This window comes from Xenopus tropicalis, chromosome 3, assembly GCF_000004195.4.
Source record: "Xenopus tropicalis strain Nigerian chromosome 3, UCB_Xtro_10.0, whole genome shotgun sequence".
Taxonomy (NCBI): Eukaryota; Metazoa; Chordata; class Amphibia; order Anura; family Pipidae; genus Xenopus; species Xenopus tropicalis.
In genome coordinates, this window is record NC_030679.2 from 102604530 (window position 1) to 102748708 (window position 144179).

Below are 144179 nucleotides of genomic sequence, written 5' to 3' on the forward strand. Positions count from 1 at the left end.
TTGGACTAGGGATTAATTAACCCATGAGTTTCTATGCATTGTATCAGGAACAAATGAATTAATTAAATGTGTGAAATCATTACTGCTATAGTTCAAATACTGCATTGTTTTTTTACAGATGATATGTTTCAAATTAGCACAAGGGGTAAAGGACTTTGGACTATGGACTAATTAACCCCTGAGCTTTTATGTATTTTATTGGGAACAAATGAGTTAATTAAATGTGTGATGTCATTGCTGCTACACTTTAAATATTGCACTGCTGCACTGGTCGTTATGTCTGACGAAGGGGCGTGCCCCCGAAACGTTACATGGTTTGCTACTATTAAAATCAGCAGGGTTTATCCCGCTAAAACAAATCCTGTTGTGCCGGTATTTTGTGCAATTTTGGATCGTGGTGGAGAGTACCGACGTCTCTAAAAGTTCTGTGCACCAGGTGGAACAGAGTGGAAAGGCCAGGGTGTGCTGGTGAGTGTTTATTGACAACTGTAAACCTACCAAGACAAGGCCGTCCACCTAAACTCACAGGCCGAACAAGGAGAGCGCTGATCAGAAATGCAGCCAAGAGGCCCATGGTGACTCTGGGGGAGCTGCAGAGATCTACAGCCCAGGTGGGGGAATCTGTCCATAGGACAACTATTAGTCGTGCACTGCACAAAGTTGGCCTTTATGGAAGAGTGGCAAGAAGAAAGCCATTGTTAACAGAAAACCATAAGAAGTCCCGTTTGCAGTTTGCCACAAGCCATGTGGGGGACACAGCAAACATGTGGAAGAAGGTGCTCTGGTCAGATGAGACCAAAATGGAACTTTTTGGCCAAAATGCAAAACGCTATGTGTGGCGGAAAACTAACACTGCACATCACTCTGAACACACCATCCCCACTGTCAAATATGGTGGTGGCAGCATCATGCTCTGGGGGTGCTTCTCTTCAGCAGGGACAGGGAAGCTGGTCAGAGTTGATGGGAAGATGGATGGAGCCAAATACAGGGCAATCTTGAAAGAAAACCTCTTGGAGTCTGCAAAAGACTTGAGACTGGGGCGGAGGTTCACCTTCCAGCAGGACAACGACCCTAAACATAAAGCCAGGGCAACAATGGAATGGTTTAAAACAAAACATATCCATGTGTTAGAATGGCCCAGTCAAAGTCCAGATCTAAATCCAATCGAGAATCTGTGGCAAGATCTGAAAACTGCTGTTCACAAACGCTGTCCATCTAATCTGACTGAGCTGGAGCTGTTTTGCAAAGAAGAATGGGCAAGGATTTCAGTCTCTAGATGTGCAAAGCTGGTAGAGACATACCCTAAAAGCCTGGCAGCTGTAATTGCAGCAAAAGGTGGTTCTACAAAGTATTGACTCAGGGGGCTGAATAATTATGCACACCCCACTTTGCAGTTATTTATTTGTAAAAAATGTTTGGAATCATGTATGATTTTCGTTCCACTTCTCACGTGTACACCACTTTGTATTGGTCTTTCACGTGGAATTCCAACAAAATTGATTCATGTTTGTGGCTGTAATGTGACAAAATGTGGAAAAGTTCAAGGGGGCTGAATACTTTTGCAAGCCACTGTATATATATAACTTTGTATATACATACATACATATATATATATATATATATATATATATATATATACACACACAAAGGATGGCACACCGCTACATAACATACCTCGGGTGCTCGGTAAAGAGTTCCAATTGTATAAAAAAAGACCAGCAACTCCGGGATTTCTTGTGAAAAATCAAAACATATATTCAAAGTAGCATAAACAGCCAGGCTGTATATATATATAGCAGAGTGAAGATATTTGTCCCTTATCCCAGTGGAACAGCTGTTTGGGTTGATTTGTGAAATGTTTGTTGAAATGTTTCATACTAAAAAGCCTGTAAGCAATGTTCCATGTGCTGACATTTTGGCAATTATTGGAATTCAAGGAAGAAATGCTGGATAAAACACACAAAGGCACAAAAGCCCAAGGGTTTGGATACCATCCCGATAAATTTGGCACTGCCAAATAATTAGGAAAGGGGTTTGAATGAAAAGATTGCACTGTAGTTGGTACATGTTTATATAGTCTTATTTTATATTGACTGCCCAGTATCCTGCACTGCAAATCTAAGCATTTAGAACTCAAATAAAGATCTAATATTTTGGACAACTAGAAGGAAATATAATAGCTAGAATCTTCTATCAAGTTGATCAGGACTCTCCTTCCAAGAAATCTCTCCTCATCATTTCCAGGTTTCTCCCAAATCCCTTAAATTTGAAATTTTCACCCAATTAGCCATGTAAGAATCATAAACATGAGGGTAACAGTCTTTTATAATGAAAGTGCTCAAGGATGTATGTGTATGTATGTGTGCAAGTACATATCCCTAGTCAGTCAATTTCTCATTCTTCTATTGGCCAATGATATTGATTGCAAGCTCACAGGGCACTACTGCCCCTTATGACTACAAATCTATAAAAGCATCAGGTAACTCTGGGTTATTTCATAGAAAGGTTCTGTAATTTTGTGGCTGCTACTATATAAGTTAGAGTCTTGCTGGCATTTATACATTAAACATTCTATTGCTCTCATTGGCTGCCAGTTTGTAATCAGGTATTCTATGTGTCTATCATTGTGTGTAATTGGGTTTTATTGTTGTGTTTTGTTAAATTACACATAAATTATATTTGAAATTTCTTCTTAACATAAAGAAAATGACTTTGTATGAAATGAGTTCCTGCAGCTTGCAAATCTGAAGGAAGCTTTCATGTAGGAGTCTGATGTTTTTCATTTCTGAGAAAAGCAATAGAAATAATCAGCAGGCAGACGAACATTGAGGCTCCTGCCATTTGCTGGCTCAAGAGCCTGCTGCAAATTCATACATAGGGAAGCTGTTTATATCACGTTATGTTATTCACTCAGGCACAGAGTGTTCTCTCGCTGGCTGCATCACATGTGCCCCACAGACGAGACCAACTGCATAATGACTAAAAGCCCATTCAGACACGTTGACTTCATTGATGAGAGGACAGATGGAATAGCCTCTTGATAACAAGATATATCTAATTATAAATTGCCTGTTGATATAATAAATAGTTCAATTAAAAAAAAAATCTAATTATAAAATGATAAAAGCTTTCTTGGTTAGAAAGGCCAAACTGACATTATGACTCAGCTAAGATACATTTACAAAACAAGTGGCAGTTACCTTAAATTCACCATTATTTATTTAACTGTGATTGCGTTAGAAAGTCTGCAGCATTTCCAAAAACAGTTTAGCACTGTAATAGAAGAAACTTGGGGCTCATTTATAAACACTGGGCAAATTTGCCCCCGGCCAGTAACCTATGGCAACCAATCAAATGTTTGTTTTCACTGCTCAACTTGCAGCTGGCTGAAAAAAAAAACAGTTGCTGATTGGTTGCTATAAATTAAGGTGGTCACACAAGGGCAGATTTCAGCTGCTGATTCTGGTCCTTCAGACTGATTCAGCAGCTTATCTGCCCATGTATAGGCACCCCCGATGGGCCTACCCAACTGATATCTGGCCTAAAATTGGCCAGATTAGATCGGGCAGGTTTGAATTTCCCTTAGATTGTGGGCTGCATAAGTTGATTGATGCGATCCTTGGTCCGATGGTGCCTGTGACCATCATTGGAGCCAAACAATCGAATTAACCTGATATCACCCACCTTTACATGGGCATATCGGGAGAAGATTCAATCATTTGCCAATTTCTTCCGGTGTTTGGCCACCTTTACTGCCTATTCATTTATTCAGCATGGAACTGCTATATACTATATTAATTCATAAATTGTCAGTACAGGTGTGAGTTCTATTATCCAGAATGCTGGTAACATTAGCTATATACAGACTGCATAGGAAAGGGTGGGGGGCTGTAAAAATGCCTTTCCCTTTAACCTAAGCCACTATAGCAGAGTGACATGACATGATATGTTTATTTCAAAATGTAAAATGCTACAGGGTCACGTACTATATGTTTCATCATCAAGCACTCATGCTGCAGCCCACATTTGAGACAATACTGACATGACAAGTCGTTGGCAGTGCCACTTTAAAAGATTTTCTTTTTCCTGAGTCACTGAGAGATTGCAATCAGTGATGAGTGAAACTCCCTTGTTTCGCTCCACTGAAAATGTCACGAAACTCCAGAAATTTTGCTAAAATAGCTAAATTCTACTGAATGCCAAATGCATTGTAAATTGGTATTTTTTTCTCTTTTTTTTCTTACGGCAAATGCATTGGAGTCAATGGCCATATTTTCTCCACATTTTTATTCCGAACATCTTGAAATGGCTGGCAGTATAAAGCTTGCAAACATAAAATGACAAAACTGCATTTTAACTCAATTGTGTGGCAGTACATCTTGCATCATTTCCAGTGTTTGGCGTGGGAGTCATGTCTTACATCTAAAATACAATTTATATGTGATATAATGTACGTTATTATACATTAGACAAGAGAGAGTTCATATATCAGTCAGAGCCATTACTGTCAGGCGAAATATTGTCCAGATTGGGCTGCTCATTTTTATGAGTAAAACTATGACTTTGCTAGAGATTCTAGGAAACTCTTACAGGGCCCCTCCTTTGCTCTCCCAGACACACGCCTTAAGCATCATTTCTACATCATTAACTTGGATCTGAAAGTAAAATGATGGTCAAACAGCCCACGGCAACCCAAGGCATTTAAAGCAGAATTCAGACAAACTTATGAAAAGTTCTTTGTATGAAGACACTGTAGCACTTAACTGAAGTCTGAAGAATAGAACTCAGTGCTAACTGTATAATTGTGGTGCAGAACTTGGAATGGGAACTCAAAAGGTTGTAAGCTTAATAGCTTGTTCTGATAGGGGGAGAATTGGTGTAGCGCTAAAAACATTGATAGGTGTGCTGGCATTGCTTACTGTACTCAATGCATGTGGAACCATCTTTGTTCTTCTACAATGGAGAGATCTTAACTCTAGAATTAAGGAGCTGGAAGCATATCAGACACCGTCTCAAGAGGATCTGGTGACTTCACACCTGATTAAACTCATCTCAGAGCTTAAAGAGGACACAACAGAAGAAAGTGGTCCACAGATTTACAGGAACAAGAGAAGCCAACATCACAAACTACCAGAAACCTATGTCAGAGCAGAAAATGAAGACATGCTTATGATGATGACCTATTCCATGGTTCCGGTAAGAACATGTTACCTGTAGAAATCTACTCTACTGCTAACTTGCCTAGTTATTTGCACAAATTGGTCTTAAAATAAGACTGCAGTATTACGTTTTATTAGAAAATGTCAGAAGAATACATAAACTAACAAAGGATAAAAAAATTACATATTTACAGTAGGATTTGGTAAAACATTCAATTCTTCTTTATGTCCAAATAAATCAAACAATACTAAAAAATATGGAGGGCAAGAAAGAATATGGTAAAGCCTAGAAAGTCTTTGTATTTCTAAATAATGAAAGTGATCATCAAATCTATCATTAATGCAAACAGTGTTTCAGAAAAAATGCCTCACGATCTTAATAAACCTTTTCCAACCTGCTTACAGATCGTTCAGCAAAATATCTTCTAGGAGTGTATGTATGTATCTATATATATATGTATGTATGCTAGATATGAAGGCATGCTATACTTTCTACAGTGTGTAAAGAAATATGTTATTACCATGTGTTTTTTTAGCACATCAATTGTAATCAAAGTAGAACAGACCAATAAAAAAAGTCACCCTAAAGCTGAATAAACATAAAAGTTACAGTTTGTGTATTTATCGTTTCGGCATTCTGGAATGTTCATTGGTTTGGGGCAGATCTATTAGAATCTGAACTGGGAAATCCTAAAAACTTTCCTGACTGTCAGGAAAATGTTTAAATATAATTTGTGGGATTCCTGGGAGCTATATTTCATTAATACAGGTATGGGATCCCTTATCCGGAAACTTATTATCCAAAAAGTTCCAAATTACAGAAAGGCCATCTTCCATAGAGTCCATTTTAAGCAAATAACTTTAATATTTAAAAGTGATTTACTTTATCTCAGTACAACTTTCTGGATAATGGATTTCTGGATAAAGGATCCTGTACCTGTAATAATAAAACAGTACCTTGTACAGGTATGGGATCCCTTATCCGGAATCCCATTATCCAGAAAGTTCCGAGTTACGGAAAGGCCATCTCCCATAGACTCCATTATAAGCAAATAATTCTAATTTTTAAAAATGATTCCCTTTTTCTCTGTAATAATAAAACAGTACCTGTACTTGATCCCCAATAAGATATAATTACCCCTTATTGGGGGCAGAACAGCCCTATTGGGTTTATTTAATGGTTAAATGATTCCCTTTTTCTCTGTAATAATAAAACAGTACCTGTACTTGATCCCAACTAAGATATAATTACCCCTTATTGGGGCAGAACAGCCCTATTGGGTTTATTCAATATTTAAATGATTTTTAGCAGACTTAAGTTATGGAGATCCAAATTACGGAAAGATCCTGAGCATTCTGGATAACAGGTTCCATACCTGTACTTGATGGTAACTAAGCTGTATGAATCCATATTGATGGCAACACAATCCTGTTGGTTTCATTTGAAGTTTAAACATTTTCAGTACACTTAGGGGATGATTTATTAATATTCAAATTTGATTTTTTTTCCATGATTCAATAGTTTTGTGCTAAAACTCCCAATATTTAAATTATGGCCAAAAAACGCAAATGTTCGAAATTTCTTAAGCACAAAAAATCTGAAAACCTGAATGTCAAGCTTGCGAGTTTATGTGGAAGTCAATGGGAGTTGTCCTAGATAAAATTCAAGCCATTTTTCAAGTTCATTTTCAAGTTTTTTTCATAAATAAGCAAACATTCAATTTTTAAAAAAATACTCTAAAATTCACAAACTCAAACCAATAAATAAGCCCATTAAGGTATGGTGATCTAAATTATGTAAAGATCCTTTATCCAAAAAACACAGGTCCCAAGCATTATGCATAATAGATCCTCATGATCTGAAACAAAGAATGGAAAATTGTAAAACTCAAAACTCATGAAAAGTAATGTAATATTACTGACAGTATGTTGCTTTGTGTATTCCACTCATTTACACTGCATTTCCCTTTCATTCAATCTATAGGTTCGGCTTATGCTAGATTTATGCAACAGCACAAAAGGGATCTGTTTAACAGGTATGTAGAGTTTGCCGTTGATATAATGGTGCTTAGGTACCTTTTAAGCAAATACAAAGTATTATAGTATTATAGGATCTTGTGTCTGAAACCCTTACCCTGAATGTTATGAAAATGGAAGTACCTTTTCCAACTCTGCATTGGGTATAGGGATGATATCATCCAAACATAGGTATACCGCAACACTATGGACAATTTATAGTTAAGTGTCAAAAGAATTAATTCCATAAAAAAATGTAAGTGTTAAAGTTTTATAACCAAATATATTAAATTCTATTTTCTTTGAGTAATGGGATTTAGGTTGTGAGATAAGAGAAGATAAAGTGCTGCTATAATCTTATGCTTTTGTTTGTCTTCATATTTGATCTGATGAAATTCACAACACTAAGGGGAAAGTAAAATAAAAAAAAATCTTACTGATCACTCACCAACAACCTGCTCTTGGATCTCAGAAAAAATGGCAATATCAAAAAAAATGAATAAATCAGACCCTAACTTTTTAAGTGTGTTACAGTTACAGCAGTGAAGGAAAGCAGCGATGCCTATGTATTCTGGGGAATATGCAAGCAAAAAAGTATAAGTTATTAATTCAACTAAATCAATTTTTCCAAGTTTTTATTAGATGTACCCTCTGAAAAATGATTTTAATGTTTCTTGACTAGCTGTTTCTGTAATGACAAAAAAATGCCTTGAACATTGATGGTTACTAACCCAGCACAAATCAAAGACAATGGCAAAAAACATTGATAGAATGTTGGTTCATGAGTTGAGTCTTTTGCACCTGTGTGTCTGGCTGTAGGGCATGTAGAGCGACTGGTGAGCAAGGAGAGATGAAGGTCAGGAAGCAGGAGCTTGTAGGGAGTACTAATTAACTTGGGGAAGGACCTCTTCCTTGTTCCTAGGGCACAGAAAACAACAGATGCCCACCTACCTTGCTAAGCTGACATGGGGTGGCAAGTTGCCATATTGTTTGGGTTACTTTGTCATATTTGTAATTGTGCCAATGGTGGTGCATGGTCTCCTTGGGCATGGGGTCCCCGCACAAGCTATTTTGGTTGTCTACTCTTGCTTGTTAATCCTACCCTGTTGTAGATGGTGGCAGCAAAGCAGGCAGCTCATTGTGGTTTTTGGCAAGCATTCCAAAAGACGGTATGTATTATTTATATCTGTTCACTTGGTTATTATTATTAAGCCATTTTATAAAAGATGGCAGACAGGCAATGGCATATAAGCTGGTAGGCTACTAGACTGAAGCTGCCCAGTCAAGTAACTGAAACCCACCTTACTGTCATGGACTTTAGTATAACTATGTCATTTATGAGACCATGTTACAATATTCTCCAAAGATATTGTGTATAAGTACAACCAAACACAAAAGAAACCTTTGAAGCACAAAAATAGGTTGTGCCGACATATTTTACATTTTGCATATTTTGTAAAGTACTGTGGTTGGGAATATAAATGACGGCATTTGAAATTCCTCAAGTGTTTTGGCTGTCTATTGTGTTTAATAGGACTCTTCTAGCATAATAATCAGGGGTCAGTCAGAGAGGGAGTCTGGCCGACAGCTGTTCTTGGCTTGAGGGATGTGGTGAAAAAAATTCCCCCGTGCCAATTGCATTAAAGGTTAGGTGAGGCAGGAAAAACAAAATCAATGTTTTAAATAATAAACTCTAATGTAACAGAAATAACACATCTTGTTTTAAAAAAGTATGCCTTTGAAAAGTATTTGTCCTTCTAAGGATGTAACAATATATTTATATAGGTTTATAATTGATTTCTAATTATTTACCAATTTACATTCCTTAACCCTTTTAGCGCCAGATGCCGTAGAATCTATAGAGCCAGTATAAAAGCAAATAGCAGTAAATATTCCCACAAAACTATAACATGGGGAGTAATCTCCCCTAGAGGCCTGGCTAGGTATCAACCCTGAAACAATCCGGCAAACATTAAGGATCCGCACACACTACAGAAAACAAGCGTGCTTAAGCCATTTATTTTTCAGCAACAGAATGTAACACAATAGCCAGATTCAATTTAGGAAGAAAAACTTATCTCCTAATTGAATTCCATGTTTCTCTATGGACTTCTGTTGAGTTTTCATGAGACAAACAATGAGATAAATTGTTCTCATGAAATTGAATCTGGCCCATTGTGTATAATGCTTTGGGGGGCTTAGTTCTGCCTGAATATTTACAAAGGTACTTGTGCTTATATAGGCTCCTACCACTTGCAATAGGACCACTTTTGTCACCCAGTCTGCTCTCATGAATTACATGAAAGTACAAGCATTGATACATAGGCAACTGGAACATCCACCAGCTGAGACATGGTTATAACTCTGGGATTCTTTTAGTGAGCTGTATCAATTTCTGCCATTTCAGTAAATGAGGCTTTGTATGTCTTGTGCCCAACTGCTAGCACTGCCTAACATACATGTGCCAGGTCTACATTCATCTTTCATAATCACATACAAACTTTCGGCACATCTCATCTCCTCAGGCAGCAGAACATTACTACAATTCACTAGTTCCCTGTCTAAACTTGGATACTTTCCCAGGTCACCTCTTGCCTTGACCATAGCAACTTCAAAATGTTCCTTCTGTATAAGCTATTCTCATTTGCCTATGCTGTCACACTGCCAAAAATGTATTCCTAGCTGCATTTTTATATTGAGATATGGAATTCAAATCCAAATTCATACTTCATATTCTGGCTTTCAATGCCTATTTGCTGTGCAGCTCGTCAACAGCAGGCTCTTTATCTAAACTCAACATGTCGTGCCTTTGGGTTCAGCTTCCAACCTACATCACTACTTATCAAATACTTAACTTGTTTGTCTTTTCTTGTTTCTCTTGTCTTAGCAGACTGTATTCCTTCCAACAAAAATCTAAATATAATTAATAAATTCTGCATGGGACACTGTCTACTGTGCTGCAAGCTAGAGTAATACCAGTTACCTATTAATTATGAAACCATATAAAGGCACAAGGCTGCTATCACTTTAGTACTGGTCTGGGATTACTTCAGATATTGTTATATTTCTTTACAAAGGGTATATTATTTCTCACAATATATGACCAATACTGGCACATGGGTAAGATTACGTTTCCTACCACTGTCTCCCGTAGAGCAAATGACACTTGGTTTGAAGCAATCAAACAATATCAATATCAGGTTTACTGATTAGAAACAGGAATTTTGATAAACTGGGAAAATATTGGACTGCTGGGAAACATTGAAACAATACTGTTTTTATATGAACTTGTTAGAAGTGTAAAAGCCTGTGACTTCATATAGATCCCAAGTGGCTTCTGAGATCCATACACATTTGGTGAGTGATGTCACAACTGTATAATACGATAATAATAAAAATATATTTTTCTGATAAAGTGGACTGGGGACTATTGCTATTTAATGTCTGGTTCAATGTTAAGAGGCTACAAATGAGTTTATTTACAGTATATTATAAATGAAACAAAAAAGTATTTTTTTTTTTTATCTTTGCAGGGCCTCCTGGGCCTCAAGGTAAGAATGTTCAGACTCTAAATTGTGTCCTAGTTGTTATTAGAAGTCACATAGTACGCAGTAAGCATGATTTAATGATAATTCAGATAATGTTGTAACCATCTAAACCAGTGATCTCCAACCAGTGGCTCACAAGCAACATGTTGTGCACCAACCCCTTGGATTAATGACACAAAGCAAAAGTGGAGATAGATTTGTTGGATTTTTTGCCTCATTCACAAACCTCTATCTTCACTTTTGTGAATTTGTCTTTAGCTCTTATTAAATCTGTTGCTGTGCCATCATACCCAGTTCCACATCTACATGAACCTTGGTATAAGGATTTTGCCAGCAGGATTTTGTATTTCATTTGCTGTCATTTCACTTTAGGGGCATTTTCTGAAGGGTCATTTTTAGTTTACCTAGGAAAACTATAGATTAAAGTTTTTTTTATAAATTTGCGTGTAATTTCACAAATTTCTTTCACCAAAAACTGAAAAGTTAAGTCAGAGTTTAGGGTGATTTCTGTGAATATGGAGAATGTATTTTATACCAGTTTTACTACCACTTTTACTCCAAAAAACGGCTATCTCCCCCCTATGGTTTCACACTACAATCAGTAGTTCATATAAGTTTTTCCATTAATTAGTGCGCTAATAAGTCAGTTAGTTGTGGGTCAGTGGAATTTACCTCGTTTTTTGATTAATTGGGGGTCAGTGAATTTGCCCTAATCTTATGTACTTTTCTACATATTTTAGTAGTTTGTAACTGCCCCCCCCTCCACTTGAGACAAAAGTTGGCTGGGTCCCAAACAACAGTCCCTTCTGTATCCCCTTGATGGTGGCCCTGGCTAGAGTGATAAAAAAAATCATTTTCATGAAAGTAATTCCTACAAATGAATGTGTTTATCTGCAGGACCGCCTGGGCTTGATGGATTCCCAGGCTACAATGGCTCTGATGGATTTCCAGGTTTACCAGGAAAAAAAGGGGAACCAGGAGAAAATGGAAGAAGAGGAAAAATGGGTAACAGTAATGTAAAAAAAAAAAAAAAAAATCTGAAAATGCTATTAAAGAGAAACCATAACTATTACAAGAAAATGGCGAAACTAATGGATATTTAATGAACCTGTTTTTACCATATTTTTGTAAGCATGGAAACTACCGTAGGAAAATACATTTTAGATTGAGGAAGCATGCTAATATCTCAAAAACAATACTACATTTTTGAAAAAGAATAATTCAGCATCCACTACACGTTGGGTATCTGTTTGGGTCTGACAGTTCCCCTTTGGCACAGACAGCATATTCTTTAGGCTAGTCTTTGTTTGATTGACTTAAATCCACTATAAATTATATGGTATTAATTGTATAAACTGTGGTTGTAAAGCCCATGTCCCCCTATAATGTTAAATATATGCCAGCATTCTTGGTTAGAGTGACTATACTAGTTACCCATAATTATCTATATTATGATGTATAACACAGTAAGAGCATCATTCTTTTGCACAGTTTTGGGCACACAATTTTTTGAATTTTTATTATAGATGAAAAAAAGAGAATCCAATACAAGTAATGAAACACAAATATAACAATTTTCTTATTGCACAAGGTGAACCTGGTCCAAAGGGAGACACAGGTGAAATTGGACCTCCCGGGAATGATGGCATGGAAGGGAAAATGGGAGAAAAAGGGGACAAAGGAGATGCATCTAATGACATATTTCTTGAAGGTATGTTACACTGTTACATCACTTTATGAGGCAGATTTACTAAAACTCTAATTTTTCTCATTTTTTAAATTCAAATAAACTCATTTCCACAAATGTCTGACATTTCTAAAAGAAAAAAAATATGCACTTTAAAAGAATCGTGAACGATAACTGTGACTTTTTTTGAATTGTCACACAAAACCTCAAAACATTCCAGTGAAGAGAAGGAGCATCTGCCATTGACTTATACATGATCTCGGCAAGTTTTAGATGGAGTATTCAGATTTGGAATTGTCGCAGTTTTGGAAGAACGGCAGGGGGCAACCCTATTATGACATAAAGCTTATATGACTGAAATACACTATTGACCCTTTCCACAGTTGCCAGGCTACCCATAGCCATGTAGCACAGTATAAATAAATTGTAAATGTAATGTTTATGGCATATGGCAGTCTGGTCCTTGAGAGCTGGTGTTGTAGAATTTACATTCTATAGCAAGTAGGGGACTTATTGTGCGGATTTGTGTAAAAAATGACAATATTAAGGTATAAAAGTGATACTGTTGAATACATTTTTAGAAATTCTTAATTTAATATCTGTGTGTGTGTTAATACTATGTTTATTACATATGGTTTACCTCTGTGATGTATTTTACAGTATGGGTAGATGGAGTATTTTCAGATTTGGATTTTACAGTATGGGTATGTTTTCTGTGGAATGTATAGCATTGTGCCTGGAGAAGGGATGTACAACTCTACTCAACCATAATGCAAATGGTTTTTATGTTTTTTATTCAGATCTCAGCAGACATTTCATGTGCTCTTACAGAATGTGATTAGGTACAGGTATTTCTAGGGTAAGCAATCTTTAACACCCTGCCCCCACAACATTAAGTGGAAAAAGATTATAGGAAAGGCAGATAAATGTATTAGACGGGGTAACAGTACCAATTTGGTCAAGGAAGAGATGCTGAAAGCTAAGAGAAGGGACAGGCATTCGCTGATAAAACAATTCAACTATAAGGTAAACAACAGGATTACAACATATAATGCTCAATCAAAACATTTAAAAACTATCATCTATAAACACTGGGGAGTCTTTCACAAGGACAACTAATAGGAATATCTCTTTACCAACAGGCCAATGTTTTTCTTTAGGAAATTGAAAAATTTGGGTGATCTATTAGCAGGAATTGATTTGTTAGATCCCCAAGTTAGACAATCAACATTTTATGGTACCCCTAAGTGGGTACATACTCCTGTCTGTCTTGGAATTGTTGCTTATCAAAGGTGAAATATTCAACCATCTCTCTAAGGGTTTTCTCATAACACAAAGGAATTACGCCACATGTAGTTCAGCAGGGGAGCTTTATATGTTAAAGTGTCCCTGTGGGAAGGCTTATGTAGGAAAGACCAAAAGACCAGTAAGGACACGTATAGGTGAACATAGGAGAGCCACTGATAATTGTGACCTGGAAAAACTTACAGTACCTTACCAGTAAACACTTTAAACTCCAAGGCTATTCCAGTTATCAGTTGAGATGGATGGTACTGTAAGTTGTCAGATTTCCCAATTGGGCAATTTGGACTATTGCTGCAAAAAGAAGGTTATGTTGATTGATAGGCGTGATACCTACTTGGGTTCTATGGGTCTTAATCAGATCAAATATTCCTGTTACTTAACTTACTCATGCCTCATATTCGTTAAATGCTGAGGTCTGAATAAAAACATGAAAACCACTACATGTTGCTGTTTATGAAAGTGGAGTTATACATTCTTTCTATAAGCAGCAAATAGAGCACCGCATACATGTAATTTGGCTATATGCATAGACTTGTGATTTTGATTTGTGCCTGGAGAACCTGTTCAAAAGCAGTCATTTTAGGATGCCTTCTGCCAAACAACTAGGTAACCCAGTATGCCCACAGAGGAGCCAATGTAGTGGATTATCTGCAGTTACAGGATAAAGCTCATTATTCAGGGGAAGGGAGATTCAGGTAAAGATTATTGTAGAACTGCTAAGTTGCCTCCACACGTCATAGGAACCAAAACATAATAAAGCTGCATAGAATAATGGCACAGAGATGCTAAAGTGAGAATTTATATTATTTAAATATGTGTAAATAATTCTAAACTTTTATGTGGTAAAAAGAAAATATTCAACCACATTCTGTTTTATAGATAGCCATATAGAAATCTATGATATTTAGTATTATCATAAAATAAACACAACAAGCCCTTTTGAAACAATTCATTATTTCTATAATCATAAATGCCAGAGAGAGAGAGTTATATTAGTGGGAATGATGTTGGAGAGCGGATTCGTGTCTTGTTATTTGGTTCTTTATGTAGTGAACCCAAAATAAAAACAAGAAAAAGGTGCAGGATTAAGTTAAAAAAAAAGTACCAAAAGTGTAAGAGGCTGAATGGCAAATTTTCTAAACTGAAGCTGGGCAATTCTTAAAGGTTTCAGCATTTGGAACTTAAGCACACAGGATAGAAAAGTGTCAAGAACAGGTTTTCGAAGTGGTAAATGTGTTAGTTGGGCAGGATGTGTTAAACTATTCCATAATATACATAAATGTGTTGTTTAGGTCTATCCTATGTATTTTAGGCGTGAAGGGAGATACAGGACCTCCTGGCCCTCCGGGACCTCCTGGACCACCAGGCCCTGAGGGTCCTCCGGGCAGAAGAAAGGGAAAGGGAAAGGAAAAATCAAAGCAAATTGGACAAGAATTCAACAGCAAATGCATTGGTAAATCTCTAACATTTAGAGATGTATTGAGACCCTCATAAGGAGAATACATAAGATTATATGTTTACATTGTGGCATTGCTTTAAATCACTCTCTTGGGCTTCATCTTTTTATTTTCAAGTATAAACTGTGGAACTCTTTAAAGAGAATTAAAACAAGGGTCATTTGTAGAAGATGCTAAAGTCAAAAATGATTGCATCTCATAATGCAATCAAATCTCAACATCTTCTCAGTAGCCCAGGTCTTGGCAGGGTTCTTATGCATTCATGCAGCTGGATCTGGCAATAGGGCAGCAAATGAGTGCAGGGGTTAATGGGGGAGGCCCTTAAGTTGCAACTACGCAGGAATCATTATTGTTAACCTGTCATTATTGCGATAGGATAGCAGGATGGTCAGTTGAAACTGCCGCTATCAAGGTACCATACATGCCAAGGTGGTCAGGCAATATGGTTGAAATTGGCCAAACTTTTCAATCAGATCTAGGCATTCATGTTCACACCATTTACAGTGTTTTGATATATTTTTAAAAATGTGTATCTGCAATAACTTTGGGAAAAAGTTTCCTGAAAAAATCATAGATCCGCATTTCAATAATCAAAAATTTTCATTAAAAAAAGTTATGTTTTTTCTCTAGTGATTGCATTTTTCCCCCCTGCGTTTTCAAGAAATATAAACCTTGGCACATTTTAGGTAGTGGATTTTTAAAAAAACATGCTTGGGGATAAAAAAAACCCTTGTGAAAAAAACTGAAAATTAAAGATGGGGTGTGTTTTTATGCTACAATTTCATGGCTATTTTTTTGCAGATTGCACATTGCTCAGCTGTGTGCAAAGAGCAGGGCTCTGTGCTTTTTTTCAGGCTGGGGGAGGAGCACCCGTAATTTTGGTGTCAGGTACAGAGCGTCACACTGGGGCCCTGTCCTTACTGTCTGCCCTAAGGTGCAGAAGTTCTGGTGGGTGCTCTAGAATTGAGCTTTTTTTAAGGGGATTTTGCATCCCAGAGATAAGAAAATGTTCAGCCTAGGAAATTATATGATCTAGAAAACTCATCTTTGGGCCCCTATTAGGGGAAACAAAAGTTAAACCTTAAAAATATTTACAAACTGTTAAAATCCCTTTTTCAGATATTTTATAATATTAACACAAATCTAAAATATTGAAATAGAATTGTATACTAAAAGTGTTACTTATGCTGACCTGCAGGTATAATCCCATAAAAAAGTCAAATTTTTCAATTTAATATATAAAACCTATTCTGTGTTGACCTGGTTTCGGAGACAAAGCCTGAACTTTACACATTTGTGTATATTTTTCTTACAAAACCCAAATAAGCACAGATGACTTAAGTGGAGCTGCTGGAGCAGTCCTTGACTCTTGCACCAAAACTGATAGACGAGAGAACTGTTTTTGTTTAGGGTTTGAGTACTTTACAAGGCTCAGAGGATGATTTATTTTGCTGACATCATTTTCACCTGAGTCACTAATACAAACTGCACTACTGGATGATGGTTTTCAATCCTGTGCAGAATTGCCTCACAGCTTCAGTCATTCAGAGGCAGTAATATGGATGCACTGCACTGTGATAGGCTGGCACAACTCACACAGACATCCAGCCTATGGATACTTTGCACTGACTACTTTGCCATGTGTGATGGTTAAGTGCACACTGTGCCCTGTGGACAGGTAATTTACCAAATGTACCCCTAACGTAACAAAAAATCAAAAAGAAAAAATTCAAAAAGAAGAATCACATTTTTATTTGAAAATCCATATTAAAAGCATACGAACCCCAAAACACGCTGCCTTACGCGTTTCGTACCCCAACGGTACTTAGTCATAGGCAGTTCTAACCCCATGGGTTCCAGAGCACATGTTTAAGCACAAAATATTATTACTTAAAGATACATCGCTCTCTTCATCCCAAAAAATTTGCAAATACATTGAGAGCGATGTCTCTTCTTCTTTTTTTCTTTTTTGATAAGTTTGGGATACATTTAGTAAATTATTTGACTTGCCCTTTAATCTGGGGGCTGTGTTCCAATTACTTTGGCCCTGTTTGACTGGCCATTTGGGATCCTCTTTTTGATAAAAACCCTGTGGACAGGTGGCAGGATTGGTGGTTGGCACATAAGATTATTGTTCCAGAAGTTATTATTCTCTAACATTTTATTCAAAGGAGAGTCATGTGCTGTACCTAATGATGATACCATGGTGGGGAAATCAAACGAGACAAATAATGGACAAACCACAAAGCAAGGAGGTAAAGTCTTCAAATTTTATTTAATATTCAATCTCTACAGCTTGAAAATAAATACGTCCAGAAATCTTGCATTCTGCATACTGAATGTGCCAGCACAGTAATATTGTCATGTCTTTAAAGTTTGCTACAGGAGTTCCCCATCTTGGATTTTATTAGGCCTGCTTTTGATTATCAGTCATACTGCACATGCTCAGTACATTCTGGGCAGCTGTTGGGAAGTTAAGCTTAGGGGGTTGTTGCAAGTCATTAAGCAGAAAATAAGATTTGCCGATTGCTGATTTTACAGGGCTGATTGTTTGGATGCTAATTGCACTTGTTTCTGAGCTGCATGTAATGTGAATCTGAATTTATTACTAATCAGTCTTATATTGTGACAATTATGTTCTATATATACAGTATATTGTGAGTGGGTCCCTAAGCTCAGTAAGTGACAGCAGCACAGAGCATGTGCAGTGAATCAGCAGAAAAGAAGATGGGGAGATACTGGGGCATCTTTGGGGACACAGACCTTCCCTGCTAAAGGGCTGTGGTTGCCTTGGGCTGGTACAGAAGCACAAAAAAAAGTATGAAGCATTTCTAGCCTACTTTGTTGTTAAGCTTCAGTACTCCTGTATTATGTTTTGATGGACAATAGCATTTTTATATTTAAAATAGATTGCATTATAAAATCAATTGAAAGTCCTACTCATATTGGCAAAGTCAAAGATACTTTTGGAGCATGGATGATGGAATCTTCAAACCGAAGTGATGACCGAATTTGGATTGCTGGGCATTTCTCAGGTATATTTTAAATGTGTAGTTCACCTTTACATTAAATTTTAGTATGTTAGTATGTTTATTTTTTCATTTGTTTTCACTTTTAAATGATTTGCCGCCTTTTTCTACCGTTTCAAGCTTTCAAATGAGGTTCACCCAGCTACCAAAAAGTATTGTTCACTGAAGCTACAATATTGTAACTGTTCCCTTTTATTACTTATCTTTTTATTCAGGCCTCTCCTTTTCATATGCTTGCCTCTTATTCAAAACACTGCCTGGTTGCTAGGGTAATTTGGTCCCTAGCAACCAGATAGTTGCTGACATTCTATACTAGAAAGCTGCTGAACCAAAAGCTAAACAATTCAAAAACCAAAAATAAAGACCACTTGCAAATGATCTCAGACTATTAATCTCTTCATCATACTAAAAGTTAATGTTGTGCTCATCATTCCAAATGGTTTTAGAAGTATAGAAGCTTCTCTAGGTTCTCTTTAGAATACTGTAAGCAGGCAGCAGTGTTGGTGTAGCAATGGCTTTTTCTGGCAACTATACCGTGTAGCCCATTTCAGTTGAAGTTTCTATTGTGCATGCTGGAATAGCCACACCACTGTTTTCAAGAGAATCCAGTATTTAAGTATAAGTTGCTTGTGGGTTTTTCTTTGCATCCCAACACATTTTCCTGGGAGATATGTCTGCAATCTTTCTTTGTCTACCTGGCAGAACCCTTAATTCTCCAATTCTTGATCAGCATTTGAACTAAATCCATGGATATCTTTTTAAACCCTTTCTCCAATTTACTTTTGCTCACAGATCGTTTGATGGTTCTTTTGCTTTCCTCATGCCTTAGTAACCAGAAATGTCAGTGCAGTTTCTCTAAAAGTTCAAGAGCGAAGTAAAATCAAATAAGGCAGAGGTTTTAATACTCACCCTTTACTGCCATCTCATCTCAACCTTTGTGCGTCAACTTGGGTGCATATTGTCAGCCTAAACATTCGGGGATAGGTACACTTTTGATCAGGGCAATCTTTCATTTCATATATCATTACGATTACTAAGGACACACAATTCTGGGGTAATAATGTCGCCTGACCAATATTTTGAAATAAAAGAATAGCATTTTGCAAGATCACTCATACAGTATATTCTAAAACAAATTATGTCAGGTGTAAGTAAACTTCTGAGCCCAACTGTAAAAAGCCTTTGCAAAACTCCAAGACCAGATTTAGCTGCACCTGCTGCTGTAAGAAGACAAGAACATTTCCAAGATACCTAAATAAAATTATTGTTGCTTGGTGTTTAATAAATGTCTTTGTGCAGGTCTGATAGTAAAGCAATATGAAAATCTAACAGAGCTTCTGAATGATAACTTCAAGCCCATCAAGCTACGTTGGTTTTACCATGGATGTGGACATTTGGTGTACAACAAATCACTTTATTACCATAAAGGAGGATCAGACAAAATTGTAAGGTAAATGGAGCATGTCTGCTTTTGAACATCACGAAGGCTCAGAGTGGAGCTACTAGTAGCATCTACTTGTCATACGTGTGTTTTAGCAGAGGCATTTCTCAGTATTTTTTGGTGTTTAGTAGCCATGACAAGTAGCTTCTAAGTAGCAGCTGAGCATTGTAGCATCACTATGGGATTCAGGGCAAATCTAAACCATGTGCCGGCCCAAACCAAAGCCAAACCCTTAAAACAACATGATTTTAGGTCACACAATTAATTAAATTGCAAGTTTTTCACCATGCACTTCGTGCACAGGTTCTTTTACTGCCTTCCTTACCCTACATACAGATCCTCAACTACTTGGCCCCTTAGTGTGACAAGGTTCTTGAGCCTCAGAATTGATTACGAAGACATAATAAGACCAAATTCTTTAACACAATTTTTTTTAATTAACAGATACGAACTTGAAACTGAATCATTTCAAACGCTGAGCATCCAAAATGCAGACTATCACAATCGCAGTTACCTGTTCTCAAATTCCAAGTCCTACTTTCACATCGCAGCTGACGAAAAAGACCTGTGGATCATCTACTCTTCTGATATAGATAAAACCATCATGGTGGCACATCTGGATGAAAAAACCTTCTCCATCACACAGCACATCAACACTACGTACCCAAAGACCAAGGCAGGCAATGCATTTATTGCTTGTGGAATTCTTTACGTTACGGATACCAAGGATCTGAGGGTGACATTTGCCTTTAATCTCTTAAAGGGAAAGCAGGTTGAAACTAGTTTTGACTTGAGGTCATCAACATCAGTTTTGTCAATGCTTTCATATAATCCTAAAGATCAACATTTGTACACATGGGAAGATGGATATTTATTGCTTTACCCTGTACATTTTGCATCCAGAGCATAACTGTCTGTTTCACATGACAATTTCTGAAATGCAAAACTGTTATTTATTTGATGAGAAAGATAAACCATATTATATGCTATGCCTGGTAGATTTGTATGCAATGTAAGGGACTTGATTTTAATAAAGAACTACTGACAAAAATAGTTAAAGCAGCTTTAATGTATCTCCATGTTATTCCCGTGAACACTGCAGTTAAAGGCACTTATATTATACAGTTATGGGATCTGCTCCAGAATTATGTAAAGGCCATAATCCTTATTGGAGACAAAACAAACCTATTGGCCTTAAATAAGGTTTGACTGATTTTTTTAGTAGATCTAAGGTATGGTATATCCAAATTACAGATCCATTATCTAGAAAACTGCAGGTCTTAAACATTCTGGATAACAGGTCCTATACCTATAGTGCTCAGATTTAAGATCTGCTAATACAGTTTACAGAATATGCATATTTTGCAAACATTTTTTGGCATAAGGGGTGTATCTAGCCTAAAGTATTATAAGGGAAAGGCTTCTGGCAACTCAGTTCAGTTCAAGAACATTACCTCCTACTACACTATAAACAGTTGCTTAGCAATTATTGTGTAGACCTCTTACATTAGTAATTGAAATAAAATTCAATATATCTGAATATATATAATGCCAACATATTTCACAGCAGTTACAGAGATTATACATTATTCACATCAGTCCCTGCCCCAGAGGAGCTTACAATTTAAGGTTCCTAGCTAATTAACATACACACTATGGTCAATTTTATTAGCAGCCAATTAACCTGCCTGTATGTTTTTAGTGTGTGAGGAAATTATATATCTTAAAAAAAACTATGCAGTTTGGGGAGATCATAAGAAACTCCTTGCAGATACTGCTCTGGCTGGAATTGATTACTTCTGTTTTAGAACTACAACTTCAAGCACTTTGGTGGTACAGGTATAGGACCCGTTATCCAGAATGCTCGGGACCAAGGGTATTCCGTATAAGGGGTCTTTCCATAATTTGGATCTCCATACCTTAAGTCTACTAAAAAAATAATAAAACATTAATTAAACCCAATAGGATTGTTTTGCATCCAATAAGGATTAATTATATCTTAGTTGGGATCAATTACAAGGTTCTGTTTTATTTCTACATAAAAAAAGGAAATCAGTTTTAAAATTCTGAATTATTTGCTTATAATGGAGTCTATGGGAGATGGGCTTTCCGTAATTCGGAGCTTTCTGGATAACGGGTTTCCGGATAAGGGGTCCGATACCTGTATTTGTAGCTTTACATTTTGGCCCGAGATGTCACTGACAGAACTTGAATTCCTACAAAAACTCGGGGCAGATTTATTGTAGATCAAAATGGGGAATCCAGAGACCAGAAGAATATCCAGTAGTGACATCTGGGCCAGCCCGAACATAACTACAGCAACTGTGTGGGTTGTGGGCGGGTGGGGGCTGAGGTCTTCGACTTACCTGTTCCCCCTCTTACACCTTCACCAGCGCCTATTTATAGATGTGAACCTGCCCCGCCCCACCCCCTTAGTGACATCAGAGGCACCTGCACATCACTAATATCCAGCAGACTGTTCTTTTTTACAGTTTAACAAAACATTTCTGTTAGGAATATTCTTCAGAAAGTCAGGAAGGTATTTTTTTTTTTAAACTAGGGGTCAGTGCAATTTCAATGCACAAAGCCATACACACATTTTCCCCTACATTAAAGCAGAAAGAAAGTAATTTTGGCATTTTACTGCCAATAGATTAGCCACATTAATGCCACCTAGAACACTATATTTATTCTGCTGAAAGCATTACCACACCTTAGTAAAGAGCCCTAGAAGCTCCCTCCGTTTAAGATAGCAGCTGCCATTTTAGCTTGGTCTCCATAGCTTCCTGCTGCAGCTCTAGCCGTTGCTAGCTCAGATCACACATTCTGATGGGAGGGGGGAGTGAGTTTTATGACTTCTTATGGGAGGGGGAGCAGGAGAAGGGAGAGAGGAGAGAGCTGCACAGACTCTGGCCCAGGAATGAAGGATTTTCCTGAGAGAGGAAGTCTGATACTGTACAACAAGTAGGTAAAACTTATTGAGTCAATCAAATTTACCTGTCATAAAAAAAGATTTTAGAGATGACTAAATATAACTGTAGTTTGAATTGTATTTGAAAATCATGTTAAAATGGAGAAGTTAATGCTTCTCTGCACAAACTGTACAGTCTGATTAGAACCCATCTCTCCATTGTGTATACAAGAAGGTGGGGGTGCTGAAGCCGATTGAAAGTCCAGAGGAATCTTATTTATTGCCATCCAACAAGACAGGTATACATGTTCTTACAGGTGCTTCACAAGTACAGAGAGCAGATATTGACCCCCCCCCCCCCCCCTGTAATATTCACTTTGCTAACACGCTTTTTAATGCTTTTATGGTTGATCTTTTTGCAGTTTTACTCTGCATTCTTTAGCAATCAGCATTTCATTTTCTATTTATATACTAAATTTTACATTTGCAGATTTAGTTGCAAAGTGCTTTGCTTTGTAGCAGTTAGGTATGATTGGGGATAACTCATGCTGTTCCTTGATTGAAGAGCGTTGGGTGAATGTGAATAATGAGTGATAAACTGCCTGCAATCATTTCTTTCTACTTCTCAGGTGTTAGACTTATTAAAGTATTATCTAAGGAGGGATGGTGTCCCAGCAAAGTATTTTGGAAGCCTGTTTAGATAGATATAAATATTGTATGCACCCCTATTATCTGTGCCAAACAGGCGACTAAGCTTATGGATGCCTATTGATCTAATGTAGCTTGCTGCAGCAATAAACAAGTGGAAGTGAAATTTGGGGTGTAGGAGGCATGCTGGTAACCAAGCTCAGTGTCCTGAGAAACACTGTCCTTGCTGCATGTAATACAACAGGCTCGTATCAGAGCAATCTGTCACTTGTCCAATCACTCTCTAGCACTGACCCTAGGCCAGAAGTAAAGACCGTTGATATGTCAGGAATTATTGCGTATGGTAAATAAAAAGGCTCTTAAAATGTCAACAAGGTAGAGATTTCAAAAAGAATCTATGGAGAATTCCAAATAAGCAAAACAGGAAACTTGCTTTTTTACTGAATACATTGGCACAGCAAATTTCCTTTCAAATTGGTACTTGCTCTTTAAAGAAACACAGGGCCAATTCAGCACCTTCTTCCAGCAGAGGCGGTATAGCATATTTAGTGCAGAGAGCACAATATTGTGTAAAGCATGCTCTAACACTCTGCACTACAAGATCTGAAATTCCAATTTAAAAATCTAAAAGGTTGAAAAAGAATTTTGGCTCTTAATATTACAAGGAATGGATTGCCTCATAGCAGTAATGCCCTTGAAGGGACACAATCACAAAGATTTTTTTTAAGGCCTTCTTTAGTACTTTCCCAGTGTCGCTTAGCACGTAAGGTCTTGTGACCTTGCATAATTGGCTGCCACTATTACATTGTTTATAGTATCCCTTTGGGAAGCAGAATTTAATATTCACTAAAGCAGTGGTTCTCAACCTTCCTAATGCCGCGACCCTTTAATACATTTCCTCATGTTGTGGTGACCCCCAACATACCTCCCAACACTTGAAAAATGAAAAGAGGGACTAAAAGACCTGGTGCGCGCAGTGCGGGAAATTTTTTGACCACGCCCACTTTGTGGCCACGCCCCAATCACCACACTCCATTTTTAAAATAGTTAAAATAGTACCCATGATGGCCCAATAGACAGCACCCCCATACAGTGCCCCCCATACACAGTGCCTCATTTGCCCCCATAAACAGTACCCCCCATAGACAGTGCCCCCAATTGAACCCATAGACCATGCCCTCAATTGCCCCACAGACAGTAGCCCCCATAGAAAGTACCCTCCATACACAATGCCCCCATACACAGTGCCCCCCATACACAGTAGCCCTCCTTACAGTGTCCCCCCATACAGAGTACCCCCCCATATACAGAGCCCCCCAATTGCCCCCATAGAGAGTACCGCCAATAGAAAATTCCCCCATAGACTTCTTGCGGCTTGAGAACCGCTGCACTAAAGGGTGAACAAAACAATTTGTATGCCATACGTGCATATGCTAGAGATTCTTTAGAAGCAGACATTTACACATTTCTTTGAAATAAGAGGGGTTTATTCAACTTACAATGGTAAACTTGACAAATAACTTTCTTTCCTTTACATACTTGGTACATTTGAAGGAGAAGATACAAGAGGGGGAGCATGGAATGCCAGTTTCATTTACAGTACAACATACATTGTAGTTTTGCGGTGGAAAGTAAAGACAGGTTGCAGACATCAGTTCCTATAGCATACTAAGGATGTGCTTGTTTACAACAGAGAAGAAACATCAAAAATCCGGACACCACTGTCTAGTATATTAAAAGCAAACAATATTAAACGCTGCATAGTTTATACATATGGTGAAATAATTTAGTAGTTATCGGTTTACGCTATTTACTATCTGGCCACAGAAAGCCTGACATTCATTTTAAAATCTGTTGTTTTAAAGTCTATATCGTTATATTCACATAATCCTGCCTATCTATTTCACTAATAGATGGGCACCCAATAGGGAAAGGTAAAATAATTTAAGTGCACAATGCAAAAATACATTTATGTAAAATAATAATAACTTAAACAAGAACAAAAACAAATCTAATCATGACGGCATAAACGTTCCTTCACGTTCACGACAATTAACACTTATAAGATTTTGGGAAAACAAGACATACAACAACCAAATGATCAAGAGAAGATGTGCAAAGTACAGGGTGATGTAAACACCGACAAAATGTGCAAAATTACAGTTTGTCTAAAAAAAAAAAAAAGAAAAACCACCATAAAAGCCGGTTTAAAAAAAAGTCATAAAAGAAAACCTTCAATAACAAAAATGTTTATCCTAAAATAAGCAGCTTAATGGTGTCCTTTAGGTAAACTTCCATAGCGCAAACGTCCTAGTGCGGTATCTGGAAGTGACAATACATACATACACTAGCTTCATTTTTGCACAAAAAACATAATCATGCTTTCTGAAAATATATCTGGAACTGTTCAAAGCCAGCTGTCCTTGATTTCAATGGAAAAATTAGAAAGGAAAAAAAAAAGGACAAAGAAATTGTAAACTGGAAGAAACATTTCCCATCTCACCAATAACCACACTGGTATCAGCAGTTCCTAATGCCTTCACTTTGTGGAATATATGGCGCTCTACTCTTTCATGGTTACTTGGCTCCAGCAGCGCTCCTGGGCTGAACATGTGGTACCAGCTTGCTTGCACATCGTATGCGCACAACATGTAAATAATCCCCACATGCAAGAGACTGTAAACAGCTGAGGCATGGATTTATTCCATGTGTTTATTCTTGATGACATCTTATACGTATGCATTTCATTGCATGGTGAAGGCTTTACGTTGCGCCATAGTGAAAAAAGTTCATCTAATTCTGCATAAAGACTACATGAGACGTTACTCTACTTCACTGACTGCTTTCGTTTTCAGAACATAATGTACATGCAGATCCATCCCATGTAACACATACAATGCTTAAGTAACAGTATTTTTTTCAGTGATTAACCCTTATGGCTCCAGTTAAAAAAAAAAATAGCTATCTTGTTTTTAAGAAGAAACTAAATTCTTCAAAAGACTCAGACCAAAACCTGGAAGCTGAAAACTGGAACACAATCTGTTTAGAGGATGTCAAAAATACCAGACTGTGTCTTCAAGGCAGCGGGCATCATCCTCATTTTCAAAGTGCCATCTGCTCCACAGGAGAAGATGCGCTTGTTTTCTCCTACTTCGATCTGCATAACGCCAGCACCAATGTTACGGAATATTGACTGCTTTGCATGCTCGTTTTTGAATGAATGAATTAAACCATGGCCTGTTAACTTCCACACCTATATTAAAAACCAAAACGTAATAATACAATTAATTATGTCCCAATACATGCAAATATATACAATACTGATTGACAGAGTGACCATAGCTTGCATGAACAATTTGCTTTCAAAGGTCCTGGAAAAGAACACTATATAATTATAAATATAATGCCATAAAAAGTTAAAGACTAAAACACAAGCTTAGAAATAACAATAACAGCTGCAAATATATATGATTTAGAATCCTAGTGGTGATGAACAAAGGCCAAAGGGACACAGAAATAGTGACGGCACTCACAGGAATTTTCACACTAGAGACATCAGATGAATTGTAGAAGTGAGGTTTTATTCAGTCCGACTTTCAGTTCCAATTGGAAATTTTTATCAGGGACCTGAGGAAGAGCACTGGTTGTGCTCGAAATGTTGGAGCTTTTTCAATAAAAACATTTTTTCTTTTGCATCAAACCCCTGTGTGTGCGCGCCACTCTTTGTATTATATTTATGTATGCTGGACAGAAAGGTTATTATTAATAAACAAAATATTTTCAAAACATTTCTGTGTTATTACCCTTTTTAAATTTCTGTTTATTTTGTAAGAAAACATTGGGAAGTAGTAAGAGCTCTGTGCGTATTGCCATACAAATAGTAATGATAAAAAAAGCTATAAATGCCTCTTGTCCAACATCTTTAGCAGGATTATAACAGAAATACTATTATTATATTATTATAGAAATAATAAAGACTGGCTTATGAAAGTGTGGGCCATTAGAAGAACAGCAGAAAATACAATACCAAGTGTGTCACATTTAAAAGAAAGAATTACATCTTACCTTCATGTTACCTTCTGCGGAACCAGTAACAAAATACTCCTCAGATAAATCCAGAGCAAGGGCTTTAATTGCAGAATCATGAGCCTGGAAGGAATGAAGTATTTGCCTCTGCCTAATGTCAAAGATGCAGATTCCACCTTTCCTTCCACCAGTAATCAAGAGCTGCTGTTTGGTTGCGTACTGAAGAACTGTTGCACCATTCTCATGGCAATTAAATGCTAACGCAAAAAAAAAAAAATGTAATTAAAACACAACTTGTATTTATGTATACGTAACACTTATTAAGAAGATAAAGTTTGCTTACTTCCCCAAAGGAATTCACCATTGGGCTGTATAAAATACATTTTATAAATACACCCCATGGCATGTATTTTTTCAATGTGGCCAACTTCTGAGTTAAGTCAATCTTAGTCATAAGCATTTCTGGTTAAGAATGGGCATCTCTTAATGGAAATTATTTCAAATCCATTACTATCATGTTAATTGACATATAAACTTTACTAACTCTATATACATTATATAAATCTAGTTTCTTTCAGTTTTGGAGTTTACAATAACACCAAGAAGGCAGGTGCCATTTTGTGGACACTTATTACAGTAAGATTTGTATCACCCTAAAATCTTGTGTATGCATCTGAATGGGGGTCCTGATGCACAGGCTACACAATTATAAACATTGAGGAGGGAGGGGGAACGTGAAGGGTGCAGTGACATCTAGAAAGCGCAGAATGGAAAGTGAAAATTATTAACTGTCCCACCTCTATTGCTGCGGAATAGAGGAGAAGCAGGCAATATAGATTGACAGCTCAGATTTTTAAATACATTTATAAAAAGGTATGAATGTTTTAATTAAAAAAAGAATTTAGATTTCATGTTTAATTTGCAAAGGACTTTTATTACACAGCTTTTTATGTGGGGGTGACAGTCCCCCTTAAAATCATGTTAAAATGAAAAATGTATTTGATTAAATGGAGTTAAGGAGAAACTATACCCCACTTTTTGACATGAGCTTATTCAGTTTGACTTATGTAGAAAAGGTGCATAAGCTAAAGTTTCAGATTAAATATTAATGTATTTTTATTTTAGACAAACATAACCAATTCCACAGACTGAAAGACACCATGGTAGCAGCAATAAGCCATTTCCCAAGATCCCTCATGCTGAGAGTGTAGTGCAACCTCCTCTAACTCTTCCATTGTAAAGTGATGAATTCTGGGAACTAAAGTATTTTTGATTTCCATAGGGGGTAGTGCACAGACTCTCTAGAAAGCAGATACCTTCAAGTCACAGAATCCATCACATCACAATGAAACAAGATGAAGGTAGGGTTGCATTAGAGTAAGACTCTTGGAGAATGGGGGACTGGCAAACACAGAGACAAGCTTTTATGGTTTCCTTAAAGGAACAGTACCACCAAAAAATAAAAGAGCTTTAAAGTAATAGAAATATAATGCACTGTTGCCCTGCACTGGTAAAACTGGTGTGTTTGCTACAGTAACACTACTATAATTTATATAATAAGCTGCTGTGTAGCCACGGGGGCAGCCATTCAAGCTGGAAAAAAGGAGAAAAGGCACAGGTTACATAGCAGATAACAGATAAGTTCTGTAGAATACAATAGTGTTTTATCTGTTATCTGCTATGTGCCTGTGCCTTTTCTCCATTGAATGGCTGCCCCCATGGCTACACAGTAGCTTATTTATATAAATTATAGCAGACTTTCTGAAGTAAACACACAACTTTTACCAGTGCAGGGCAGCAGCACATTATATTTTAATTAGTTTTATACACTTTCATTTTTTGGTGTTACTGTTCCTTTAAACCATAAATATATAAATGCGTAACAGATGGCACACATAGTAAGCAAATGTTCTTGTGAATCTTACATTTTATTGAGATGTCCACAATTATCTAAGATCACTCCTAGATTTCTAATCAGGGGATAGAAGAAGATGCTACACATTAAAGGAGAACTAAACCCCCCGATGTACAAAAGCCTCTCTCACCTCTCCCTTGCCGCACAGTCTATTACAAAGGAAAGTGTCACTATTTGAAAAACTGTGCTAAAATGCAGAGAAGTTCAGCGGAACTGCCAGGTGCCATCTTCTGACCATTTGGGTCTCTTCTGTGACACAGACCCTGCAGGAGCATGCACAATTAAAGCCGATTCCTGACTAGCCCCAACTGAGCATGCTTCTGCAGGGTGCGTGTCGCAGATAAGACCTGGTATTGGAATGGACAGAGGATGGAACTGGGAACTCCAGTGTGCTGCACTTTTATATCAGGTTTTCCAATAGGGGCACCTCTTTACATAATGGATTGTGTGGGGAGGGAGAGGGGAGGGGGGACTGATGGAGGGCAGTTAAGGGGGGCTATTGTATGCAGGGGGATTAGTTCTCCTTTAAAGTATAATTGTATGTTACTGAGAAATTCAAGAAAACCCCTAAATTTTTAATATGATGAGAAATCAAGAAAACAAGTGCTTACCATGAACAAGACTGTTATTAGGTGATATTAATGTATCCCATAGGCAAACATTCCTAAAAAAAATAAAGAAAAAATTAAAATTAACCAATCAAATGACCAAACAACAACTGGTGGATTGTCATCTAATAGAACAAAGGATTGTCCATAAGTAATTTCCGTAGGAGCAATAGGCTCAATCACAGGTTTTCATTCCTTGCAAGTGTGCATTTATTGTGCTATTTCACACAACTTCTTTCAGGAACAACCCTCTTTATCAACACCTTTCTGAAGAAATCAGTAGTGCCAGACTAAAGGTTCATGACAATGCTAAAGCTATTTGTGTTATTTAAAGGAGAAGGAAAGGTAAAAACTGAGTTATCAGAAAGGTCTATGTAAATACAGCCATAAGCAATCACAGAAACACAGCACTGAGTCCTCTATCAAAAGAAACACAGGATTTCGTGTCTCCTTTTTTGTAAACATGTTGTGCTTAATTCCTGTGCCACAGTCTCTCATGGCATATTCCCCTTTAAGTTCTGAATGATGTATTTTGACATACCTGTTGTCACTGGATTGTCCAGCTGTAGCAACTAAGCTTGATGATGTTATGAATGAAAAGTCACTTGTTGTTTTAGTATGACACTGCCAGTTCTGCAATAACAAAATGTGGGAAACACAAATATATCACAACGAAACAATGCAAATGCTGTGCTTGTTAGATTTCTATTGCTTTATAAGCGCTCTTCCCTTATGCCTGAAACAAAACCTAATAATACTTTCAACTTCATTAGAAATAATGCTTCACCAATTGTCCCTTACTGAATCTAAACACCAGCACTGACAATTTTCACATTCTGTTATCAAAAGCCATGCCTATGTGTATTTTTAGAATCATGTAAAAAAAGATGGGAAATGTCAGCCCAAAAAGCAGAAAGTGCATTGTAAGCAGATATCACAACATGCAGGGTGCAATTTACTCTGTTTCTGTATTGGTAATTCTGAAGGATTTACACAATCATCAAAGCAAAGCAAAAGGGTTTGAATATTTTAAGTAAGAATGCACAAAATAATTGGCCGAATCCCGAAGCAAATTTGAACCCTATTTACATTTGTTGAAACAATCAAAATAACTGTGAACAAAAAAATATTGCATTTGCCAGAGCTTGTATACAGCATTAGAGCTCAGCAGCAGCACTGAGCTGAACTCTATTGTTACAGATAAACACAGGACTGTAAGTGGGAATACAGACAATCAATAAAATAATGGTGGACCAACAATGACTTTATACGGTTTCTCTATTAATACAGGGCTCTTCCACGTTTGCCTTTTTCTAATGTGGTCTATATCATTAGGGCCATGTTAATAAGCAACTCTTTGCCATTTGAATCCAATCCAAACTCTATTCTTAGCTCTATTTTAAATTCTCATATAACCAAGTGCCAATAAGTAGGAAAATGCAGCTTTTGGTAAAACAAACAAATACCAAAGATATTACTATTAGCTATCCTTGTTAAAGCTGAATGTGAATAAGTATGCTTTAAATAAATATACATGAAAATTCCCCCAAAAAAACCTTAATAGAAATCAACTAACATTCTGCAATCAAAATGATTTAAAAAAAATATATAAATCTGAGCAATCACAAGGGTTTAAACAGTGAATCAGTGGCTTAGCAATAGAATCTAAATTATGTGATTGCCTAGAGTTCTCCTCAGATTTTTTCTTCTTAGCAACCAATTCAAGTAGGTTTAAAATGGAAGCAATTTAAAGGTCTGGAGCTTATAACTTAATCAACGTGGATATGTGTTTAAAGTAATGATAACTTAATAGTCTGAACTTATCAGTCTGCTTGCAGCTGGTAACATACAAAATAACCTTCAAGGCACAAGTCTACTCTTTTCTCAATTACACCTAAGCATTATTAGATATTCTCACACTAGAATATCACTAAAGTCATTACTGCAAGAGAAATAAAATGATAGATATGTACTAGCTTGTTGTTACAGTTCAGACTGCACTATTATTAATTAATATGGCAATTATTAATATACAGTTTGTGCTGCCCAAGACCATTACAGAAGATTTTGCTGCTAACTGAAAATTCGCCACGGAGTTACACCCCCCCCCCCCCCACTTCCAGCTTCTGAATCTCCCCTTTAGCACCTATCGATTTACCACAATTTGGGTGCCAATATGGGACAACAGGGTGGGTTTAGGGCATGATTGAAATATCCTACCTTTTATGGGACGCATGTACATATACTGTATACAAATGAAGAGCCAGGTGTATCCAAGTACAGCGGCCCTTGATCCAAGCTATACTACTGGTTAAAGCTAACTCAACTTTCTGCTTATTTATAGTGATCACATACTTACTGTGCCAGTAACCTTTACACAAGCTGCCAGGGTTCCTAATTTATTTTTAGATTGTACATTACAAAGGATAGCATCCTTATGATTTGTGTATATCTGGATGCTCTGATTTACACTGATCATTATAAAAACAACACCAAATAATTAGAAGTTAAAGCACAACTCAAGTACAGAATCAATATTAATCTAAGAGTCATCAGGCACAGTTCCTTAAGGCTTAGAAATGGTGAAAAGTAATAGATTCCAAGTACAGCATACACCCTTGTTTAAAACAAGTTACATGAATAGTTTTTCTAATATCTACAGTTAGTATTAATGTTTGTATGTATACTAATATATACAGTTAGTATTGATGTTGGTATATATGGTTTATGTATGTGAGTGTATAGATAGGTCAGTATAGGTTTGTGTGTGCTGGGTTTACATGGAAGGGTTGAACTTGATGGAATATGTGCTGAACAAACTTGGTAAAATTTTTATTGCGGAGGTGCAACGTTTCGGGGCAAAAAGACCCCTTTATCAAGAATATGCTTGATAAAGGGGTCTTTTTGTCCCGAAAGGTTGCACCTCCGCAATAAAATGTTTTAAGGGCTTGTTCCCTTGTTTGCAGCTCTGAGTGCCATTTGCCTTTTTTGCTGGACTGAATTTGGGAGGGTGCCGATCCCTCCGGCAGTGTGCACTGGGCGCTTAACTATTTTGGAGAGCTAGGGTGTTTTAATTAAGCTATTGTTTTAATTAAGGAGTATCTGTGTTAATTCTTGAACTAAACAGGGCAAAGACTGAAACTGAAGGTTCTTTCAGTATCTGGCCTTCCTGGTTTTGCCAATAATTTGTGAAAGGAGGAGAAGGTAGTAAAACAGCAGGCCACAGACAAGTCCTTTGTATAATGAACTCTAAATAAAGATACCGTTAATGGAGTGTTTATAACTCACTCATGCTCCATGTTGTTCTCAAAGCCTGCAATCTTGCTTCCTCCCTGCTCAATAAATTTACCTTGACTGATATCACTGCATTTCTTTTCCCTAATCCCACTAACCAGTCTTCTAAAAACATTGATACCATATATAAGTATAATTACCAAATATATGCACTATGTAGAGACCCAGTTTTAAAGGGAATATAAAAAACTAAACCCATTTAGATTCAATAGGAATTGGGACTTACCAGATAAGGTTTTGGACTTGTTACATTCTGGTTTACTTGCCAGATACTTAAAAATCCTTCACCATCAGCAACACCACACTGCAAACACAAAATAACATGTTTATAGTAATACTAATGTGTGACACAGATTAAGTTATGTTACAAGTGATGGAAGTTTTGTTAAGCCTTTAAGTTTGTACAGTTCAAAGGAGTTGTATATCACTAATGAAGAACAAAAAGATAAAGACAATTTTTATGCATCTATTGTGCTAAATAATTGCAAAGTTTATGTGAGAAAAGATTAATGTACTTCAAAGGCATTTACAAGTTAATAGCCCATCCAACATCGATGGATGTTGGACAGATGGTTTTTGAAAATGATTACTATACAGCTTATTGAAGTGCTAAAAGTCAGCTATCCTTTTGTAGATTAGGTTTTTATTCTGAGGTGATGCCACATCTGGTGAAGTACAAAAACATGTTTGATGCCATCCATGTGCAGAGCATTAGATAATGTTATATAAAGGAAATAGTGCTGCAAAACAATAATTCCATAAGGCACAGTGTTTTGCCTTAAAGGTTACCAGATATTGGAAGTGATGCAAGAGGTTCAACAAACTAAAATCACCCTGCTAATCCTGCCCACAGGCAGAGCAAATTTTCAAATAATTTTGTTCTATTTTTTTAAAAGTATGATTATCATTCTGAACATGATCAAACTTCATTCGGACTTTCCTTGGGCCAGGTTGGAGCTGCAGAGTGCCATCAAGTACTATGGGAGGCTTCCAAAATCATGCACTGAAGGGTCAAAGTCAGAAAGTTTTTCCTGCTGTTAACGATTGTTCGGATATGATAATTTCGTGACTTTCCTACCACCAATCTTAAACGATCGTTTCAATATGAAAATTTCGGATCGTGAGTACAAAATCTTTGTATTCAAACGAAGGGAATTTTCGTGACTTTTGCAATCATCAGAAATTATTGGATTTCATGATTCGGAGTCTTCTTTTAATGAATGTGTCCCATATGGTCAATGTAATGTTTCTATGTTGCAAATACTTTGTTGTTTTAATGAAAAATATATGTGGCCGTTGGCCAGTCCCCATAGAGAAAAATGAGGTCTGTTCACTCTTAAAAATTCTGACCACTCACCTACTAATATAAGTACACAGACTATGCCTAGTAAAAAAAAAAAAAACAAATATACTTAAAGTGCAAACCTTATTCCCCTGAGCATTAAAATACAATCTTGTAACGCGTGCATTTCCAGCCTGTCGGAAGCAGACAAGCTGTTGGGGACGACTCCATTCAAACATGCGCACACTGCCATCCTGAGCACCGGTAAGATCTTAACACACAAAGTGAGACAGGATAACATCATTACTTACTGGTTGGTAAATGTATATGCAAACCTTTTGGTTGTTCAAATGTATAGTAAAAATTAACTTACAATACTGGTGGACAGGATGTGAGGCCATTCTTTTCACATTATTTAAATTTCTCTTTATGATCTTTAAGAAAAACAGAACATATAAGAGAATAATTCAAAATGAAAAAAAGATAAAGCTAGAGCACAAAAAAGGAAGAAAGAAAAAGGAAGGAAAGAGAATCATAGTTAGGCAGCGTAAAAAGCAAAGTTGGGGCAGAGCTTGTGCGATTATACTATACTATGAAATACCAATTCCACAACAGAGAAAAATGATTATCTGTAATGTAAACCAACCATATATGGTTTTTATGAAAAATATATAATTATATATTTGTTTTAAGTGCAAAAATAAATAAAACTGTAGCACATCACTGCAAGCTGCTAAGGCAGCTTCAGAGTAACTTGCTATAGAAAGTAGATGTGCATTGAGTATGCAACAAAACTTCTTTTGAACTCCCTCAAACAGAAAATTTGCTGATGTATTGGAAAATGATGCCTCAAGCTGTGGTCATGTCATTAAAAAATGAAGGCACCAGAAGAGTTCTGCGTATGGATGCATTATCATCTTGGGAAACTCCTCTTCCATCACCATTGACATGCTTTGGCACTCCCCAGTGAAGCCTTTCCTTCTCTTTTAAAGGGGACCTGTCACCCACACATAACAAGCTGTGCAAAAAGTCCTTTGCCAATTAAACATGAAACCCATATTTGTAATTAAAACATCCATACCTGTTATTAATGTATTTAAAAATCTGAGCTGTCAATCATATATTGCCTGCCCCGCCTCTATGGCAGACTTTCACTTTCCATTAAGCACTTCCTAGAAATCATTGCATTTATGTATTCTGTACATGGGCATGGGCATCAGCTGCTAGATTGTGGAGCATTAACAAGATTCTGAGATGATGCAAAGCTTGTCTTAACAGTTTTTACAAAATGACTGAGGGAAACAAGATTTATATAATTTATAGTGTAAGTAAAGTTTATTTTACTCAACCAACATGTTAAAAAAGGATTCAGAATTATTTCCTATGGTGACAGGTCCACTTGAAATTAGATTCAAACATTCTAAATTCAGGCTAGTGTGCAAACACAGGTCTGTATACCAAAATATACAAATATAATTGAATTTGTAGTACAGAGCAGTACTATAGCAGTATAATGCAGGGAGTAGTATAATGTAAACACAAGATACATACCACTCCAGCTCCAGTGGCTGTCTGCCCGCTACCTAGCCAAGGCATGGATGAAGAGGATTGCATCTGGCTAAGGCTGAAGGAAGCCACATTTGACTGAGGAATAGCAGACAGAGAACCTCTAAAATCGAGGTCATCTGAGCTGTGAAGACAAAGGGAAGCGTTTAACAATATTTTTTGTCCAGGAACTAAATGATCACAATTAAAGGAGAACTATAACAACCAGTTCCACTCGATCCAGTCTTTTTCTTTTTGTCATTCATTTTTCCTCTTGGCTTGTATCATTTAACCACTCTCTTACTTTGTAACATGTTCTCTTACACCACCTTTCTTTTTAACCATCCTGAAATAATTTTACTTCTGTCTGTCTACATTTCTCTGATTACCTGCCTTGATTCTTCTGTATGTACCTTGACAAGCTGATGGACAGTGTGCGAACTCTATGTGTCTACAGATGTGAGGTTTAAAAACTGCTACCCTGTGTCACCTAGCTCAAACTTATTCTATCTGCTGTAAATGCATTCTGTCAGCCAAACTATTCATACTCTGAGGCTGGTGCCACACGTGGGGAATTCTCCACACCAACGTTCCTAACAGCTTTCTGATAATGCCTGCACCCGAAGCAACAACTTCAGGCCGGGTACAGGCCGGGTACAGGCAGAGCTGTGGAGTCGGAAGCAATTTTGGTTATCTGGAGTCGGAGTCAGCAAAAATATACTGATTCAAAATATTAAATTTAAACTGTAATGAAAAATAAATTACAGTGTCCTATTTCACAATTAATGGTAAAATAAAAGTACTTTTCTGCTGTAAGAATAAAGCTTTACTAGTGTGAAGTCCAGCTGAGCTATTATAACCTTATTGTTTTAATTTTTTGTCTTTCGTTTAAACTTTAGGTTTCAGGAATCTTTGTTGTTTCTTTAATAAATAAAATAAAAAGCCACAATGGCATAGGATTAGTTATAGGTTTAGAGCCAAATTTGAACAGTTTCTGCATTAATGTTGGCAGTGCCAGGCTTGGATGGCCAATTGGGTAGTGCGTGGGCTTCCTAACCAGTAGTTCTTTGGTTTGTTCCCAAAAGCAGACACCATCTCCATACAGCTTTAACAATGATGAGCTTTGGCAGTGATGAAATGCCTTGTATGTTGTGTTCTTGCAATCAACACGTTAATTCAGAGGTACCATAGACTAAGCGCCTGCACCTGGGCACATCAGAAAGCAGTTAGAAGCAGAAAGGCAGATTCTCGGCCTGCATTTATCCACAGGCCGACAGGCCAACAGGATGACTGATACATGTCAAGCAGATAAACCTTTTAGATTCTCTGTCATATTCTTCTCCAATCCATATGTACGGCTGGGCTGCCAGGAGACTTGATACATCTAGCTCTTGTACATCATGAGTGGAAGCCAAGACAATCTCATTGTTGTTTGCCTAAAGAAAACAAAAATAAGTAAAAAGAAATAAATGCCACCTTCTCACTTGTATTCTGTTTTGGCCTATCATTCATCTTATTTGGATCTGTTCATGAGTAAAAGTTTGAGCAAGAATTCCTTTCAGATTTGACTATACTCATTTTTGTTAACTATAAAACAAAAAATCCAACATTTTTTTTACTTGACACCAGCAGTTCATCTACCTGTAACCCTTATACTTGTTATAATGTAAATGCAGCACAAAAGCACTAAATCTAAATTTGGTAAATAACCCCAATGCACAAGCAAGCAATATAAGAAAATAAGAATCCGTTTTACCTTGTTAACTGCAAAAGCCATAATAATATCAGACTCTTTGTGAATTATTTTTGCTTTTCCTCCTGGATAACCAAGATCTGCTTCAACCTGCAAAATGCCATTTATTAATACAGAACAGTCTAAGGTATTAAAAGGAACACATAGAAAGCATTTACATGCATGCAATGTTCACTTGTTCCAGCATTTTAATTCATAGTTGGAACCTTTCTAATTGCAACTGTAAAATAGAAAGGTTAAATCTGAGAAATGTCTTTTTTTTATCTGTTTAAAGAGGGGAGCAGATATGATCAGAACTTCAAGAGACAATGATGCAACAGAATATAAAAGAGCGTTAAAAGTCAACTCGCACAGCAGTGATGGAGCTTATACTCATCAATCGTGAGGCATACAAAATAGCATATAGACATAGCAAATGGTTTTTACACCAGAATATCTGCATTTGAATCAAGTGTTTTAGTATGTAATTTACATTAAACAGACATCAGCAGCAATCTATGAAAGATTTTGAAGATGCTGCATTAATGTGAATACCTTAAGAATTAAGGGGATAAAATGCTGGCACCACTGAACATGAGTGAGCTAGAGGGGAAGACTCTGGAAGACATACTACCTTGTTTTTCTGATGGTCGCTGTTTACTTTGTAATGCTCCGTATTGTCTTCTACTGACTACATGACACCACACACAGTCACAAACACAAAAACACATGCACAAACAAATACAAAGGGGAAAAAAAAGAATGAGACATTCCAAATAACTGTTAGGAAACTAGTTGCCTGCATGTCAAAGGCTCTGGTAAAAATCAAGTCCATTATGCGTCTACATCAAATAAACAAATAGGGATGAGATATAAAAATACACAATAAATGGTAAATTAATTCAGAAGCAATACATCAGGATTGGCATACTTACACTGACATGTCCCTTGTATGCTTGTATGTAACTATTTACCATTCAAAACCAGCACTTTATTTTATGCATCTTTTAGAAGGAATTTATAAAAAGTTACTATAATCAACTTTATCACACATTTCTTTAAAACCTTTTCATGATGATACATTTTGTTCTTTAAGACAGAGTTTAGTTAAAGGTCTCTATATAACCCATGTAACCATGTAGAGTAACAACAGCTAACATTACAGAAAAATACAGCTGACACCCCATTTTAGGAGTTTTCTAGCAATATTGGATATTATTTTGTATTCAATAAAAAAGTGCATAAAATGTGTGAAATGTTTAAAACAAAGACAAATGACATAACATAATTAACTATGGGAGCCACATCACAAAATGGCAATACTAAGGCAAACAAGGCAGCCAGATATGAATGCTTTGATTTTTATATTGCCATTCGTGGGCCCATGTTTACCTCACTTTGCTTTCTTTTCTTGGTAAAGGCATATCTTATAAATGAGTCCTGGAGAAGCTCCTGTTTCACAAGAAAGTGCCAAAGCCTTCGTAGTGGAAATGCAGAGTAATCTTTGGACCTGCAATATTAATATTTATTATTGGTTTCACGTATTTCAGAAAGCAAACAGACAATATCATATAGAAGAATAGTATCTACAGTGCAAGATAGGTATTATAAGCAACGTTCCCTCTAATTTTTTATAGGCTGTGTGCGCAAAAAATATCATCCGTGCGCATTTTAAAGCAAGATTAAATTTTTGTGCGCTACAGAATGTTTGTTGGAGTTCAGTTATGGGCATTTTTGCGCAGGTCTTTCAGTTTGTCTAAATCAAGTTACAAAAATTTAATTTTTGTGCGCGCTATTTTAATTTGTGTGCGTGGGTTCGGAAAGTCGTGTGCGCGCGCACACGCGCACAGCTTAGAGGGAACAGTGATTATAAGGTTGTCCTTTAAACATCAAAGACTATAGATTTGTGGGGTTCCCTAAATTACATCAGGGAAGGCCACAGATTAGGCCGGATGTGGCCTTCCAACAAATCTTTAGGGCCCTATACATTTATGAAAAACTATCACCCTACTACATGTAAAAAGTTGAACAGCGTGAGTTACTACAGTTCTTATGGGATTGTTGAATTGCAGAAATGTCACATGGAAAGTCCTTAATTCCAGTACAAAGCTTGAGAAGCAATGCATTGACCTTATAAAATATGACAAGAAAGCAGAATAAGAAACTATACCATTTATCCACAAGTAAGGCAAGTATTAACTTATGCATTATGTAAAATAAAAGTTTTCGTGTGACCGAATCCCCTTAAGACTGTAGATATATTAAAACTGATATTTTAAAATGTACATTCAATATCCCCCCTCCAATGTAAAAAGAGTTTAAGGATAAGCATACTTAAAAGGTGTATTTTCAGCATCTAATAAAGCCTTGAGACGTAAGGCAGCAGGTCCCGCTCCTGCAGCTAGTTCACTAGGATATATATTTATATAGTTTGGTGGGGGGCCTTCAAATTCGTCCATCCTCTCTTGAAGTATCTGCTCCCAGTTTTCTAGGTTTTTTACAACAGCAATGCCCAATGGTGATGTTACAGGGAGATCTTAATAAAACAAAACAAAAAAAAAAAACTATGACAAAAATCAGCACAATTTAACTGCAAAGCACATAAATCAAAACAAGAAACCAAAGTGTTATCTCTGCTGCTTGCCATTAACTAGGCAACTAGTTACTTATCCAATGTTAATCTGTCAAGAAGCTTTTTTTATCTAATCATGCCATACATTGTGCCACAAATAAACTATGAGTCTGAATGGTGACACAAAGTGATTTACGGTATTTAGAAAAAAAAAGCTACAAACCTGTGTTTTGCTAGGTGCCCTTTAAGGCAAATATAATGCAAACATGTCACATATATTTATTATATAATCTATAATTACAGAACAGGTGCCTGTATATTGTATATTAGTTTGTACATCCTTGCTCCATCATTGCTGCTCTGCCCACCTTACATTTTTTATGAAAAGTGTTATAAGCAAAAAATATATATCTTACCAGAGAATTCAAGGCCAGCTGTGGGAAAGAACTGCTTAAGATTGTGGATTGCAAGTTTCACCATTGCCAAGCGTATTAGTGTCCAGCTGCATACAAAACAACGATTGACCACCATAAGTCATTGCATGCATTTACCCATTTACTACATAGAGCAAATTCAGCAGACTGAAGGGAAAGGACAAGATATAGTACAGACTGCACTGAACTGTAGGAACTACAGCTTCATTTAAACAGATTTTGTACTCTTCACAATTTAAAAGAAGTCTCTGGCCTGCTGAAGAAGGCAACTTGTGAGCCACAATACCCTAGACATTTTCAGATGGCTGTTCCACAAGTAAACATTAAACAAATATGGGTGACAAAGTGGAATGGGATGGAATAAAACCAACACCAATTTTAGGTCTCACTGACAAACCAGACATTTGCCATTTACCTGTAGGAGCTAGAGTTTGTGTGCTCCTGTAACTGAGTGTCTGAAAGAAATGCATCGTCATCTTCCTCCTCATCACTTGGGATACTTTCATCTGAGTCATAAATGACACCGCTGTCAGATAGGGGGAGGAAAGGCTACAATATAAAAGCAGTGACAGTAGTTAGTTTATAACTCAGTCCATTATGAATTCTCTTGAAGGGACGCGTTATTGAATAACAGACAATATCTATGATTTTTTTCTCATTGAGTTATCAAGTTAATATGTACATGTAATATACAGGACTGTATCAGATTATATTTTGGTGCTCCAATATGATCATAAGCACCAATCTGATAAAGGCTTTGTCGTAAGCCTATAAATGTTACTGGGTTGTACACATTCATATAAGGGGGCAGAGACACCTTAACAACACTACAATAGTAACCAGAAATAGACACCTCACTTACGGAAAAAGTGTTCTGAGGTGTAAGAGAAAGTTCTGTATGTTACTGGATGGCAGTGGAGGTAAAATGCCTGTTTGCTACATTGGCTTGCAAAAGTATTCGGCCCCCTTGAACTTTTCCACATTTTGTCACATTACAGCCACAAACATGAATCAATTTTATTGGAATTCCACGTGAAAGACCAATACAAAGTGGTGTACACGTGAGAAGTGGAACGAAAATCATACATGATTCCAAACATTTTTTACAAATAAATAACTGGGGTGTGCGTAATTATTCAGCCCCCTGAGTCAATACTTTGTAGAACCACCTTTTGCTGCAATTACAGCTGCCAGTCTTTTAGGGTATGTCTTTACCAGCTTTGCACATCTAGAGACTGAAATCCTTGCCCATTCTTCTTTGCAAAACAGCTCCAGCTCAGTCAGATTAGATGGACAGCGTTTGTGAACAGCAGTTTTCAGATCTTGCCACAGATTCTCCATTGGATTTAGATCTGGACTTTGACTGGGCCATTCTAATACATGGATATGTTTTGTTTTAAACCATTCCATTGTTGCCCTGGCTTTATGTTTAGGGTCGTTGTCCTGCTGGAAGGTGAACCTCCACCCCAGTCTCAAGTCTTTTGCAGACTCCAAGAGGTTTTCTTCCAAGATTGCCCTGTATTTGGCTCCATCCATCTTCCCATCAACTCTGACCAGCTTCCCTGTCCATGCTGAAAAGAAGCACCCCCAGAGCAGGATGCTGCCACCACCATATTTGACAGTGGGGATGGTGTGTTCAGAGTGATGTGCAGTGTTATTTTTCCGCCACACATAGCGTTTTGCATTTTGGCCAAAAAGTTCCATTTTGGTCTCATCTGACCAGAGCACCTTCTTCCACATGTTTGCTGTGTCCCCCACATGGCTTGTGGCAAACTGCAAATGGGACTTCTTATGGTTTTCTGTTAACAATGGCTTTCTTCTTGCCACTCTTCCATAAAGGCCAACTTTGTGCAGTGCACGACTAATAGTTGTCCTATGGACAGATTCCCCCACCTGGGCTGTAGATCTCTGCAGCTCGTCCAGAGTCACCATGGGCCTCTTGGCTGCATTTCTGATCAGTGCTCTCCTTGTTCGGCCTGTGAGTTTAGGTGGACGGCCTTGTCTTGGTAAGTTTACAGTTGGGCCATACTCCTTCCATTTCTGAATGATCGCTTGAACAGTGCTCCGTGGGATGTTCAAGGCTTTGGAAATCTTTTTGTAGCCTAAGCCTGCTTTAAATTTCTCAATAACTAATATCCCTGACCTGTCTGGTGTGTTCTTTGGACTTCATGGTGTTGTTGCTCCCAATATTCTCTTAGACAACCTCTGAGGCCGTCACAGAGCAGCTGTATTTGTACTGACATTAGATTACACACAGGTGCACTCTATTTAGTCTTTAGCACTCATCAGGCAATGTTTATGGGCAACTGATTGCACTCAGACCAAAGGGGGCTGAATAATTACGCACACCCCACTTTGCAGTTATTTATTTGTAAAAATGTTTGGAATCATGTATGATTTTCCTTCCACTTCTCACGTGTACACCACGTTGTATTGGTCTTTCCCGTGGAATTCCAATAAAATTGATTCATGTTTGTGGCTGTAATGTGACAAAATGTGGAAAAGTTCAAGGGGGCCGAATACTTTTGCAAGCCACTGTATATGTCTAACAAATTCCTAGCAGTAGATGCACATTTATGAAAACTGCCCCAGGAAAGGTCAGCTCACCAGAAGCTGGCATAATTATGTTTTAAAAAAATAGCAAAATGTAAAACACTAATCCATTAAGGACAACTCAAACTAGTGTTGCATACCTCCGTTTAAACATTCGTTGTTCTGATTTGCTATGCCCTTTTGCCTCTTTAATAAAAGTTCTAACATTAAAAGTCAAACTATACTAGCACTGGATATTGTGTCTGATGGATGAAAACTGAGGCAAAGTGAAAGCAGATATTTAACCTTCAGATATTTAGTCTGTTGGATAGGTTCAGACATAGATGTACAAAGCAGACCCTATCATGAAGAGATGGCTTAGCTCCAGCCTTTCGATAGATCAATGATAGACAGTCAAAAGAAAACAAAAAAGAAAATATTTTTTAGTCTTGTGGGTTTGCAGATGTGTCAAATATTTGACACATCTGCAAACCCACAAGACTAAAAAATATTTTCTATGTTTTAATAAAAAAGTTTACAGTTTACAGCCACATGATCAAACAATTGCAATTTGTATTACCGGTTAGAGTGCTCGTGCACCTTAAATGTGCAAACCAAAAAGGGTTAATGTAATAAAAAGTAAAAATATACAAAATACACATAATTTTTTCTTTGCACAAATTTAATATAGTGCAGTGGTCGCATCACACATATTGCGGTTGTGTCGGGAATGTTGTGGCGGTCACTTTAAACACATCTTGGTTGTGTCACAAAATTTGAGTGGTGGTCGCATTTTGCAATTTTTTTTGCTGTTTCAAGAATTTTTCAGCAGTTTTTTTTAATTTTTCATTGAAGCGAAATGGGACAGATTCACTCATCACTACTTAGGAGTTAAGCCTATCATATATTTCCGTTTTTATTTTTCTTACATTTTATTTCTAATATACAATGTCATATTAAGAAAGTACTAACATTCAGTGTTTGAATCAGAACTATCACAACAAACTAAAATTCAGCGTGAGATTTACTCATTCAGTTCAATGAGAGAGAGTTAGTGAAGGGGCTGCATACTTTTGCAGGACACATTTTATGTACTGCATTTAAAAGCAAAAATGAATTAATAATGGTTGCTCTAGTAGCTTATCATATGTATGTATGTATGTATATCTTTATTTATAAAGCACTACTTATGTATGTAGTATAACAATAGATACAAATAAACACAAGGTACAGTTGCAAGGATGGATGTCATATGCGCAGTTATATCTTACCTTGGCAACAAAGTAATCCCACATGCTCAACTCGGGAGGAATAAATTTCTCTTTGTATGTCGGCCTTTCTGTGGGAACTGGTGGTGGGACAGCAACATCTTTTACTGGTCGACCAGGCACAAGCATTCGCATGTTAAACCTTCGTCGATGTTTATCTATTTCTTCAGAGAGGGCAGGGATGGCTTTCAGAAGAAGAGGAGGAAAAATATAAACAATTTTTAACATGTTCTACTCATGCTACCAATAGTCTAATAGTCATGCATGTTTTAATCATGGCTTAATTTATCAGTACTAAAGGTAATGCTATACAGTCAGAAAGACTGTGTCTAACTTGTATCATGCAACAAGTATAAAGTGCTCTTAGGATAAGAAGTGGAAAACATCGGGGCCTTAGCACAGCAGCCATCACACTAGTTTCTCACCACACACTTGTGACTCGAGAGTCATATCAATGACAGAAGTGTTTTCTTTTCGGGAAAGTAATGCAGTGTCTTGCGTAGGATGCTTCTCATTTGGCAATGGACAAGCACATTCTTTTTTGTGCTCATCCAAATCTTTTGTTTTACCTGGATGAGATCAATTTAGTACATGTCAGGGGTCCTAAAGGCTTACTCATTTCCAGTCTCTGGTATGTTGTTAAAAGCTGTATTTCTATACATCCCGAAATCTGAATTGCTCACATTATAACTCTAAATGATAGGTGGTAGCAGTTTATTAACGTTTCCAAAGCATAAAATTACAAAAAAACACGGTTGTACCTGGAACACTTTCTGGTGGTTTTCTTGGTTTCACAACAAGCTTAACACCACCCCCAAAAACAGCTGCCCACATTCGACTATTCAATGGATGAGCTGCCAGCCGGAACATTTGACTACAGGAGTCAGTTGCAAGAGCATGGGTCAAAAGGCTCACATATACAGCTACAACAGCTTCACACAGCAAAATGTTCAGCTTAGGCTGGTCTTCATCTTGTGCTGTTGTAAGGAGGTTTATAAGAGAGCTAACACCTGGGAAAGAGCAAAGGAGAAAACTATTATGAGAGTTTGCCAAAACAATGTGCACTGCAAACAATATGCTCTTGCTAACAGAATACTACTATGGGTATGGGACCTGTAATCCAGAATGCTTAGGACCCGGGGTTTTCCGGATCAGGGATCTTTCTGTAATTTGGATCTCTGTAACTTAAAAATCACTTAAATATTGAATAAACCCAATAGGCTTGTTTTTCCTCCAATAAGGATTAATTATATCTTAGTTGGGATCAAGTACAATGCTCTGTTTTATTTATTACAGAGAAAAGGGAAATCATTTTTAAAAATTAGAATTATTTGCTTTCTGGATAACGGGTTTCCAGATAAGGGATCCCATTCCTGGAGTTTTCCAGAAAAGGGATCTTTGTGTAATGTGGATCACCATACTTAAAGTCTACTAAAAAAAACATTTAAACATGAAATAAACCCAATATAATTGTTTTGCCACCAACATGGATTCATCAGCTTAGTTATCATCAAATACAGTACAAGCTACTATTTTATTATTACAGAGAAAAAGGAAACAATTTTTAAAAAATTGGGATATTTGCTCAATATAGACTCTATGGGATATGGCCTTCCTGTAATTTGGAGCTTTCTAAATAATGGGTTTCTAGATAATGGGTTTGCAGATAACAGATCCCATACCTGTATAAATAAGATGGTTTGTGAATCTGAGTTTTATGCTGATGCACAAAGTGTCCCATAGGCACCATTTTAATTAAATAATTCATTTTTAAAATATTTTTTTAAAAATGAGCTCCTTTTTTGCGTGATCCCAACTAAGATATAATTAATCCTTATTGGATGCAGAACAATCTTATTGGGTTTTATTAGTGTTTTAATTATTTAATTAGTAGACTTTAGGTATGGAGATCCAATTTACAAAAAGACCCCTTATCCAGAAAACCCTAGGTCCTGAGCATTCTGGATAACAGGTCCCATACCTGTAATTATGCCATATGTTGTACTGTCTTTTGTGGCAGAGCTTTTCTTATAATAACTGAACTTATCTTATGACAAAAGCATCAAAAGAGACAACAATGCCAAGTTGCTACTCACACCACTTCCCATGGTCCATTAAAGAGCTGTTTTTCTAAATTTTAGATTTGCTAGTATCTCACTGGCAAGCTGACAACTAGCGCTTTATCCTAAACCATAAGGTCTTAACTGCAAAGTGTGAGGACTGGCCTCTCAAGTTATACAGCATGACATGACTGACAGTATGGCCAACTAAATGGCACTTTCGGTAATAGAAAATCCAGCTAGGTATTTTTTTTAATGATAAATTAAACACGTCTATGCCATCATATAGGCAGTCCCTTTACTGAGCACAATTTTTCCAGAAATGCTGATAATATAGTGGCCGTATAGGTGCATTATACATTATGACACAGCATATATTTTGTATTCCCCATTAGAGTACACTAGATAAAATCTTGCATTGAGAGAATGTTGCCTTAAGTCAGGGGTCCCCAACCTTTCTTACTCGTGAGCCACAGTCAAATGTAAAAAGACTTGGAGAGCAATACAAGCATCATAAAAGTTTATCAGCTTACAGGAGGCTTTATTTGGTAGTAAATCTTGTTTTTATCCAACCAAAACTTGCCACCAAGTCAGGAATTCAAAAATAACTACCTGGTTTGGGGGCACTGAGAGCAACATCCAAGGGGTTGGTGAGCAACATGTTACTCACGAGTGAAATCAGTGGTGCTTATTTACTATTTTTGAAAATCACTGTGTGCCACTGGGCAAATTGTAGATCCTTAATATGTGTAAACAAAATTAGCAGAATTTGTAATTTTTGTTATCTCACCTGGCCATGATGCTGGAGTTGAATTTGGTGTGGCATGTTCTTCAATGCTTTCTGTCCTTAGCCTTCGTCGGTCACTCAATAGTAGGCCCTGGTAGGCCATGCCAGTAAACTGATTTGCTTCTCCCTGGCTGCTGCATTCATTAAAACATGATAAAAAGATTTTTATTCAGTAAGCAATTAAGTAAAATTTGTATGAATACAAAAAAACACTACTTTACCACCACTGAGACCCCTTTTTCACAAATAGAAATGACTGACTTCACTATTAATATAAATGTTTTAAATAAAATGTACAAATCATGAATGTATTTGGGAAGGTTTTTAAAAATGTGGAAAAAAAACACTGGGAAAAAAGATAATAGGAATATTTTTTTTCTAACACACAGCTAAACAGTAAACAAAGCAATGAAAATTTTCTACTACAGAAAACTTCTCTAAACCAGTGTTACACAGTAGGCATGCTGCATCTTTATAACTGGACACTACATATAGTCATATATAGGTACAAATGTAAATCAAAGTACACATTTACTTGTTTACTTTTCCAACACATAAGCCTTCTCTGCACTGTGCTCACAGCTGCTTGGCATAGCATTCATATCTATTCCCCTCAGTTTATCTGAACATATTCTTAAAGAAAAATATCTAACTCTACAATTCTTTTTCCACTCATGACTATTTCTTTCTCCCCAAGCAGCATCTGTACATTCTCTATAACAAATTGTTCTCTTTCCACTTGCCCTTAGTTCTTTTCTTTAGCTAACTATGATTTATCTATGTTACCTACTTGATGATACATATTAAGTAAAGAAAGTCCCTTGAATAGTAAATAGAATGCAAAAAAAATGTTAAATTTTAGAAAAGGTGTTGTATTAGGTGTATACTGTCCCTTTAAGCATATAAACACTGCACTTTAAATTACTATAATAAAAAAAATAATATTTTTTTATGTAATGTGTTGAATAAAGCATTTGGCTACTGATTGTGGGGTTAGAAATGTTTTTTGACATATATAATGTATTGAATAAAGACTTTCAGTTTTGTATAAAGACTGGACATAATTGGAACCATTTTCTTGCCTTGTGTGTTTTTGATTTTCTTTTGAAAGAATTATTTTATTTTGCAGGATTATTTTATTTCAATGTCTTTCCATAATATCTACTATTAATTTCCTCATTTTCTATATTTTCTCATCTTCCTACTTGGCTGAAGTGTGATGAAAAAAATATGGTATTTTGCTGTATGCATTTACACAACTATATATCCAATTTCTGAAATGATCTGCAAGAACCGATGTATCTGAAATATGCAGTCTGCATGTAAATGGTCAGACACTGCGCAGTTTTCTATATTGAAGCCAATTTTATATTTGGTGTCATCTACCTACTACTTTAGAGCAGGACCTCTTTTACCTCTTATATTTTGTACGTACGTACGTTCAATGTATACTCTACTTTACAATACTGTGAAATACATTAATGCTTTATAACTGCATAATAATAATAGCACAACTATCACTATAAAGGTGTATGGTATTATGGTATGGTATTTACTCTACTGGTCTGGGAGATGAATAGGTGAATACAGCACAAGGAAGATTTGTGTTGATATGTGTTTGCAAGCCCAGACACAAATAAGCTATCCAAGAACAAACATGGATAACAGAAATTACATTATATTTGTGTAAATAAATATAATGTACCACAGCTGTATGTGATTTTGCACAAATAAATAACTGCTGATCAATGTTTAGAAGTAGTTGGGGTGCCACTGTTTTCATTGATGCATTTAGCTGTTGTGAATTTTTTTACCTGTAACTATGGCTGTCACACAAAGCTTGGTATATAGAGGCAGACAAAGATGCTCCCAACAAATGAAGTGTGTCCACCTTAAATAAAAATAAAGATACTTATGTTAATAATGATTAAAAAAAACAATTTACAATATATAAACTATCCAGTACTCCAGCACTCTTAAGATTCAATAGTCAAAAATCTATATTTTATTTGAGCCTGTGTCAGGAGGCTGAAACTGAGCTCAATCAAATTTTTCATTAAAGGACATGTAAACCCCACACACAAAAATGTAATCAGTGAACAGCCTCTTTGAAATCTTTCAATACCTGCCACACTGGTTGTTCAGAGGTTAATAGTAAGGCTGCAACATCTCCTCAATCACTTATATTTCCTTCTCCTCCTGTAACCCACTCGCTCCCCCGCCCCTAGCTAGCAGCCAGTAAAGAGATGGCATTGCTAGTTCCCATAAAAACTCAGCTCTAGCTGTGTGAGCTCAGCTTTACCAAACAAAGCAGAACTTTTATCAGAGACAGTTGTGCCTGTGTGAGCCTGTATTCTTGATGAAATGTATGCTGAATAAGGGTCTGTGTGTGTGTATGCTGTTTGCAGATTTAAATGTATCTGATTATGTATCGGAGAAAAAATGGCCACCGGGTGAAAGCTACTATTTGCTTTAGGAAAATGTGATGGGTGCTGGCAAGCGGAGGGGATATATGCAGTGCAAATGATGCCATTTGGGTGGGGTAGATGTGCCCAACTGATATACATTCTAGGCAATTGTAGGCTTTACATGTCCTTTAAGTATTAAGTTCTGAGAGTGAATGTACATTTGGTGACTATATGGTATTTGTTTCCTAAAACTCAGGCAACTGTATATTATATATATTGTGCAAGAGTACCATAATTCTGCATCTGATTAAATCCTGTGGAAGCTTCCATCTAAAGAATTATCAGGCACATTATACGTGTCAAACTCAGTCAGTATAACCAGTCAGGTAATATAAGGGAGCCTTTGCCCAGACAGTTTATTTGTTTGTAGTTTTAGCCTTGTTTATCTCATGTAAAAAAAAAGAATTATCAGCCAACAACAGGATTAGCCCACTTAAGATACAGCAGTGTTTGGTAGTGGTGGACTGAACTCCTTGTGTCCACCACAGACCCAGAGACTCCTGGTTCACTCTCACAGCAATTACATACAGATGTTATAGGTTTTTTTAAATATAGGCCTATTGTGGAAATAAGGTTATGCTAATGTGCTGGGGCCCACCTGGAGAATCTCATTGACTGGGTTATAGGTTATATTAAAATTATGTCATGTAAATCTACAGCACCCTTGAGCAGACTAGGGACTGAAAAAATGGGATAGTTTTTGGTCCAACCTCCAAATCCTTCTTGCACCTTTGATGCTACAAAGAAAATTAACAGAATAATATCCTGTAATTACTTTTGGGTCTTTATTATCCGGATGGGGAGGATTCTTCATTTGTACAATAGTGTACAGAATATCATGGATGTGATTATTCAGGTATAGCACAGGGTTAGCAATTACAGTTTTTGTTACAGCGACACTTGCAGACAACAAGGGGAGTGTTGTAGGAAGAGGAAGCGGCGACTGAAGCTGCTTTACTGTAGTTTCCTGCCGAAAAAAAATAACCAAGGCAAAGTTAATTCATTGATATTGGATGAAGTATTTTTAATAAAGCAGCGCTTATGATGCAGGTAATATTTGTTTAGAATTTAATATGCAACCCGTACTTGTTCCTTTTACAATAAATAAGCCATTTTCAAGTAAAAAATCTTTTAAGGAAAGCAAAGAATATTTTCACATTCAAAGAGAGACTTGTATACAAAAGCATATTTAAGAAACACAAGGGACAGAATTGGGAAACAAAAAAATCTGAAGGAAAAACAGGTCAAAATTAATGGAGAGTAAATTAAGCCAAGTTCAATGTAATATATATGTGTGTGTTTGTTCTCTACTGTAAACAAGGGCTATTTCTAACAGATACACCAATATAAGTTTCTAAAGCAGTGGTTCTCAACCTTCCTAATGCTGCGACCCTTTAATACAGATCCTCATGTTGTGGTGACCCCCAACAATCGACCACTAGGTTGAGAACCACTGCTCTAAAGCATTTTTTTGCTCTCTAAAACAATTCTTCTCTAATTTTTAATTTCAATAATGTCTGCACTAAAGGACAGATGTGACATTAGTGATTGTCAACTCCATGTGATATATTGACATTACAGCAGGGCAGTTGGCAATATGTAATGAATTTGCATATAAGATGATGTTACATCTTAAAGCCCATATTTCAGTTCAATACTGATTTTACTTAGGGTTTGCATATGAGACTACATTATGGGACATATTTTTTTGTACTGTGTAAGTCAAGTTGCTCATTGCAACCAATCAGCTGTTTGCCTTTGTTTTCTAATTCCTGATTGGTTGCTAAGGGCAACATTACCGGTAATGTTGGCTTACACATTATACTAAATATGCCCCTATAGGTTATTTGTAATGCTAAAGCCCATATTTCAATTCAACACCGTGAAGTTAATGTTTTCTGCTATACATTAGCTCATTATTGCTTTAAAATGAAAAAGAAAAATTATATATCAAGTGACGGAGGACTGTAGTGCAAAGCTAATTTTGGGCTATTTTGTGGGATTCAGGGCAAGTCAAACAAGGCATCTGTACTTGGTGAACAAAGACAGAACTTGTACAAAAAAGTTTCATGTTTTGCAGGCCAGTGTTTAACTAATGTCAAAATTTGAAAAAAGTGATGCAGTAGGACGGACAGAAAAGTTATTTGCCCATGTGGAAAAGCCTTTATAGGTGTTTTTACTAATATACAGTATTAAGAAAAAGACTGACAAAATTTAATAAAACAAATCTCTAGATACTTCATCATATAAATTACACATTTCCTCCCAGATATACTTCTCTCTCCCTCACCCAACCAATTGAATGGCAGGGTGGAGGTATGTTAAAGTCCATGAGCAGTCCAGTGATTCATGAAAGCATTGGTGCCATGATAGGGTAGATGCTGCAGTTTAGGTGCAGTTTAAAAAAACAAGACAAACAGGATTAAGTTTCTAGTTTAATTAAAGCAAACTAATAGATGTCATTCTTACCTGTTGAGACTCTTGCAGTAAAAATTTAAGTTCCATCCGTACAGAGGCCAGGCCACCCCCTTGTGCACCGTGTAAGCTGCAATAGCTCAAAAATACCCTTAACAAAGCCTGATTTTTTTGCAGCCATCGCTTTCGTTTCTCTGCGTGTTCACGTTTGGCTTGCAACCTGCGGCGTTCAATCTGATGCCGTTCATAAGATCCAATATCAGTCTTTTCTTCTTGAGGATCTAAAATCTCACTGGATTCATGGGTTTCACTTGAATAATCTTTACTGTCAGATTCATGGTTGAATATTTTATGCATTGCAGCTATTTCTCTCTCCAACCAGCTATAGAGTTGGAATCTCAATTTTCCGCCATCTACTTCGTGTCCTGTAGCTAAAGTTCTAAGTTCAGTCATGAGAATTTTCAAACATGCTCTGAACTTGAGCTGTTCGGCAATCACATCAACTTCGTTGCCACCAGATATGATTTCTGCTGGCTGCACCTTTTCGCTTACATCTTTTATCTTGTGATCACTCTTTTCAAGAGTTTTCAATTGTAAGTCATCATCATCATCTGTTTCATTTTCCTTATCATCACCCCAGTCTAGCTGAAGTTGCTCATCCTCTACCTTCATAGCTGACAACCCCCAGTCAAAATTGGAAGTAGAATCTTCAAAAGCAGTCACTTTTATCAATGTTGATGCTGGTTCACTTACTTCTCTATTGATGCTAAGTTTGTTAGCAGATTGTACACTGCTTTTGCCAAACAAAGGCAAACCTGTATCTTCCTCATTAATAGGAAATAGTTTGGTTAGTTGGGGAATCTTTGATAGAACTTCTAGTGCAAGAACGGGACATCCAACTTTGAAATGAGCATTTGCAGTAGTGAAAAACAATTTTCTTTCTATAAGTGTAATTTCATCCACATAATTCTTTGTGGTTGCTTCAGGAGCTCCAAAATGTCTGCGGATCAGCAGAGGGTGAGTCCGAAGGTAATTATAGAAACTGAAGACCACTGGATTGCATGATTTGATAAGAACTAAGAAAAAATTATACAATAATAAACTTATTATTATTCATTAAACAGACTTCCTGGAATGTAAAATAGTAGGGGCACTCAATTGTCTCTAACTCAAACCCTACCTTTCTTAACTTTCATATTTATTTCTCCACAAAAATTTCCACACTTGCCCTAAGTCACCTCAATCACCTTTCACAAAGTGGCAAAATAAGACAAAAAACAAACAGTAGGCAGTAGCAAGTGGTAGCTACAGAACTATGCACTATAACCTACATTTAAATGTGAGAATCTTTGGTGATTAAAAAGCATATCTGTTTTTAAACCCAAAAGCCATTTCACCATTAACTGTTACAGATGAAACAGCACTCTATGAATGAAAAGGTGGATATATTTCCTTACTGGGGTTTTCATCATCTTCTTTGGGCGTTTGCTCCAGCAGAGTATCTAATGCCTTTGGATAGTCCTTCATTATCCAATAGGCAATACTTCTCAGAAAGGGATCAGGGTGCAGTTTTGTGCAGCAGAAACTTGTACCATCCTTCTGGCATCCCAATACTCTTTCGTAGAGCAGAGATTCATATGTTGATGATGTATCAAATTCTGATTCGTATAGACGGGCAATTACCATTGCCAGCTGAATGTCTTCCATTTTTTCCAAACATACCTTAAAAAAAACAAGATTACAATTAGTGAATAAAAAAAGCTTGAACAGTGATGTAGGATGGTTTCTTAATATAGATTATGTTTTCAAATGGATTTTAAATACCTCAATAGCATCCTTTAATGAGCCAGCCAGTAAGAAGAAGGCAGCAGACTGCTCAAAACGCTGTTTTCCAAGCAACGAGAAAGCATTCTTTAATGCTGCCTTGCGCCATCGATCTTCAGTAAAATTATGGCTAAAGAACTGTGTCATTTTTTCATCATGCTGGGATCTAGGGGAAATTTTTTTTTTTTTGAAAGTGCAGAAAGTTTTAAAACAAGCACTTCTAGCTGAAGAAGTAAACCCAGCACACACAACCTATAAACTCACATACATAAACTATATTTACACATAATCAGTAGATCAGAAAGATTAGTAAAAAGCAATGCAATTGTGGCTTTCTGACATAAGCTATAATAAGGATGGCTATCTAGCCATCCTTATTATAGCTTACGTCAGAAAGCCACACTGCATTTATACTGAAATTATTGCACCTGAGGTTCAGTAGCCCTATAATAGTCTGGTGTTGTTAGGCCACCTTGTGTGTACAAACGGTACTAAAATGCTTAGAGTATTATTGGCTGCTGTATAGAAGCTAAACTTAGAAGTCATTGAAAATGATAGAAGATTAGGAGAAATATGCAGAATCTGCAATAGTTTCTGATGGGCTCATTTTTAATTCTGATGCAGAATGGAGTCCCTATGCTCACAAAACTGACAGAAACCCAGAGCATGTAATGAGAATCAACAGAGACAACTTTAGAGGTAATGATCTTCAATGCTGAAGGCCTGGGGGGTCTTGGGCTGCTACAAAAGTTCAAACCATATGCTGTAAAATGTCTAGGCTAATTTTTTGTTTAACTTTCTTCTTGTGAATATTCAGTATACCGATCCAGCACTGGTGTAACTACCATACAGCAGTCCCCACAACTGCTGTATGGTCTGCAACTATTTTAGTTACTCAGTGTTTGGTTCCTGTGTGGCATAAAATTAGCTTCCCAGGGCCCAGTTTATCCCCCTACACAATGGGCTGTGCTTATCTCTAAGTCAACAGAATCATAACAGGGGGGCTTAGCATCTCTAGTTTGAACCCAACTAATTAATTGTAAGATTATTTATCATAAAGCTTACATGCTTACTTAAAAATAAGCTATTTTTTAACTGAAAGGACAGAGTGCAGTTTTAGCATAACTTGTATTTATTTTGATCAGGTTAAAAAAAGTTAAATAATATACACTGACATCCAATCAGTGACTGTTACCTGAAGAGACCCCAAAGCACAGCCTTCTTCTTCATTGCAAGGTAAAAAACTGCAGCATCTAATGGGTCATTGTTTCTTTGAAAGGCTGCTTTAGCAACCTAATGGAAAAGATAAGAGGTGTAATTACAAAAATCATACCACTTTTCTTTTTTAAATAAATTTAAAGACTAGGAAAAGGATTAAAAAAAAAAAAGGATAACATTACATACAAAAGTTTACAAAATTGTTAAAATGTTAACTGTAAAAAGGTTACAATTTTTAGAAATGTAGAAACTAGTTTATGACAAATGTAGTTGTGTTAGTATTTATATACTTTTGAAGTTTCACAGCTTATGAGTATACATAATTTTTCCCAAACTACAAAAAGGTTCTGCTAATCATAGCCAGATCTCATGCCCATGGCCCAGCAGGGAAAAGAAAATATTAGAGGGAAGGTCAGGGACAGAGGTTGTTCCTGGGTGGCCTTGGGGTATTTCTTGGCTGGGCTAGGCTTCCAGCTTCTGATCAACTGATCAATATGTGCCATGTTTAAATGTCACTTTGGTAGACGTGTTGCTTACAAACCAAGTACACTTTTATTTGACAGGCGTGAAATCTTTTCCATAGTCTGATATATATCAGCACTTCTTGCTGGGAGTTGTAATCCAGAACAAAAAAGCCACATACAAACACTGACTATGAAGATTTTCATTCACCCGTCCTAGGTAATGGTATATCTAGTATAAATAAATCTAAAGCAAGTCCAGTTGCTTTAGATTTATTTATACTAGATATGACAAACACTGAGTTCCATCAATGTTTAAGATGCAGAGTACCATTTGTTTTGATGTATGTCAAGTCTGTGTACTTAGAGGGTGGTAGGGGCAGCAGGGTGAGGTTCTATGGTGGGTCATAAGGCCTGACACTGCTAATGCATACAGTAGTTTACTAGCCCTCTGTCCACTATCCAAGTTACTAATGTGGGCTAACTAACTGGGAGAGCCAATTAGTAACAGTAGCATACCATACTGATAAATGGCAGACAACTGTAGTTGTTTAAGTATTCTCCTAGAGAAGGTAAGGAATTGCAAATCTAGACACATTTGAAAATACCTTCTCTATGCATCTTCTGAGTGTGTTGATATTACGGACCCACCAACCAATACCCATTGCCCTTAGTTCTGACCACTGTGGATCACCACGTTGAATAGCAGGAATCATGTTAATTAACTCCTCTTCAGCCTCTGAGTGAAATGCCCAAGCAAAATGACAGGTGGATATGCCTGGAAAATCAAAGAAATGAAACACAATATAAAACTAGAAGTCATGAATGAAAAACATAAGTAAAGAAACAAACACATGGGCTATAAAAAAAACTGCAATTACAGGTCTTAGTGACAAGGGCTTTATTGTGTACAAAAGATAACTTGGGATGTGTAGTCAAAAACTCTAATCTAGGTAAAAGTTCTCAACCAAAACAGCTACATAAATGGAAATATTTAAAAAGATATATTATGTTAATTGATAGGTTATTGTTATTGTTTCTCCTCTTGTGCTAATGAAGTAATAACATGCATAGACACATTTTATATTTAGATATTTAACACAATCCAGATATTTAACACAATGTTTATTAAGTAAAATGAAACAGTACCTTGGTGGAGCAACTGAATTCTGTATAGAGGCGGAAGTGATGTCAGTAGGCAGGTGTGCAAACGCATGGCCAGCAAGTATCTTATGCCACATTCATCCAGATTGTCTCCCCCTAAAAAACAGTTTAGGTTAATAAAACCAACAATAATTCTGCTGCAGGAAAACAAATAGCAGCAGAGATATAAAAGGTCATGAGACAACAGGTACATCTTGGTTCTGACTCCTGAAACAATGCTGCAAACCAGCTGATTTCTGGGAAGAGAACTGACTCCAGTTGCATTGTTTTATGAGTGTTTAAACATAGGGATAAACTTACAATGCTCTCAATTGCAGTTACATTTATAACTAACTTTAAAACCAATAAAAATCTGTAATAAATGTATATTGGAAAGTGGTTAGATTTAGATTTTCTTTCATTATGCAAAAGAACTGTTCTTGGGTTGAGGACCCATTTAAAGTAAATCTATTACCTTATCCTCTATTAAAACATAATATCTAACAGAAAAACCTAATTACTGTAGAATCGAGATTCATTTTGACTTGGATAAGTTCAACTAAAGTTGTATACGATATCCGAGAGTCAGCTTGATTGGTTTCCTCTAAATTTAGTCTGCTGGCACAATGGTTTGCACAGACCTTACATGTACCTTACATGTACTTTAAAACAAGCTGTAAAGATGATCCTTCTAACTAGCATACTAAAAAGCATTGAAAGGTACATTTAAAACTCTTAACTGCTTTACTTGCAGCTATAGCAAGCAATTTTTTGGTGTTTTGTCGCCGCAACAAAACATTATGTGTGCCATTGCCCTAAAAGCATTAGCAAAATCAAAAGTTATAACTCATGTTTATAGTACACATCACTGCAGATGCTTGGCATGCAGCAGTGCGCATCTATGTGTATTGTTGCAATTTATTTTTTTAAAGCATCAGTAAAGATGGCCATATGTAGCCCAATAAAACGTGCCAACATCAATCCAGACTGGAAGAGTACTGAACCCTGTACGTGGCCCTCCAAAGAGCCTGACTGACCAATATCTGCCATTAAAAGAGGACTGTATCGGCACCCTGATGTGGTCCTAGTCTGAAGGGCCTCAAAGGCCACATTGTAGGTCCCAGGGCCTGCTTTGGCCCTATGCATGGGTTGCCAAATTGGCCCAGATCTGCCCAATTTTAGATTTCACTAAAAGAGGGAATCAGGCAGTGTATGGCCACCTAGTTTCATTCTTATTTCTAAAAATGCTGCCTGTCCTGGAGTGCTGGGGTGTAAGATTTAACTGAGCAAAAGAAAAAAGGGGGAAAAAAAGCACACAAAAGGAATTGCTGGTGTAAAAAAATACCTCCAACCTGTTAATTGCGGAGTGCACATACAGACCAAACGTTTCAAGAGCAACATGCTCTCTTCATCAGTGGAAAAAGTATACAACTGCACCAGTGGATAACGGACTAAGTTTACAAGGAACCCTGAGTGTATGGACTTCCTTTGTTTGCTTAGATTTAACTGACACTGGGGCACCATTTCAGGTACTCTGGTTTAAACCCACCCTTGATGGGTTCTTAAAAGAATCCTTTCATCTGTGTGTGTGTTTGGTAAACTCCACTGGGACAGCAGGATGTGAATTGTGTGAAATCTTTGTAAATACTGCCAGTGCTATATAAAAAAAAAGCATAAAAATGTTACATTGCTTGCTTGCTCACCTGTGTAGTTGTTATTTCTGCTTCCTACAACTTCTGTACTCGTCGTGGCTACAGTGTCTGCTAAAGCAACAAGAAACATCTGTTCTAAACGGGTCAGGCCTGGCAAACTTGAGTGCATAAGATGGCTGGAAAGCACACTGGCATGCTCGCGCCCAAAGTAGGTTGGACCATATTGAGACAGGTTGATTACTTTGGATTTACTTTCTCTTTTCTCAGTTTCAAAACCAATAAAATCATCGGTTGTCACGGTCTGAACAGTAAATAAATCAGAATACTGGTCCTCTGCTTTAGTATCAAAGCTGCATTTTGAGGTCTGAGACATCTTTGTAGTTTCTTCTGTAATTGAATATGGGGCATCTTGGTCTGCAGAAAGAAGGGCATATAGTGGCAGTGGAGGGATAGAATCTATTTCAGTGTACTCTCGGGTTACATCCTTCCCTGTAATTATCATATCTTTTGCAGTGCTGCCACTTACACTAATAGTTCTTGAAAGATGACGTTTTGGCGCAGCTTCATCTCCAGCATCTAGGTCTTTAACTAGGGCAACTTCTCCTGCAATGCATTTTACCAAATGTGAAAGTATTGCTTTTGCTCTTCTTACTTTTCCCAGGTCCATTAGTTCAAGCAACTGAGTAGGGTGGTACTGTGGAAGGGTTGGGGATACTACATGGGCAGCCTCAAAAAGGCCTCCATCCTGAATTACAGTTGGGCCGCCAAAGACATCATCTACAATAGCTGCTCCATCAATAACGCTAGTTTTCTTACTGACAAGATGCGTCTGAAACAATTCAGACTGAGATTTATGTACTTTGTCTTCACTTGCTGTGGTTTCACTATCACCAGACGTCATCCCTTGTTTCCACTGTGCATACACATGCATTTCACAGTCCATTCCAACCACCAGGATTCCATCTCTGACCCACGACAAAGAAACTGGCAACGAAGGAGTGCCATCCACAGAAGATACCAAGTCAACTGATCTCAGCAAAACCCATTTGGATTTAATGCCTTGTTTTATACTACCACCTAGTGGCAAATTAATGACAGCAATTCCATCCTTGCTGTTGGTCTGATCTGTTACAATACCGGAGAGTCGCCCATACATAAAAATATTAGAGCCAACTCCCACAGTTAGTATATGTGAACCATCTTCCTTCGAGACCCAGTCTAAATGTACTAAATGCTTTATGTTGGGCATTAGATGTTTGTCGTTGTTTAGGAACACATCCGATTTACTGTACACAAACAAATTGCTATCGACACTGACACGAGCATCAAGCATGCTGCCAATTCTGATCAAGTCATCAAGATGAATTGTTTGTTCTAATACCCATTCTGAGCCCCCAGTAGATTCACATTCAAAAAGGCAGACATGCATAGAAAATTCTTTGGAAACAAAACCATTATGCTGAATGGGTTGCTTGTATGCCACTGCAAGCCTTCCTGTATAAGAACAGCTTACTGCAACTGGCTTTCCTGCAACAGTTACAGAACTGGTACTTTCATCCTGTCCATCGTTCATTAAAGACCATTCTTTCCACTGATAGCTATGCTTTTCCTCATTTTCACCATCCTGAAATGACTTTACATTGCACTTCCAGAATCGCACTTTGTTATCAGAGCAGGTTGTAACCAGAAGGTATGGTGCAAGGCACACTGGGTAAATAGAAGATGAACTTAGGTGGCCTGTAAGAAAAAAAACACATATTATATCTATTCATAATAAAAGTTAAACTTAAATTTAAAACATCACCCAACATCAAGATTCATCTCAGGATTCACCCAAATCCATTGCACTTTCTGCAGGATTCGTATTCAAAGTTTAAGTGTCAGCTCAAGTGAGTTGTGTTTGCACAAATGAGTGCAAACATTGTTGTCCAAGATTTTTTTTTTTAATCAAAACTGACTATGCAAATTAGATTTAGGTTTTGTGTGGGCAAAATTATGGGTTCAATGCCCCCCCACTGTTTTACAAAAGTAAATATATTAAAAAAAACCAACTATACTTAATTACTAAATTGCGACAGAGAAAAGTAAAGCCTTCTTCTTCTTATACATTGTAGCCTATTTTTTTTATTGTGGTTGAGATCATTTACTTTGTATTATTATATAAAAAAGATGGTCAAAGACATTGAGGGGAGTGCCCTCCAGTAAACCTGTAATTATCTTCTCTGGGCTATTGCTCCTTTTAAGAAAAAATGCACCTGCCTTAGAGAAAAAAAAACAATAGAGCGCCACCATCTTACCCTATTCCTTCAGTGCCCTTTGCTTGGGCTTGCATAGTAGAGTATAATTTTCACATTTAACTCTACTGAGCATGAAAGAGTATCAGAACTAAGAAAAGTAAGTAAAATGGTGGTGTGTCATTCTGATTTTTAAGCCCAGGGGAAAAGACTTAGTAATTGGATTGACTGGGAGGTGCATAACATATTGGTCCCCTCAGGGAGTTCAACTTTCCTTGTCCTTTAGTGGTGTAAAAAAACTGGCCACAAGACTTGTCATGGTTACCTTCCAGGCTCTGTTGGGTTGTTTATGGATATAAGCAGAGCTTTATGAGAATGCAACACCATACCTGATCTGACTTGGGTGTATTGGCAACAGGCAGCAAATTGGACATATTTCAGGAGATGGAATAATGATATGGCTAGAAATGCTGTATTTTATATACTAAGCCAGCAGTTGGAGGGAACCCTATAGTATAATGAAACTCAATAAAAAACTGTAACCCCAAACAAAAGAGGGAAAATGGAATGCTTATAACTGAATGTTTCAAACAAGTGTAGTATTGTACAAATACATATGACCCCTCTTCTTTTATCAGAGCTTCAATTTAGGTATGGATTGAGACTCAGACATGTCAGATGACTAATTGTAGAGCCTCTGGAGTCACCCTGACATGCACAAATATTCCTCCACAATGCTGCAACAAATCTTTATCTTACCTGCTGATGGAGTTGCCCTTATCACTTCTACACCTCTTGGTATATTTAGTGGTTCGCTATACACAAGTTTTGAGCTTAGAATTAGCTTGCTAGCGGTCTGAAGGTTAGCAATTGATGCTGATCGTGTCATAGGGCTTGTGCCAGGAGACGTATCAGGTGAGGATTCTGCAGTTTTTTGCCCAGGAACATTAAGAAAGTTTTCAGATACCGTAACTTCAGCAGGCTTTGCTTTAGGAACAAAAACATACATTTAAAATTTTTTTTTTACATGTTTTATCCCTTTTAAATTATTTTTAAAATCGGACTACATAAATTGCTCGTGTAAAAATGCCTTTGACTGCTTAATTACTAATGGCATCAGGAAACCTAATTGCCTGATTATTGTGTCCACACAGACTAGAATGGGATATATCTCTAAAAGATATAAAGAAATGACAGACACTTACCCACAAAAGCTTGGACAGATTTCAAGTGAAGGTGCCACATATTTAAAATGGAGCGGTTGTTAAGATCTTTTTCAATAACCACAAGAAAGAATTTCTCAGAGAAAGGTGGTGGACGATAACCTGTTGAATATAAACATAACCATACTATAGATACTATAACTGACTACATAGTAATTCCTTCAGTGACTGATGTTTGGGGCTATTTTCAACAAGTGTTCCTTCCGGTTATGATTTATGAAGAGACACTAGAAAATAGACACTTGTTTCAATACCTGCCACACTGGTTGTCCAAAGGTTAATAGTAAGGCTGCAGCATCCCCTTAATCACTTTGCTTCTCCTCCTGTAACCCACTCGGCCCCCTCCCTCAGGAATTTGCTTTGGCTGTTGGCTTTTGGGCATGCTCAGTTGTTCTAAGCTCAGATTACTAAACACGCCCCCCAGTCTAGCAGCCAGTGAAGAGATGGCATTGCTGGTTCCCATAGAAACTCAGCTTTAGCTGTCTGCTTCAATTTTTCTCTCCCAACCAACTCTCCTGAGCTCAGCTCAAACAAAGCAGAACTTTTATCAAAGACAGTTGTGCCTGTGTGAGCCTGTATTCTTGATGAAATGTATGCTGAATAAGGGTCTGTGTGTGTTTATGCTGTTTGCAGATTTAAATGTATCTGATTATGTATCAGAGGAAAAATGGCCACCAGGTGAAAGCGGCTATTTGCTTTAGGAACATGTGATGGCAAGCGGAGGGGATGTATACAGTACACATGATGTCATTTGGGTGGGGGAGATGTGCCCAACTGATATACATTGTAGGCTTTACATGTCCTTTAAGGTTTTTGAAAATTAAACATAATTTCAAGTAACTTTTCAACAGTTACCTAAGCTTGGCCCCCTGTTCTCCTCCTGATCTGGATGACTACTTTGAGACTCAAAATGTAACAGTAGTTGGCTGTCCCCAGCCTGCTGACTCAAAATCAACCCCACAATTTCCTGCACACGTGATGTCAATAAGGAAAGTACAGTGCAATGCATTGTGGGTTATGTTGTTCCTGCATGGTATCTGTAAGTTGTTACAATTTGTAACAACGTTTTAGTCCCTCCTCCCCTGCCAGGATTTCAAAAGATGCAGAAAGTTCTGCAGCTGGATTTAAGCATAAAAAATGGTATTTGTTCATACTTATAGTAGGAACAGATTACAGTGATAGGTATATTAGGGGTTTCTGTGTTGCATGGGGTTGTTACAGGTAAAACATCACAAGAACAATACCATATACAGAAACCCTTTATCCATACAGCTCAGAATTACAGGAAGGTCTCCTATATAGTACTTTTAAGGCAAATAATTCTCATTTTTAAAAATGATTTCCTTTGATAACAGATATAGAATACAATGGGGTTTTATCTGTAATCTACTATGTAACCTGTGCCTTTTCTCCTTATTTCCAGCTTGAATGGCTGAATTTATAACCCAAATTCTATTTTATTTAAACAACAATACCAAAAATAATTCATTTAAAAATCTCAGCTGTCAATCATTAATTGCCTTCCCCACCTCTATGCCTGAGGAATGGCAGTTACTTTACATTCAATGCGTCTTATGTGTCATTGCACTCCTCACTAGTCATTTGTGGGCCGGCAGGATAAAAGCAGGTCACAGGTGGGTTTGGCCAGCGCTCTTCCTGCCTCCCCCACCTGGGTTTGGGGTCAGGTGTGGGTTGAATATTTGTCAACCTGCACATCGCTACCCTCCACATTCCCCCCACCTCCTCAATGTCTACAAGTATGTAGCCTGGCGTGTGCATGGGAATCAGAGCCCCCTTTTTGGTGCATACATGAGATTTTAAGATGACGCAAAGCTTGTCTTGATAACAGTTTTCACAAAGTGGTGCCTGCCTGTATGCTCTAATGCTAGATTCCAAAAGAATATATAAATAATTTGTGTAAGTCAAGTTTCTTTTGCTTAATGAACATGATGGAATAGAATTTGGAATTTCTTACAGTGACAGGTTCAGTCCAGTGGCCACAACCTCCTCTGTAATTTTTGTTGTTCTTGCGCATAAATATGAACTTTTCTGCACAGAGCAGAAGGTGGGGACCAAGGAAATACAGAGTTGTGTGGGCAAACAATCACCTCAAACTACTGAAGCTGTGATTTTGCTCACCCAAGAGCACGGCTAAATGGCAACACATGCTGCTAACTTTTTAAGGAATTATAATTACTATGGTTTTCCCTTGAAAGTTGTGTCAACTGAAACCCCTCTAAATTTCTTTACAATTAATTGAACTTGTTCTAGTTGCATAATAAGGTTGTCTTCAAAATAACTAAAATAAAAGCTGAAATGTACATCCCTATAAGACACCAAACACACTTTAAAGTATCTATAACCTGAAAGTGGAAACTAAAGCCCAAACCCAAGATATTCTTAATTAATTGGCTCTTGTGCAAATGGGTGCGGTAGGTCCCATGTAGATAAAGAGAATACGACAGACCAAAAAAAACTGGATCTAAAACACAAACAGGGATAAAAGTCACAGGGAACATATTTTAAATTGCACAAGGCTGGTCTACATGGGAAGCACAACATGCCCACAAACAGAAACCAATCATGGGTCTCTAAACCATAAAGAGAATTCTAAGAAAATTAGATACAGAAGACATGAAAGTGTGCATCTGGCAAAGCAGTGAGGAAAAGCAAACACTAAGTTTAAAGGGGAATTAGTAGCAGAAACAGGGATTCTATTGATACTTCACAGGTCATTAAAGAGACCTCACCTTCAATACTGCTTTCAGTTCTGGAGGCCCTATCTACAAAAAAGACATTAATAAAACAGAAATTGTTCAAAAACAGCCTAATGTAATAGTCTAAATAACAAAAAATGTAATGTAATATGATGGAACCATTTAAGGGAATTAATAGTTCAAGGGAAAAGCATCTTTCAAAAGAAGAGAATGGATACATTTACATTGTACAGGCTTAAGCTACATGAGCTACATGATAAAAAGTAAAAATTTATATGCTCCAAAATCCCAAACATTTGAAATATGTTCCATAGCGAAATATGCCAAAAAATAAAAGATGAGAACTTTCCAAATGCTGAACCCCCCCCCCCCTCCTCTTTTTTCTGTACCCCTACCCCCCCCCCCCCCTCCTTTTGAAATGAAATGTAAAACCAATAAAAGAAAGATTTGGAGAAAAAGAAAAAAAAAAAGATGAGAACTTTCCTTTCAATGTGACTAACATATACTAAATATTTACAAATTTTCATATAAAATATTTAATTTAAAATAGTGCTGTTTTTTTGCACATTCCTGTTTATTATGCAGTACAGTTTTGTGTCCTTCTGTTGAATAACACTAGCTCTCAGATACATAAAAAGGCATTACATAAAATGCAATAAAATAAAACCTTGGGAAGGCTGGAAGAAAACCTCTGTCTCTTTCTCCTTCATTTCTTCTTTATAAGGTTTATAACCCAAAATAAAATCCTCTTGAAAGACATGAAGTAGCTGAGTACTTGAACCACACTAGAAATACAAAAATACATGTGCAAGCTGGCATTAATTACATCATATCAGAATAGAATTGTATTTCAGTATGCAGTAGTGAAATATGAATACAGGGTTAGTTTATGGTTCTGGGAATTAGCTTAATTAAGTAACATACAGTTCAGTTGAGTTAGAGACCAAATAAACAATTTAACAGTGTATAAGTTTCATTACACTTAAGCTGACTCATTTGGCCCCTAGGTCAGTTGTCAGATCATATAGCCAACTGGTGTGAAACCTTTAAATCACCACATGCACTATGATGTCCATGCTGTATTGGTTTTCAGCTTCTTCAATCATTATCTGGCCCAAAACGCTGATTTATAAGTACAAGGTGTTAGAGAACCTTGCATTGTTAGGGTTCACAAGCAACTAACTTTACACCACACACAGAAAAGGATAATACATAAAAAACCTTTCGAAGGGCGCCTGAAACTGTTATTTCATACATGAGAAGTCATGTGGGTGATGGCTGGAAAAGCTGATGGTGCTGAGAAATAGTGTTAAATTTAACCAATTGCCCCAAGAAAAGCTTGTTTAAATTTAACACCATACCACCAACCACTGGTTGTAATGGGTTACTGTGCCTGGGCGGCAAACTCTGTGCTTTTTATTACATATAAAGGTTAAGTCTAAAGAAGCCAAGTTGACATTCATTATCAGCCCCCGTAGGGCTAGCTTTACTTCTTGTCTTAGATTGTGGTAAAAAGTTTCACACTCCTCAAAGATCCCAAGGCAACACAAAATAAGGAAATGATTTCTAATTCTATTATGCAAGCCTCTGCCTTGGTTAATAGGAAAATATATTATATACATAATAAGAACAGTCAGACCACACCCTATTCACTGAGCTCATATTGAACACGTGTGTACTGTAAATAAAGCTCTCCAATTTATTTTGAACTCCAAGCTAAGGTCAATAACAAAGCATGTAATCAGTTAAACAGGTTCTACTACAAAAGTATCAAATAGGTGTAGCAAATTTGGAGTTAAAAAATAAACAGTATTTTATGTCTATTTATTGTAAACTACACACCTTGTCTGTTATTGCATCAAGTTCAATGATACACCCAGGTCGAGCTGTAGATTGCTGACTCACAATGTTAAATACTTCGCCAATAAGTTTCTAAAAAAAAAAAAAAAACAAAAAAACAAACATACAAAAAACAGATAAAGAATTACTTCATCATAGGTCTGCATCATAAGACCTAGAGAAATAAAAACAGTTTACTTTTTCTCGTAGCTATAACATTTCAACAGAATGGGTAAAATGGGCTTAAATGGGTTGTTCGCCTTTAAATGAATTGTTAGTATGATGTAGCCATTGATATTCGGAGATATTTGCAGTTGGTCTTAATTTTTTGGTTTATGTGGTTTTTAAGTTATTTAGTTTTCTGTTCAGCAGCTTGGTATTTCAGCAGCTTCTGGTTGTTAGGATTATTTACCCTAGCAACTGGGAAGTGGTTTGAATGAGAGACTGGAATATGAATAGGCGAGGGACAGAATAGGAAGTTCAGTAATAAAAAGTAACAATAACAGTGACGCCTCACAAAGCAATAGTCTTGGCTGCAGGGGTCAGCAACCCCCATTTAAAAGCTGGAAAGAGAACAAGAATCATTCAAAAACTATAAAAAAAATAAAATAAATAATGAAGACCAGCTGCAAAGCTGCTAGGAACTTCTATAACATACTAAAATTTCACTTTGAGTGAACCACCTCTTTAAAAATATTTTACAGAATTAAACATCTGTGGCCTATTCTAAATATTATTATTCAACAATTATATAGTATAAGTAATAAGAGTGGAAGTTGGACAAGTTTGTTATTCATGTTTGAAGAAGTGCTAGTCAAATTTTATGTGACACTCGAGTTAATAATATGAACAGTAAATACATAGAATTAAACTGATATTTATATATTTACCAATATATTCTATAAATCAATATCCAAAACTCAAAGCTCCTAAAGTAATGAAATGAGCCAATGAGAAACCACCGTTCTGAGCAATACTCCATGGTGGTGTAAAGAAAAATGTTCTAACATTTAGAGGATGCTGGATATGTGGGGTTTTTAAATAACAGATATCACTTTTTTATATTAAAACCTTAAGCATGGGAGGAATAACACAAAGCATAAAATTCCTATTTTATCCATCCTAATCTTTTTCTTACCTCAAGCATTGCACACAAAACTATGTAGCACCAGCTTTAGAGAACAGAAACAAAAGAAACTTACAGAGGACTCTGGATCTGACAACTCATCCAGAAGCTTCCGTGCATCTACAACTGCCTGGTAGAGCCTTAAATTTGTCCCATCAGAAGCAACAAAGCAAGCACTGGCAGAGTTGCAGTATGTACCTTAAGAAAAATATATTTACAGATGTTTTTATTAAATGTAATTGATAACTTCTACAAGTACCATATGTAACTAATTAGATAATTGTAAAATGAGACAATGATGAATTTGCACAATAACTGTTATTAAATCACTTACTAGCTGGAATACAGTCACTAGGCTGGGTGTTTAAGTCTACTACTGCTACCTTGAGGTCCTCCACAGCTTTGTTCTACATCAGACGAAGAACCCTTACCTCACAGACATTGATTTCTCAAAAAGGTAGGAATTACAGATATCCTGAAAATGCCTGCTTTTGTGTTTTTCTGGCTGATCTCACTCAAATGCAGGCCGACAGAAGCAGAACAAATATTCCATGTGCCAAGGTCCAAATAAGCACCTCAGTTGACAGAGGGGGGTTTTATATCTGTTTTTTAACATTAGTTCAGTTATCTGGGCTTATGTTAAAATATTGTGTTTATTTTTCGTTAAATGTGGGTATTGTTAAGGGTCAATGATTAATAACACATGGGGCCAGGGAATGTACATTGATGATCCTGTGTGTCTGTTAAGATCAATACTAAAATACATGCATTTCCTAAAGATGAGCACAACTAGACTAACATGAGAAAAAGGTCACTGAATAAATATGCATAAAAACACACACCTAAGCAGTAACTTGGTATAAGTGTTGGAAGCCATGCCACATTGCAGAAAGCAGCAGTACGCAGAGAGTTTATACGAGCTAGTTCTGAAACTCCCCCACTGTATGATAAGGGACCAATTGGATCAACACGCCATAATATAAGTTCACTATAAATCGCGTTTGGATCATGAAAGGTTTGAGTAGCTGCATTTCTGAAGTGTTGTCTAGGAAAACCTTTCAAGTTCTTCATGGGATCTGTTACTTTACTGCTTCGTTCCAATTCCCATGGATTGTCAGTGTCTGGGGTTGTCAGCACATTGTGATGAGATGAAGTTAGCAGCAAAGGAAGAACAGAGTGGCAGGCAAGATCATTTAAGTGGAATCTGTGGCCACAATATCTAAACTTGTGAGACACAGTAAGCACAGTGGTAAAGGCAGACTTGTCTGCAAAAGTAACTGCCCACTGATTTAAGGATCCATCGATGTGCTTTGACACCATCATGACTGTTGAAGATTTAACATTCTTGTTTAGAAGATCTTTCGTACAAGTCAATGAATTTACACCAGAGATGGTGGAAGTCATTCTTTCTTGCTGCAGGGCAGCAGACACAGCCTCCCTGATTGAGGTAGTACAAGCATACATCATAATGTTTTTGCTGAGGGAGCTGGCATCTCCTGAAGGAAAAGCAACAGGAATCCGAGAAGAAAAAGAGACCTGGAAACAATAAGAAATGGATGCTGTCCTCATTTCATATTTGAAAGGTTTTAGAATATACAGTTAAACCACAATTTTACATTTCCCACATTTTTGGGGGGTTTTTTGCGGTCCCACCAATTTATAATGTCTATGAAGATTCTCATTCATCCAGGTCATGATATACAGTATCTAGTAGAATTAAGTCTAAAACAAAAAATTTATAATGAAATGCGTTTTGCTGATTTTACATAACGTTTTAAGGGATTTTACATAAACTGTTTGCTAATGTTTCCAAAAATGGCTGTTTGTTCTCTATAAATATTATTTGTAGAAAAAAAACGATGTATATTTTGCCATGGTCCTGTCTTGAAATAGTCAATTCCAATTAGTCTGTAGCTCACACAGTCATGCACAAATTTCTTATTTGTTCAACATATTTCCCTGATTTTACACTATTTTTTGCTGGTCTCCTGAAAAGTGTAAAATAAGGGCTCTACTCTAATTTTGACATGAAGGAGAAAAATAAGTGTCAAGTCTAGAACCTGGGACCAGACAGCTCTGTGCTTCTCCCGGCTGACTTAAATATGACTTTATTTATATGCATCTATGCAGACTGATCATTTTTTGTTCATCAGAGATCTCAGAAATGTTAAAAAATTCAAAAATACTTTTTACTAATCACTACAATGTAATGGAATTTCTATATTTTCAAGGGGGCATTAAGTGATTTTAATGAGTTATACTATAAAAGGCATCTTGATGCATGGCATTAAATCATACACAAGGTTAAATATACCACTCTTTAAACAATTTTTCCAAAGGCACAGCTTGATAAACAGGCCCCTAAGAATACATTTTAAAGTAGCTCTAATATACCTGAACTTGTCTAAAGATCCCTGGATTGCACTCATCCAAATATTTTACATGCCACACAAGAAAGGTGCCATCTACAGGGTGAATTGTGAACAGCATATCTGCATTTCTGTTCCACTCAGAAAGAAGGGATTCAATTTTGCGGTCCAGTAAATCGGTGGGTAAAGGCAGTGTAGTGCCAGGTGAAGATGCTTTGGTGCTCAAATCCTTTTCTGCTTCCTCATGCTCAGGAGAGCCTGTAAGTGATCCTCCACCCTCGGGCTCACCTAGAATTAAAGTCTAAATCAGTTTGGTTTTATTTCAAAAGCAATCGCTGTAAAAGGTAAACTTGCCAGAAGTTTATTAAAACAGAACAAAAAATATTGGTTATAGCCACAGATAATACACTCTTATCTGCAAACACCCTAAGCTATGTTTTGTACTTTTGTCTTTGGATAGGAAAAAAAAAAAAAAGAGAAAACTCAGTTGTTAACAGGGTCATAGTTGGCTACAATTCTATGTTTTCCAAACTTTGGGAAGCTAAGCAAGTGTGGTGTAAAGCTTGTGAGATTTAGGGAAATAATGGTTGTGGACAATAACGTCCAGAATTTTTATTTAGGAAATACACTGGTTAAATTTCACTTTAGTTTAGGAAAAGGCATAACTAGTTTGCATGTTTTGGGCAAATGCATAACATGTACAGGATGGCTTACCTTTTGCATTTTATCTCATTTCTTTAAAGGAACAGTAACACCAAAAAATGAAAGTGTATAAAAGTAACTAAAATATAATGTGTTGCTGCCCTGCACTGGTAAAAGTTGTGTGTTTAGTTCAGAAAGTCTACTATAATTTATATAAATAAGCTGCTGTGTAGCCATGGGGGCAGCCATTCAAAGGAGAAAAGGCACAGGCACATAGCAGATAACAAATAAAACATTATTGTATTCTACAGAACTTATCTGTTATCTGCTATATAACCTGTGCCTTTTCTCCTTTTTTCCAGCTTGAATGGCTGCCCCCGTGGCTACACAGCAGCTTATTATATAAATTATAGTAGTGTTACTGTAGCAAACACACCAGTTTTACCAGTGCAGGGCAACAGTGCATTATATTTTTATTACTTGAAAGCTCTTTTATTTTTTGTTGTTACTGTTCCTTTAAGAGCTAATGCAGCAGTAACTTCCTAAAGACTAAAGAGAGCATGTACATCACCCTGTGTTTCATATAAATACAAAGTTGGCCAAAATGAAGGGGACAAGAAGAAAAGTATGGCTGTATGATATATTGTCAATACATGTCCATATATGTGACATATAAAGTGCCTAAATTTAAAAAATAATCAAAACAATGCACAAACCATTATCAAGTTTCATAAGGAGTCCCTCTTCCTCCTCTTCCTCATCGCCCTCGTCAGTCTGCTGTTCAACAATGTTTTTTAAATACTGAACAAACAGCTCAACTGATAATGTAAAGTGCAATTCCTTATTGTTTAGCCAATGAACGACAAAGCCACCATAGCCCTCCTCTAAATTAAATGCAGTTCCAGCCAATACAGAAGGGATGTCTGTAATAAAAACAAATAAGTAATTAAAATAAAAAAAAACCCTTAGTACAGAATCCTTACAATATAGAAATACAAAAATGACGAGATTTGCCAATCCTATTTTCCAGATGTTAAACAGAAATTAACACTATTTTTTTTATTATGCTCTTAAAAGGAGCAGATGCATGGGTGACAACACTGCAACGACTTAAATTAAAAACATGTATGAAGAATTTCAGCCCTTCCTCCCCCAATGTAAGATCAAATACAGTACATAAATACCTTTATTTATATTAACTTTCTAAATATTGACAGAAGTGGCTGAGTTTGCAGTTTACTATGCTGTGTATAGGGACAAACTGATGGTTTGATAAGCTCTGTCCAAGGATCAGCTATATTGCACATTGGACTCTCCAAATAGATCTGCTTAGGGCCCTATTACGATTTGGTCATTGGTCCAGGGTCCATATAATCAGATCAGCCCAAATTGTCCCCACATTAGGGTATCCAAATTAGGAAAAGAGCCACTAATCTAGTAATCTAAGAAATTAAACAATTGGATCTTGCTGTGGCTAGTTTTACTGCAATATCAATTCCTAAACTGGATGCATTAATTTCTCCATGAGAAGCCAGATTTTTTCATAGGCAGTACTAAGCAATTATGACATTTTAAGAAAATTAAATTTTACAATACATATTTTTTCCTATTTTATTATAAGGCAATATTTATTTACATTTATAATTTAACTACAAAGAGAGAAAGATAAGCTCTACTTTACCTGTGTTTGGATTAATGCTTGCTGCTATATGGAAGTGACACAGTGAGCTAGCATGGTGGGAAATGTGGTGATGGACATCATGTTGACTTAGCTGACTTGGCAGTACTTCTGTGTGACTTGCAAGGACAGAAGATCTCCTTCTCCCTCTTCTCAAATGTTTCAAATGGTGAATTGTCTGAATTTAATTGGGGAACAAAATTGAAAACAATGTAAAGAATACAAAATCTAACATACAGTACACATTATATTTACAGAAAAAAGCAAGTCTGATTTAAGATGCAAGATAATTCGTAATAAACTATTATACACAAACAATAGGAGTAGTTTATGCCAATAAGTAAGCTTTAAGGGCTCATTTATTAATACAAGTGCAGTCAATGCAAGCGACCATGTTTTTTTACTCACAATGTAGAGTTGTTTTCCTTTAAATACAGAAAATGTCCAATATTATATAACATAATTTGCCTGTATTTCCACACACACCAGTTGTCTGTTAATGACATATCTTTATATATACTGTAAATATCAAAGAGGGATGTCGGCACGCAGGTCTTTAGGCGCTGGTGTGCCTGGGTGCAGTTCTAATTATGAACTTATAAATTTAGCATCCAGAATCTGCACTCACCTCACTCAGGAGTAGTTTTAAAGTATTTTTATTACATGACAAGAACTAATGTTTCGGCTGGTACCCCAGCCTTTGGGATAAATTAAGTATTAGAACAGATCTGGCTGTAGTGTAGGGCCTGGGTGGAAGCTATTATACATCAGCAGGATAGTTTGTCTGTAAGTTTCCAATATATGGTGGGGTGTAAGGTACTGTCCTTGATATAAATAGTTGTATCTAGAAAAGGAATGTGGGTAGGCTAATTTAAAGATCATAGTCTGGTAAAAGCTACTGGTTTAGCTAACTCCTTTGACTGGCTATCGCTCCTGTTGCAGCACTATTATGCACAAGCATTACATTAAACAATGGAGGACACCTAAAACTGCAGGACTTTTCATGGAATTGGGTGTTTTTGCTCAGTATCTGCCCAAATGATAAGGATGTCATTGGTATAACCAATTTATGCCAAGGGTTTAGTGGTACAGAAGGAGAGGAATTCCTGTTCTAGTTTAACCATCAAAAGGATAGTATACTGGGGTGCAAACTGGGTTCCCATACTGGTCCCCATCAGCTGTAGGTAAAATTCTTGCACAATCCTTCGGTTAGGCTCTGCCTCCTTAAAAGAAGAATGCATGAAATAATGATTTCTTAGAACCCACAGGAATTCCAGACAAAAGGCATATTTCACTATGCTTTTTTTTTGGCCTGTTGGCTCGGACAGGACAAAAAACACTGGGGTAGGAGGCGGAAGTTGAACTTTTAACCTGTTGGTGAGTGTCTCCTGTGCACTGGCCTGCAGGTCTTAACCCAGTGCATGCTGATCATGGCTGACCAGGGGAAATAATTATGTGCAAGCATGAATTTAATCAGGCTTACAACAGTATTGGCCAGTAGTACCTGACTTTCCATGCATTGCTTGCATGCTGTTGTCCCATCTTGTGGGGTATGTTAGTGTACAGGGATTTCACATCCATTGTTGCCAAAATGGTACACACCACCATATATCAGAAACCTACAGACAAGCTATCCTACCTGATGTATGAAAGCTTTAGAAAGGGACTAAAATACGGAAAATAAATAAATAAATCAGGTACTACTTGTCACAACCTACACCCCATGGCTAAAGGCCCTCAGGGAAATATGATGAAATGCTAAACAACATATTTCCACCTCTTTTGGCATTTTTGACAACCTCCAAACCTAAGGAAACCAGCAGCGATGGAAACCACCCATGTTAAAGGAAGAGATGCAAGACATGCTCACATATCCTCTCCTCAGATAAATTGCCAATTCCTGGCACACTAGAGGAATACAATATCCACACTACAATAAGCACTACTCTTCCTTCCAGCAATGTCGTTTATGCAATAATATGCACAACGTGTCCTACAGGAGACATATATGTAGGGGAATCTGGACAAAGCCTCAGAAAAAGGACCACTCACCACCAGTAAACAATAAAAAACTGGACACTCTAGTAGGCAAGCATTTTAATAGCCCTGACCACAACCTGGATGAATGAAGTGTGAATGCCCACTGGGAGCAACATCCAAGGGGTTTAGAACCAACATAACTTCTGTGTAATCAGCTTTGAAAAGGAACTGAAATGGTCGAAAAGCTTGCTGTGATTATTAGCCAATAACGGTATAACCTTACGCCATTCATAAAAATTTTATCCTATAACAAATATATTTCCAAATGTATATATTTTTATATGAATTCTTCTAAATCCAAGCAATGGAAACCACTAGTTATAAGTGATCTGTGTGTTTCCATTTGTGTAAACAAAATTATGAAATTTTGCAGAAATGCATTGCAAAAGATAGGAAGGTGAAATTATATTCTGGTTAAGGGTTTTTTTTCTCTACAATAGCATATACAGAAACTACAAATTTTCCCCCCAAAACCATAGTGGCGAAAAAGCTCACATACCTATTGACAATAGAACAATTGTTATACTATAGTAATTTTTTTCCGAAGACAGTCAGTTTTCCAAACAGATCTTGTATGTCACAACATCAAAATAACTCTCACCTCAAGTGCATGTTCAATCTTGTCCTTCTGTTTCCCTATATGAGACAGGCTGCTGCTGTAGCTATTTTGCTCAATTATTTGACCTCCAAGTAAACTGTCCTCTGGTAATAAGGTTTCGGCCCAGAGACGACAAATACCATCCTGGCAGGATGTCAGTAGCACATTGCACACAGAACCCCTGAAAACAAAAAAGATATACTGATTTTATAACTGACAAAACACATATTGTAGGCTATGACACAGTCTGAGGCCCTATATGTTTGAAAAAAGCATGTTGTTCCTTTAACAATTATATTTATATAAAAACATAGCTTTCACCACATCCCTTATTTTATCGGAAGTCCTCACTGCTGCTATGACTGCTCCACTGTTTGGTTAGGTTGCATTAGGGACTGGGAGGGTGGGAGATTTAAACAGATATTAAAATCTCCAGTCCAGACCCCAGTTCAGATTCGGCTGGCGGGCGGCATGCCACCCCCAGATCATTGCCCTAGATCAGTGGTTCTCAACCTTTCTAATGCCGCAACACTTTAATACAGTCCCTTGTGTTGTGGTGACCCCCAACCATAAAATTATTTCTAAGACCATTGGAAATATGTGTTTTCTGATGGTCTTAAGCGACCCCTGTGAAAGGGTTGTTCGACCCCCAAAGGGGTCGAGACCCACAGATTGCGAACCACTGCCGTAGATCATTGTCCTAGGCCCAGGCCTTTGTTGCCTGCCCAGAAATTCAGGCCTGGTTCAACCCCTTTGAAGTAATTATTATGGAATTTTTATAGTAATTGTACATGTAGTGGTTTGACTAAAAATCAGACATACGTCTTTGCAAAGGTAAGAAAGTCCTGCTAGATGTAGACCACATTGGCACATCCTTGGTAACCTCTGGGCCTGCTAAGCACTCAATACAATCTTAGTGTTTCCCACAGTCAAACAATCACCCAATTGGACTACAAATACGGTGGACCAAAGAGTTCCTTGTTATTTTAAGACATTACGGGGATTTGTTTAAAATAGATTTCATAATCAACCGATATTTTGGATACCTTGGCATAAACTTGCTTGTATTCCTCCATGAAAAGCCAATCACTGCCCTCGGATGAGCCAAGTAAACAAAAGAGAAGTGCACATCCTTTACACTTCCCCTCTTTTCTTGATATTCTTGAGGTAAGAAAGTCGATTTCCAACCAGTAAGTGGATACCAAACCTTTAGCAGACAGTCATCCTGTAAACAGATCAACATGTTTTTTGTTTTAAAATAATTGTTTTCATAAATAAATAGCAGGAATCAAATCAGAAAGAAAGAGGAGTTTCAAAGTTTTAGATAAAAACTAATTCATCTTGGCAGGTTCAAATATAAAAACTTTAAAATTTATTGTGAGTAGGTGTTCTGGAATATCATTCTTTAAACAGTAAAAATGAATAAATATCCACTATAACCACTTCCCCTTGTTCTTTTGTATTCACACAAACAAGATTTCTATTTACATAAAAAATATTGTTTAACATAATTGTATGTTTTAAAAACACAACTACAAATATATAAATATATATAAGGATGTAAACCAAGAAAAAATACCCACAAGGTAACATTTAAAGAAAAATTAAAGACTAAAAAGGGCATTGCCATCTACTTAATTTTTCAGAGCAGGGGTGCCCAGACTGTCACCCTATGATCTACTCTTGCCACCTGGCCTCCGTCATGAGATCTACCGTAATAAAAATAGTGCAAGCCACAAAAGAAATATCATTCTTTTGTCAGACTTTTAACAACTAGCAATTACTATTTATTTTCCATGCTATTATCTACCATTTTCTCTTTGCCCAGTCATCTTGTGTTTCTAGCTCACACAATTTTCAAACAAAAATCCATGGCATCCTTCATGTTTAACAATTTGCCACACAAGGCTTGCTGGTAAATTATACAATGGTGATTTTGAAAATCAGGAAACATCTCATCCTTTCTGCAGAGCGCAATGAAACCACTGGTGCCTCCTTTCATAGCTGGAGCTCCATCAGTTGTAATGGACACAAGTTTGTGCACCGGCAAATCTCTATCTTTCACAAATTCTTTACATAGCTGGGAAATGTCCTCTGGAAAATCCTCTTTTGTACTCATATCTTTATACACCATTAAAATAAAAATGCACATCTGTAATGTGTCAGACATATCTGTGGACTCATCAGATTACAGTAAATTACATTGTGCAATGCCTTTTTTTAGTTGTGCCGCTAAATCTTCTGCCATACCTACGAAGCAGTGTCACAGTATTCCTAGAAGGCTGAACATCTTTAACTGAAGATATGATTTCATACTTGTTTTTCAAACAACTTTTTTTTTTAAAAAAAACCTTGCTGAAACAATACATCTGTTGCCACTAGAAAGACTTTTATCAACTCAGGCTTTTTGTGTTTAGCGAGTATGTTGCTGACCTTAAATTAGCCAATTGTTGCTGCTTTGGCTTTTAAGTGAAGCTTTGTTAAAATCATTTGCTGTGAAGAAAGACAGGATTTTAATTCCCTAACTTTTTGCTTTCGTAGCTCACTTCTGCCAAGATATTCAATATAATATTTTGCATGCACAGTTTTAAAATGCCTCTGTAAATTTCCTTTTTTTTTGGCATGGCAACTTTTGCATTGCATTAAAGACAAATACACTTAGATAGAGATTTTTTAGATTTTTAAGACTTTTTCCTGAACTCATTGCATTTGCTTGTAGCTACAACACATAAGGTGCTTTACAAATACTCAGAGAGCCTTGTGCTTTGCCAATTTTTGGAGGGACTTAAACACGGTCTGCTTTGCCAGTTCTTGGAGAGCCTACCATTCAGTGTGCTTTGGCAATTTTTAGAGAGCCTTTCAAAGCTACAAAGGATCATACAAAGTAATAAGTAATATACAGTATGTGTGTTGTAGGGTGAAAAGTCTCATCTCCTTACTTAATTTAAACAGAAATAGGCTGGGCTGGCACATTAATCCTGCTTTTTTATAACAACCATCTGGCTGGCACATTACTCCTGCTTTAGTCAAACACAAAGTAGCCAGACTGGCAAATTATTTGTTCCTTATAACAAAGAAAATAGACTCCAGGCTGGTAATGTGGTTGTGTTATATACCAAAAGACTCTAACATTGCTTCATATAGCAGAGGTCAGGCTGGCATTTAATTCCTGGTTTATTCAAATAGAAAGGGGCCAGACAATTGCAGTTTCCTGATTTATACTGTTTGAAAGAGGCCAGGCAGGCACAGTACTCCTGGTAAAAATGGTAATCCCTTACTTATTCATACAAGAACTGCCCAAGTGGACACAGTGTTTCTGCTTTATTTTGTCAGAAAGTGACCAGGTGGGCAAGGCTAACGCATGATCCCCAGTCAGATGGGCAGACTACACTGCACTATACTGAGAGAGGACAGTTACACTAAACCACATTGCACCTTTGTGCTAGCACCTACGTGAGCTAAGCACTACAAATACACTGTACCTTTATCACAAATACATACAAAAGTTGCAAAACCGAATGAGATAAAACACTGGAATAAAATACAGAAGAGCTTATTACACCCTAGCAATTATAGGCAGCACTCCATCTTAATTCACTAAAATGCCTTTATTGTCACAATGCGGGCAGCAGCAACTTTTCGAGCCAAATTGGCTCTTTATCAAGCACAACCAATTTATTATTTAAACACAGGCAAGCTAAAATTAATCTTCCTTAGGTTAAAAGGCATAGCCAGCTAGGTAAGCATGCATGAGTCACACTCATAAGGAGAAGAAGCCAACTGTCATCTGAAGCGGAGGCAGCAAACGCCTTCTAGCTGGAAGTCTCCAAACAATGCCATCTGTTACATATAGCTGGATTATCTGGATCCTACAAGATGACTGAGATAAAATTCAAAACAAATGCAATGACACGTTACATTTGATTCTCCAGAAAACTGCTCATCTCTCTATATTGCTATAGCTGCTTTTATTCCAGTTTACACTCATCTCTCTATATTGCTATATCTGCCTTTATTCCAGTTTCCATAGTAAATTACATAACAGCAACTAGTCAGCTTCTACAAATAGCACTTAATCAAATCATAATGTACCATAACTGCTAATGCTTCAAAACTGTATCTCTTACTAAGTAAACTATAATATCACATTAACAAAGAAAAAAAAATCTAAATATTAAAAATATGTTTTTATTTGATAAAACAAAAATATATTTTTAGTTCTGTTGAGACCATCATATTTTATTTGTGCATATGTGGCCATACACAAGGAATGAGAAGACAACTCTTTTTTTCCTCAACTACAAAAGAACCATGCACCCATCAGATACTTTTTTCAAAACCATCCCTAAATCTGACATGTATGGTCAAGAGAACGCAAAATGTTGATAAAATCTAGCCATGGGAGGCAGAGTCTCAAAAGAACATAAAAACTAAAGAAATGAACCCTAAAACATAATACAAACATAAAGCAAATGATTTAATCAAAGGAAGTACTGTCCAACTTCTGTGGCACCGAGGGCCAGAATTATTCTGGTGCGCGGTGGAAGGCCGATAATGGAAGCCAGTTTTAACCAATCTTCTTTTTTAAAACCATACCCATGTTATCACAAGAACTTTTAAGACCACATCCACATTAATAGTGGTAGCACAGCACAGCTATCCAGAGTAGGGAATGAGACAGGGAAACCTATCATGTCTATGTAAGTAACTGTAAGTAAGTAATTGTAAGTACCTGATCATGACCACGCCAAGATGAACAGTTTGTAATGCAGTACATATAGTGGCACTGCTGGCACTGCTAATACAGTCTGTCTGAGGTGTGAACAGGTGAACAATGTGGGAGCCTACAGTCTGAGGTCTTAGAGGAGTGAACAATAAAGGTACCAACAGCCTTTGGTCTGAATAATGCAGGGGCCAGTAAATGTCAAATGCCATTTAAAGCTTACACAAAGGTAAGCAACCACAGCAGCCTGACACATGGGGGCCACAGGGGAGATGCAGCTCGTGGGCCACCAGTTGGACAGCATTGATCTAGGGTATTGAAAACATATTTGATGAATTTGGCTTAACGCATTTAAGAGAAGGTGGTTTAATACATGTAACAGAACTAGAGTTTGCGCAGGGGTGACCAATAAGTAGATTAGGATAAATAAGTAGATCTTGAGTTGCTGATCAATAGTCCAGTTTAGTCACAAACAACTCCATTAGACAACCTTTCTAAGCACTTCCCATTACTCAGTCAATATGGCTTGAAAATTTGGTATGGTTTGTTTAAACACAACACTGTTTCTATTTTTGGGGGTAATTCTAAATTTTGCAAAACTATAAGTGCAGGATGCTGCCACTTTGCAGAGCAATTTGACAAAATTGGAAAACTGGGCAGTACACTGGCAAATTATATTCAATGTTGATAAATGCAAATTTACCCAATTTGATAGAAATAATATACATGTGAGTTGTACAGTAAATGGTAGTAGTGTGTTGGGGGATCCTTAATAGAGATGGATCTGGAGATTTTTGTAGATACAAATGTGTCTAATTCCAGTTCCCAAGAAGGATCTTACTGAGCTAAAGTGCAAAGACATGTGACTAAACTGGTGGATTGGAACTATGAAAGTAGACTGTCAAGGTTGGGGTTGTTTTCTCTGGAAACAACATGATTACAAGTACATTGGAGGTCATTATAGACAGATAGCTTGGGATCTTTTTTCCCCATAGGAAAGATTAATGCACCAGACCCCTCCCCCCTTTAGATTAAAGAACAGAATTCTGAGTGATGTTGTGGAATACCCTTTCTGATGTGATGTCGTGGGGGCTTTAAGAGGGGCTTGGATGATTTCTTGAACAAGCATAATTTCCATTGTGATACTAAAATCTACAACTAGTATAGATATTGGTATATATAGATATATATGCAAGTGTACAGATAGGTTGGTATGAGTGTGTGTATATGTGCACTGGTATTTGTTTAGAGAGGTTGAACTTTATGTACTTTGGTATTTTTTCAACACAACTTAGCTATGTAACCTGATTTCCTTCAGTGAAATGCAATGAAGTAATATATTTCTTGGCAGTGTAACACAAGATGTGACAGACCTTGATGGTCCACTTTACTAAACGTAAACCACTTCTAATTTAGAGTGCTGAAGGACCAGCAATGCAACTACTTCCAGACCACCAGTGACCTGAATTTTTAAAATCACCATGTTCACATAAATATTTGATCCAAACCCCACATGATTAATAATTAATACGGCGCCCTATTTTTCAAATTATTCTCCCTTTTTTATAAATGTTCCTTTGGTGATTGTAGCCAAAGTAGTTCATTATTCATAATCAGCACACAGCACCTGGTTCCAAATGCCATGGTTTTCTAACTTCTGTAGTGCATACTTTATTTACTACTGATGAGGTCCCAGGAATGGCTTTCTTCTAATGACTTTCTACGTACATTATGTTTGTGCAAGCAAAAAGTGTCCATACATGGGCTGATAAAAGCAGCCGATAGTCGGCAGTTTATCGGCTTGTGTATGGGGCCCTTGGATGGGCCTGCTCGACCGATATCTGGCTGAAAGTTGCCTTGGGCCAAGGAGCACATTGGTGTGGTCCTCGTTCAGAGAGCCTGCATCTTGTCAATGTGATCCAATTGTTTAGCCAGAGGGCTGGATGATCAGATCGATAGAATATTGCCCATATATTGGGCATATCGGGAAAAATCTGCTCGTTTGTCTACCTCGCCAAACAACCAGAGCTTTCAAGGTAAGGCCAGATTAAGGTTTCTCTTGGTTTTTCACCTTGTCTTGACTTTCATATCTTCCCGTTTTGTAAGATACAGTAACAGAGTTAACTCTGTTAACTTTAATACACATTTACATTTATTTTGTGCAGAGGTTGTGGTATTTCTGTTTAACTTAGAAAATCATCAAAACATTTCACCTAGTGTGCCGAACTCTTATACATAACTGTATATAATGTTTAATAATGAGTAGCTAAACAGAAAACCACGTTTACTTGCGATTTAGTGAGACTTTTAAGACAGATCTTATTAAAGTCAGCTAATCTGCAAAAGAATACTAAAGACAGAGAGACAGCTAGAACATATTATGCTACAACTTACACAAAACTAAAGAAAGAAATTATTTCACTGCACACCTGTTCTTTAAACAACTTACTGCACAGGTGGTCAAAATAAATAGGGTAAGCTCCCCGAATGCATAAAAGTGTGTGTGTGTGTCTCTCCAGATTAATTAACAATGCCATATTCAAATAAATACACTAAAGTTTCATTCAGCAATTGACTTGAAAAAACACTAGAGCTGATGTTACAGAGTGTAACACCAAATAACATTGTACAGGTATGGGATCCCTTATCCAGAAAGCTCCGAATTACAGAAAGCCCGTCTCCCATACACTCTATTTTATTCAAATAATTCCTTTTCCAGATTTCCTTTTTCTCTGTAGTAATAAAACAGTACTTTGTAATTGATCCCAACTAATATATAAATAATCCTTATTGGATGCAAAACAATCCTGTTGGGTTTAGTTAATGTTTTATTGATTTTTTTAGTAGACTTAAGGTATTAAGATCCAAATTACGGAAAGACCCCTTATACGGAATACCCTTGGTCCTGAGCATTCTGGATAATAGGTCCTATACAGCAAGGCACCTTGCTTAAGGAGTTGCATCTCAGGGAGTAAAAAGCACAAAAAACAACCACTTTGCAAGTTGCCCTAGGCTTTTTAAAGAAAACCTTCTGTCTGCAGATCCCAGAGATGTGCCATTACAGATAGGTGATTGATGGCACCCTAGATAGGAGGCGAATAAAGAGTTCTCCTGTAAAGGGATTTAACTTCTGGTTTAAAAAAACAAAACTTAGAAAAAATTAAATATGAAGAAGGTGATCCCCTGATCCCCTTCAACTTTGAAGGGCTAAAATGTAACACTTTTCCCCTTCAAGTAAACTGTGACATATTTGTAAAATAATACATTTTCCCTAAATAAATAGATTTGCTACAATTCTATAATAAATGTCAATAAAGTGGAAAAGGCAAAAAGTCCTAATTAACATGTATAAGGAATACTAGAAGATACAAACTGGTCTGCCTTGAAAAGGAATATAGTATGCACCCATTTACAGAAACATAACAACATCATTTCTTATTTAACATGCCTTACCTTTCCTGCTGTTGCAAAATATTCACCATCTGGGGACCATTTCATCAGATGCACAGAGACAGCAGTCCTATGAGCAAAATATTAAATATTTAACTGCCTCTGAGACTTTTTCCTAGTTACGCAAATCATATTAATACACATGACCAAACAGACTCCTACACAGGCCCCATTAACATTAAATGAATTACTAAAAATAAACATTTAAAATAAGAAGTGGAATATTAAACTGATTAAATTTACAGATAAAAACTATAAATAATATTAAAAGCATAGAGCTGCAGATTCTTCTCTATGGAAGCCCATTTTGGATAGTATTTATAAAATATAAAAGGTAATCATGCTAGAGCTTTGAATAGCCTTCAAAATATATATCCTTATAAAATGTGTTTTACTTAAATCACTTACTTATAGCCACAACTGTAAAATAAAAGAATATAAAAAGTCATGTTGCAATTCCATGACATAGTAACATATTAGATGAGAAAAGAAACACATCGTTTAAGCTCAACTTTTTGTAAAAGTAAAACCCACGTAACTGCTAACTAAGGGGCTGATTTACTAACCCACGAATCCGACCCGAATTGGAAAAGTTCCGACTTGAAAACGAACATTTTGCGACTTTTTCGTATGTTTTGCGATTTTTTTCGGATTCTGTACGAATTTTTCGTTACCAATACGATTTTTGCGTAAAAACGCGAGTTTTTCGTATCCATTACGAAAGTTGCGTAAAAAGTTGCGCATTTTGCGTAGCGTTAAAACTTACGCGAAAAATGCGCAACTTTTCGCGTAAGTTTTAACGCTACGCAAAATGCGCAACTTTTTACGCAACTTTCGTAAAGGATAGGAAAACTCGCGTTTTTACGCAAAAATCGTATTGGATCCGAAAAATTCGTAAAGAATCCGAAAAAAACGCAAAACATACGAAAAAATCGCAAAGTACCGATCATTACGAAAAAAACGCAATCGGACTCCATTCGACCCGTTCGTGGGTAAGTAAATCAGCCCCTTAGTCACAGGAAGGGCAAAAAAACCCTATCTGAAGTAGGCAGTCCCTGGATCAACAATCTATTTAGAGTTAACTTTGTATTTTCTCACTTCCTATAAAAGCATTGAACTCTTTTCTAAAGCTATGGAATTTACCTGCCAGAACAAATGTTTTGGGAAGAGCATTCCACAACTTTATAGCTCTCACTGCAAAACGCCTTTTGTAAAATGTAAAGATGGAACCTATAATTTAATCTAAATGCATGCCCTTGCATCTGGTGGAAAGATCCGAGAATTACTTCTCCATCGAAGGCTTCATTTTGTCTCAATAAGGGTACAAGTTGGTTGGTTACATATTTTTAAAAGCGAAATACATAACGTAACATTTTTCAACACTGAATCTAGTCAGTTAGGCCAAGATTGGCAGTTTGCTATATTTTACACCAGGGGGTACATTAATCACTAATGAAAGTTTTAGTCATTTATGCGCCACTAGAGATCATATTCCCAAAAGTAACTTTTCCCAATGTCTCAACTTACTTGCATTGCCAGATACAATTCCAGTCATTCAGGGCAGGATGAACTTTATTCTCCATGACAGGGCTTTCCTCCATATCATCTTCTTCCTCCTCTAGAATGTCGCTGGATGGCGGGGCCCATAATTGTAAATAATCAGTAGCTGTTAACAACCGGTTACCTGGAGATCATTTGAAATGATTCACAAAATTAAATTAATTTACTTTATAATACAAGTTGCAGTGCCACAAACTATATTCAACCATGCTCATAGTTAAATGGCCAGCCATTCATCAATAGATACAGGGGGAATGCAATAAACAATGTTGGCAGAATAAAAGTGTGTTTTTTACTTACTGAAACAGTAAGTAAAAAAGTAATACAATTGATTAGCCAAATATTGCACTGTAAGGCAAATATTTTTTTTTTTTTTTAATAGCAATAAATTTTCATACACCATGTTCAGGTGTAAATCTCACATGCAAAAATGAAATGCTGTTCCTAATGACTTATTGCATTCCACAAAATGGGACTTACTTTGACTTTGTGAATTTATTTGCACTGTATTAGCATCTTAAAAAAAATACATAAACTAAACTCTAGTTTACTAGAGTCTAGTCTACTTTGAGCTGAACCAGGTGAGCGTCAGTACAAAGATGGTATAATGAGTCTATTCAGTTAGGTCTAAGCAACAGGTGGCTCACTGAAGGCTGTTTTTTGAAAGCTGATGGCCTGTGCTTATAGCATTAGAACTGGAGTTCAGGAAACAGAGCTGTATTTTTTTAAAATCCCTAGTCATATAAACTATCAGATTAAGTTGCAGTACATGTGTAAAGGAAAAGGGACATAATAGATGTTACATTTTTTTGATACTGTTTTATCTGCAATTCCTCTAAAGAAAAATATTATTTTAATGTACAGTATTCATGATTTGCCAGCATTGTACCATACGGATAATAATCAGGCTAGCAATCAAAGTGCACTATATGAAACAAAAGGGTTAGAGATTTTAGTTTTAACAATTTAGCGTACAAGTTATTTTATTCAATTATATTATCTATTTATATTTTACTTCCTAATCTAAATTTCCAGTTTTGGCCTGCAGAAATAAAAAAAAAAAAAAAAAAAAAGAAGATGGTTATCTACCATTTCCCTTTGCTTTTCTTCAATCAGCCTCTAAATTCCACACCACATTTTTTTACGATTAAGAGGCTATATGCTAAGTATCGATTAAAATGTCTTGTCTGCATCAAAGAAGATATAGCAACCAACTTATTGCTGTTCTATAAAGCCACTAGAATACCATGGAGGTTAGAAATTTATCAGCAAGAGCAAGTAGAATAATCCTTGGCTACCAAATGGTAAACCTAGTGTGAGTGTCTCCTGCAATGTAATATTTAAACACTTGAGATCCAGGCCAATTTATACTAAAGCAAATAAAAAGATGCTCAAATTCAAAAAGCAGCTTGGGTATCCAAACAATTCATGCTACTAACTTTGGTCTGAAAATGGTTGGTAAGGTAAAAAGAATCTGAAAGCTATCATTTTACAGTAGGGCATGTCTTCCTTCATGTCCGATGTGTCTTCCGGTATGTAATCCAACTCGGACTGGTAAAAGGTCAAGCAGTAGGAATCCATTTACAGGAGACAAAGGCAGTTAGACTGCAATCAGACCTAATTAAATGTAAATGAGCAATGGCTGATCTGCAGATGCTGTTACTTGTTCCCTTGCCTCTACTCATCTAAGAAAAGTTTTCTGCAATTTGACATGTAGCTGTATATTTTATAGAGAAGCTGATAGAATGCTTTCCTTCCTGGAAACCATTGGAAATAAAATGAAAACTATTAATTACCTATAGGTACCTAGTAATGTAATGATCTTTATAATATAGGTCTTAGATGCAAATGCTGCATGTCTTAAAGTGATTCTGTTCCCTGTACATACAGAGGCAAATAATTCAACATTAGCAACTATTATTTGAACAGACAAATATGCATATAAAACAATGTTAACTGCTCATGTGGAAATAAATTAAAAAAAAATAGTGTGCAACGGTAGGTTACATAAAGATATATAGTAATAATTCAAATCAACAAGTCCAGCTGTAGGTCACCTGGATGAATAAGAACCTTCACAGACATATGTCACATAAAGGTAAATAATACAAAAGAACTTGAGTTTGGTGTATAGGAAATAAAGAAAAGGAAATTATTCATGACGTAATCAACCTCTAAACAAAAAGGTAACAGATGAATTAATTTTTGCATAACTAAAATACTAGATAATTGTCCAGTATATAACTAATATATTTACAGGGAGTGTTACCACAGTATAAATAAAAATAATAATACTATACTTATTTATAAAACATATGCTGTGCTGTACAATAAATGGGTGTATACATTAAACATACAATAACAATGAATAAACGAGGTAAAGAGTAATATGTGTCTGTACTTGCTTGAACCAGTTTCTTACCCCTCTTAGACTAAATACTGACTGTGCATTGTGGCACTATTCGCATTAAATGGCTGCCCTTATGTTGCCACAGCAGCTTATAGTTCTTGGGGGTTCTAACAAAAATGGGAATTTCCAGTGATTTTAGTTTTTCTTGCCCTTTAAAGTGCATTCAGATCTGAATTGCCAGGCAGCTATAGCTGAAGTATGTTTTACAATAAAATGTCTGCACAACACTCACACACTAAAACTTAATAAGAACAGGTTTACCTTGCGGATCCCATGCTAAATTGTAAGTCACTGAACTCAGGAGACATAAAGGTAAGGGGAGCACTCACCAGGATAGCCAACCGCAAAAAAGCTTTTCCGTGCTGCCACGCTTGATGCCGCCCCCGATAGGGCCAAAAATTTCCAAAAAGATTTTGTGAAAAAGCGGAGCACAGGATAGCTAGTAAAATCAAACTTTTATTTCCATCATTTAAAATTAAATATAGACCAGAGCATATTCATCCCTTGGCTTAACGCGTTTCTTGCCCTTTAAAGTGCATTCAGATCTGAATTGCCAGGCAGCTATAGCTGAAGTATGTTTTACAATAAAATGTCTGCACAACACTCACACACTAAAACTGAATAACAACAGGTTTACCTTGCGGATCCCATGCTAAATTGTAAGTCACTGAACTCAGGAGAAACTGTCCAGTTCTGAGCCACTGTTTTTTCAGTTGCTGTAGGAAAAGTTGGTCAATAAGAATATTAAGTCAGTTCAGTACACAGTTTAATCTACATACTATACCCATCCAAGCTCTTGTGGGGGCTGCAGCTGTTGCGCAAGATAAGGACTGGGACGGCCATATTGACAATACAAAACACTGCACAATATACAGTGAAATATATGCTTAATAATATCAGTATGATATGAGAAAGTAACAAATATAAACTTTTTATCTCCACTGACTGTATGCCAACCCAGGAGACATCAAACATCCACCTTCCAAGAAATCTGACTGATTATACCAAAAATCAGCTGACTGACTGGTCAGATACTGGGTCACACAAATGTGTGTCACCAGTGTGTCCCAACCCCATTTCCAATAAAAATACCAATAAAAATTAAAAAATATAAAAGGAGGAGATGTGAAAATGTGAAAATTTACAAATCATTTAAACCCTATAATGCTTGCCAAAATCAATTTCACATTTTGATTCATTAGATTACAAGACACCCCAATTCATATTAAATGAGCTTGGTGTTTCTGGATCATGTTTATATATGGTTTCTTCTATGCAAATTTTACATTTGTGATGTAGCACAAATTTTACATTTGCAGCTACAAACTGTTCTCTGGAATACTTTTCCAAAGTATTCCAGTGGCTATCATGTGGTTGGTAGCCACATGAATAGCCACTCAGCTTCCGGTTCTCTGCAAGTAACTGATGACCAGGAGCATGTAAACTTTAAAGACAAAATTTACCTTCCTTCAATTGTGCATACGCCTGGTCAGTGATTGCTGCTAGAGAACAGAGAACCAGAGGTCAGGCAGCCAGTCATGAACACCTATTTTTATTGAGTTTTATTCTACTTTAGACCAGCTATTAATTTCCCATTTATTAAGGTCAGATATGAAGGTTTTTTCCTGAGCTGAGGTTAATATATCACATCAAGTATTATCATGAGAAAGTTAACACTTACACTATTTCGCTTGTGGGAGTTTATGTTTTCAAATGGTTCAAATATACATACAGTGTTGCCATAAGATGCAGCAATCTAAAGGAAAAGAAAATAGTTTCAGTAAAACAGTAAAAAGACAATTTATTGGAAATCATAAATAACTTTTTTTTGTTTTGTTTTGTTTTAATCTTTCCCTGTGTAATGGAAACTGAAATGAATGGGGGGGGGGGGGGGTAGAAAAATAGTCAACAAACCAGAGGCTTGAGGAACTGAACTTTCATCTAAAGCAGTGATTTTGTTTTTGTTTACAGTGAGGTTGTGGAATGCCTTGTCAGGTTATGTTGAGATGGCAGATTCTATTAATGCTGTTTGAGTGTTTAAATAATTTCTTGAACAAGCAAAATATCCAAGGCCATTGTGATATTAAGATCTATACTTAGGGGCACATTTACTAATCCACGAACGTCCGAAAAGCGTCCGAATGCGTTTTTTTCATAATGATCGGTACTTTGCGACTTTTTCGCGAATTGCTATAATGGCTATGAAAAAATCGCGACAATTCACGAAAGTTATAATGGCAATGAAAAAGTTGCGACAATTCTCCAAAGGCATAATGGCAATGAAAAAGTCGCGACAATTCACGAAATTTGTTATGGCTATGAAAAAGTCGCGACAATTCGCGCAAGTCGTACCCGTTACGAAAAAGTCGCGACAATTTACGGGAAAGTCGTAACGGCGACGAAAAAAACGCAAAAAATACGAAAAAGTCGCAAAATGTTCGTTTTCCAATCCGAATTTTTCTCATTCGGATTCGGATTCGTGGATTAGTAAATCAGCCCCTTAGTTTACTATTAATACAGGTATATATAATTTATATATGTTAGCATAAAGATAGGTCTGTATAAGTATGTGAATATACATGCACTGGGGTTTATTTGGAGGGGTTGAACTTGAAGGACTTTGGTCTTTTTTTCTGTAGAAGAGTTGAAAAACAGTGGGGGGGGGAAATCTTATTCTACAAATATAAAAAATCATGTTGAAAATAATTTATTTAGAAAGGCAACTCCCCCAATTCTAATTTTGTTACATGTATTGGCATATGTTTGAAAATTAAAGGTCCAACAAGAAAACTAAAAATAAACATTGTAATAGCTTTGAAATGCTAATAATTTATTTATAATGCTTGTTCGTGTTCTTAAGGACCAGAATCTCCTGCTCTAAAAGCAGATAACATGTTCCAAAGTAAACACATATCCAAACCCTCTTAATGTCAAGGCTAAACTTTAAATTACATATATATTAGTGAGTTAGGCCAACAAGGTTCAAATATTAGGAAAAACATCATGTAGCATTTTTAAACAGATACACAAAGGTATATACACAGAAAAAATGTATTTGTAAGCATGGTTCTTATGTGTCTTATATACGTTAAAAAATTATATTAACAATTTTCCTTTTGTAAATGCCTGATTGTTACAGGTAATGTATTGTGCATTATAATAGTTAACCTTACCCTGCCTTGCTGCTGGGAACACTCCACACAGCTAACTTGGATATTTCCATGTTTAGCACCAGGAATGATTTGTACACACTCAAAGTCATTTGCTAGTATGACAATGTCACACCCTGATCCATAGGCCTGAAATAAAACAAAACAACACCTTTAATACAATACCTTGGCTAATATTTTATTTGACATGTTTTATTTGACATTTTATTTACTAAAGGCAAGTAGAAACTAACAGAAAACGAAACACAAATGTAATAAATATGGCTTGTGCTGAACACAGTTTTTGCCTTACCATTTTAATAAAGAAAAACTATGGTTTTTGTTGACTATTAAGATTTTTATTACAGTATATTGCGTATAAGTAAATCTAGAGCAACTGGACTTTTTAAGTACTAATTGAAGACATATCACTACTTATCTGAGCAGCTTCTTCAGTTCAACTGACTAGTAGGGGAAAGTCCTTGCCATTTAAACTCTTCCACTAACCTAATCACAATGTAACTCTTCAGAGAGGCGACAGCTAAAACTCCAGAGGTTGTGAATGCTGTGATGTTACTGTGATAGGATTACCAAGGTGCCATGCAACTCATTGAGACAGGTGCAGGGTTGGACTGCACCTGCTGAGCGCTTTGGGGCCCCTTGGGGGAGCTATGGGGCCCATGTGGTTGCAGCCCTGGTGGGCCCTGCACCCCCCTGCACCCCCTAATTTGACCCTGGACAGGTGTTACTTGTGAAAGTTGCCTAAATGGATGCCTGACGTGTTCTGAAACCGCAGGGGTACAGATGTTAGAACAGCATACCGGTAGTATATAGCAGACTGGTGCTGTTGAAGGCCTAGCCTCTTTTTAGGGATGGTTTCTCCACCTTAACATGTGTTATTAACATTAAAAACTCTTTTACACCTCATTCAAACCAGCGGCCTTCTCTGTACAAAATGTGAACATTGCTATATTCAAAGGAGTGTCCCTTGTCACCTTGGTAATCCTATTACAGTAAGCTCACAGCAGTCACATTGCTGTGAGTTTCAGTTGTGACCTTTCTAAAGAGTAACAATGCACCACTGTGATTGGATTAGTAGTAGAGTTTATATGTTGAGGACTTCCCCAACCTGTCAGCTGAACTGAACAAGCTGCTTGGATGAGAACATCCCCTTCTATGCTTCTAAACTTCTATGCTGCATGTGAAACTTCCAGTGTTTATCTGCAGCCCAAATAACAACTGGACACAGTTTTGTAGTTGCCTATAGGAAAAAAAGTCAAACATGATAAAAGGGATAATGCTAATAACAAGTTATGTCAGACAATACATTTGTTCTGCCAAAAGTAAAATGTGAAGATAGATAATACCAATACTGTGTGGAACCAACTTGTGTTTGAAAGCAGTAACATGAATGGAATCCAAGTGCCACCAGGCACATGGAGCATAGTCAAGGTCTATAAAAATGCTCATGCTGCATTTTTGGGCCAAAATTTTGAGCGCATACATTTGAAGACACGGTTAATGTAGAATTGCAATTTTCACACTGGCAATGCTGTGTGTAACATAGCCCTTAAGGTACATTTTTTGCTAGAAATAACTGTTGCTAAAGTCAATCTCAAGAACAGCCACAGCCCTAATTTAAGTCAGCTATTTTGAGAAATGGCTTTAAACAGGGTAAAATTTAGATTAAACAACCATTATCTTTCTTATTCAGCTTTTCAAACAAGGCCCTAAAAAAAATAAAGCAATTGAATTAGTTGCACCAGTGTTATTTTTATGCATTTTGTTTTGATTTCTTCTTCATAAGAATATATGGAAATTATGCACATTTTATTTTCCATCTGCAAAATGTAAATCAAATAGCAGATTGCAAATTCATTTTCTAAGCTCTGGAAGATTTGTATTTCTGTTCTAGAATCCCTTTAGTCTCCCGTTAGAAACAACAGAGGATTTACTACCATATTCTCCAACTGATAAAAAAAGCAGAACCTATTTACTGACAAATACAAAGAATTAACTATAAAGTGAATTAGGTACAGAAAACAGCAAAACTAGACACTAGTGCACTGCACTGCAGAGCATCAAACAAGTGGCCTACCTTAAATTGTATTGGTATGGGATCAGTTATCCTGAAACCCATTACCCAGAAAGGTCAGAATTACAGGAGGGCCATCTCTCATAGACTTCATTTTAATCAAATAATTCACATTTATTAAAATGATTTCCTTTTTCTCTGTAATAATAATAAAAGTACCTTGTACTTGATCCTAACTAAGATATAATTCATTTGTACTGGAGACAAAACAATCCTATTGGGATTAATTTATATTTAAATGATTTTTAGTAGCCTTAAGGTATGGTTATCCAAATTACAGAATGACCCCTTCATTCAGTAAAGCCCGGTCCCGAACAATCTAGATAACAGGTCCCATAACTGTAATACTAATTCTTCATAAATACAGATGACATTGATATACACATTGTGTAAATGCACATGCCGGCAATTTCCATTAAAACGTTTCAAACACGAGTTCCCCCAATGTAAGATTTTAACTCTAAAACACTTGATAAAACATAAAACTTTTAAAATAATATTATCATGATCTTTATGATGTGCTTTTTAATACTATATAACACTGTGTTCTTAGAAAATAATTTATTCTTCAATTTAAAATCTTTATTTATAAACCAATTAATTTATTTTTTCAAGTTTTAAGAATTGTGCCTGAGTAGCTATTTGAGTTGATAATCCATGTTCCTGTGCTTGCAGAAACAGACAGTTGAGCATCATTCACGCCCTTAGTTATTCAACAGTTATTATGTCCCTGTCTTAAAGACAGAGCTTTTCCTCATATTTCTCCCACTGGGTGCTATTCTCCTATCAACCACTAGATGCATGGATGCATTTTTGGCACTCCAGATGATTTTTGGGATAATTTCAACCTGAATGATGCTGAAACCTACTCTAGTTTCAGATAAACTGCTTTTTAGAAGGGTAAGGGAGTGCTTGGGTGTCAGGGACCATTGTCTTTCAATGTATTGGAGGCTAAAGCTCACACTGCATCTCACTGTATTTAATGTATTGGGGGTTCTTTTGTACCACATTTTTCCACGATTACGAGATTAGTCACTTTTTAAATTCATCATATAGAATGATGCTAGCCTCATTTTAAATTTCAAAATTAAAAAAAAAATCACATTAGTCTTTTGAAAATGTGCAGATTCTTTTTAAGACCCACTAATAACTAAAAAAGAAATTGGTACCCATAAATTTCACTATGGTACCTTGGGGTAATAAAATCAATATCTGAATGCCCTGATTAAATATCAATCAGGAAGACAATTTAGCCCTTTCAACCAAGCCTACATGTTGCCAATTCAAGTAAGAGAGGCTAAGCAGGCAGACAATACCTGCCTATTTATGGGCACCTGTATGTAGCTATACCTAAAGTTCACCATACACAGATAGGCACTTACTATGCACTCAACCACTCCTGGCAGAGTGGGCAGCTTATTGGCTACTGTGTGGGGCCAAAATGACAGCTCCCTCAGCCAATACCTGGTTAGACTTGGACAGAAATAGATCTGACTGGCTTAAAAACCCCATCAGGTGAGTGCCACATAGGGCTATGGATGTGGACCTCCACAATGAGTCTGTACCAGCTGGATGGGGATATAAGGCAAAGACACTTGTTTAACAATATTGCCAATAAAGTATTCAAAGAGCCAGTGTGGAATCTGTTTGGCATATATACATTCTGTGGTGAAATTTTTGGAAAACAAACAACAAATAGCCAGTGGTCCCCAATCTGACGAGAAAATTACATCTGCCCGATCGAGATCTGGTCAATTTTAGGCCAGATATCGGTTAAATAAGCCCATCAGGGGTGTCCATACAGGTAAACTGTAGCAGGTAAGCTGCGAATGACACAAAATCACAAAATCTGCCTGTATATGGCCACCTTAATTCTCACATTTTACTTTCATGTTTCAATGGCAAAAGGGGTCCACAGACGACAACGTAGTCATGAATAAAGCTCTTCATAACAGCAAGTTGCTATTTCTAGCAACTTTCCAATGGGTCTTAATTATTTATTTATTTTATAGTTTTTGAATGATTTGTCTTCCTTTTCTAAATCAATTCATATTCCAATCTCTTATTCAAACTACTGCCTGCTTGATAAGGTAAACAAGATCCTAGCAACCTGATGGCTGCTGAAATTTTAAACTGCAGAGCTGCTAAACAAAAAGCTAAATACCTGAAAAACCACAAATAAAAATTGAAAATTAATGGCCAATTGTCTCAGAACATCATTGTCTACATCAGACCAGCCCCTTTTATTAAAGCGATAGCAAGGTCAGATTCTCAATGTCTCTACCAAAGAGTTATAAAAATATGCCAGTAGAGGTATTACTCTTGCCTGATAAACGGCTGAAAGAAAGCTCAATAAAGGGCTTCTGAACAGACCAAGTGATTATTTTGACCAGCAAAGGCAGCATGAGCCATTTGGAGTTTTAATGGATTTTATTTTTGGTTGTCCTATTTGGGACTGTGTGTAGTAATGCATTGTGTGTAGTTAGAGATTGAGAAGGGCAAGGTTTGTGTTTGATCTTGTTATCTTTTTTTTTTTTTTTTTTTTTATTACTTTATCATAAGCACCTGCTGTCTTTGCTAATAAAACACTTTGCTTCTAACAAATAGTCTGCATGTCTATTTCTGCTACCACCCTGTACATTATTTATTGGGTTGGCTTCTAAGAAAACATTTCTTAGATGAAATTAGTTGAATTTTCTAGTGAATAAGAAATAAGCAATGATAATTAAGGTTAAAGCGGGAAATATACTTATGCAGTTTGCATTAGACTTCAGATTAACCTAAATACAGAAAGCCATATGGTCAGGCAATTGACTGTTTTACAGGGAACCCATTTAATCACTTAGTCATACAGTGCGCTAGGTAAGAAAATACTAAAAATGCCTTAGAAATGACCATGTTGCAGGTCATTGTTTGACAAGAAGTCACAGGGGCTTAACCTGTGAGCTAAATCTGTGTAATTTAGGCATCAAAATAGAGTTCATGGAAATTATTTGGCAACTGCCCTTTAGATTTTTAGAAATACATATTTGCACTGATTTTTGATGGGAAGTCTAGCTTACAACCAAAGATTTTGAAAGAGCCCCACACAACACAGAAACCCTTAACATACCTATCACTGTAACCTGTTTCTTCAAATATGAGTAAAAGTATGAGTAAATATTCTTTTAATATGCTTTAATCCAGCTGCAAAACGGCTCTTCTCTTTTTGCATCATTTGAAACCCTGGCAGGGGATGAGGGACTAAAACATTAATGCTACAAATTGTAACAACTTTTTCACAGCTTACAGACAGTATACAGGGACTTCCCAGCCCACAATGCATTGCACTGCGATGTTTCATTTCTTATTGATATAACGTGTGCAGGGAATTTGGAGGAGGCAAACTGCAGACTACTGTTACATTGTTTTTTTTAATAAAGTGGATCTGTCACCCAGACATAAAATGCTGTATAATAAAAGTCCTTTTCAAATTAAACATGTAACCCAAAGTCATTTTTTTTATTAACACATCTATACCCATTATATAAGCATTTAAAGGTCCCAGCTGTCAATCATATATTGCCTGACCCGCCTCTTTGCCTTAGGCATAGGGGTGGGACAGACAGTTACTTTTACTTTCAATTCAGAACTTCTTAGATGTCACTGCACTCCTCACATTCCCCCTCCCTCTTTACCATCTAATTTTGTAACCAGTACATGGATATGGGTATCAGGTCCCCCCCATACTGGCACAGAAACAAGATTTTTGGCAGGATGCACAGCTTGCCTTAATAACAGTGTCCACAAAATGGAGCCTGTCTGTTTTCTGCAATGGTGAATTCCAGTGCTGAAGGAAATAAGTTTAAAAAAATGCATATAGTGTAATTGAAGTTTATTTTATTTGTCAAAAACAATAGAAAACAATTTGTAATTATTTCTTAGGGTGACAGGTCCCCTTTAAATCTCAAAGTGGTCAGCCAGATCAGCAGAACAGGAAACTAGACTTAGGTAACCGTTCCAACCCACGTTATTACATTAAAAATCATGAAAAGGCAAAGTTGCTTGAAATTATGTTTACTTTTTTTAACAGCTTAAAGTTGCGTTTGGATGGAGTTCCCCTCCTGAAGTGTAAACTTCTATTCCAAATCGGTCTTAGTAAACTTCTATATTAATAGATTATATTTTGTTTATTCTACCATGGTCAAATATTATCAAATGAAAATGTATCTGGTTTTACCCAGCAATAACTTCCAAACAAGCCACTTGTAAAATTAATTGTTTACCATGAATATTACTAAAAGGCGACATATAATGTTTTTGCCACTGCATTGTACAAGCACTAACATAAAAAGGAAGGCTCCTAGAAGAGATACCTTTTGCATGGCTTGACTAAAAAGTTTCCCAAAAACCTTGCCAGCACCAGCCAACCATTCCACTTCCTCTTAGCTGCTTTCAGAAGAGCTGGCAGTACTCGCCAAACTGCGCTGTCGGATGCCAGCCTATCTTTATCTGGTAGTTGGACACATAGCAGCTAGACTGCCCTGACATGGAACTGCATTTTATCTGTCTGCGGGTAAAGGCAGAGCAGTGACTGAAACTCTTGTGTTATACCACGTTTCTAAAACAGACATGGAGCAGTGAGTTTATATGTGAGCTTCAGTAAAAGTCCTACACGAAGGCAGGCACCATATATTTTTTTATCAATGAACAACATCATAGGGGTTTTTGCATACTACACATTGCATTCTTAATCAAAATATAGTTGGGCATGTTAGGAAAATCTAGTTGGTAAAGGGACTAATTACTGCACTGATGGGGTCCCCTCCTGATGGGCCTACCTAGAGACTACACATGCATAACCCATCAAGCATTCCAATCCAACTCAAAGAAAAGTCGTATTGTATTTCTTGCCAGCTTCATGAACTTTTTAAGCAACTGCACAAAATAAAATGCAGATGCAGTTTATTTGTTTTGTACATGTATGGTGGAATGCCAATCAATATCCATATACTATGGATAGGTCATTTCAGTGATCAGGCAGGGTAAAAAATTATCTGCCAAAGCAACATGTCAGCAGATCAATTCCGGTTTGCCCAAATGACCAAAACAATAGAAAGGCAGGTATATTATATATATATTTATATATATTATATACACTGATGTTATGGATGGACAAACATTTACACAGCACCTGTGCTTTCAGTTCCTCATTACTAAGAATACTCCAGGTAGGAAAGACTGAAATCCACACAGCCGATGATAAATCAGCACATAATTTACTAAAAGAAAATCCCTTTGCTTTCTTGCAAGCTAGTGTCGGATGTCAGTTGTGGGGAAACCTGATCTTGTGCAATACCCCAGTGACATAGACATAAACAAACGGTAGCAGCACGGCCAGAGCTCTGATCCTCTCTACCTGATGCACAATGCCTTTGCAGATATTATCACGCCAAACACCCATCCCCCCTTTCCAACCATCCTGTATCCATGACTGAGCACATCCTAAACCCTTTCAGTGCTGCATCAGGCCTACCAATAGATTACCTATAAGGATCCCCTTGGGCACTCACACTGAAAGGCCATGGGGTAAAGGAATAATGCTTCTCTCTCAGTAGATGCAGATGTGACAGCTGTGAGTGCTCTTTCAGACACTTGTCAAACTGCTGTCAGAATGAAGCTGCTGGACTACAAACCCCAGGACCCCCACAACAGTGTGCAAAGTGTCCAATTAATAGACAGTCTGCAGCCAGCTGACAATGGTGCACAGATGCTGCAGAAAAAGCCTAAACACACACTGACATTCATATATATGTGCAACACAAGTGTCCCTGCAGCCCAGCTCCGACCTCCAGCATTTCCCCTCCAGTTCTGACAGCAGTGGCCCAAGGAGGGTTTCCCAAGTGGATGAAACCAGGCACTGCACTAACCTACCATTAACAAGCAGACGGCGCTGCAAAGAATTGTCCCAGTTCCTACACTCAATAGGCCAGTTAGATTCTTTCAGGGAAGGACGAGATGAGTGTGAATGTAGGATTACGCGCAAGCTGAGGAATTCTGGGCGTTGCAGCCCAGCAAGAGCTGCAGGGTACATATTGCATTTCACTATATAGAGATAAAGTAGAATGATGCTTTGAATGGCTCTGGGGATGCCCATGTATTTGACTTACCGTGAATGGAATGTCATTAACGCTGCCCACCGAGTAGCAGTTGTCCCCCGGGTTCACCGCCCCGGTCAGCACCTGGTGTAAATGCATGGTCCGTCCGTGGGGGGATCCCTTAGCTACGCGCTCTGGCTCCTGCTTCCTGCTCTCCCTCCATGAAACGCAGTGCGGCGGGGCCTCTCCTCTAGGTAGCAGCTACGGCTAGTTCCTATCCTCCTTAAGGACCGTCATTACATCACAGTCACATGACCCTACCATGTGACCGCCCAGTGGAGGATTAGCTCTCTTGTTAAGCGGTATATTTAACTACGGGAAATGCGGTGACGGATGTTTGGTGCTGCTGTGGGACATTACGGGCTGCAAAGCTCGGGGGGTGGCGTGATGCCCTGTGCCCCTGGATACTGGGTGCTGGGGTGGGTGGTGTGATGCCCTGTGCCCCTGGGTGCTGGGGTGGGTGGCGTGATGCCCTGTGCCCCTGGATACTGGGTGCTGGGGTGGGTGGTGTGATGCCCTGTGCCCCTGGATACTGGGTGCTGGGGTGGGTGGTGTGATGCCCTGTGCCCCTGGGTGCTGAGGTGGGTGGTGTGATGCCCTGTGCCCCTGGGTGCTGAGGTGGGTGGTGTGATGCCCTGTGCCCCTGGGTGCTGGGGTGGGTGGTGTGATGCCCTGTGCCCCTGGGTGCTGAGGTGGGTGGTGTGATGCCCTGTGCCCCTGGATACTGGGTGCTGGGGTGGGTGGTGTGATGCCCTGTGCCCCTGGGTGCTGGGGTGGGTGGCGTGATGCCCTGTGCCCCTGGATACTGGGTGCTGGGGTGGGTGGTGTGATGCCCTGTGCCCCTGGGTGCTGGGGTGGGTGGCGTGATGCCCTGTGCCCCTGGATACTGGGTGCTGGGGTGGGTGGTGTGATGCCCTGTGCCCCTGGATACTGGGTGCTGGGGTGGGTGGTGTGATGCCCTGTGCCCCTGGGTGCTGAGGTGGGTGGTGTGATGCCCTGTGCCCCTGGGTGCTGAGGTGGGTGGTGTGATGCCCTGTGCCCCTGGGTGCTGGGGTGGGTGGTGTGATGCCCTGTGCCCCTGGGTGCTGAGGTGGGTGGTGTGATGCCCTGTGCCCCTGGATACTGGGTGCTGGGGTGGGTGGTGTGATGCCCTGTGCCCCTGGGTGCTGAGGTGGGTGGTGTGATGCCCTGTGCCCCTGGATACTGGGTGCTGGGGTGGGTGGTGTGATGCCCTGTGCCCCTGGGTGCTGAGGTGGGTGGTGTGATGCCCTGTGCCCCTGGGTGCTGGGGTGGGTGGTGTGATGCCCTGTGCCCCTGGGTGCTGAGGTGGGTGGTGTGATGCCCTGTGCCCTGGGTGCTGAGGTGGGTGGTGTGATGCCCTGTGCCCCTTGATACTGGGTGCTGAGGTGGGTGGTGTGATGCCCTGTGCCCCTGGATACTGGGTGCTGGGGTGGGTGGTGTGATGTCCTGTGCCCCTGGATACTGGGTGCTGGGGTGGGTGGTGTGATGCCCTGTGCCCCTGGATACTGGGTGCTGGGGTGGGTGGTGTGATGCCCTGTGCCCCTGGATACTGGGTGCTGGGGTGGGTGGTGTGATGCCCTGTGCCCCTGGGTGCTGGGGTGGGTGGTGTGATGCCCTGTGCCCCTGGGTGCTGGGGTGGGTGGTGTGATGCCCTGTGCCCCTGGGTGCTGAGGTGGGTGGTGTGATGCCCTGTGCCCTGGGTGCTGAGGTGGGTGGTGTGATGCCCTGTGCCCCTTGATACTGGGTGCTGAGGTGGGTGGTGTGATGCCCTGTGCCCCTGGATACTGGGTGCTGGGGTGGGTGGTGTGATGTCCTGTGCCCCTGGATACTGGGTGCTGGGGTGGGTGGTGTGATGCCCTGTGCCCCTGGATACTGGGTGCTGGGGTGGGTGGTGTGATGCCCTGTGCCCCTGGATACTGGGTGCTGGGGTGGGTGGTGTGATGCCCTGTGCCCCTGGGTGCTGAGGTGGGTGGTGTGATGCCCTGTGCCCCTGGGTGCTGAGGTGGGTGGTGTGATGCCCTGTGCCCCTGGGTGCTGAGGTGGGTGGTGTGATGCCCTGTTCCCCTGGATACTGGGTGCTGAGGTGGGTGGTGTGATGCCCTGTGCCCCTGGATACTGGGTGCTGGGGTGGGTGGTGTGATGCCTGCTGGGCTATTCACTGTGCCATTTCCTGCTGGAGGCTGGGTTCTTTGTGCCACTTGATGCTGGATGGGAGGATACACTGTGCCACTTGATGCTGAATGGGGGGGTGGTGATACACTGTGCCACTTGATGCTGGGTAGGGGTATACACTGTGCCACTTGATGCTGGGTAGGGGGATACACTGTGCCACTTGATGCTGGGTAGGGGGATACTCTGTGCCACTTGATGCTGAATGGGGTGATACACTGTGCCACTTGATGCTGGGTAGGGGGATACACTGTGCCACTTGATGCTGGGTGGGGGGATACACTGTGCCACTTGATGCTGGGTAGGGGGATACACTGTGCCACTTGATGCTGAATGGGGTGATACACTGTGCCACTTGATGCTGGGTAGTGTATCCCCCCACCCACCATACACTGTGCCACTTGATGCTGGGTGGGGGGATACACTGTGCCACTTGATGCTGGGTAGGGGGATACACTGTGCCACTTGATGCTGAATGGGGTGATACACTGTGCCACTTGATGCTGGGTAGTGTATCCCCCCACCCACCATACACTGTGCCACTTGATGCTGGGTGGGGGTGGTGGATACACTGTGCCACTTGATGCTGAATGGGGGGTGGTGATACACTGTGCCACTTAATGCTGAATAGGGGGTGGTGATACACTGTGCCACTTGATGCTGAATGGGGGGGTGGTGATACACTGTGCCACTTGATGCTGAATGGGGGGTGGTGATACACTGTGCCACTTGATGCTGAATGGGGAGTGGTGAAACACTGTGCCACTTGATGCTGGGTAGGGGGATACACTGTGCCACTTGATGCTGGGTGGGGGGATACACTGTGGCACTTGATGCTGGGTAGGGGGATACACTGTGCCACTTGATGCTGGGTAGGGGGATACACTGTGCCACTTGATGCTGGGTGGGGGGATACACTGTGGCACTTGATGCTGGGTAGGGGGATACACTGTGCCACTTGATGCTGAATGGGATGATACACTGTGCCACTTGATGCTGGGTAGGGGGATACACTGTGCCACTTGATGCTGGGTGGGGGGATACACTGTGCCACTTGATGCTGGGTGGGGGGATACACTGTGCCACTTGATGCTGGGTAGGGGAATACACTGTGCCACTTGATGCTGGGTGGGGGTGGTGGATACACTGTGCCACTTGATGCTGAATGGGGGGTGGTGATACACTGTGCCACTTGATGCTGAATAGGGGGTGGTGATACACTGTGCCACTTGATGCTGAATGGGGGGGTGGTGATACACTGTGCCACTTGATGCTGAATGGGGGGTGGTGATACACTGTGCCACTTGATGCTGAATGGGGGGTGGTGATACACTGTGCCACTTGATGCTGGGTAGGGGGATACACTGTGCCACTTGATGCTGAATGGGGTGATACACTGTGTCACTTGATTCTGGGTGGGGGGATACACTGTGCCACTTAATGCTGGGCGGGGGGGATACACTGTGCCACTTGATGCTGGGTAGGGGGATACACTGTGCCACTTGATGCTGGATGGGGGGATACACTGTGCCACTTGATGGTGGGTGGTGGATACACTGTGCCACTTGATGCTGAATGGGGGGGTGGTGATACACTGTGCCACTTGATGCTGAATGGGGGGTGGTGATACACTGTGCCACTTGATGCTGAATGGGGGGTGGTGATACACTGTGCCACTTGATGCTGAATGGGGGGTGGTGATACACTGTGCCACTTGATGCTGAATGGGGGGTGGTGATACACTGTGCCACTTGATGCTGGGTAGGGGGATACTCTGTGCCACTTGATGCTGGGTAGGGGGATACACTGTGCCACTTGATGCTGGATGGGGGGATACACTGGGCCACTTGATGCTGAATGGGGGTGGTGATACACTCTGCCACTTGATGCTGGGTGGGGGGATACACTGTGCCACTTGATGCTGGATGGGGGGATACACTGTGCCACTTGATGCTGGGTGGGGGGATAAACTGTGCCACTTGATGCTGGGTGGGGGGGATACACTGTGCCACTTGATGCTGAATGGGGGGGTGGTGATACACTGTGCCACTTGATGCTGAATGGGGGGTGGTGATACACTGTGCCACTTGATGCTGAATGGGGAGTGGTGAAACACTGTGCCACTTGATGCTGAATGGGGAGTGGTGAAACACTGTGCCACTTGATGCTGGGTAGGGGGATACACTGTGCCACTTGATGCTGAATGGGGTGATACACTGTGCTACTTAATGCTGGGTAGGGGGATACACTGTGCCACTTTATGCTGGGTGGGGGGATACACTGTGCCACTTGATGCTGGGTAGGGGAATACACTGTGCCACTTGATGCTGGGTGGGGGTGGTGGATACACTGTGCCACTTGATGCTGGGTAGGGGGATACACTGGGCCACTTGATGCTGAATGGGGTGGTGATACACTGTGCCACTTGATGCTGAATGGGGGGATACACTGTGCCACTTGATGCTGAATGGGGGGGGGGGGTGGTGATACACTGTGCCACTTGATGCTGAATGGGGGGTGGTGATACACTGTGCCACTTGATGCTGAATGGGGGGGGTGGTGATACACTGTGCCACTTGATGCTGAATGGGGGGTGGTGATACACTGTGCCACTTGATGCTGAATGGGGGGTGGTGATACACTGTGCCACTTGATGCTGGGTAGGGGGATACACTGTGCCACTTGATGCTGGGTAGGGGGATACACTGTGCCACTTGATGCTGAATGGGGTGATACACTGTGTCACTTGATGCTGGGTAGGGGGATACACTGTGCCACTTGATGCTGGGCGGGGGGATACACTGTGCCACTTGATGCTGGGTAGGGGGATACACTGTGCCACTTGATGCTGGATGGGGGGATACACTGTGCCACTTTATGCTGGGTGGGGGGATACACTGTGCCACTTGGTGCTGAATGGGGGTGGTGATACACTGTGCCACTTGATGCTGGATGGGGTGATACACTGTGCCACTTGATGCTGAATGGGGGGGGTGGTGATACACTGTGCCACTTGATGCTGAATGGGGGGTGGTGATACAGTGTGCCACTTGATGCTGGGTAGGGGGATACACTGTGCCACTTGATGCTGAATGGGGGTGGTGATACACTGTGCCACTTGATGCTGAATGGGGGTGGTGATACACTGTGCCACTTGATGCTGGGTGGGGGGATACACTGTGCCACTTGATGCTGGATGGGGGGATACACTGTGCCACTTGATGCTGGGTGGGGGGGATAAACTGTGCCACTTGATGCTGGGTGGGGGGGATACACTGTGCCACTTGATGCTGGATGGGGGGGATACACTGTGCCACTTGATGCTGGATGGGGTGATACACTGTGCCACTTGATGCTGAATGGGGGGTGGTGATACACTGTGCCACTTGATGCTGGGTGGGGTGATACACTGTGCCACTTGATGCTGGGTGGGGTTATACACTGTGCCACTTGATGCTGAATGGGGGGTGGTGATACACTGTGCCACCTGAGGCTGGGTGGGGGGATACACTGTGCCACTTGATGCTGGATGGGGGGGATACACTGTGCCACCTGATGCTGGGTGGGGGGGATACACTGTGCCACTTGATGCTGGGTGGGGGGGATAAACTGTGCCACTTGATGCTGGGTGGGGGGGATACACTGTGCCACTGGATGCTCGATGGGGGGATACACTGTGCCACTTGATGCTGGGTGGGGGGATACACTGTGCCACTTGATGCTGGGTAGGGGGGTACACTGTGCCACTTGATGCTGCATGGGGGGATACACTGTGCCACTTGATGCTGGATAGGGGGATACACTGTGCCACTTGATGCTGCATGGGGGGATACACTGTGCCACTTGATGCTGGGTAGGGGGATACACTGTGCCACTTGATGCTGGGTAGGGGGGTACACTGTGCCACTTGATGCTGCATGGGGGGGATACACTTTGCCACTTGATGCTGGGTAGGGGGATACACTGTGCCACTTGATGCTGCAAGGGGGGGATACACTGTGCCACTTGATGCTGGGTAGGGGGATACACTGCCACTTGATGCTGGGTAGGGGGATACACTGTGCCACTTGATGCTGGGTAGGGGGATACACTGCCACTTGATGCTGGGTAGGGGGATACACTGTGCCACTTGATGCTGGGTGGGGGGATACACTGTGCCACTTGATGCTGGGTAGGGGGATACACTGTGCCACTTGATGCTGAATGGGGTGATACACTGTGCCACCTGATGCTGGTTAGCGGGATACACTGTGCCACTTTATGCTGGATGGGGGGGGATACACTGTGCCACTTGATGCTGGATGGGGGGATACACTGTGTCACTTGATGCTGGGTGGGGGGGATACACTGTGCCGCTTGATGGGGGGATACACTGTGCCACTTGATGCTGGGTGGGGGGATACACTGTGCCACATGATGCTGAATGGGGGGTGGTGATACACTGTGCCACTTGATGCTGGGTGGGTTGATACACTGTGCCACTTGATGCTGGGTGGGTTGATACTCTGTGCCACTTGATGCTGAATGGGGGGTGGTGATACACTGTGCCACCTGATGCTGGATGAGGGGATACACTGTGCCACTTTATGCTGGATGGGGGGATACATTGTGCCACTTTATGCTGGATGGAGGGATACACTGTGCCACTTGATGCTGAATGGGGGGTGGTGATACACTGTGCCTCTTGATGCTGGATGGGGGGGTGGTGATACACTGTGCCACTTGATGCTGAATGGGGGGGTGGTGATACACTGTGCCACTTGATACTGGATGGGGGTTGGTGATACACTGTGCCACTTGATGCTGGGTTGCAATATGATTCTATGATTTAGTTAACAATGACAGAAAATGACAGGAATCATTTCTGGGTTAAATAGGATATGTCCTTTACAACAACTTTATTAAGGTTTGGGGTGAATGGTTTGCAGTGGGATGCAGTGCAATGTATGTAATTTAGTGCTGTGTGATTTTTACATTTCAATTTGTTTGTTACATAGGGTTGAAGAGTCCATCAAGTTCAACCCTTCCAAGTAAACCCAGCACACACAAACCTGAGTATGATATTAATAAAACACATTCTGCAGAAAATCGCCGGTGGGATGCATACGCGGCGCCGCAATTCCCCTTAAATCGTGGAAGTTTCCTCTCAAGGCAAAATTTCAGGGAAATTGCGGCGCCACGTATGCCATCCCACCGGCAATTTACATTTTTGCCGGTGGGATGGCATTTCGGGGAGATTAGTCGCCCGCCAACAGGGAGATTAGTCGCCCGCGACAAATCTCCCTGTGTGCTAGAGCCCTTAAAGGAGAATGCAAGTCAAAATTTAAAAAGCATACTGCCCAATAGTCCTCCTATTATTTAGTAAAAACGCCACACTTTTGGCTCACCTAATCAAATATTTACTCAGTCACACTTACTTTATATTTTCTAGAACAGGCAGCCATCTCTAAAAAGGTATTCTCCCTTTCTTTCCCTCCTTGCTTCATACTGCACATGTGTTTCATTCCCTCCCCCCCCTCCCCTCTGCCAGATCCGCTTCTGATTGGCTGGTGGGCATGTGTAGCTCAGAACAGGAGACAGGATCAAGTTACACACATGCTCAGAGAATAGGAAGGCTGCCGCTGGCACCTACAGGAAGGACAGAGAGATTTCAGTGATGTCACTGTAGTCTTCACACTGCTGTAGGCTGCCAGCACCATATCTCAGAAGCAAGCAGGGATCTGGGAATTTAGATATGCAGTACTTAAAAAGAATGCCTTTAGACTTACTGAAAGTGAAATGAAAGTGTTTTAAAGCAATTAAAATATAATTTACTGTTGCCCTGCACTGGTACAGCTGGGGTGTTTGCTACAGAAACTCTACTATAGTTTATATAAGTAAACTGCTGTGTAGCCATGGGGCAGCCATTCAAGCTGGAAAAAAGGAGAAAAGGCACAGGTTATATAGCAGATAACAGATAAGAAACCATTGTATTCTACAGGGTTTATCTGTTAGCTGCTATGTGACCTGTGACTTTTCTCCTTTTGAATGGCTGCCCCCATGGCTACACACCAGTGTTTTTATATAAACTATAGTAGGGTTTCTGAAGCAAACACACAACTTTTACCAGTGCCGAGTAGCCCTACATTATAGTTTAATTTCTTTAATATATTTTCATTTTTTGGTGTTACTGTTCCTTTAATTTATATTAACCTTTCATTGTCCTTTAAAGACCAAATTGTGCCTAATCTTAATTTAGACAGTTGATGAGTCTCTTTCTTCTTCAGGGCCGGTCAAGTGCAAAGTTGTTTGACCACTCTGATATCTTCATGTCACCTATTTACCAGTTTGTCACAATCCTTTAATCAATTGGCAAGCTAATAAAATAATCTTTGGTTCAAAAGGTTGTCTTCTTTCTTGTAATCTTGGACCTAACATATCTTCTGAGAACTTCTTTAAACTCTATTACTGTCCTATCAACACATTTATAAAACAATTTGAGTCAGGGGCTTCATTTTGGAGACCTAGCCCCCGTGAATAAAAAATACGCCCCCCCCGAACAAAATCACAGGTCACCTACAACCCCCACTCCAGCCCCCTCTGCACAAAATCACATCCCCTCAGGCCCCCTCTTAAGCCACTGGTTTGAGTATATTTCTATATTTTCTTAAAACAATTCTTCCTTTCTATTTTTCCGCCAGAGTCCTTTAATCCCACTTTTCTACCCAATTTAACTAATGAGATCCAAGCTCCAGCAGCTGTTGATTTTTTCAATTTCCTTTTTCAAGTTTCCTCGGCAGGCCATTCATCATACTCAGGACAGGTAGAAAAGACTTGCTAATAAGAGACTTGAAAAAGGACTTTAGGGTGAGTGATTTACTTTGGATCTTTACACATCACTATCAGGGGGTTATTCTTTCAATAAAACTGAACCGGAGGTACTTGGGTTCATATCTTCTGAAAATCAATCTTGTAGCTTAGAGACGTCCTTCAAGTTTTAAGATCCACCCTGTTTTTCACTTCGCATTATTGAATTCAGCATTCTCTAACACTTTCCCTGGTTGGTTTTCTCCTCCCATAAACAATTTTGGATGCCAGTATTTTTAGGTGTAGACTTCAATACGTAATCTACTGAAAAGTTTCCCTCCTGACGAGAACTCAGGGTAATCAGCAGTGTGCCTACTCCATACATAGATAGATGCACAATTCTCTTAAAAAAACAGGCCCTGGATGCATTCAGAGAATGCATACCGGTAACATATAACTCTTACCCAGATAGTCACATAATACAAGTGCCTCCATGTGTTGTTACATCAGTGTGTGCAGGTCCAATTAACTTAAAGCTTTCGAACATGCATGCATAATAAATTTGTAGTGGAAGGCTATAAGGCTTAATTTTAATTTCAAAGTTTGTACCTATTAACTAAGGCATTATTTGTTTAGGGATCCAGGTCTACTGAACTATATGCTCTGCCTACGGTTTTCACAATTCATTCTGCAAATGAATGCACACCTTGCAGAAAAGCATATTGTATATCACAACTCCTAGTGACCACCAGTCTATGGATGTGGTGTATGCTCTCTCCCTGCTCACTTCTGGTGCTGTATAATGTGGAGAACCACAAACTTCATAGGCTAGATCTTCAGATTTAAATCCTTGAACATGAGCAAAATAGTAATCTGTGTACAATTTCCATAAAAACCTATCAGAACTGGACAAGCACTCACTATAAAATATAAATATAAATAAAATGCTTTGTGAAATTGAAATTGAAATATTGTATTTTTGCCATAAAATGTTTTTCCTGGGATTTTAGTATTTTGCCACTTTGAGAATTACTGCACAACTTAATACAAAAGGGTTTTATTATAATTTCTTCATAAAACACTTAGGTCTGTTTTGTGGAAGCATGTTAGAAATCTCTTTACAGTGATATAACAATTATTTGTACTGCTTTTTGTGCTCTTAACCATCTATATTAATTTCATTTAATTATTGTCGTGCTGACAACAAGTTATTGATTTGTTACTTTGTTTCGGGTCTCAAGCCAGGGGGATCCAGTAACAGTGTCCCCTTTGCCTTATGACTATTATTGAATATGAAACTTTGTTTAGGCCAAAATCTGTAAACTTGAGGTACCCGGTTTCATCCATCAATATATTTTCGGGTTTTAAATCTCTGCAAAATAATGTAAATAAACAAAAGTTGTAATTTTTCAAGTTAATTTATCCTGGTTTACTAACATGTATGTATGTATGTATGTATAACTTTATTTATAAAGCGCCACAAGGGTACGCAGCGCTGTACAGTCTTACAGAATACAAAATTACACACAGGGAGGACAAGTGATATAATAAATAAATACATATATGTATATACTGTATATATATAAGTGCCATGTGGTATGAGACACAGTAGGAAGGAGGTCCCCGTAGAGCTTACAAGAACAATAATACCATTTTAATTCTCTATTTAGCCAAATTATGGCTAAAAACTGAGCTGTGGTTATCTGCACTTTAATTTCAATGATAACTTACCGGTAAACAATATTGTGCTTGTGTAAACACTTGAGGCCCAATACAATGCAGGAGGCATAAAATCTGCAATTTATAAAAGACAAAGGAATTACTATTGGAAGTTGTATGTCTTAATTTTAGTTTTAATTTGTCTAGATCAAAGCATTTGTTTTAGAATTTTACTTCAAAATTTCCAGCATTTATTTCATCAATATCACCTAAATATTGTTCTCTTAGCCCTCACCCCGATGGGGGGGAAACAGTCTTTTGGTGATAGGTGCCATTTAATTCCATGTTTTCTGATTTCTTGTGTTTTTTGTATAATTCATTATGTCCCCCCAATTCTGGCACATTTTAAACTAATTTATATGCATTGTTTGTCTATTGAATATGGATAAAATATTGGGTACATACTGTATTCACTGTGGAGGCCTTTTTTTCTTTTTAATTATCTATTATGTTGTCAATATAGTTAGTTAGGGAAAAATGTAATCTATGAAGGCTGGAGTGCACCGATGGCTAACATAATAGCCAGAACACTACTTCCTCCTATACAGCTCTCTAAGCTGTTAGCAGTCAGTAGCCAATCAGTGACTTGGGGGGGGGCATATGAGACATAACTATTCAGTTCATTTGCTTTTGAATCTGTTCTGTGTGCTCACAAACTAACTGAACTGGTATGTCCCATGCGGCCCCCACTAAAGTCACTGAATAATTAAGAGCTGAAAGCAGGAAATACATTTCTGGCTATTATGTTAGACATCTGCTCACTCCAGCCTTTATAGATTACATTTTTGCCTAACTATATTAGAAATGTTTTTTATTTTGCACAGTCTATCTATTTTACCCATTTTTATTTTTAAACTGAACTGTTCCTTTATTATAACTTTTTCTGTTTGGGTCACAAATTAAAGTTGCACAATCTGGTTTCCTTTATAGCAAGAAATGCCAAGAACAAGGCAAGAGAAGCAAGAGAATCTCAGCAAAAAGCTCTTGAAGTGTCTTGTAAAGATGTTCAAGTTTCATATCACAGGCCTTTATTAACTCATTCCATTTGGCCAAGATTTTTTTTTCTTATCTTCATCTGTACTGCACCCTCTCTGATCTTCAGCTCTTTCCTTATCTCGCTCTTAAGTAATCTTTTATGCAGTTAAAAAATGTTCGTGTGTGGGTCAGAGAAGTCTGTGATATCAAAAATCTCAAAAAATTCATAATTCTGTACCAAGAACAATACAGTATATATATATATATATATATACCGTATATACTCGAGTATAAGCCGAGTTTTTCAGCACAAAAAATGTGCTCAAAAAGTAACCTTCAGCTTCGAGTATACCTCCCTCCTACCTACCTCCACTTGTGTCCGTCCTGACCCCCCCCCCCGTGGATGGATGTGCGGGGCCACACAGGGCGCCTTGCATCTTCACATCATGTTTCGGCAGGAGGGACCGATCTTCAACTCTGGTATCGGACGGACACACACCTCGTCGCATACGGCGCCTTGCATCCTCTGATCCTCTGATCCTGCTTCGGTGCACAGAAGCTCAGTGCCCTAGGCAGTTCTGCCTACCCCTAGTTCGCCTGCAAGCCATATAATGCTGATAAATCTGACAGGTGACAAGAGAAGGTCCAGACATAACATTATTAGCAATGAATTTTAGCTGATAAGGGAAAATTAATCATAGTTCACAAACTGCCCATCTTCAGGAAAAAAGAAACTAGGACCCATGGGCTTTTACTAGCTATGGGTAAATGCACAACTTGTACAATTAAACACCCCTGGCAAGTAATTCACTTGGATATTAATAGAATAGAACTCCAAATAGAACAGAATAACAAAGGTCATTAACCCAAAGAACAAAAGACATTTTATCATGATGACCCAGCTCACAGGAAGCATAGAGAATTCACACCATGCCATGTTTGTATTTCTACATATCTAAGAAGGATTGGGCAGAAAGGGTATTTGAGCACTGGGGAGGCTAAAGTCTTTAGGTGGCCATACAGGGGCAGATTTAAGATGCCAATTCAGGCTCTTCAGACCGATTTGGCAGTTTATCTGCCAATGTATGGGACCCTCTGATGGGCCTACCCAACCTATATTGGTCTGGAAATTGGGCAAATGTCAATCAGGATGTAAATAAATATTATTTAGGCATTTTATTATTCACACCGGCATTTCAATTCTCTCCGGGGCCCACCATGGGTAAATCTTGCTGTATACAGATAGTGGTGCCAAGGTAATTTAAGAGTGCATTAGGTCTCAAAAACTTTTGTGAGTACAGGGTGTAGATAAAGGCTAAAGCTTTCTTACTACACCTCAGCTCCAAAACATAAATACCTTGCCAATGCAAAAAACAGGGAATATAAAATAAATGTACAATTAAAATGTATTGTATAGCTCTACTTATTGACTGCAATTGGAGACGTTACCCTTGAAAGTGATTAGGATGACAGAGCACAAGATGCAGCAGGAGAGGGCTTTGCAAGGCAGTACCTGGGGAAAGAAAGTATTACCCATAACTACAGTATGTGATATCATTCGCATTACCCCAAGGCTTGGTAAACAGCACACGAGCCAGAGTAAGTAATTGGTACAATAACTTGTTATTTACAAAAATTTAATTTGTATTAAGTCCAGCATCAAGAATTATTTTGCCCTTGTAACTACTATTGTAGTACTGTGGTGGGACTTGTACACTGGGGTCCAAAGTACTTGATAATTAGTATGGCAGCTTCCTTAGCGTTCCTAAACTTGCTTTTGTCTGCTGCTGTAGCATTTTTCTTTCCCTAAAGTTATCTATTTATTTATCTGTTATTTATTTGATTATTGAAACTTAGCAGTAGCGGTTGCATTTCCCACCCTAGGCTTATACTCAAGTCAATAAGTTTTTGTACCTTGGCTTATATTCGGATCGGCTTATACTCGAGTATACACGGTATATATGTTCTCTACTTATAGTTGAAGGAGGCCCAATGGAAGACTCTGTGGTCTTCTCAATTTCCTTAACTCCTATATCAATTTAAATTTCTTGTTCCTGAATTATTTCTATATTGGCTTTTTTAGAAACAAGGCAGTTTATTGGTTCATCTAATGTTTTTATGTGATCTGTAAAAGCAGATAATAGTTTATTAACATAAATAGGCAGTATTGGTATTGTCATAAGAATTAGAATTTGCACTCTAGATATTATTAAAAATGTCATCATTACATTTCAGTAATATAAATATAACCCATGTGATTGTTACATTCTGAAAGGAGTTCCTATATATATAAAAAAAACAAAATAATTTAAAAAAAGTGCAAATAAAATTCAAGATATGGAGAAACAAGACAAGAAGTCAATAAAAACTCACTGTTTTCAGCATCTCTCAAGAATCTTAGCATAAAGCTCTTGGAGTGTCTTGTAGAAATGTTCAAGTGTTTTATCACAGGCCTTTATTATTTTATTCAGTTTGGCCAAGGTTTTATTGTGCTTAGTAGCATTTCTCATCTTTACTGCTTCTTCTCTTATCTTCAGCTCTTTCCTTATCTCACTCTTCAAGTTACCTTTTATGCAGTTAAAAAATGGTCTTGCACGTGGGTCAGAGATGTCTGTGTTTTAAAAAATCTCACAGGATTCAACATCCTGCAAAGAGAAAAAAATATTGAGTGGTAGCTACCTGGGACAAAATAAAATAATAGAAATGGCATATATGACATACTATATGGGGGTGATTTATCAACAGTTGAGTTTGATTTTCTTTCTCAGTTTGATTTTTTGTTGAGCTTAAAAAACTCAAAGTCGAGTTATGGTTCAAAAACTCGAATGTCGAGTATTTATTTAGTGCTAAAAACCTGAAAACTTAAATGTAAAAAATTGCCATCTAAAAGCTTGCGATTAAAGGCAAGCCATATTCTTAAACTCAGTTTTTCGAGTTCGTAAACTCAAGAAATACAAGATATTTGAGTTTTCTATTCAAACAAGTTTTTGTTATTATTAAATAAGCGACCATTCAGCATGCCAGTTTATTCAATTTAGAAATACAAACTTGAATTAATGAATTAAAAATTGCTAAATAAGCCCGTATGTGTTCTCTTCTTACAGTTGAAGGTCTACTGAAAGACTTTGAGGAGTTTTCAATTTCTTTAACTCCTGTTTCAAAAATTTCACAGGATTCAACATCCTGTAAAGAGAAAAAAAATATTGTATGGTAGCTACATAGGATAAAATAAATAATAGAAATGGAATGTATGACATGCTATATGTGTTCTCTACTTACAGTTGAAAGTCCACCGGAAGACTATGAGCTGTTTCAAGAATCACAAAGGATTGAATATCCTTTAAAGAGAAACAATATTAATCCCCATATGCAATAAAAAGCTCTAGGTTTGCCCAGTAGCAGTAACCCATAGCAACCTATATGATGTGTGCTTTTAAACAGGGGACCAGTAAATGCTACCTGCTGATTGGCTGCTGTGTGTTACTGCTCCTGGGCAAACTTAGTGGATTTTATTACATAACCCCCTAAGAGTGTTAGCTATGTGGGTCAACAATGAGATAATAGATTTTTCTAGATATTAGGTAAAGATACTTGGAAAGGCCACAAAGAATGGGGTTATGGGGCGGCTATTTTAAGGGTGACGGTTAATTTTGTGCTTTCAACTTTTATAAACTTAACACTTATGGATTTCATGGGTAGGTTTCTATTGAACTATTCATAATTTCATAATATGCTGCAGCAGTCCAACACAAGGTAAAATATCGGAAATGCTTCATCAGCCTCACCTGATTGTTTGGTATGCATGGTGCGCAGATCCATCTGCTGGCTTTATTGCCCATCTCCTTAGCTCCTATTTTAATATAAATTTGCGAAAGTGAAAAAAGTATCCAGATTTCAAGATTATAGATGCTTGCAATGAAATACTAGGGGCTGATTTACTAAGACACGATTTCGAATCCGAATTGGAAAAATTCCGATTGGAAACGAACATTTTGCGACTTTTTCGTATTTTTTGCGATTTTTTCGGCGTCTTTACGATTTTTGCGTAAAAACGCAAGTTTTTCGGCGTCTTTACGATTTTTGCATAAAAACACGAGTTTTTCGGCGTCTTTACGAAAGTTGCGCAAAGTCGCGATTTTTTCGTAGCGTTAAAACTTAAAAGGCGCGTCGTTTCGCGCAAGTTTTAACACTACGAAAAAATCGCGACTTTGCGCAACTTTCGTAACTTTTAACACTTGCGCGCAAAGTCGCGCCTTTTTCGTAGCGTTAAAACTTAAAAGGCGCGTCGTTTCGCGCAAGTTTTAACGCTACGAAAAAATCGCGACTTTGCGCAACTTTCGTAAAGACGCCGAAAAACTCGTGTTTTTACGCAAAAATCGTAAAGACGACAAAAAACTCGCGTTTTTACGAAAAAATCGTAAAGACGCCGAAAAAAATCGCAAAATTACCGATCATTACGAAAAAAACGCAATCGGACGCATTCGGCCCGATCGTGGGTAAGTAAATGTGCCCCCTAGTGTTGGTGAGATTTGTAAAATAAACCTGGGGTTTTCAGGATAAGGGGTCTTTCCGTAATATGCTGCATCTCCATATTTTAGGTCTACTTAAATATCATTTAAACATTAAATAAACCCAACAGGATTTTTTACCTTTAAAAAGAATTCATTATATCTTGGTTGGGAGGTAGAAGGTACTTTTTTATTTTTATATTACATTGATAATTTCAATTATTTAATTAAAATTCTATGAGACTCCGAATTACCTTCCTGTAATTCAGAGCTTTCTGTAAACTGGGTGTCTGGATAAGGGATCTCTTACCTATACTGTACACCTGTAAGCTCTACTAATCAGTTGCTAACCAAAAATAAGGTGTAACAGATTGTAACCAATGGGCTTAGGCTATTTTATGATGTAAAAATACACTTCATGCATTAGACTGAGGACAACGCATAACTTTCTTTAGAATACAGTAGCTTTTATTATTAATTTAACTACGCATTTTTAACAATATAGTGGTGTCTTAACCCTTGTGTGTGCAAATGCTTCATTTATTCCTAGAGCTATTGATTTTTTTTATTCCTAGAGCTATTGTGTTTCCTTCAAGGCAATTAAATAATCAGACTGGAAAGATTTTGTTTTAATGTGCTCCCTTTTCATAGAAGTTGCATCAGCTATTTATCAACCTGCAGGCTAATGAACCATAACTGGAATATTATTAGATGGTTTTCTATGTAAAGCATACTAACAAATTCAGGTTAAAGGACAAGTATCACCAACAAAAGAAAATGTCCCAAAAGTTCTAACCACATATGTAATAAAAGTCGTGAAAGTTTGCCCATGTGCAGCAATAATATGATTTTAAAGTAAATGGTGATACCATACTCTAAGGTAGGAGTCCCTTAACATTTAAATATGATAAAAGTTGGGGAGCAACACAAGCATGAAAAAAGTTCCTTGGGGTGACCAAAAAGGCTGTAATTGATTATTTGTAGCCCCTATGTGGATTGGCAAACTACAGGAGATTCTGTTTGGCAGTACACATGGTCTTTATGCCTCCAAAACTTGCCTACAAGATAGAATTTCAAGAATCAAAGACCTGCTTTGAGGCCACTGGGCGCAACATTAAAGGGGGTGGTGAGCAATAAGTTGCTCATGAGCCACTGGTTGACGATCACTGCTCTAATTTATCAATGTTCAAAATGTTTTCCTGCGATTCAGGGGTTTTTTTTGTGCTACAAATTGCACAAACATAAATAATGGCTTTCAAAACATGAAATTTCGATTCTTATTACACAAAAAACACGAATGTACATCTTAGCCATCTAAAGCTTGTCAAGTCATGTAGAAATCAATGGGAAATGTCCTAGTTACATTTTTAACTATTTAGTAAATTTCATTTTTTTCATTTTTTTTTCAATTTAATTAGATCATGTTCTTTCTAATAATGTTTTTAATAAATAAGGTAATATTTGCTTTTTTAAAAAAATTAAGGTTAATCAATGTAGAAAAAAAAAATCCAAAATTGCACAAATACAAATTTTGTTAAACACCCCCTTAGTGACAAGACCTGTAGTAAATTTGACACCTTATATAATATAATAACTCCAAGTTTGCCTCCAGTTTGAAAATTCAGCACTATATGTTGGCAATACACATATTTTTATACTATTTTTGGGAAAGGGTTTTAAAAAACAGCCTCAGTATAAATAAATAATACATATAACTATTTACTTAGATGTTAAAATCTATAGAAAAAAATGTCTTCAAATGAAAAAGTTAGTGGTGGCTAAAGATAGAATCATTATTTAAATGAGTTTATCACTGAACAATGACTGTAGGCAGGGCCGGATTTCCAAACTGGCCGCCCCCGGTCGCAACCCCCCCCCCCCCGGGAGTGTGCATGCCCGGAAGGCCGCACTTGCATACAGAGCAGTGGGAAGAAGTCCCCCATTGCTCCTTATGGGAACAAAAATTTTAAGATTTTGGTGCGGCGGGGCGGTATGCCACCCCCAGGTTTTTGCCGCCCTAGGCCCAGGCCTTTGTGGCCTCTCCTCAAATCTGGGCCTGCCTGTAGGCTCTGAGCAGTTGCTAACCCAAAACAGGTCTGACCTTAGTAGCTTAGTAGGAAGAGAAATAGTAGGTTGCATTATCATCCCATTAGTTGTTCTACAACCTGACATAACCCTGTCTGCCAATGGTCTTCAACTTTGATTTTACTTACACTCATAAGGTAATGTACACAGTAATGTATTTATTGCAGGAGAACAGCTAACTTTAAATAAAAATAAATTAGATAGTTGCTGAAAATGAAGTGGATCTTTTGTAACTTGGCGCCTATTTGCACCTATTAAATCATTCTGTCACCAACGTTGCTTTTGAATTGTTGGAGTGGGAGCAATTTTTTAATTATTAGGCGGGAGCATTATTTAGCCCTTGTAGTTGAACTATGAAACTCTTATGCACCACATGTTTTCAGGATAAACTTTGGCCAAAAAGCAATAATTGTGATTCAGTGTATTTTAGCACCACTGATTCTTTTTTTTTTAAAACAGAAAAATTAATGAATTGGTGGACAATTTCAATATAAAAACTGTTCCAATTAAAATTTTAGTATTATTAGTATGAATGCAATAACCCTCCCTCCCCCACCTTGTGCTTTGCAGATCACAGTGAAATCTGGATTTACCTCTTATCCGCCTCATAGAATACTTATTTTCCAGTGGTAACTGAGATATAATGGCATAGACCCTACTTTTATCCCCTTGGTATCTACATTATCAGCCCTGCAATATCTGATTCTATGAGAGACTAATCTCCTTGATGACCCCTTAATTTACTCAACCCCAAAAGTTACTCAGCAGCTGCCCAGAGAACACTGTGCACGTCGCTGACCCTTCAGAATCCAATAGAATCCAAGTGTCATTATCCCCTTCTCTCCCTATGCCCCACTGTTATAGAGATTCTGAAACTTGAGGCTGGTGCAGTAAGTCCAGTGTATAGCATTTCTACTCATATGTGCTTGTTTGTTAGCAATTGAGAGAGAAAGGATATGGAACCTCAAGCTTGATTGCCCAATAATTGCTTAATTTGGAACCAAAACAATAAAGTTATTGTCACTGGTGCTTCAAACATGACAGTGGCTGCCCATTATAATATTATAATGAGTTTAAAGAAACGAAGAGGGTTAGATTCCTGGGTAACCCACATTTATGATACATGACCATGCCAAGCCATGCCAATATATATTACCAATAGAATGGTGACAGCTATAATATTTTTGCCTACCCTTAAAACTAAATTTAGAGAAAAAAACTATTTCCTTAAGAGTTACAAAGTACATGGTAGAAAATGAGCAATTTGTGGTGCCAAACCTATCTGTACGATATCTTACACCTCAAGTTAGTGGAAAAAGGCTGAATTATGTGATTGAAACAGCGCAAATCAAATATAGTTACTTGATTCTTATTTGCTCATTTCTGGGTGAAATAAATGCTTATTCAGACTCTACAATATGCCTTTTTTCATTCAGAGGGCTATTGCATATATATTACATTTTATGAAGAAAGATGCACTGCCATGTAACACTGATGTCATTTACTTTTCCCTGGAGGGCAAGTGCTAGAGTTCTGCACTATACACCTGGTGCTGGATTCAAAATCAGTTTTATTGTTGCCATAATATTGCCTAGGATGTACATATTGTCAGCATCATGCACAATTTTATTATTTGTATATTTTCTAATTTTACAAGTATTCAATGACAATCCCCAAGATTTTGGTGCTTATTTACTAAAATTTGTTGTTTTTTTTGGCCTTCAAAGTAGTATAAACTCAACATGGTATAAATTTGAATTAACTTGATCATTGTTGTATTTATCAATTGGCACAATAATGCTTTTATCGGTAGTATGAAAATTTTAAGTTTTTTTTCGAGCTGAAAGTATTATTAAAACTCAAAAAATCTGAGTTGAAACCACGGCCGGAACTAGGGGTAGGCAGAAGAGGCACCTGCCTGGGGCGCAGCCTGCCTACTCCTAGTCCATGCTTCCTTGCCATTGCCCCCACCGCTTGTCATTACGCAGTGGGGGCAATGACCCTCCTGCGTGGGTGATGGAACTGTGCATGCATGCCGAAGCACACATGAGGGGGGGAGTTGCAGGGGCGAGGTGACCGACCGGGTTGTGTAGGGTGCCTGGTCGGCTTGGCCCGCCCCTGGTTGAAACAGACGTTCGTTTTCATGAATCCTCTTTACAGGAATTGCTCCAGCAGCCATTTTAGAAACATCGGAGCTCATTTTTGGAAACTGGGTGAAATAGAAAACAATGATGGAATTAATTTCCCCTTGAAAATGTGTGAAATGGAAAACAATGATGGGATTAACTTCCCCATGAAACTAAGTGAAATAGAAAACAATGATGGGATAAACTTCCCCTTGAACATGTGTCAAGGCCAGGTAGTCACTGACTATTCTATTCCTCTACTATTCTAAGCCTCCCTAGGACTAAATGCTACTCGACAGCATTTTTTCTCCCCTACATGGGTGAGGAGGGATCGCATAGCTAGTGCAGAAAGGGCAATTGCCCTCTAATTTCCAAATTGAAAAAATGGAATTACAGTTTCTAAAGTTATCAGGAGAAGCCTGAGGCAAGTTACTTAACTTGGCAGAAGCACCCCTGATTATACAGAAATTGCCTGTAATAGAGACACTGTTCAGAAAGTTCCATAAAAATGTATATTATGTTAAGCTATATCTTGTACTCTTTATATGTCAAACTACTCGAACCATTAATGAGTAAATTAAATACAATGATTAATTTTCTCTGCTTGGTTACTCTAGAAATATTTTATATTGTAGTTATATAAAGTATTTTCACAGTGATATACCATTTAGTTGGAGAAAACCACACGATGATAGGTTCCTATAACCTCATGGTAAGGTATGGTAAAACCTGCTGCGAGAAACACAAGCTATTAAAAGTATAAAGATATGGGGAGAGACACGTGTAGCACAAATGGAGGCCTCAGAATATCCAGATATTTAAATCAGCACTGTTTTACCTCCAACATATAACTTGCCATTGTCATACTGGCTTTGTTAAGTTAAAGGAGAAAGAAAGGTAAAAACTAAGTAAGCTTTATCAGAAAGGTCTATATAAATACAGCCATAAGCACTTACAGAAATGCTGCACTGACTTCTCTGTCAAAAGATTTGTTGTGTCTGTAATTCCTGTGCCAGAGACATGCAGCTCTCTGCTCTCTCCCCTCTCCTGCTCCCCCTCCCTCAAAAATGCTAAAAACTCACTCCCCCCTCCTTAGGAATGTGGATCTGGAAACTAACTCACTCATAGTCTTACAAACTGAGCATGTTCACTTGGTCTCAGTCTTGGTGCAGGAGCGAGGCATTATGGGAACTTTCTTTACACAGCTCAGCGTTTTTTCTTCCTGTTTGGCTTCTGATAATCTGAACAGGTGAAATATGGGTAGACTTAAGGGCACTATTGAGACAACTGACGGTATGCCTGCAGCTTGAGATTAACTCTTTATTAGCCTTTCCTTCTCCTTTAACACAGCTCCAACATTATTTCATGGAGCAACAAATAGAGTTTTTAAATGTACTTGTGCTTTTTTTTTTCAATATAAAGTGAGGAACATAAGTATTTGAACACCCTGCGATTTTGCAAATTCTCCCACTTAGAAATCATGGAGGGGTCTGAAATTCCCATTGTAGGTGCATTCCCACTGTGAGAGACAGCAAATCACATTGTATGATTTTTAAAGAATTTATTTGTATTGCACTGCTGCACATAAGTATTTGAACACCTGGCAATCAGCAAGAATTCTGGTTCTCAAAGACCTGTTACTCTGCCTTTAAATAGTCCACCTCTACTCCACTCATTAATCTAAATTAGTAGCACCTGTCTGAGCTCTTTAAAGACATTTATACAGCCCACAGTCAGTCAGACTCCAACTACTACCATGGGCAAGACCAAAGAGCTGTCAAAAGACACCAAAGACAAAATTGTGGACCTCCACAAGGCTGAAAAGGGCTACAGGGCAATTGCCAAGCAGCTTGGTGAAAATAAATCAACTGTTGGAGCAATTGTTAGAAAATGGAAGAGGCTAAAGATGACTGTCAGATCCATGCAAGATCTCACCTTGTGGGGTATCACTGTTGATAAGAGAGGTGAGGAATCAGCCCAGAACTACAAGGGAGGAGCTGGTCAATGACATGAAGAGAGCTGGGACCACAGTTTCAAAGGTCACTGTCGGTAGAACACTACGCCGTCATGGTTTCAAATCATGCATTGCACGGAAGGTTCCCCTGCTCAAGTCATCACATGTCCAGTCCCGTCTGAAGTTTGCCAATGACCATCTGGATGATCCAGAGGAGGCACGGAAAAAAGTCATGTTGTCAGATGAGACCAAAGTAGAACTTTTTGGTCTAAACTTCACTCGCCATGTTTTGAGGAAAAATAAGGATGAGTTGCATCCCAATAACACCATCCCTACTGTGAAGCATGGGGGTGGTAATATCCTGCTTTGGGGGTGCTTTTCTGCAAAGGGGACAGGACTACTGCACTGTATTAAGGAGAGGATGAATGGGGCCATGTATTGTGAGATTTTGAGCAACAACCTCCTTCCCTCAGTCAGAGCATTGAATGTGGGCCGTGGCTGGGTCTTCCAACATGACAATGACCCAAAGCACACAGCCAGGATAACCAAGGAGTGGCTCCGTAAGAGGCATATCAAGGTTCTGGAGTGGCCTAGCCAGTCTCCAGAACTAAATCCGATAGAAAATCTTTGGAGGGAGCTGAAACTCCATGTTGCTCAGCGACAGCCCCGAAACCTGACAGATCTAGAGGAGATCTGTGTGGAGGAGTGGGCCAATTCCCTGTTGCAGTGTGTGCAAACCTGGTCAAGAACTACAGGAAACGTTTGACCTCTGTAATTGCAAACAAAGGCTTCTGTACCAAATATTAACACTGATTTTCTCAGGTGTTCAAATACTTACGTATGTGCAGCAGTGCAATACAAATACATTCTTTATAAATCATACAATGTGATTTCCTGATTTTTTTCTTTAAATGCTGTCTCTCACAGTGGGAATGAACCTACAATGTGAATTTCAGACCCTTCCATGATTTCTAGGTGGGAGAACTTGAAAAATCGCAGGGCGTTCAAATACTTATGTTCCTCACTGTATTTAAGCACTAACGTTTTTTTACATTAGAAACTTACGATTAAACTGCATACACTGAAAACATTTTTCACTGATTCACAGCAAATCTGAGTTATGGATCATTATATATATACATATATAGACCTGTGAAAGAATGTGCATGTTGATTTAAGAATGTAAGGAGCAAGAGTACCACCCAGTGGCCACCTAATGTTGTTTTCTAATATCTATGCAAAACAGTTCAGAAGACATATAAATGGCAATTAACTAATGGTCGGATATTTTTTCATTTCCAATTTTTTTATAGTTAAAAGTCGCAGAAAAAAAGTTGCTTCTTTTTCACAAAGTAAGTATACAATTGACTTAATGGCAGTTTTGTATTTTCACAACATTTTATATCAAAAGAAACATGTTCAGTGTGTGCTCTAGGCTGTTGTTGGGAAGCTTATGGATTGCTGCTCTCTATTCATTTCATTATGTGATTTTTGTGAGGATGTGTATAAACAGGAGAGCTCTTCCCTTGATAGATACACATTAAAATTTCCAAAGCAATGAATGTAGAGCAGCGGAATTTGGTTCTAACGAACTATGGTGCACTCTATTTTCACTCTTTGATAAGAATTAAGCATAATAAATAGCATTTTTGCTAAGTTATGTCTTGTGATTTACTTCTCCTTAAACTGAATGGCAATAATAACACCAAAAAACGTACCAACTTCTGTTTTGACGAACTGCCATGCCAATTGCAAATGTTACTCCACATTCATAAAAACTGCATGTCTTGTGGCACTTTTGGTTTGGAGTTTGGAGCACAATGCACAATGAATATTTATGTACATTAAATAAACCCAATAGGATTGTTTTGCCACCAATATCTATCATATCTTAGTTTGGACCACATACCTGGTACTCTTTTATTATGCAGAGAAAAAGAAAATAATTTTTTTTAAAACAGAATTTTTTAATTAAATTGGAGTCTATGGGAGATGGCCTTCCTGTAATTCAGAGCTTTCTGGATAACAGGTTTCTGTTATATAAACCATTATTTGCATCATACAATTATAAATAGAATCTAGTGCCTTATTTCAATTGCCTCTTTTATCTATAGGTATCTATCTATCTATCTATCTATCTATCTATCTATCTATCTATATATCTAGCTAACTAGCTATCATCTAACAAAGGTAGAGAATAAGATAAAGCAGTCACACTATCCAACTGTATATTGACTGGGTTTTACCTCAAGTCCATTAAATTCTACTATCAGTTCTATGAAACCCCTGTTTCTAATAAGTGATGCAGAGAGGAACTCTAATAAGTCACAACACAGTAAGCTGAGCATTATTGAAGTCCATCAATTGCATGTAATGAGGCCAGGGAGTGGCAAGGCTAATCTAACCCAAGACAAGAATATTTCAGCAAAAATTACAATGTTTAACAAGAAATATTGACAGCAGTTCTAGGAAAACCAATAACATTACATTTGCTGTTCAAAGGGCAGCCAGGGGAGAAAATTCTGTTCTCATTTATGCCAATATTTTCATATAAAGTATATATATTTATATATATATATATATATATATATATAATTATACATTGATTTTTGTCAAAGAATATTGTACATTGGAATAGATTACATGTTCCTAGTAACAAAGAACACTTAAGGGCTCTGGCACACGGGGGAGATTAGTCGCCCGCGATTAACTCCCTGTTCGCGGGCGACTAATCTCCCCGAGTTGCCTACCCCTGCCATCCCACCGGCGAACATGTAAGTCGCCGGCGGGATGGCAGACGCGGCGGGGCAATTTCAGGGAATCGCCGAAAAAGACTCGCGAGTCTTTTTTGGCGATTTGCGCGAAATCGCGCCGCCGCGTCTGCCATCCCGCCGGCTAAATATACCCCTTAGTATCTTACTAAGTATATTAATAAAAAATTTGGCCCGCAACCTGTGTTTTAGATTTTGGCCCCCTTATGTGATTGAGTTTGACACCCCTGTTATAGTGTCTATAAAAAGGTGAGAGTGGGAGGACTAAAACTAGGGGGCACATTTACTAACCCACGAACTGGCCGAATGCGTCCGATTGCGTTTTTTTCGTAATGATCGGTATTTTGCGATTTTTTCGGAAAATTGACGCGACTTTTTCGTTACCAATACGATTTTTGTGAAAAAACGCGAGTTTTTCGTAGCCATTCCGAAAGTTGCGATTTTTTTGTAGCGTTAAAACTTGCGCAAAAAGTTGCGATTTTTTCGTAGTGTTAAAACTTCCGCGAAACGTCGCGCCTTTTAAGTTTTAACGCTACGAAAAAAGGGCAACTTTTCGCGCAAGTTTTAACGCTACGAAAAAATCGCAACTTTCGGAATGGCTACGAAAAACTCGCGTTTTTTCGCGCAAATCGTATTGGTAACGAAAAAGTCGCGATAATTTCCGAAAAGTCGTAAAGGCGCTGAAAAAATCGCAAAAAATACGAAAAAGTCGCAAAATGTTCGTTTTCAAATCGGATTTTTCCAATTCGGACTCGGATTCGACCCATAGTAAATGTGCCCCTAGGGGTGGGTAGAAGAAGTATGTTTCTAGGGCACAATGGTGGGGGGCACGAGACATGTACCTCTTGTGCAACCTACCCCTAGTACAGGTCCCTTGTCTGCCCACCAGCCACAAGTAGCTTCCCTTCCTTCAGTAATGTGCGTACCCTCATGCGCTTGCTCCTACACAAATGCACACGGGAGAAGGGGAGTGAGGAGGTCGGCTGGGTCCTCCTTTCAAAAAAGAAAAGAAGGAATTGAAATCAGTAACAGTGAAATACATAGTTGAGAAACATGAGCAAGTAGTTTGTGTATCCCTTTAAATCAAAGCTAGAGTAAATATCAGATTATGAAGGTGATTTTTTACAAGAAACTAAAAGAAAAAGTATTTTAAACATTTAAAAACTACAGAAATATATTGAGGCTGTTCTGGACTATTTTCAGTTTGAGTATGAATAGATTTTACAGATATATATATTAATAATATTCATAGTTGTGAATGCATGATGCCACAAAATGTGTTACATGTATTGTTCTACTTTCTGTTTATGGATATTTTATGTTTTAGAAAGTGAGAATTGTACAGAGACAGGGATGCTACCTATACAGGTTTGGGGCCTGAGTCTTTCCAGATAATGGGTCTTTCTGTAATCCATCTCCATACCTTAAATCTATTAAAAAAAATCAAATTAATTTTACTAAAAAACTATTTAAATCTACAAAAGTATTAGATAAACTCAATAGGATTATTTTGCTTTCAATAAGTATATCTTAGTTGGGATCAAGTACAAACTACAAAATCATTTAAAAAATTTGTATTATTTTATTAAAATGGAGTCTATGGAAAATGGCATTTCCATAATTTGGAACTTTCTGGATAATGGGTTTCTGGATAATGAATCACATACCTGTATTAACTATGTTGATCATCTCTTTATTACAACAGTAAGGATTTCCTTTTTGTTCTTCTGTTTCAACCTGCACTATACCATATTCGTTTATATTAAATCTGCTATCAAATAAATGTTTATGATTTATCAGAAACATTAAAGAAATAAAGAGGAGGGAAAGAAGGAGAGAAGGACACACTATTACTTTTGTATTTATAGTCTAAAACTCCTCTTCTATTCAACAAATCAGTCTCTTTTGCTAGTTTTAAAAAATACAGTAAATGAAAAGGAAGTAGAGGTTTATTGGAACAGAGGCAAAATGCTGGTTCCAGTGACCCACAGCAAGCATTAACATGGTATCATTTACTGGCCTAGTGCAGTTAGAACAATGGCTGCTTCTGAATGGTTGCTATAGGTTACCACTCAGGCTCAGTGATTTTTTCCCCGCTACTTAACCTCCTTACTGTCTTTCTTGACTGAGCAGGGTGATGCTATACCAAACCTTGAAACTAACACTTCTCCCCTTTAAACTGAAGCTAATTTAGAGTTTCTACATCATCAAAAGGCCTCTTGAGAATTTGTGATTGAGCTTGTGAAATAAATTGCATCCTATCCTCATAAAAACGTAAGAATCAATATCCTGCCAAGAGCTTTGTAGCCCAGAAGGATAAATAATGTTTATATTTGTTTTAACAGAGGAATTCTAGACGTTTTCCAATGCTGAAGAAAAATGTTCTAAAGCACTCACACATAATGTACAGGCTGTTTCTGTTTTACAGAATGCCCAATATATATATATATATATATATATACAGGTATGGGATCCCTTATCCGGAAACCCGTTATCCAGAAAGCTCCGAATTACGGAATGCCCGTCTCCCATAGACTCCATTTTAATCAAATAACTCATACTTTTAAAACTGATTTCCTTTTTCTCTATAGTAATAAAACAGTACCTTGTAACTGATCCCAACTAAGATATAAATAATCCTTATTGGATGCAAAACAAGCCTATTGGGTTTAATTAATGTTTTATTGATTTTTTAGCAGACTTAAGGTATGGAGATCCAAATTACGGAAAGAACCCTTATCCGGAATACCCTTGGTCCCGAGCATTCTGGATAAAGGGTCCTATACCTGTATATACATATAAGACAAAAAAGTTTCAGCACTCACAGGATTTAAAATATTTGAAAAAAGATAAATTTTATTACAAAATATGAAAAAGGAACATTACAGACCTCAACGTTTCAGTCCCCCACAGGGACTTTCGTCAGGAGGCAAAGTGCTGACACTTTTTTGTCTTATTGTACTATATTTGCTCTTGCACCCAGGTATAATCATTGTTAGTGGTGTGCACCAACTGGCTGTCTATATATATATATATATATATATTGCCATATAAATAATATAGATTTAATGTAAAAGGTTCATTAGTTCAGAGTCAATATAGTGTAAAGTTGTATTTCATTTAAAACTACTACTTATGCTGAAAGCACAACTGAAACAACTAAATTGGACTCTGGACCTGATACTCCATATTTTACCTAAAGGAATATTATTAATGAATACAATCTATACTCATGAAAATGATTTGTCATAATTGTCTCATTATTTGCAGTCACAGAAATGTTAGGAGTATTGGATTTTGCTAAGCTAATGCTGTGCTATGTACTTCGCAATGTCAGTACTGTTCCCTATATCGTTTATGGAATGATCCCTTATCTAGAAAACCCCTGGTCCCAAGCATTTTTGACAACAGGTGCATTACCTGTATTAATTTCATCCCATGCATTTGTGTACATTGCTTTAAATAGAGCAGATGCAACTCATGTTTCAGCACAAGTATAAAGAATATATACAATGTTGCTATAGTAAATAGTGCTATAGTAAATAAGCACAATGGTGTTCATAATTCAACAAAACCTAGAACCTAAGGACCAAGCTGAAAAACAAACAGGACTATATACTGTACATCACCAAATAAAATATATTAACACTCCAGCATACATAAATATGACAGATGTGCCCCTAGATGGTCCTATGGGCTTCAGAAGTGCTAGTTACACCTTGTATGTATGTATGTATGTATAACTTTATTTATAAAGTGCCACAAGGGTACGCAGCACTGTACAATCTTACAAAATACAAAATTACACACAGGGGGACAAGTGTTATAATAAATAAATACAATAAATATATAAAAATGCACAGGGTATAAGTGCCATGTGGTATGAGACACAGTAGGAAAGAGGTCCCTGCCCCGTAGAGCTTACAATCGAAGTAACTAACATTTATTTTAATACTGTCCATTCATGTTTTCCGCATATATTGCTGATGAGGTTCATCTAAATTGAGGATTTACCAAACAACTGTGTTACCCAACACTAGGTGATGCTCTTGTTTTATCTTTCCTATGCCCGTTCCTAAATGCTCATTTTTTGTTCTAGTCTGACATTATTTAAAATGAAAGCTAACACTTCATGCATTGTTTTTATTATCTATTTTTATAGAACATTTCCTGTGGCATTCCTTTATCTTAATCAGTTTGTTGTCAGCTTGTTTACAGTTTTCTTCACATCCACAGTTAAATATTCTGACGAGTAACTATTTTCATTGATTGTAATTACAGATTTTTCACCTCTATATAGAAAACAGAAGCTGCCGTAACACTGACAGATTTCCTTCTTCGTATCATGATTTATGTGACAGGTTTATTAAATACGAAAATTGTCAGTGTTATGATACGAGCCTTAAATAAATGTGAAAGGTAATGCATATTGCTTTGGAAACATGAAAAGTATATAAGTTCAGTTTTTATTTATTTAGGGTTACTTGTCAATATAGATTTGTCAATTTCTTACAATGCAGAAGGACAGAGCAGTACAGTATATATACAATAAATTCAATATTTACTGCCAGATGTCGAAAGAAACAGTAATCACTCTAATACCATTATACTGATTGCTTAGCAGAGAGCACTGTCTTCATGCTGTAGGTTTTGTAGGCTTGTGCCCAGCTTGCTGAAATCAAACTTTAGCTCAACCGTGTAAGCTGCAGCATGGGAGATAGTACTCTATCTCTATAGCCCTATCAGGCCCAACAGAAGCCAGTTAGGGCAGCTGCTGGGGATGGCTGTTGGAAATAATCCCTTAGTATAATGAAAAAGGTTTCAGAAAATCACAAAAATGTCTAAACAACAACATGGTAAATCAAGATAGTCTCCCTTTGAGGGTTAATCCTGTTCCTACTCTAAAGCTGGCCATACACGCACTGATACTATCGTACGAAACCTCGTTTCGTACGATATTCGTGCGTGTATGGCATGTCGGCGAGTCGACCGATATCGCAGGAAGCTGCTGATATCGGTCGACTCGCCGATCGGCCAGGTTAGAAAATTTTGATCGGGCGCCATAGAAGGCGCCTGACCAAAATCTGCCGTCAGGGCTGAATCGGCAGAAGGAGGTAGAAATCCTATTGTTTCTACCTCCTTATCTGCTGTTTCAGCCCTGACGGTGTGTGGCGGATCTGACGATGTTTCGTGCCACCGATGGTCGCACAAAACATCGTCAGATCGCCACGTGTATGGCCACCTTAAGTCAGCCTCTATTGTAGAAATGTGCTATGGGAGGCAGGAAAGAGCTGGTAGATGGGCCTGGACACTAGCGGGTAAGACTAAAACTGTATGAAAGCGATGGTCACTATGTGCTAAGTAATGAGCAGGTATTGATTTATTGAAACTCATGTGTCTACTACGTACACTTTGCAGTGTAGTATATTTCCTGTTACTGTTTTTAATATCCATTAATGGATAAAATGAATTATCATCCTGTTGTGTAGAGGGAGAAAAAAGGGTTAATCTTGTCCCTACTGTGATTCATCCTCTAGTGTAGACATGACCTGTGTGACAGAGGAGATCCCCTTTGGTTCAAGGGAATAATGTATATAGGGTTGAAAACCGCAAGCTTTTGCATCCACTCTGTTAAGGTGGTTATATGGTTCTGGCAAACCAGAGACAGGAGGCTAAGTAATGAAGAAGTGCCTTTAGGTAAGAAGAGAACTTCAGTGAAAGTTAGGTTGAATGGCTTGTAAGGAATGAGATAAGTCCCTATAATCGCATGCTCTGTGGGTGTGAGGCATGTGTATGTATAGCTAGTATGAGTAGTTGTATGCTCCGCTAAGGAGAAGCATTGTGGTATTAATAGTACCCAGTTTATACCCTCCTCAGTAGAGACTACTGTGTACTGTGTAAGTAGTAACCTTTCATAGGGTGAGCCAGGAAACTGGCCCTGGACACCTGTGTACTTTTATACTTACTGTATAACCTGCCCGCTCCCAACCCGAACCCTACCCGACCTGGCTTCTCCCCTGTATTTATAGACCTGAACCCGCCCCGCAATGATATCACAAAAGGAGCGGGACGTGGTGGGGGCACACCAATAAATCCAGAAGCCAGAAGAGGCAGCTGGCAGTGTTAGGTTGTGGGCAGGGAGGGCGAGCGGAAGAGCTCAACCTGAACCTGCCTGCGACCCACAAGTGATGTGCCGAAGTTTGCCCAAGCCCCCCGACCTGCAGGTAAACCCATGGGTCCCACGGGTATCAGACTGGCCCCCACATCACTAATGTGTATTTAGTAAGTTAAGCACCTTTATTTATTTCATTATTGGTTATTTATTAAGCATTAACAGTGCTTTGCAGATATTCGTCTACCATTCCCAAGGGCAGATGCCCTTGCCCCAATGACAGTTCTTATCACATTTGCCCACACTATGGTCAATTTTATTAGGAGAAAAGTAACTTGTTTTTAAATGTGGGAGGAAACAGGAGTACCCAGAGGAAATCGACTCTGAAGGTTCAGATAACAAAATAAAGTTTCTGTTGCATTTCTAAAGAACTACTGGCTGGAAGACCTCACTTTGAAGTCCCTATAATAATACATGGAACTCATAGATCATTTTAATCCCAAGCAAATGTAGTTCTCATGATTCTACTAGGGACTTATTCTCTAGGGTCCTTTAGTCAAATACATTGAGGAACTGCTTAATATAAGTATTCCTTTATTTCTACTCACGAGGGCTTTTTCCTATCAGTATATATTGACCCTATTACTTTTTTGGAAGGAACAGCCAGGAAGTTGAAATGTAACTGTATTTTCAAAAATCTCCTTAAGATTGTCTGACATAGTAGTGAACATAATACATTGAATTATAAAGTGTTTTATGTCAATGACTAGGAGTTAAATCTGCTTAAGTAAATATGAAATATCACCGTCTTACCACAGCATAACATCATACATTAATAAAGCCTGAAAATGAGAAAGACAGACTAGTTTTACTCTGTGTTTGTTCACGTCATACAAGTAATTAATATCAGTAAATGAATGGATACAGTTACCTCTTGGCTTGACCAAACTTTTAGCCTTCACCATTGTAACAGGACAGACAAACTATAAATCATTTTTTACTATATCCCAAAGGTCTGTTTTTCATTTCCTTTTATTTCCATGTGTCACTCTTCCTTTTCTACAGAGTCCCATAAATCGATCGTCAGAATATATAGTTCATTGTCTAGATTAGATTTTCCATTATGTGTGTGTGTGAGTGAAGTATAGTACAAGGGAGATTTTATTTTCTTTTTAATAATTCCTCTCTGCTGCTCTGTATTGCATATTATTTGCCTCTAAATAAATAATAGCAAATTTTCAAAATATGAAAAACATTTGTTTTGTGGGAAAGCAAACGGTTCCACCGCAGGGACATTATAAGGAAAGCTTTGGTCTCTGAATTTTAACAGCAGTGTTTAACTAGTCCATTGCTTTTTCCATAACCTAGCCTGGATGTCCACAATAAAAATCAGTTCTACAAAAGGAATACATTTTAACTCTCAGCAGGAATACAATGTGGTATGTTTTTATGATTTCATTTGGAATATAATATAGAGCACACCTGTGCAAGGAGTACAATTCCCCATGTGAACAAAGATTACAATAAGATCTCAATATCCATGGAATACAATTACATATCTTTAACTCAAGGAAAGAGTTTGGAAATTCAAATTGTAACAATGTGGGCCCATTATTTCTCAAGGAATACAATGTAAGGCCTACAGCTGAAAGAAGTATAATTCAAAGCCCCAAACCCCAGCAATACACACTGGATACTGGGAAATGTGAAATTCATTGCAAAGTCCATTATTTCCCAAGAAATACAATATACACTCTACCAGTAATACAATGTGGTATCATTTTTCTGTTATTTCTATTGGAATGCAAGGAATACAATGTACAGCCTGATTTTACATGAATGCAAAGTGATTGCCTTCACTAAGTGGATATTCAAATTTTGGGTCCATTAATTCTAGTGGAATACAATAAAAATCAGTTCTACAAAAGGAATATTTTAACTCTCAGCAGGAATACAATGTGGTATGTTTTTATGATTTCCTTTGGAATATAATATAGAGCACACATGTGCAAGGAGTATAATTCCCCATGTGAACCAAGATTACAATCGGATCTCAATATCCATGGAATACAATTACATATCTTTAACTCAAGGAAAGAGTTTGGAAATTCAAATCTTAACAATGTGGGTCCATTATTTCCCAAGGAATACAATGTAAGGCCTACAGCTTAAAGAAGTATTATTCACAGCCCCAAAGCCCAGTAACACACACTGGATACTGGGAAATGTGAAATTGATTGCAAATTCCATAATTTCCAAAGGAATACAATATACAATCTACAAGTAATACATTGTGGTAGCATTTTTTTTTTATTATTCCTATTGGAATGCAAGGAATACAATGCACAGCCTGATTTTTCAGGAATACAATGTGATTGCCTCGACGTACAATGGAGAGTCATAGTTCAACATTTTTAGCTCATTATTTCCTGTGGAATACAATAAAAAATCAGCTCTACAAAAGGAATGCATATTAACGCAATAGCAGGAATACAATGTGGTATGTTTTCTTTATTTTCTTTGGAATATAATATAGAGCACAGGTGTGCAAGGAGTACAATTAGCGCCGTCCCCTCACTCGTGGAGCCTGCCTGCAGCCCCCTGCGACCCTCCAGCACTGAGATCTGCCTGCCTGCCTGCCTTTGAGATCTGCCTTGCCTGCCCCCAGGTACCATTTTTGCACCATTTACACACATTACACCATTTACACTAATTGTAATGTTTTTTTGCTGATTTTAATTGTTTTGCAGTTTCCACTTTTTTTTGCACAGGCATACACTTACACACACATATACACACTCACACACATACACAGTAGAAAAAGGACATCAAGCACCTTTCAGACACCAGGGATCCGTTTAAAATCCGAACTTTATTTCGTCATGTTTAAAAACAAAGAGTGCCTGACGCGTTTCGTGCTTTAGGAGCACTTATTCATAGGCCTATGAATAAGTGCTCCTAACGCACGAAAGGCGTCAGGCACTCTTTGTTTTTAAACATGACGAAATAAAGTTCGGATTTTAAACGGATCCCTGGTGTCCGAAAGGTGCTTGATGTCCTTTTTCTACTGTGAAACTACTCCCATTCAGCTGCGGGTTCGGGGCTGAGAGCACCAGGACCACTGCCGGGCACTGGTGAGCATATTGTTTTCTCGGACTTTGGTTTATTTAAGAGATTGACTTTAGACTTCAAGCGGCAGGTTCGGGGTTTGAACACCCGAACCTAACTTGACCATGCGGTACTTATAATTTATAATTCATAATTTATTATTCTCTTTATTTACATTCTCCTTTTTTACTTAATTGTTTATTTAACATTTCCTTACTATTTTGTTTTCTGGGAAACTCTGCCTTAAGATTTGCGTTGAGAGCAATCTTTTCCTCTCTTAGCACACACATACACATACTCCTTTTGCAAGTGTGCACACATACATATTTTTTACTTTGCCTTTATTTTATTTTCCATTTTTAGCCTTTACACACTAATCACTGTTTGATCAGTTTTATTTTATATTATTGATTTTATTTGTTTAATTGCTTTTTCAGTTCTGCATTGTGCTTTATTTCTGTTTTATTACTTGCTTTACTCTATTACTCTGATTTCTAAGTTCTGCTTTATACTTTTATGACTGTTATATTGCTTGTTACCTTGATATTGCAGTGTGACAAGTGATCAGGTAGCTTGAAAGCAAGTCACACGGCATAATCACATTTTCTTGCATTTTTCAGTGATTTTGTGAGTTTTCAGTTCTCCGTTGTACTTTTGATTAGTTATATTACTTGTGTTACCTTTATTTTGCAGTGTGACAAGTGATCAGGCACCCTGAACACAAGTCACACGTCATAATCACATTTCTTTTCTTGCATTTTATTGCATTTGTCAGTGGATTCATTGCATTTTTAGATGTGTTGCTATTCATTTACTGTTCTTGCTTATTGATTGTTCTTGGTTGTATTTACAGAACTTTGCTTGTGTTACTTTTATTTCAATAATAATTAGGTCATAATCACTTTTTTGTATATTCAGTGATTTTATTGCATTTTTATTTGTGTTGCTGTTCATCTACTGGCTTTTGCTTATTTTTTGCTTGTTCCGGATTGTTCCTGATTGTTCTTGATCTTCATTGTTCTTGGTTGTATTTTTTTTTTTCGGGAGGTCTAGAGTTCAAGGGAGGGGGTGGTTCTTTGCCAGATTTGTTTATCTTATCTGTTTTTTTTTCTAGTTTCTGCCTTGCCTGTGTTGATGTAGTTTGTCTTTGCATAGCTGTTAGATTTTTCTGGCTTCTGATCATATTGTGATTTACTCGATTTTTTGTGTGACCGATTGGGAGCATTTGGACTAGGGTGTTATATTAGTTTTGAAAATATTTTGTTGGCAACATGGCCAAAAAGTTGTACGCGGTTGAAGAGGCTGGTGCACTGTGCATGGCCTCTAAGTCGGAGGAGTTCAGTGACTCTGATTCCCAGTGTCCCCTGGTTGAGAGAGTGACTCCCCTACTGAGAAGTCATGGTGTAGTAGTAGCACAGTTAGTGCTCTTGAGTAGCCCATGGAGGTGGAGGTAGAGGAGAGGGTTCAAAATGAGGGAGTGGGTGATAGGGCTGATGCTGCAGCTGTTGGAGAGCCTGCGTGGAGGCCTCCTTGTAATTTTCCCCTTGAGATCCCCCCATTTACTGCAGTCGCTGGTGTTAAGGTGGACACCAGGAATTTTGAGCCTATTGTTTTTTTTAATTATATATCATTGAGGCCATCCTACAGGATATGGTCCTCTATACAAATTTATACACCGAGCAATACCTTGCCCAAAATCCCCTACCTAGGTATGCTCGAGCGCAGGCATGGCATGACATTGCCGAAATGAAAAAGTTCTTGGGACTCACTTTAGCTATGGGTTTAATAAAAGCAAATTCTTTGGAGTCCTACTGGGATACCACTACTGTGTTGTCTATCCCTGTTTTTTCTGCCACCATGCCGAGAAACCTGTATCAGCTACTGCTCCGGTTTCTGCATTTAAATAACAATGCAATGGCTGTACCCCCTGATGAGCCCGGCCATGACAGGCTGCATAAATTGAGGCCCCTTATAGATAGCCTGTCTGAGCGCTGTGGAGAAGTGTATACCCCTTCCCAAAACATTTGTATAGATGAGTCACTTCTCCTCTTCAAAGGGCGCATCACATTTCGGCAGTACATCCCAAGCAAGCATGCCCGCTATGGGATCAAATTTTATAAACTGTGCGAAAGCATTTCGGGGTACACCAGCTATTTCATGATTTATGAAGGCAAGGACTCCCAATTAGACCCCCCTTGACTGTCAGTGGCAAAATTGTATGGGAGCTCGTCTCTCCACTTTTGGGCCAAGGTTACCACTTATATGTGGATAACTTTTACTCTAGTATCCCCCTGTTTAGAGCCCTATATTCTTTGGATACTCCAGCCTGTGGCACTATAAATCGTACCCGAAAAGGATTGCCCAGGGACCTGGTCTGCAAAAAGCTGAATCGTGGAGAAGTTTATGCCCTAAGAAATGATGAGCTCCTTGCCATAAATTAATATGACACAAAAAATGTATTCATGCTGACGAAAATCCACAATGAGTCAGTAACTGTGGTACAGAGAGCTGGTAGGCCCCCTAAAACTAAACCTCTCTGTAGTAGGGAATACAACAAGTACATGGGTAGCGTTGAAAGAACTGATCAACTCCAACACTAAGGCCTGGTACAAAAAAGTTGGCATATACTTAATTCAAATGGCCCTTCGAAATTCATATGTTGTATATAAGGCAGCAGTACCAGGCCCCAAATGATCCTATTATAAATACCAGCTGCAGGTAATCCCTGCCCTGTTGTTTAATGACGTAGAGGAGACTGTGCCTGGGATGCCCCCTAGTGACAATGTGGCCCGATTGATTGGGAAGCACTTTATTGATACGCTTCCACCCACACCTGGCAAAGTGTTTGCCCAGAAAGCTTGCAGAGTGTGCCGCAAAAGGGGTATAAGACGAGATACACGGTACTACTGCCCTAAGTGCCCTCGCAACCCCGGGTTATGTTTCAAACCATGTTCTAAAATATACCATACTCGGCTGCACTATTGAAAGGGTAATAAATTGTTGTGCACTGATAGAATTTATGATAATTATTGGCATCCCTTTTGTGCAAAATTAATATAATAGCCGTATGGTTTATGTATTCAGGTCAGAATTTTATGTTGTGGTTAGTTTGGGTGTTTCCTTACCTAAAATGTTATGTTAGGTTATGTATAGCCAACTGAGGTGTTAAGTGACGGACTGGGCCCCTAAAAATTTGTGGCGCGTGATGATCATGATGTTTCATCTTGCCTGCGGATGATTTCATCTCCCCTGCTGATGCCACAAGGTTTTTTTTACTGACACCTCATAAGCTACCCTTTCAGGGCAGTTACTATGGCTATATGTATTTCTGGGTGACATTTTAGGTTTTACTAGTGTACAGGGCAGTACTAGTGTTTCAGGGCAGTTGCTAAAGCTATATGTATTTCTGGGTGACATTTTAGGTTTTACTAGTGTACAGTATTAGGTCTCCCTGGAATATTTTTTTTTTATAATTTTTGCACAGTTAGGGTCTTTGTTTGCAGCAGTGAAAAAAAGAAAGTTATAGTTTGTTGGTAGATGGGAGTTTACATTTCAACACTTATGCTAATTGTAGTCTTTCTCCTTATTATGAGTAATAGTATTGTTCTGATGGCATAGCTGTTTTGGTTGGAGAGAAACTGGCGAATTCACAACTCATTAGCTCAGCTTTCAATGCAGATATTGAGGCCTTTATTTTGGGCAATATATATTTTGTTCTTGGTGCAGGCATTCAGCTTTTTTCAGAATTGTGGTGCTATGCAACTTGTGCAATAATTCATTATTTCACGTCACCTCTTTAGCCATACCCCCCAACTGTCCCGCTTTTTATAGCACATCCCGCTGTCCCGGATAGTTCAATGAATGTCCCACATTTCCATAATAGAGTACAGAAATGCGGGACATTCACTGAACTATCCGCCACAGCGAGATGCGCTGGCTGGAGCCGGGCGCTCCGGCTTCTTCTGCGACTCCTTGTGTAGCGGCGACAGGCCCTTTTATAAGGTTGCGCCCCATGCGAAGGTGTGACATCAATACACACGAGGTGCAACCTTATAAAAAGGGCCTGTAGCCGCTGTATAAGAAGCAGAGCAGCAGAAGAAGACGAGGCACCTATGGGGGCTATTGTGTATGGGGGGTACTGTCTATGGGGGCACTGTGTATGGGGGGTACTGTCTATGGGGGCACTGTGTATGGGGGGTACTGTCTATGGGGGGTACTGTCTATGGGGTGTACTGTCTATGGGGGCACTGTGTATGGGGGGTACTGTCTATTGGGCCATTGGGGGGACTGTCTATGGGGGCACTGTGTATGGGGGTACTGTTTTTGGGGGCAATTGGGGGCACTGTGTATGGGGGATACTGTCTATGGGGGCAATTAGGGGCACTTTCTATGGGTGCACTGTGTATGGGGGGGCAAAACTGGTACATAGTTATAACTCACTTATAACTTCTCTCTATATTTGTATTTTATATGTAGGAGTTGCTATATTGTTTTCTTTAGGTAGTACAGTATGAGGGTATAGCACATTTGTGTCTGCTCCCGCCATTTCAACTATATAAAAGGAGTATTTTTTTTTTTTTTAAATGGGGTGTGGTAATTGGGGCATGGCCACAAAAATGGGCATGGTCAAAAAATTGCCGTGCTGCCCGCACCAAGTCTTTTTGTTCCTCTTTTAATTTTTCAAATGTTGGGAGGTATGCTTTAGCTAATGCCAGGGCCGGAACTAGGGGTAGGCAGAAGAGGCACCTGCCTAGGGTGCAACGATTGGGGGGCGCCAGGCAGAAACCTCTCCTGCCTACCCCTAGCCCGTGCTCCCTTCTTTTGCCCCCGCTGGTTGTCATTACTCGGTGGGGGCAATGACTCCCTTCCACCACCTCCCCGCTCAACAGAGAGCGAGGTGGGGGAGAAAGGGGCTGGGGCGAGGTGGCCGACCAGGTTGCCTAGGGTGCCCAGTTGGCTTGGCCCATCCCTCTATGTCCCAAATTTTCCAGCTGAAATTGCCCTTATGAAGGCTGTGTCTTTACGTGCACCAATGCATGTGACATATCGTTTTACTCTGGATAACTTGTTCTTTTATAACCTGCCTTGAAAATTTTAATTGGTGTTTTATTCTCAAATTTACTTTGGACTTTGTGAACATCATAGTGTTTAAGAAAAAAATAAATTAAAAATATGGTATATGTTTTTACTGTATCTGTATGACAGGAGCTACATTTAGAGCAAAAACTACACCACAACTAAAAATATAGAGGTGTTCAGTTTGAAAAATGTGTGACTTATGGGGGTATTCCATTTCTGTCAAAAGATATGCCATGTTAAAATAGAGATGGCCTTTTCACTTTTGTTTCGATGTAAAATTGCACAAAATTGGGGTGTCTTCTGGACAAGAAAAGTGGGTTACCAATACATATTTGGTATTTTTGGATTCAGCAGAATCGGGGCTTTTACAAACAGTAACATTTTTGCAAGTTAACGTAATTGTTCTTATAAAAAAAACACAAAATAAAAATACTTTTTTTCTTTATTTAACTTTTTTTTAACATATTTCACTCAAAAAATGTGTTAAATCTCCAGAAAAAGTTCAAAATTTTATTACAATGTTCAGGCCCAATTCGTTTTGGAAAAAACGATATATAACATGCTTTATTTCATGTAGGTTTCAAGAAACCAAAGCAAATGTAATGAGTGTAAAATGTCTAAAAATGGCTTTGGGACAAATCGTCTGGCAGTGAAAGGGTTAATAGTTAAGCAATGTTCCTCAATACAATAACTGAAATGTACAAAACTTTTTACTTTTTGCACATTTTTCAAATAGACTGCACGTAATAATGGTATGAAGGGCTGGGTGGTGCCATTCTTCCAGCCTTTAACTGCCACTCAACCACTAAACTATAAATAACACATCCCTTAATAACAAACAACTAGTTAACAGCTAGATAATGGCAGCATCATTTTGTTGACAATGGGTTTTTCCTATTTTTGGTGAGTAGACCACTGCTAGTATAAAATAATTTAGTCTGTAATCATTGTTGTGGCAACTGTTGCTATGATAGTGATGTCACAATGGACTATTACTGTCACAATGGAGCATTACTGTTTAGCTGAAATATAGAGCAGACTGTTGGTGTCAGAGCAAAAGGTAACAGCTTGTACTGCACTGCTCCAGCCAGAAGTGGCAAAAAGATATCATTTAGCTGCTAAGAGACAATATGGTTAAGATTATGGTAAGGAGATCTTCAGAGCTTCACTCACATAAGGCAAAAACTGATGGCTAACCATTGCAACCTCTCCACCATCTCACAGCATCTTAACAAATGACATTGCTACATAATTGGGAATGTACTTCAGGAACAGCATGCTAGCCAGAGGTGCCATCACTGCCAAAAAGGGAAAAGCATATGTCCTGGTCGTGTTTTCTACTTATACAGGTATGGGATCTCTTATCCAGAATATTTGGGATCTGAGGTTTTCCAGGTACGGGGTTTTTCTGTCATTTAGATTTCCATACCTTAAGTTTACTAAAAAAATATTTTAACATTAAATAAACCCAATAGGATTGTTTGCCACCAATAAAGATCAACTTCTGGATAACAGGTTTCCAGATAATGGATCCCATACCTGTATAAATATGTGGTTGAATTAAAAGCAATTTCCCCATCTCTAACACTGAAAGTGTCAAGTGACAGTTAATGACAGTTGGCTACTCATGTGACGGCTGTAAGCCTGGCCAAGCTTTCAGATATCAATACGAGTAACATATAGGAATGGGAGATGAACACAGTGACAGCATAACTAGAAAGGTAAAGCGATGGCTGCTTATTGATTTAAGTTTAAATTAATATTTTAAGGTCATTAGATGCTCAACAATTTTAAGTCAGCTGAGCCCCATTTGTCCCCACAGGTTTAGTCTGTAAGAAATGTTGTAGCAAGTGTTGCCATGTTGCTTTGTAATGTCACAAATCTATCAGCTTTAATAGTTAAGCAATGTTCCTCAATACAGTAACTGAAATGTACAAAACGTTTGATTTTTTGCACATTTTTCAAATAGACTACACAGAATGAAGGGCTGGGTGGTGCCATTCTTCCAGCCTTTAACTGCCACTCAACCACTAAACTATAAATAACACATCCCTTAATAATTAAAAAGCTAGAAAATGTCAGCCCCTTTTTGTTGACAGGGGTTTTTTCCTATTTATGGAGAGTAGACCACTGCTAGTGAAAAATGATTTAGTCTGTAAACTTTGTTGTGGCAACTGTTGCTATGCTAGTGATGTCACTCTGGAGCATTACTGTTGAGCTGAAATATAGAGCAGACTGTTGGTGTCAGAGCAAAAGGTAGCAGCTTGTACTGCACTGCTCCAGCCAGAAGTGGCAAAAAGATATCATTTAGCTGCCAATAGACGATATGGTTAAGATTATGGTAAGGAGATCTTCAGAGCTTCACTCACATAAGGCAAAAACTGATGGCTAACCATTGCAACCTCTCCACCATCTCACAGTATCTTAACAAATGACATTGCTACATAATTGGGAATGTACTTCAGGAACAGCATGCTAGCCAGAGGTGCCATCACTGCCAAAAAGGGAAAAGCCTATGTCCTGGTCATGTTTTCTACTTATACAGGTATGGGATCTCTTATCCAATCTGTAATTTAGATCACCATACCTGAAGTTTGCTAAAAAAATATTTTAACATTAAATAAACCCAATAAGATTCTTTGCCACCAATAAAGATCAACTTCTAGATAACAGGTTTCCAGATAATGGATCCCATACCTGTATAAATATGTGGTTGAATTAAAAGTAATTTCCCCATCTCTAACACTGAAAGTGTCAAGTGACAGTTAATGACAGTTGGCTACTCATGTGATGGCTGTAAGCCTGGCCAAGCTTTCAGATATCAATGCGAGCAACATGTAGGAATGGGAGATGAAATCAGTGATGGCATAACTAGAAAGGTATAGTGATAGCTGCTGCTTGATTTAAGTTTTAATTAAGATTTAACTGGTCATTAGATTCTCAACAATATCAACTCAGCAGAGCCCCATTTTTCCCCACAGGTTTGGTCTGTAAGTAATGTTGTAGCAAGTGTTGCCATGTTGCTAACTGATTTGAAAATTCAATATAATTATTTATTTTCATTATATTTGTAGATTGTAAGCTCTTTTGGGCAGGGCTCTCTTCCCCTCTTGTATCGGTTATTGATTGCTTTATATGTTACTCTGTATGCCCAATGTATGAAACCCACTTATTGTACAGCGCTGCGGAATATGTTGGCGCTTTATAAATAAATGTTAATAAATAATAATAATGTCAAGGCCCCTCTCACCCAGGAATACAATAGAAAGCCTGATTTTTCAGGAATTTGACTTGATTCTCTATCAAAACCAGGATTATAATGCACATCTTAATATTCCGGCAATAAAATTTTAAAACTTTTCTCTACGGGAAAAAGTATTGAAATTAATTTCTTTACACTATACCATTATTTCCCAAGGAATATAATACAAAGTCTAAGGAATATAATTCAACTCTCTAGCAAGAATACAGTGGGTTAAGTATGATTTTAAAAAATGATTTCCATTGGAATACAATGCAGAACCCCTGTACTCTTCAAGAAGTACAATGTGGTATCATTATTTTTTTTTTCATTATTTATATTGGAATGCAATGCAGAAATATTGTGTCCAAAGAAGACAACACAAAGCCTGAATTTATATGAATGCAACATGATTGCCTTGAATGACAGTCTGGAGATCATATTTTAAATCCTTGGGCCCATTTTTTACTGTGGAAAAAAATCTAAATCTGCTCTACAAAAGAAATACAAATTAATTCTGTAGAAGGAAAACAATGTGGTATGTTTTTTTATTATTACCTTTGGAATATAATGCAGACCCTGTGTGTGTGTCAAAGTAGTAAAGTTCCCCACGCAAGACAAGAATAAAATTCAGATCTTACTATCCCTGGAATAAAATTTAATATCTTTAACTCACGGAAATGAATTTGGAATATATTAACTTGGAATACAATGCTAAGTCTATTATTTCCAAAGGAATACAATATAAATGAGTATAAACTCAACTAGTAATACAAAGTGGTATCATTTTTTAATTATTTCTGTTGGAATGCATGGAATGCAAGGAATACAATGCACAGCGTGATTTTTCAAGAATGCAACTTGATTGACTTGTCTAAGTGAAGATTCAAATTTTTGAATTTTAGGTCCATTATTTCGCATGGAATACAATAAAAAATCAGCTCTACAAAAGGAATACATATTATCTCTGAGCAGGAATACAATGTGGTTTTTTTTTTTTTTTAATTTCCTTGGAATATAATATAAAGCACACATGTACAAGGAGTATAATTCCCCATGTGAACGAAGATTACGATAAGATCTCAATATCCATGGAATACAATTACATATCTTTAACACAAGGAAAATAGTTTGGAAATTCAAATCCTAACAATGTGGGTCTATTAATTCCCAAGGAATACAATGTAAGGCCTACAGCTGAAAGAAGTTTTATTCAAAGCCCAAAACCCCAGTAATACACACTGGATACTGGGAAATATATTTTTTTTATTATTCCTATTGGAATGCAAGGTATACAATGCACAGCATGATTTTCCAGGAATACAATGTGATTGCCTTGACTGACAGTGGAGATTCATATTTTAATATTTTTGGTCCATTATTACCCATGGAATACAATAAAGAATTATCTCTAGAAAATGAATACATATTAAGTCTCAGCAGGAATACAATGTGGTATGTTTTTATAATTTCCTTTGGAATATAATATAGAGCACATGTGTGCAAGGAGTACAATTCCCCATGTAAACCAAGATTACAATCAGATCTCAATATCCATGGAATACAATTACATATCTTTAACTCAAGAAAAGTTTGGAAATTCAAATTGTAACATTGTGGGTCCATTATTTCTCAAGGAATACAATGTAAGGCCTACAGCTGAAAGAAGTATTAGTCACAGCCCAAAACCCCAGCAAAACACACTGGATACTGGGAAATGTGAAATTCATCACAAAGTCCATTTTTTCCCAAGGAATACAATATACACTCTACCAGTAATACAATGTGGTATAATTTTTCTGTTATTTCTACTGGAATGCAAGGAATACAATGCACAAATTGATTCTTCATGAATGCAACGTTATTGCCTTGTCTGAGAGTGGGGATTCATGTTTTTCACATTCTGGTTTCATTATCTCCCATGGAATACAATTAATAAATCTTATCTACAAAAGGAATACATATTTCCTCTGTAGCTGGAATACAATGTGGTAAGATTTGGTTTATTTTTTCCTTTGGAATATAATATAGAGCACACAGATCTCAATATCCATGGAATACAATTACATATCTTTAACTAAAGGAATGAGTTTGGAAATTCAAATTGTAACATTGTGGGTTCATTACTTCCCAAGGAATACAATGTAACGCCTGCAGCTCAAAGAAGTATAATTCACAGCACCAAAGCCCAGCAATACACACTGGAAACTGGGAAATGTGAAATTCATTGCAAAATCCATTTTTTTCCTACAGTGAATACAATATACACGCTACTGGTAATACATTGCTGTAGCATTTTTTTATTATTCCTATTGGGATTCAAGAAATACAATACACAGCCTGATTTTTCAGGAATACAATGTGATTGCCTTGACTGACAGTGGAGATTCATATTTTAATATTTTGGGTCAATTATTTCCCATGGAATACAATAAAAATCAGTGCTTAAACAGGAATACATAGTAACCCTATAGCAGGAATACAACGTGGTATGTTTTTTTACTATTTCCTTTGGAATATAATAGAGAGCACATGTGTGCAAGGAGTACAATTCCCCATGTGAACCAAGATTACAATAAGATCTCAATATCCATGGAATACAATTACATATCTTTAACTCAAGGAAAGAGTTTGGAAATTCAAATCCTAAGAATGTGGGTCCATTATTTTCCAAGGAATACAATGCACAGCCTGATTTTTCATGAATGCAACGTGATTGCCTTGACTGACATTGGAGATTCATATTTTAACCTTTTGGGTTCATTATTTCCCATGGAATACAATTAATAAATCCCCTCTACAAAAGGAATACTTATTAACTCTTTAGCTGGAATACAATGTGGTAAGATTTGTTTTATTATTTCCTTTGGAATATAATATAGAGCACACGTGTGCAAGGAGTACAATTCCCCATGTGAAGCAAGATTACAATCAGATCTCAATATCCATGGAATACAATTACAAATCTTTAGCAAAAAGAAAGAGTTTGGAAATTGAAATCCTAACGTGGGTCCATTATTTGCCAAGGAATACAATGTAAGGCCTACAGCTGAAAGAAGTATAATTCAAAGCCCCAAAGCCCAGCAATACACACTGGA

The 144179-nt window shown here is 38.1% G+C and overlaps 2 protein-coding genes across 11 annotated transcripts; one reads left to right on the top strand and one right to left on the bottom strand.

The window, feature by feature from the left end:
* Positions 1-4588: 4588 nt before the first annotated feature.
* On the top strand, positions 4589-20695 carry gldn (gliomedin). The gene is made up of 10 exons (XM_002936337.5): positions 4589-5196; positions 7144-7195; positions 10709-10726; positions 11621-11728; positions 12315-12434; positions 15028-15168; positions 17344-17427; positions 18082-18207; positions 19501-19651; positions 20087-20695. Exons 1-10 carry the CDS (start codon positions 4822-4824, stop codon positions 20550-20552), a joined length of 1641 nt encoding a protein of 546 aa, XP_002936383.4. The 5' UTR covers positions 4589-4821; the 3' UTR covers positions 20553-20695.
* Positions 20696-24666: 3971 nt separating this feature from the next.
* dmxl2 (Dmx-like 2) lies at positions 24667-98685 on the bottom strand. Of its 10 annotated transcripts, none has more exons than XM_031897647.1 (46): positions 98440-98685; positions 90220-90345; positions 88728-88802; positions 87684-87762; positions 84604-84760; positions 83080-83146; positions 75950-76128; positions 74907-75084; positions 72269-72443; positions 71304-71510; positions 69971-70233; positions 68419-69112; positions 67653-67774; positions 66454-66543; positions 65279-65396; positions 64645-64677; positions 61877-61996; positions 61431-61658; positions 58489-60174; positions 56792-56902; positions 56251-56420; positions 55159-55256; positions 53964-54129; positions 53597-53861; positions 52194-53215; positions 50500-50691; positions 49071-49147; positions 47260-47387; positions 45171-45419; positions 44835-44978; positions 44413-44594; positions 41025-41158; positions 40592-40677; positions 39938-40139; positions 38996-39113; positions 38238-38294; positions 37628-37714; positions 37186-37307; positions 35878-36016; positions 34700-34760; positions 34470-34597; positions 33271-33348; positions 30292-30383; positions 29754-29806; positions 27267-27484; positions 24667-26454 (listed from the first exon to the last, which is right to left on the bottom strand). In XM_031897647.1, the coding sequence occupies exons 1-46, from the start codon at positions 98524-98526 to the stop codon at positions 26245-26247; spliced, it is 9273 nt and encodes a 3090-aa protein (XP_031753507.1). In that variant the 5' UTR covers positions 98527-98685; the 3' UTR covers positions 24667-26244.
* Between the last annotated feature and the right edge of the window lie 45494 nt (positions 98686-144179).

Bases quoted from the DNA above. Each gene is read 5' to 3' on its own strand.
- gldn (XM_002936337.5), top strand. From the start codon at position 4,822: ATGGGAACTCAAAAGGTTGTAAGCTTAATAGCTTGTTCTGATAGGGGG. The intron at 15,169-17,343 runs GTAAATCTCTAA...TTTTATTCAAAG, and splicing joins ATTCAACAGCAAATGCATTG to GAGAGTCATGTGCTGTACCT. The intron at 17,428-18,081 runs GTAAAGTCTTCA...TATTTAAAATAG, and splicing joins ACAAACCACAAAGCAAGGAG to ATTGCATTATAAAATCAATT.
- dmxl2 (XM_012958597.3), bottom strand. From the start codon at position 98,526: ATGCATTTACACCAGGTGCTGACCGGGGCGGTGAACCCGGGGGACAAC. The intron at 76,129-83,079 runs GTAAGGCATGTT...ATCTGTTTACAG, and splicing joins ATTTTGCAACAGCAGGAAAG to GATGACTGTCTGCTAAAGGT. The intron at 29,807-30,291 runs GTATGTCAAAAT...TATTTTTTTTAG, and splicing joins GGACAATCCAGTGACAACAG to GAATGTTTGCCTATGGGATA.